General features: G+C 32.9%; 5 protein-coding genes across 15 annotated transcripts; 2 read left to right on the plus strand and 3 right to left on the minus strand.

The window, feature by feature from the left end:
- Positions 1-4,985: 4,985 nt before the first annotated feature.
- Positions 4,986-14,768, minus strand: LOC134707666 (microfibril-associated glycoprotein 4-like). Its single transcript, XM_063567636.1, has 5 exons — positions 14,191-14,768; positions 11,921-12,045; positions 10,543-10,639; positions 8,855-9,019; positions 4,986-6,397 (listed from the first exon to the last, which is right to left on the minus strand). Exons 1-5 carry the CDS (start codon positions 14,504-14,506, stop codon positions 6,138-6,140), a joined length of 963 nt encoding a protein of 320 aa, XP_063423706.1. The 5' UTR covers positions 14,507-14,768; the 3' UTR covers positions 4,986-6,137.
- Positions 14,769-20,620: 5,852 nt separating this feature from the next.
- On the plus strand, positions 20,621-22,345 carry LOC134705911 (uncharacterized). The gene has a single exon (XM_063564625.1). It carries the CDS (start codon positions 20,621-20,623, stop codon positions 22,343-22,345), a length of 1,725 nt encoding a protein of 574 aa, XP_063420695.1.
- A 3,243-nt stretch (positions 22,346-25,588) lies between these two features.
- Positions 25,589-31,434, minus strand: LOC134707665 (ankyrin repeat domain-containing protein 50-like). Its single transcript, XM_063567634.1, has 6 exons — positions 31,284-31,434; positions 30,027-30,219; positions 29,085-29,246; positions 27,840-27,956; positions 26,839-26,946; positions 25,589-26,055 (listed from the first exon to the last, which is right to left on the minus strand). Exons 1-6 carry the CDS (start codon positions 31,317-31,319, stop codon positions 25,607-25,609), a joined length of 1,065 nt encoding a protein of 354 aa, XP_063423704.1. The 5' UTR covers positions 31,320-31,434; the 3' UTR covers positions 25,589-25,606.
- On the plus strand, positions 31,380-86,851 carry LOC134707667 (uncharacterized). 11 transcript variants are annotated; one of them, XM_063567637.1, is made up of 9 exons: positions 31,380-31,500; positions 58,899-58,949; positions 72,737-72,771; positions 74,515-74,771; positions 77,107-77,243; positions 78,670-78,699; positions 81,818-81,876; positions 83,055-83,109; positions 84,278-86,851. In XM_063567637.1, the coding sequence occupies exons 4-9, from the start codon at positions 74,696-74,698 to the stop codon at positions 84,350-84,352; spliced, it is 432 nt and encodes a 143-aa protein (XP_063423707.1). In that variant the 5' UTR covers positions 31,380-31,500; positions 58,899-58,949; positions 72,737-72,771; positions 74,515-74,695; the 3' UTR covers positions 84,353-86,851. The 11 variants fall into 11 exon arrangements, with proteins under 11 accessions (XP_063423707.1, XP_063423717.1, XP_063423711.1 ...); XM_063567641.1 differs by lacking the exon at positions 31,380-31,500 and adding an exon at positions 38,044-38,066; XM_063567640.1 differs by lacking the exon at positions 31,380-31,500 and adding an exon at positions 55,281-55,325.
- Positions 86,852-107,371: 20,520 nt separating this feature from the next.
- On the minus strand, positions 107,372-115,521 carry LOC134705285 (uncharacterized). Its single transcript, XM_063564037.1, has 3 exons — positions 115,294-115,521; positions 108,955-109,023; positions 107,372-107,838 (listed from the first exon to the last, which is right to left on the minus strand). Exons 1-3 carry the CDS (start codon positions 115,517-115,519, stop codon positions 107,372-107,374), a joined length of 762 nt encoding a protein of 253 aa, XP_063420107.1. The 5' UTR covers positions 115,520-115,521.
- Positions 115,522-132,067: the final 16,546 nt, after the last annotated feature.

Raw genomic sequence — 132,067 nt, forward strand, 5'->3', positions numbered from 1 at the left:
TGTTATTTTATTTTCTAGTATTGGCAGTTAAACTCATACATCCTAAAGCAACCTATATTTGTGATAAATTTATTAAAAGTTTTGACCTGAAATATCTATAGCCGTATTGTAAAACTCTATCGTTTTTGTGACAAAACATTTATAATTACACTCTAATCTCTGATTTTCATGTCATTTATGTACAAACATGCATGTAACAACACCAATTTCAAGGCTAGTGGATGTTTTGAAACGTTTAACCTTATGAATATTCATGAGTGGAAAGTTTCCCGCAATAGTCGTGACATGTAATAATGTTAACTTGTAACGAAAAACTTGATAAATAATTGCCACATAATTGCAGATAAAAGCTTATCAATATTCTTTTATCATTAAACAAATCTAAACAAGGCAAGTTTTAAACCAAAAATAGATAACGATACCAATCTAAACGTGGCTGTGTATTTTTACATCTTTGGTTTCATCGTTAACATTGACTCTGTGATGGTCACATTAAAAGCCATTTATGAATAAATTCCTTATAGAAATATACATTGATTGAATTTTGGATGCTTTACGTCCAGTGGCAAATATGTCATGCATGTTCGGGACGAGAAAAGTTAACAATAAATACAATAGGTATGTCTAGTAATGGTAGAGGGCATCCGGGATGATGGTCGGGGAAACTTGGACTGCCACTGGAAAATGAGGGTATATTGGATAGAGACAGAAATTTTGCCTTGCAACATGCCATCTACATACCCCTCAAAGAGTTGTTGCAAGGGTTCTTAACGTGCAAAGAACGGAGAAATATATATGTAGTCTATAAGAATCGCACAATTTTGGAAAAGTATGACAGAAGCATTTCTTTCAAATAAATGTATGGTGTCCGCTTATGGACTCTTTTTCAGAGAAAATAAATGTAAACAGTTGCTTTTGCGATCTGCGAGTTGAAATAATTAATCATATACAAATTGAAATGTGTATGTTAATATAGAGTATACTACTTCAAACCGACGATTTTTAAAATCACAATACGGGAGAAACCCATACTAGTTATAGTCAACCATGATAATCAAAGTTACTTTTCCTCGTATTATCCTATGATAGATTTTAACCCTAAGATTAATTTTTTTATTGTCGCTTTAGTTTCCTTCTTGTGTCTGCTTATTCTCAGAAAGGGTAAGTCGTAAATCGAAAAAAAACCAACGGTCTAATTTATATAAAATTGTCATCTCGACCCCCCCCCCCATCCGATAAAAAGCTGTGCTTTAAAGGCGGGGGGGGGGGCATCCGTTTGGCTGATTTGGATGTTTAAATACCCTCCCACGTCCAGTTTGAATGAAGTCGTTAGATCCGATGATTCTTGTTAGGAAAATGACACACGCTTTTGAACAAATCTTTCGGTAGTCTAAAGATGGCCTGTTTCAAATAAAATTTCCAACTTGCGGGGCCTGTTTTGTGGTTACCTTTATTTTTAACTTCTAAGTCGATTTATGTGATTTGAACATCGATAAACTACTATCGTCTTTTTTTTTTTAAATTTTACATCGGATGACCGTGAGGGCATTCCGGTGTATTGCTGTCGCCTAGATTTCCATTACGCAACTTTCGTGTTGGGATTGTATCAGATCTATAATAAACATGATAATTACGCGGACATTATCGAGTGCAAAATAACCGTTCCTTATCGCTTGTTATAAATTAATTTTTTAAATGGATACTCCATAAAAACATTTTTAAAAGAACATATATTAATAATATGAAAATGTTTTGTCGTTAGAAATATATATTTAGGTAAAACTAGGGGTTTACGCAGTATATATTGGACGAGTAATGTAGTCTTTCGGAACAATGGATGTTATTCGGAACAATTCTGTTCTTTCTATGACCACCTTTCAAATACATGCGCAATAGCTATGACTACCTTTCAAATGCATGCGCAATAGCTTACTAATCTGTTGAATATGCATTAGCATCTTAAGTTGCTATAGAGATATTTAACGTATGATCTGAAATTTATTATGATAATAAAATTTTCTTGCACACAGTTACAAGCTGCTAATATTAACCTACATGTGTAGTATTTTAATTAGTCAAACGATGTAACCAGCTATGTTTAGATATGAGATAAGATTGCATGTAAACAATGCGCTTTATATTTTGAACAAGAATGATTAAAAATAAAATCTTTAGAAAGAGATTTAGTAGCATTTCATTTTAGATTTTACGTTTAGTGAAGATGTACATGTTGTAAAAAGCAAGCTATTAATTGTTTTATACTGAAATTAAAGGGAAGTCCTTCTTGCATATGATTAAATTACAGTTATTTTTTGGGGTTAAATATTGCAACTTTAATTTAAAAAAAATGGTTATTGAAAATAAAATTGAAAAGATATTTAATATGAAAAAATGAAATATTTTGAACGAGAACCTGAATTGAAAATAAAATCTTTAAAAAAAGTATTAGCACTTTTTGCAATTTTACATCTAGAATAGACCAAGGACATGGATATATGTTACAGTGAATTTGTATAATCAGTGATTATGTAGAATCCCTGAAATTTTCAGGGATTATGTAGAATCACTGGCTAGTTTAGGGATTATGTAGAATCCCTGAAATTTTCAGAGATTATGTATAATCAAGAACTACATGTTACTACAACTGTAAATGGATATGGAAATATTGTTTGATGTTTTCATTTGTAACGATCTTGCGAGTTACCGTTTTCATCTGATTTTTGTCGAGCCTGCAACTTTTGTTGCAGAAAGCTCGACATAGGGATAGTGATCCGGCGTCGGCGGCGGCGGTGTTAGCTCACCTCTTAAAAGCTTTATATTTTAGAAGGTAGAATACCTGGATGCTTCATACTTTGTATATAGATGCCTCATGTTACGAACTTTCCTTCAGTCACATGTCCAATGTCTCTGACCTCATTTTCATGGTTCAGTGACTTCTTGAAAAAAAGTTAAGATTTTTTGTAATGTTAAATTCTCTCTTATTATAAGTAATTGCGTAACGATATTTGGTATGTGCGTACCTTGCAAGGTCCTCATGCCCGTCAGACAGTTTTCACTTGACCTCGACCTCATTTCATGGCTCAGTGAACAAGGTTAAGTTTTGGTGGTCAAGTCCATATCTCAGATACTATAAGCAATAGGTCTAGTATATTCTGTGTATGGAAGGACTGTAAGGTGTGCATGTCCAACTGGCAGGTGTCATCTGACCTTGACCTCATTTTCATGGTTCAGTGGTTATAGTTAAGTTTTTGTGTTTTGATCTGTTTTTCTTATACTATATGCAATAGGTCTACTATATTTGGTGTATGGAATGATTGTAAGGTGTACATGTCTAGGGGGCAGATGTCATCTGACCTTGACCTCATTTTCATGGTTCAATGGTCAAAGTTAAATTTTTACGTTTTGGTCTTTTTATCTCATATTATATGCCAAAGGTCAACTATATTTGGTGTATGGAAATATATTATGATCTATATGTCAGTCCCGCAGGTTTTATTTGACCATGATCTCAATTTCACAGTTCATTGCACATTGTTAAGTTTTTGTGTTTTGTTCTATTTTTCTTAAACTATAAGTAATAGGTCAACTTTATTTGTTGTATTGAAGCATTTTTAGCTGTACATGTCTGCCTGGCGTGGTTCATCTGAATTTGACCTCATTTCCATGGTAATATTGGTCTTTGTTTAGCTATCTTGGTTACTGTTAAATTTATGTGACAGTTGTAATAAAGCTTTATACTTAGGATTTTTGATGAAGTCCAATCAACTTGAAACTTAGTACACATGTTCCCTTTGATATGACTATCAACATAATATCGATGATTAGTAAAGAAGGCGAGACATTTCAGTGTGTGCACTCTTGTTATAGTTTGCTCTTATGTTGTGCTGTGACACCACTGTCCAAGGTGAGAGGGAGGGTTGAGTGCCCACAAACATGTTTAACCCCCACCACATTCTTTATGTGCCACTCCCCAAACCAGGAGCCTGTAGTTCATAGGTTGTTGTTGATCACATCTGTCATATTTTTTAATGCCCCATTTATGGTAGTTTTTGATGAAGTTGAAGTCCAATCAACTTGAAACTTAGTACACATGTTCCCTTTGATATGATCTTTCTAATTTTAATGCCAAATTAGAGATTTCCCCCCATTTTCACTGAACATAGAAAATGATAGTGCGAATGGGGCATCCGTGTACTGGGAACACTTTCTTGTTTGTTTATAAATTAGGCCGTTAGTTTTCTAAATTGATTTTTTTCTTCTTGTCGGGGCCTTTTATAGCCAACTATACGGTATGGGGTTTTCTCATTGTTGAATGCCGTACGGTTGTCTTTAATTGCTTTTATTGAACTGTGGTGGAAAGTTGTCTCATAGGCAATCATACCACATCTCTCTTTTTTATATGGATCGCATTTTAGCAAATCTAAAGATTGTTGTACCAAGTCACCAACTGCTGTCAGAAGTTTAGATTGAGAATTCAAAAGATGATTTAGCCTGAACAGTAGTTAAGAATGTGTAAAACCAAGTTTTATGTTATCAAATGAGTTTATTTACAACCACTGGGTCTATGCCTCTGCTGGTGGAGTTTTAATTCCCCGAGGGTATCACCAGCCCAGTAGTCCGCACTTCTGTGGTGACACGAATTATCATTTATATGGTCATATTTATAAGTTAACTGTAGTCAGTTTATAAAACTTTTGAATTTTTGAAATACTAAGGCTTTTCTACCTCAGGAATAGATTCCCTTAGATGTATTTGGCAAAACTTTTAAGAATTATGGTCCACAATGCTCTCCAACTTCGTATTTTATTTGGCCTTTTGAACTTTTTTGGATTCGAGCGTCACTGATGAGTCTTTTGTAGAAGAAACGCGCGTCTGGCGTTAATACAAAATTTAATCCTGGTATCTATGATGAGTTTATTTGGTTTAATTTCTGTATCTTTCCATTTCAAAGTCTAGGTCATGGTTACTTAATCTTATTAATCATATAAAACCAAATGTCTTTATTATCATGTACACAATTTGTGACAAATAAACGCAATAAAAAACTGTCAAAGAAAAATAAGTATCTTATTTATGCAGAAGAGTATAATATAAAGACATGAATTTTTAAGCTACTTCAGTTCTCAACCCTAATGACTGTTTTGTCCTCTGCTAGAACAGGATATTCTTTTAATCAATTTTGGAATCAGGATATTTTAAAGGAACAAGAGTGCACACGCTGAAATGTCTCGCCTTCTTTACTAATCATTGATATTATGTTGATAGTCCAAAGTATAAAGTTTTATTTCAACGGTCACATAAACTTCACATTAACCAAGTACACTAAACATTGACCAATGGACCATGAAAGTGAGGTCAAGGTCAGATGAACCACGCCAGGCAGGCATGTACAGCTAACAAATATAGTTGATATTTTGCTTATAGTTTAAGAAAAACAGACCAAAACACAAAAACTTGACTATAACCACTGAACCATGAAAATGAGGTCAAGGTCAGATGACACCTGCCAGTTGAACATGTACACCTTACAGTCCTTCCATACACCGAATATACTAGACCTAATGCTTATAGTATCTGAGATATGGACTTGACCACCAAAACTTAACCTTGTTCACTGATCCATGGAATTAGGTCGAGGTCAAATGAAAACTGCCTGACTGGCATGAGGACCTTGCAAGGTACGCACATACCAAATATATTTATCCTATTACTTATAATAAGAGAGAATTTAACATTACAAAATATCTAAACTTTTTTTCAAGTTGTCACTGAACCATGAAAATGCGGTCAAGGACATTGGCCATGTGACTGACGGAAACTTCGTAACATGAGGCATCCATATACAAAGAATTAAGCATCCAGTTCTTCCACCTTCTAAAATGTAAAGCTTTTAATAAGTTAGCTTACGCCGCCGCCGCCGGATCACTATCCCTATGTCGAGCTTTCTGCGACAAAAGTCGCAGGCTCGACAAAAAACCATAACCCCCTTGAAGTTAAATGGTAATTCCCTTATCTATATTACAACATAAGTAGAATTGTTCGACTTTGCCGAGTATACGACACAGTTTTCAAAGACAGTCTTCTATGGGAATATAAAAAAAATTATCTATGTTTCGCATTCATTTCTTTTTCTATTATCAGTTCGGCTTAATCATCATTATTGTTATTTTCAATGGAGTTTCATCTAGCCAGCTCTTCCAGTGGACACTTAAGCTTGAGGGTCTTATTGCATTTTCGCCATAATAGCCGTTAATATTAGCCCTGGAACAGTCTTTAAACCACCAAGCTCCTCCCTTTACGTTAACACAATCTATAGCAGAGGCATCATTGTCTCGGTCACGTGTACTGAACATCATACCATTATTGTCGGCTGCAGCTGTACTAGTAATCGAATCTCCTGTTAAGATAGATACATCCCTTTATATCTTACTATTTGTTGTGAGCCAAGGCTCTATGTTGAACACCGTACTTTGACCTATAATATTGGTTTTTCTTTTTACACATTGTGACTTGGATGGAGAGTTGTCTTGTTGGCACTCATACCACGTCTACTTATATAATATATCAAATAAATGAACGCGTGTTAGAAAACGATGTTTTGACCACATGAGTTAAAATTTTCTAGATCTGATGGAAACACTTGTGGAAATATTATGGTATCTAAAAGCAATATTTTTTTTAGCTAATTGGAGTTATTGAGGTTATCTCGTTCGAAACATCACCATCATATAGGCTGACAGGCAACATACATACTGACGTCACAATGAAGCCGTTCAATTGTTGAATCTTGATAGTTTAATTAATAGGTTTTGTTTCAACTACAATTTGATCACCTAATAATTAAACAATACAAATACAATTTAAAATAAATGAATCATGTGTTTTGAATTGATTATAGAAAGCGTTTAATTACTTCTAATATTATTTAACGATTTTGATTTTAATAACTTTAAGATTTCTTATTATTTAAAGGGGCACTAGCTACGCGATTTGAAAAAAAAATATGAAGTATGATTTTTTTTTGTTCAATCATTGATGAAAGTGAAATTGTGAAATAATAATTTGCTTCTAACAGCCAGTATTGGTCAATTTTGTCAAATTAAATTAAGAAACATTAATGACGAATTACTCACTTGTAACTGTATAATTCGACCTCATTGAGTCCGTATTCATGATCATTCATGTGAACTTCAATTTAACCTGTATAACACATACATCGTGCGTGTTCGGTTATTTAACGGGAAAGAATGTCAACATTGGAAGTGAAACAAAGGTAAAGCATTTAGTTGACTGATTCGATCCACAAAAAGTCATTCGTATACAGGTAAAAACGATGATTAACATATATTTTTTATTCTATAATATGAAATTAAACAGACCTACAAAAATACAACTGCACGAGTCCGCTATCTATTCGTATCTATATTTATGTTTATATCGATTTAATGTAGACATCAAGACTTAAATACACACATAAAGAAGTTACATATTATCGAGCCCATGCCCTGTAAATTGCTTATTTCAGACTTTTTATGATTTGGATAAACGTTTTACATGGTTATAAATCAAATATGAAAATTTGGATCAAATCGGTGTACATGAATTCGACAACTAGTGCCCCTTTAAATCTTCAATGCGAACTTCTTAAATCTTAAGAAAATTGGCAGCAAGGAACAAAAGATTCGTTAAGTCAAAGTCATTATAACCAAGAAAAACAGACAAAAACAAGTTTTACTCCGCCACAATAACATGTGCCTTTCCCGACAAAAGTTGTCATATTTAATATTTTTTGGTATTTATGGCAATATCATAGATTAATTCACATTTTTATATACTCTGGGCGTTTCAGATCTTAACATACATATTGTGTGAGTAGGAGTCTGCTGTGGTTAACTGTATGTTCCCCTTTGGGCCTCTTTTGACTATTGACTCCTTAACAAAAAATACGCCAAATCTACCTTTATAATTTGTTAACATAAGACAAACAACCACATTCAACTCGGCACTGAATATAAAATTCAAAAGTTGAGCAACATGAATCACACAAAAAACAGGTGTGAATTCATGTGTTCTTGTAGGATTACCAGTTCCTGTTTCACTCTTAACACCCAATGTATTTCTAATTGCAGGTAAAACCTCATGATAAATCGCAACAAGTGACGTTAATAACAGCAAAAAAGAGGATAACACATTCTCATGGGTCCATGGAAAAGAGTAATATAGAAAACGTAACATTTTCCGCCCTTAAATATATATTTTGATTATAGGGCATTAGATGTCCAATTCATTTAAATTTCTCATATAATGATATGTTAATCATAGCGGGCGGGTTGAGGTCTCACAAAACATTTCTAACCCCGCCGCATTTCGTGCCCGTCTCAAGTCCGAACCCTCTGGCCTTTGTTATAGTCTTGTATGTTTTTAATTTTAGCTCATTTATATGTTTAGGAGTTTAGTATGACGTCCACTTTTACTGAACATTTTAGCTGTGATTTTTTGTGGAGCGAATAAAATTGTTTACCCTTGTTTCACTTGCAGTGCTGACATTCTTTTCCTTTTAATAGCTAAACACGTACAAAATCTTTAGCTAAGGGGTTAAAGGTCACGGATTCAATGCGGTCAAGTGAATAATTCTTCAGATAACTTAGATAACTTTGACAATATTTAAACAACCTGGCTCCTAAATGCGAAATATTAATTCACTTAGTCTATTTCACTTTCAGTAATGATTGAAAAAAACAATTTTTTTTTTTTATATCTCGTAGCTAATTCGCCTTTCACACCTTCTGAAAATAACAAATTTTATTGTATAAACTTGCTCACGAATGAAAAGTTTTAACAAAAATGTTGCTACCTGCATTTCCACTGAAGCCATTTATACTCAGTGTGTAATTTGTTTCTTCGTTATTAATACTGAATGAAGTGTAGATTGCATATGCCGTTTGTCCCCTAAAATCTTCCAGGTCGAATCGAACTTTGTAGGATCTTTGTTGCGTTATGGCGTAAATGTGGTCATTTCCTGCAGACAAAAAGAAAAATATATTAATGGTGCGGACCGAGTTAACTTAATTTACTCGCTCCAATAAGGCAAATACAAAAATGTTTTAACTTTTAAAAAGGTAGGTTATAAAACCATAACATCTTGGATTCATCTTGTTTCGTTGACATATAAATTAAAACAAATATCTTGTTAAATAGAAGAAAATCGAAATCGATCCGACATAAACTCACGATCTTTAATAATATGAACTACCAATTGAGAAAATCTATATAAGTCATAATTATTCATGTCAGATTGCCCTCGATTGAAAATGAGCCCATGAAACCTACTTTTACCACCAATTAAACTTTATGTTTTACTGGTGGAATGAAAGTAAAAAACTTGGCAACACGAACACAACTTTGGGTAAATGCATAGAACATTACAAGTTAGGTCAGAGACATATAATTGTATTATATGTCTCTGGTTAGGTGTATATCATTGCAAGACAGAAAATACTCAAGCAGTTAAACGAAACATAGCAACAATGTTAGCTCTAGATCATAATGAACAAATCCAAAGTTATGAAGATGACCTTGTAATAAGACCCTCTGACAGTGATAATGACAATGATGATATAAATAATAATACTGATGAATACAGTAGTTATAGTAGTAGAAGTGGAAGTAAGAGTGTAAGTGAAGTTGAAAAGGAATTAATTTGCCGTCTTCAAGTAGGAGATCAGTTAAAATTCCAGACAAATCCAAAGACTACTATATGTGATCTATGTTAATCTGATAAAAATGAAATCTGTTTGATTTATCCACAGATTAGACAGGACATATAATTATTAAGTAGATATTTCATATAGGACATAAACTTGTTCATATATACAGAGGGTAGAACATAGATTTATTTAAGGGTGAAATATGAATTGCACCGGTCCCAACCCCCAATAAATATTGACCAGTCCCTCAAACTAAATGTTTTTTTTTTTTTTTATCTTGAACAAAGTAAATGAATAAAAGTTTACATTATTTTTCAATATACAGAAAATTCACCTATCCGGTCACTCATCTTTGAAATTTTGAATATTAGGTATATGCTCATGACTAAACGCAAAAAAATATTAAATAAGTATTGAATGCATGAAAAAAGAATAATTTAGAAATTAATAAGAAACTAAGGTTCCAACTCCTACAGGCAAGCTTGACCTCAGACAGTTTTGACTTTTCTTTTCAGGTTCATTTTGGTCATATAGCTGAAAGTTGTTATACTAGTACTAAAAGTTTTTGTGCACACATTTTCTTTTTGCTTTTTTAATTTTCACGGTGCTCAAATGTCAGGCGGAAATCTTCAATGAAAAGTTTACAACACTTTTAAAAAGCAAATCAATTCGCCGTTTCAGAATTTAATGCATTCTGGGTAATATTTCAAAAGTGTACACCAAAACGTCGTGATTCAACCAATGACGTGACGTTATTTTCATTTTTAGGTACGAACAATGAAATTACCCATGATTTTTAAGATTCTGAAACGGCCAATTTGATACATGTACTTACCAAGCCAATGCTCCCCATCAACCTTACCAAATCCAGTTTTATACCCATGCCAGACTCTATCAAAACCAGTGGATCCGTCAAATCGTCTTTGAATTAACTATGAAAATCGAATAAGTAAGATGAAAGCATTCACGTGAAATCACAAAACAGAAAAAATAAATTTATGAATTTTGATTGGTATTTTGATTTCGTGACCATTTAACAGATGTATACAATGACCAATTGAGTGATGAGCTTTTATAACTATTGCCTTTCGTTCACCGTTAATGTCAACCTTTTAATTCCTTTGTGAGTTATTTCTATCACATGTAGTCCGTCGTTTGTTGTTTGTTACAATTCTCCTCCTTTGAAAATACTAGACCACATTCAACCGAATTTGGTCACAATCATCAAGGGTATCAATGTTCGGTGTGAGCCAATGCTCCGTGTTGAAGAACGTACTTTGACCTATAATGGTTTTTCTTTTACAAATTGTGACTTGTGATTTCTTACTATATCTATCTAGTTTTAATTATTAATCAGGTACCCAACCTGATAACCATTATGGTAACCAAAGCTAAATTAAAAGAGAAAGAGGGGGGGGGGGGGTAAAATGTTATACGTATTGTCTAATCATATCTTGTAAACCGTTTGAAAATGTGACAGACCAAGAATTGTTTGAAGAATTATAACATCCACCTATCGTCCATTAAAAACAAAACAACAGTCTGCTTTTAAATGGCGATTTCCACCATTTTATTTTGTGTTTTATCTTAAAAACTTATAAAGATGGAAAGACATATTTTAATTTTAAAAGTTATCAGCAAGACATGGTCTATTAGTTAATTAACAAATTTTATATTGTCAGTGAACTAGGTGAGGGAGTTATTATCCATAAATGACCTTTTTTTCAATTTTGCCTATTATCTTGAAAGCTATTCAAGAGGTGCTAAAAAACTAATAACAATTAAGTAATTCTTATCTTAAAGGTCGGAATATTTGATAAAAAAATACAAACACGAAAACGATACAATTTGGGTATAATAGTGACAGAGATAAATGAGTGTTAAGAAGTCGAACTAATCAACGCTTAAGTACTTCTTTAAAGGAGACATATTAATATAAGCACTTTGTGCTTGTTTCTGAATCCTAATTGTGAATGTGTTTATAAAATATACTTGAGTTATTCATAATAAAATATTGTTTACATCAACGCTACTTCTGGACCAAAATTAAATCTACCGGTAGTGACGCGTGACATTGGGCCACTCCTTCGTCTAATCCAAACGTTAATTAAAAATGAACTATCTCCTGATCGTTGATATAAAATACTGCCCATGAATTTAGCGACCCCGTCAAAGTGCATTCTATATTATGAATTTTATTATAATTTGCTTACTGTCCAGCCGCCGTTGTCAATTCCCATTTCACAAAATACGTCAATGTTCATTCCGGTCTTGGTTTTGATGGTATAAACTCCGCTACTCGAGTCGGGAGGAAGGAAACTGCAGTCAGCCAAAGACGCTAACAAATAAATTCAAAATTCAAATCTTAAATTGCTTTGTTAAATAAAATCTTAATGAAAAAGTGGCGAAAGATACCAGAGGGACAGTCAAACCTACAGATCGAAAATAAACTGACCACGCCATGGCCAAAAATATAAAGACAAACAGACATGATGACTTGTGTAATGAGTAAAATGCAAATTTGTGCCAATATTTTAGTCCTACTCATTTGTTTGTCTTGTACGTTTTTATAAGTTCACTCAGCACCACCATGGTAGAATTGCCAGTTTGTATAGTTGTCATGCTCCTTAGGCTTTAATTATTTATTTACTATCTTTTGACCTAAGTACACTGCACTTGTAACAACCAGTCAAAGCGATTATAATTTAGTACGTCAGACGCGCGTTTCGGCTACATAAGACTCATCAGTGACGCTCATATCAAAATATTTTTAAAGCCAAACAAGTAAAAAGTTGAAGAACATTGAGGATCCAAAATTTCCAAAAAGTTGTGCCAAATACGGCTAAGGTAATCTATGCCTGGGATAAGAAAATCTTTAGTGTTTCGAAAAATTCAAAGTTTTGTAAACAGGAAATTTAGAAAAATGACCACATTATTGATATTCAGGTCAACACACAGCTATGACAAAATAACAACAGCACTTGAGTGAACCTAGATTCCAATCAAATTTTGTTATATATTAACCCTTAAATACATAAAGAGAATGATACCAACATTAATTTGTTTCACCAAATCTGCATTTAAAATATTTCATCAGTGGTGTTCGATGCAAATATGTTGAATTCAGTATATAACACTATTAAAAACTTCAAAAGAGCTTTACTCATCAATAAAATAAATGAAGGTAGCGTTTACTTCATTGAGACAATAAATTTTATTTATTCATTGTTTTGTTTTAACTTGGGATTTATGTTCTATAAATGACCACTTCAGTTTTATCATGTATATCTTTTATATAGTCATTTTATAAAATTTACTGTTTGCAAAAGTATGAATTATTATAGACAATAAGGATGTTCTTAACCCAGGCAGAAAACCTTTTGTTAGCTGCTATTCGTGTGATTCTCTGTCCTATATGTTCTCCCATTTATTTGTATTGTAGTCCTCTAATGTAATGTTGTCATTTTAATGTTATAGTTAACATTGCCATAAAAGCGGGAGGTTTGGCATGCCACAAAACTAGGTTCAACTCACCATTTTTTTCTTAAATGGCCATAGTTATATTATAATTCTTTCTGTGTGTGTTACATTTTAATGTTGTGTCGTAGTTCTCTTATATTTGATGCGTTTCCTTCAGTTTTAGTTTGTAACCCGGATTTGTTTTTTTCTCTATCGATTTATGAATTTCGAACAACGGTATACTACTGTTGCCTTTATCTATCATACTGTGAATTTGGCGGACTGAAATAAAATATATTACGACTATGTCACAAATTCTAAGGATAGAATCGTACTAAGTCGATTGGAGCAATTTCTGTGTATTTACAAACAAAAGTATTAATCTTTTTCTTTTGCATTCTTCACAAAAAGTACAATCGTTATCAAAGGTACCAGAATTATAATTTAATACGCCAGGCGCGCGTTTCGTCTACACAAGACTCATAAATGACGCTCAGATCAAAATAGTTTTAAAGCCAAAGATGTACAAAGTTGAAGAACATTGATGACCCAAAATTCCAAAAAGTTGTGCCAACTACTGCTAAGGTAAATAGTTATCAAAGGTATCAGGGTTATAATTTAATACGCCAGACGCGCAGTTCGTCTACATAAGACTCATTAGTGACGTTCAGATCAACGTAGTTATAAAGCCAAAGAAGTACAAACCTGACATATGCGTCTTTTTAATATATTCCTGGGATAAGAAAATCCTTATTTTTTTCGAAAAATTCAAAGTGTTGTAACAGGAAAATTTATAAAAATTACCATATAACTGATATTCATGTCACCACCGAAGGGCTGACTACTGGGTTGGTGATACCCTCGGGGATGAAACGTCCACCAGCAGTGGTATCGACTCAGAGGTGTAAATAGTTATCAAAGGTACCAGGATTATTATTTAATACACCAGACGCGCGTTTCTTCTACATAAGACTCATCAGTGACGCTCAGATCAACATAGTTATAAAGCCAAAAAAGTACAAACCTGACAAAGGCGTTTTTTGGATTGTGTGTACTCCTGCTATTTCAAGAAGTTGGTCCTCCGTAGTATCACATGAAGAAAACAAATCACACTGACGCGATTCAGTTTTAAAACTGGCAGAGCAACAGTCTTCCTCGTTTGCACATACAGTTGCACATGAATACAATGTCAATTCTGTTTTTTTCATAAAGTGAGTCCCATTTTCTTTTAATTGTGTGTTCAAATGTATTTTAAAATTTTGCGATTTAACCGTTCTTGTTCCAGCACAGAGTGATAGAAACATACATGCTGCTATCGGAAAATGCGTTTTACAAATCATTCGTGCAGGAATATGAGATGTGTTACCCAATCTATTCTATTCCTCTGCTTCATAAAAAAGTAACTATTTTCGGTATCATTTATATATAATAATGATTTCTGACGTAATAGTTATGGTTGAAAAGATAAGGCATGCGTATCGTTTACTTTAAAATCAGAAGAATTAATTCTTTAAAGCCGGCCAGGATGAACCAACGGATGTCAAAATTAAAATTTTAATGTATTTTTCTTACAAAGTAGTTGCTGTATATTATAATATCTGCTTACGTTATAGTTATGGCTGAAACGACAGCTTATATGCGTACCGTTAAACTTTGCTTTAAGATCAGAAGAATTCATTCTCTGAAGGGATAAACCAACGGATGTCAAAATTAAATTTTAATATATGTTGTTTTACAAAATAGTTGTTTTTTTTATAATTATTTCTTTCTAAGTTATGGTTGAAACGACAGTATATGTGCGTATTGTTTAATTTTAAATCAAAATGAAAAGAATTAATTCTCTGAAAGGATGAACCAACGGATGTCAAAATTAAATTTTAATATATTTTGTCTTACAAAATAGTTGTTTTATTTATAATAATTTCTTTCTTAGTTATGTTTGAAACGACAGTATATGTGCGCATTGTTTAATTTTAAATCAACGAATAAATCATCTGATGGGGATTATCAAACGGAAATTTTAATGTATTTTCCTTACAACTTTTGTAAAATTTCCGTTGGATAATCCCCATCAGAGAATTTATTCTTTGATTTAAAATTAAAATACAAAAAAGGTGTGATATCGCCTAAAAGAAGATATATTTTTAAACCAATAGAAATACAAGTCCAGAACTACAAATATTTTCCTTAGCGTACATTTCTTTAAATTAAATCTGAAAAACAGCTTTAAAATATTCAATGGTCATCGGCTACACTTGAACTAAATTAATGATAACACGCTTGTTTTTCACATACAGTTGTAATCTTCTGTAACATGCATATTTAAAATTCCTTTCGTAACTGGAACATTTGCAATTTCTTGCAACAGTTCAGGCAAAATCTGGGCATTAGTCTTGTCCGTTTGTGTACCCTCCCAATTTATATACATGAATGTTCTGGTTCAGTGAATCTAATACATTCAACTGGTGTTGCTTTTCCTGGTAATCGTTTGAGTTTGAAACATCATAATTACTGAGCGTTTTTCGATCTCCAACTATCTGCAGTTCCTCATCGCAAATGACTTCCACTTTGTCTAAGCACAGTTCTACTGGAATATAGCTTGTTTCCACTCAAACGGGTGGTCATCAAGGTTGGCCACTCTGACTAAATATCTGAGCATTGGCTTTGTCCGTTTTTGTACCCTCATTACTAATATTTACATGTATTTTCTGTTTCAGTGATTCTAATACAATCAACTGGTGTTTCTTTTCCTGGTAATCTTTAGAGTTTGCAACACCATAATAACTGAGCTTTTTTCTATCTCCAACTATCTGCAGTACCTCATTGCAAATGACTTCCACTTTGTCTGAGCACAGTTCTACTGGAATATAGTTTGGTGTCCTCTCAAACGGGTGGTCATTAAGGTTGACCACTCTGAATGTTATTCTATGACCAAATGAGTTTTCTGTGATCTTCCTTTACCGGCTCTAAAATCAAATCACTCGTTGACAGTAACAAACTTCTTTTCGCTTCTTCATCAATAATAAGCACATACTTGGTGTCCCTTTCTCCGACAATGGCTTCTCCATCAGTTTGCCTCTTAGTCTCACATGCAATCCACTGACCATTTATCAGTAGGCCCAACTTAGAATTGACTGTGATGTTCATTTCATCTATTAGGTCACAGCCTAGTTATACGTTATCTCCAATGGGTGTAACATAAACTAGCCGTTTGAAGGCTTCACTTCCCGGGCCAACTGCCATCTCTGTAATTCCTCTTGTTTTCAAATTTTCTCCGGTCTCAGCAACTACTAAATTTCTTACTGTTCTCCTTAGCTTTGGCCGTTTACTCTCAGGAATCTGGTTATACAATTGGCGTAAGCAAATGGCAAAATCAAACTCTCAAACACATCAAACGAGTGGATAACAGCTGTCATATTCTTGACTTGGTACAGGCATTTTCTGATGTAGAACCGTCACCTCTGATCCATTGTTAATAACTGCATTGGTCACAATATTGTTAATGGTCATCGGAACTGTAGAGATAGCTGCTATCACTCGATCAATGTTCAATCCCTTTGGTCAGTTCTGCACTACCAATCACCTACTTTTGTGTGTTCTGTTGTATCTACTTAGACTCCTCGCCCAACATTTTCAGGTTTAAGTCTACGAACTGTGTATCTAGGTTATCTTCTTCAAATGTAGTTATACTAGTACAAAAATGTAGTACCCGTTGTTTCTATTTAACAATAATGTTTCTCATCGTGGTCTTCAACTTTTTCTTTAAATGCTGACACTTAGTCGACAATCTTAACCCTTAACAGTTTAAACAGTCTTCAGTTTTGTGTTGACTCCTTTCGGTATTTCTTATAAAACAAACTTCTGTGTTCTTTATAAGAGTGGCTCCTATTTTCCAGTGTACAATCTTTTATTGTCGTCCTCATAAAAGTTCATGCATCTAGTATTCTTCAACTTGGTCTTTTGGTCTCTATTATAGAAAAAAACCCAAAGGATATGGGATATCCATCCAGGTCACAAAATCAATACATGCACAGCAACAACACTTGATTATTTTGCCATGGAGTACTACTATAATCCGGCTGTGTAAATAAATTTTCGATTTCTTTTCAAATGATTGTCTCCACTGCAATTGACTTTCTCAACACATAATACAAACAAATCAATATTCTGTACAAGAGGACTTCAACGTAGCCTTCAATAACTAAATATATCAAAGTACAGAAGTATAGAAGTTATGTTGAAGACATTTAAATCAACAATTGAGACCATCATAGAAAACAGTACCATCAAAATAAACACGATAAAAACACAGAGTTCTTGGTTATAAAGGAAAATACAAAAGATAAAAGACAAAGACAGATACAAGAAACGACAGGTAGAATTTCTAAATGAATCAGGAGATAAAAATCAAACTGACAGACTTTATGATGTGATAAACAACAGATCAAGTTCAAAAGAAAAGGAGTGTCACCATTGAAAAAACAAGGATTTATACAATTAAGACAATTAAAACACATATGAGTAAAGCTATCATACTCAATTAGCAATTACGATTAGATTTTACCAAAGAGAACCACGTAAAAAATTCCCAGACAAAGAACAAAGTCCATTTCCAATCATGAAGGGCATTAACATCACTGATCAAGGACTCCATATTAAAGCTATTGAGGAACCCAAAAAAACAAAACAAATAATGCAACAAATCCAAGCGACATTTCATGATTTATACTTTAATCAACCCATGATCATTAGCCTAGTAAATAGCACCAATCTCATCTATGTTATGCAAACAATACCTAGAAACAGAAGTTCCCCAAGACTAGCGAGAACTTATGGTTTTATTAATCTTCAAAAAGCTGAAGTAAACTGATCATAGAAACCAGGATTCAAATATTTTAGGCCAGACGAGCGTTTGTTTCGTTAAAAAAAGACTCATCAAAAAAGTAAACCAGCCAAATTAAATAGAGTTAAGGAGCATTGAGGACCAAAATCCCGACACGTTTTCCAAGATAAGTACAAAGCTGCAAATAAGACCAGTATCCTTTACATTGATAGCTTGCAAAATACTGGAACATATCATTACAAGTATAATGAAACACTTTGATACCAACAGAATACTAACAGAAACACAACATTGCTTTAGATATAAGAGATACCGTAAATCTCAAAATTTTAACAACATTCAAAGAAAAAGTTGGATGCCTTATTAAAGGAGCAGAAACTGATATTATTATACATGAACAAGACTTCCCTTAGGCTTTCGACAAGATTCCACATACCAGGCTCAAACACACTATGGAGTGAACCACTATATAAAGATGAATCAAATAATTATTGGCCTTCACAAATCAGCAAGTAGTGTTAGAAAGAGCAAAATCAACACACGCTCAAGTATTGTCAGAAGAACCACAGGGAGCAGGTCCTGTCTTGTTTCTAGCTAGGCTAGGCTATTATACATACACAATATGCAAGAGATTACAAAAACGTTCGGCGAATGATACACTCTTGGTCCGTGTTATCAATGGAGCATCAGACAGGCAATTACAGCAGAATGGTCTTACCAGCCCAGTAGTCAGCACATGGAATTGAAATTTTGAAATACTAAGGCTTTTCTACCTCAGGCATAGATTGCCTTAGCTGTGTTTGGCAGAACTTTTAGGAATTTTGGTCCTCGGTGCTCTTCAGCTTCGTACTTTATTTGGCCTTTTTGACTTTTTTGGATTCGAACGTCACTGATGAGTCTTTTTGTAGACGAAACGCGCGTCTGGCGTATATACAAAATTTAGTCCTGGTATCTATGATGAGTTTACTTAGTGCGATCGAAGAGTGCAAAAAGTAAATGGCAAATGATTTTGAACCAAGGTAAATGCAACAATATAAGCAGCACCTATTAAGACCGAATAACTCACATCCACACACTAACAGATCCATGGTCCCTTATTGCAAATAGTTGACTCCAGTAAATAACTTGGAGTCATATTAGTCAGTAAATTGTTATCAAAGGTATCAGGATTATAATTTAATACGTCAGACGCGCGTTTCGTCTACACAAGACTCAGCAGTGACGCTCAAATCAAAATAGTTATAAAGCATTAAGAACCCAAAATTCCAAAAAATTGTGCCAAATAAGGCTAAAATAATCTATTCCTGGGATAAGAAAATCCTATCATTTGGTTTTGTTCCAATTTATAATCTTTACAAAATCTAACATTTTACCTCTGTACCTTGAAAATCCCATCCTTTTTATTGTTTTTGTTTTTAATTAATGCTTTAGAAAAATGGTATAGCCTTCAACATGGCAAATTATTATATATTATTTGGTATATTCGTCCCTCTTTTATTAAAAATTCTATCGTGTCTTTTTTTATATTCAGACTCCCATCTACCATGTCTACGTGTTGTACCATAACCATTATTATGTTTATGGTTTGATCGGGAGAAATATATTGTAGAATATGACAAAACAACTTTCAATACGTGTGAATAAAAGTATAAGTATACAGAAATACGAAAATAGTTAATTGAATCATCTGTGTTTTACACTTATAGTAAGTTTTCGCAGGGTGAACGAGTCCGGACATTTAAACTAATTTCTAAAAATAAATGTGTGTGACTGGTATTGTAAACACGTTCGTTTGGAATTACAAGGACTTTAATATTGTATGCTTATCATTTTTTGGCCTAAATATATTATTTATCGAAGGGACATAAAAATGTACCAGTGTTTTCATTAGTAAGAATAGAATATTGATGGCAGAGGTGGAGGGCATCGATGGTAAACAGTCAATGACTGGTGAATTGTATTTAATAAGAATAGACAAAATTGGCGAAAATGTAAATGAACAACATGAAAATGGAAATACCGCGCTTCATTTGGCAATTTCAAGTAATGCCGATGTAGAAATATCAAGATCCCTGATGAATAAGGGTGCTCAATTTGATATCACAATCAATGATGTACATACACCTCTTGAAAGTCTTCAACACAGATCATGGAAAACAGCACTGAATTTGTTAAAGTTAGAAAAACAATCTGATTTTCGAGACAACAATGGGGGACGATTCTACATTCTTTGATGGATAGATTAGGAGATAACATTTGGGGTATTGTAAGACCAGATGATATTGAGGTTGGACATATCGGTCATGTTGAACAGGATCGGTCTATTCTGGGAAGGTATTCTGAGCGAAATTCAAGTATATCAAATTGATTTAAATCTTCAGGATAACTTTGGAAATACGCCGTTGCATATCGCTGCTAATTTATTTCTGGCCCTCTTCAAAAAAACTTGGATTTAATGCTTACTCATTTCGACAACATCGATCCATTTATTCGTGACTGCAGTGGCAACTCATTTCTTCACGTTTATTTGACAAGACACAGTGTCCATGATGAGACCGAGTTCGACAAACGTCTTTACCAGAGTGAATATCGCAACCTCTCAAAGCACAATATGGAAAAATTACTCAACACTCAAAATAATGAAATGGAATCGCCATTGCATGTTTTTGTTAAAACTCAAGACAACAACGTGAATGTATCCAATTTGAGGCGAATTATCGAAGCAGGTTCAAGTGTTAACCTTAGAAACATACTGGGAGAAACAGTACTTCATTGTCTATTCCGAAGGGAATTGGAGACAGACTGTGATAATGCTGACAGCACTAGTAACTTCGACTTATACGTAGATTCAAACATTGAAAACAAGATCCAGAATATCCAAGACAACTGCAGGTTTCTTGTCACCAGAGGTGCTGATATAAATCAGCAAAACAATAAGGGAGAATCTCCCATCTTTCTCGCTAATTTAGAAAGTGTTATCAGTAGCATGATAGATATTGGTGCTGATGTTAATATTACAAATAGTTTAGGACAATCGTTGTTAATTTCAGTTGTGAATAAGCACGATGTAAATTTGGATATCATCCGACTTTTGTTAATTAAAGGTGTTAACGTAAACCTAGTTGATATTCATGGTAATAATGTCTTGCATTTTGTTGCATGGCATGGTACAAATCCGGATATACTTCCAGAACTTAACAAACACGGCGTTTCCATCGCACCTGACAATCTGGGGCAACAACCATGCACTGTTGCCTGTAATCGAAGAAATAACATTCAATTTAAACATGTGTGCAGGTGCCCAGGGGAGTTGCACATACAGAGAGAACATTTCGTTTTGCAGAAAGAAATAATATCAGTTCAAGAACTTAAAGAAAATCCAAAAAAATTTGATGAGATCTTAAAGCGGTTTCACCCTTTCCGAGGAAATATACATGAACTTCTGCATTTAACTAGCTTTGGGCCAATTTCATTTGAGGGTGAGTCAGATTTGATCAAATCAGTTGTAAAAGACCTTGTTGTAGACGTATGCAAGAAAACAACTGAAAAGCACGACTACTTCTCGATAACTCTGGTTGATTCTGGTAGTGTTTCAGAGAAGACAAAGATAAATCTTCCAAACGAGTTCGACTTTTTGTGTATTTTTGAAGAGCTAGGTAAAATATGTTTTATTGATGAGGAAAAATCGGATCGTGATCCAGGTTATGCATACTTGAAGTTAAAAGATCTATACAAGGACCATGCATGCAAAGTACTGTTTGACGAGAATGGATATCTTGACACATTTGAGATCCGTCATAGAATATATACTATCATTGACGACTTATTTTTGTCGCAGAAAATTTTTTCTCATCCTAATATTTCATATGTTCGACACCATTTTAAGGGTGCAAACTGTCCAACATTTCATATTACTATTCTCTGGCAAGGATGTATGTATAAACATTTGAAAATAGACATTGACTTGGTTCCTGCCTGTCAGATAGTGGGCTGGTGGCCGAAGAATACCATCATTAACTCACTTTACTGTGATACTACGAAAGTTGTAGATGAGGGTGCCGTCTTGATGATTCAGACTGAAATAAATGAAGACGGTAGTCCATACTCAAAGCAAAGAATATCAGAAATTAGAGCTGAGCAATCTTATATGCAAGTATTACCAAAGATTGCAATTGATGCATATCTTCTGTCAAAAATTGTGTGCAACTCTCGTATTTGTCCTTGTTTGCGCATTCCCCATGCCGAATTCCAACCCAGAGACATTTTGACTAGCTACATGCTGAAAACCTGTGTTTTTCATATGTTCGATCCAACCTCAGAATATACAAAAAAATAAAACTGAATCGAAATCAAATGTACATAATGAAAACGATCTTTACAAACAAGTAATAGAAATGTTTAACAAGATGCTTAAGTTTTTACGTGCAGAAAATTTACCGTCATTCTTTTTTCCATGGCAGAATGTGCTTACGTTCAACGTAAGCCTAGACTATGCAAGAAATAGCAACTTTTATTGCACACTTCGGATAGCCTTTATAAAAATGGTATTAGAGATTCTTGGCGAAAGGCAGAACTTCAGTGATATAAATATCGAAATGCTCATGGAACTCAACGACAATTCCACAATCAATTCAGACATTTCAGACTAAAACAAAAATATTAAAGAATATTTTAGTGAAAAGACTGCTTATATTTAATTTTTTAAGTGTTTTTTTTTTAAATTGAATTAAAATATTATCTGAAATGTTTTGCAGCTATGTATGAATAGTGACTCCGACGGATGTCGTTTTTTTTTCAACTTTCAATTTGAAACAAGACATAACCCAAAACATTCCGTCAGTTTGTCCAAACCTTTGTCTTTGGCCAATATTCAATCAGATGGAATCTTTGTAGAATGATGGTCCATATATGATATATAAAGCTTTAACTGTACTCAGTTTTCCTCTTGAATTAAAATAACCAGAACTAGTATGTCAACCTGTCATGCATTACCGTCTTCCATCTTATCGTATCTACATAAAACTTTCCCTAAAAAATGAGTGAATGTACAAATGAGTAGGATAACACAGCTAATCACATGGTGCTTTTTTCACATAGTTAGATTCTTACATACAAGTATATGTATCTGCTAGTCTTCATATAATGAAAAGTAATAAAACAGTACTGAAACGTTTGAATTAACTACCATTAAAACAAATATTTCTTCCTCAAAACTTAAAATAAAAATGAGACTGGAAATGGGGGAAAAATGAGAATGGAAATGCAAAAAAAGAGTAACAGCACTTCATAAATTGTATGCATTTGAAGCACTTTTTTTTGTTTTACTGCTGAAAGCCGAATATCTGTATATATTTGTAAAGCTTCTCATTTCAAAAGTTAGAAGACCTGAATGCTTCCTGCCTTGTCTGTGGATTCCTTAATTTATGTTAATTCTATCGATCATGTCCATTGACCTTGACCTCATTTTCATGGTTAAGTGACTTCTTCAAAAAGTTTTATAGTTTTTTTGTTTATATGTGGAATATTCGCTTACTTTGAGTTAAAGGATAACTTTATGTGGTATAGGGATTATTTCAATCCTTGGAAGGTCTTCATGCCTGTCAGAGAAGATTCGCCTGAACTCATTTTATAGGATCAGAGATCAAGGTTATGTTTTTCGTTGTCAAGACTTATCCTTTATAATATAACCCATAGATTGACTATATTGGGGTATACATAAATGTCTGGAAGGTTTCATCTGGCAGTAATTACATAAGATGTATGTTTCATTATAATACGTTATTCTGATTGGCTAAACTGTAATCTTGCGTTATTCCTTAAGCAACTTCATTACACAATAAAATGTATCATCCACAATAAAGTGCACAGGTGAATTAAATAAATCTTGATAAAAAATCGTGTTTTCTTGATCCTAGTTGACCGTGCTCACATTTTTAGAATGAAGCGCTTCTGTGCTTCATACAAACTATACTTTGGTCAATGCTTTGATGTTATATTTGTTATTCTCGTGGAATTTTGTCGTATGCTTGGTCCATTTCTGTGTTGTGTCGTTGTTTTCCTCTTATATTTAATGCGTTTCCCTCGGTTTTAGTTTGTTACCCCTATTTTGTTTTTTGTCCATGGATTTATGAGTTTGAACAGCGGTATACTACCGTTGCCTTTATTTACACCCCGATGATGTCTATGAGACAATTCTTCACACGTAACCAAATGACACAGAAATTAACAATTATAGGTCACCATGCAGTCTTAAACAATGAGCAGAGCCCATACTGCGTAGTTAGCTATAAGAGGTCCCGAAATGACAAATGTAAAAAAATTCAAACGAGAAAACTAACGGCCTTATTAATGACCTAAAAAATGAATGAAAAACTTGTATGCAACTCAGATCTCATATTTTTATGGTTATGGCTGTTTTAAGATACTATAAGTAACCGGTCGTCTAACTTTATTTGGTATATGGAATGATTGCATGGTGTTTATGTTGTCTGGCAGTGTTTATCTGACCTTTACCTCTACCTTGCCCATGAACCATAATCATTTTTATGGTCTATTGGTCAATGTTCAGTTTGCTTACTTAGGCCTCTTTCTCAGATACTGTAATAGGCTTACTCTATCAGATGTATTGAAAGATTATATTTTGAACATGTTAGTCTGGCAAGGTTCAGATAATCATTTCTAATGCTAATTTTATGTGATAATTGTGGTATAAACCTTTATATTATAGTCTTTCAACATATGTTAAATCAGACTATGTAAAGCAGTTTTAAGACAATTCAGTGTGTACACTGTTGTTTCTGTATGTATATTTTTTTAATATATTTTCAACATAGTCAATATATAGAACTTTAACTGGCATTGTTCTGATAGGGAATTTATTATCTGTTAGCTGTGCTATTGTTTTTATTTCATTTTTAAAAAGTTTAAAAGGGACCTTTTTGTTTTGTTCTGGTTACTTTTTAAATGCCATTAACTGTGCAGTTCACATGGGTATAATGTATCCCTGATAATCAAAATAATTGATGCTCTTGTATGCTCTATTTTTTTGGTGTGCCTTTTTATTTCCAAGTGGCACACCCTTTTTGACAAATGTGAGACAAAGAACTTTGTAGTTACCACAGGGTAGCAGTATGGTAAAGGGTGCAGTAAGATAAAACATGCTTGCTTTTTATACTTTGTTCTTATGCTGTACTGTTACACCACTGTCCCTGATTAGGGGATGGTTAAGTTCTTACAAGCATGGTTAACCCTGCCAAATTCTGTATGTTTCAGTCCAAAAGTCAGGAGTCTGAGGTTCAGTGGTAGTCTTTGTATAATGTCTGTCATATTTGTTTTACATGATTTTTTTGGTTATAAATAAGGCTGTTAGTTTTCTAAACTAAAATGTTTAATATTTTTCAAGTTATTGCCTAATATTGCCAACTTACAGTATGGGTGGTTTCATATTGTTGAGGGTTGTACAGTTACCTATAATTGCTTACATCCACTTCATTTGAACTTTGGTGGATCTAATTGGGGATCATACCATCTCCTTATTTTTATAATAATATATTGTGGTGTAATACAACAATACAACAAATTCTTTACTATCATTTAATTATTCTATAAGTGATAAATACTCTTTTAATGTTCTAGGTAGAGGTAATAAGTCTATTTTTGGCAGACATTTACCTTTCAAAGTGTCTCTTATATTTATTCTACACATGAACTTCAGTGACTGAACTTGATGTGTGAAATCAGTCAGATGTCTCAACAGTTCACCTTGACCATCACTAGCTAAAACGTTTTCTCTAATGGACTTCAATGATGACACACTCAAAACAGGTCGAAATTCCATAAGAAGAGAAGTTAAACTTGGTGAATTATAAAGCGCAACTGCATCTTTTATTGATTTTTGATGTCGTTGATTTTTCCTGTTGTAATTTGCTCCTCCTTGGATCAATGCTTGTGTGACCTTCAACCTATCATCAACAAGTTTTATAGGTGAAATTGAGTTTGATCTTCTACAAAGGTACTGCTCAAAATCATAACAAATGGCCATTTTACCTGTAAAAGGGAGACAATTTATAAAATATTCTTATACAAAGGTTCTGCTCGAAATCATAGCAAATGGACATTTTACATGTAAAGGGAGACAATTTATAAAATATTCTTCTGCAAAGGTACTTAGGGCAATTTTACCTGTAAAGGGAGACAATTTATAAAATATTCTTCTACAAAAGCACTTCTTGAAATCATAACAAATGGACATTTTACATGTAAAGGGAGACAATTTATAAAATATTCTTCTACAAAGATACTTCTTGAAATCATAACAAATGGCCATTTTACCTGTAAAGGGGGAAAATTTATAAAATTTTCTTCTACAAAAGCACTTCTTGAAATCATAACAAATAGACATTTTACATGTAAAGGGAGACAATTTATAAATTATTCTTCTACAAAGATACTACTTGAATTTATAAAATATTCAGCTTAAATTTTTCATCTGAATTTATATCAGACATGTGATAGCAGTTTTTGTTGGTGTTTAGCTCATTGTTAATAGGTCGACCTCATTGGATAACCACAGCAATTCCTGAAGTGCTGTTATTATAACTGCTTCCACATTTTGTGTTTCTTATAACAACCCTGCTTACCCAGGGTATCAACTTTAGGGATTCTATTGTAAAAAGATTAACCAGGTGTTGGTTCACTGTTGTTTGTTATTTTTTAATATCAGTAGAAAACAAGAAGAAGTCCATATGAGACCATGCCCTTCTCTGGATTAGCCACTGTAAATGACAACTATTTGAATAATTAATTAATATGAAAATAGAGAGTAAATACCTGTTTTATCTGTAGCTGTAGCTGACAATCCAGCATATAATAGTTTATACACAATTTCTGTTTTGATGGAAACTAGCTGTGATTTATTCATACAGATGAAATGTAATGCTAAAAAAAATACCATACAAAAATTTACAACAATAATATTTGTATTATTCCTATAGACAATGAATTTATTTAGTGAAATTCTTTTTAAATTCCTTAAGAAAGAGTTTATTTTTTTTTGTTTAATTTCAACTGGTTATCAGCCTGATGGGACATTAAAATCTATCCATTTACGATACCTATTTTTCAAATTCACATTTCAGTATTTTTAACATGTTCAACGACTTTTTTATTTTTACTTTGAGAGGGTAATAAACACAAGGAAAAGTTCACCCATCTCTTCATATGCATTATGCTTAATATCTGAACAAACATCTTGTATATCACATCCATCTAAGTCAGTCTCATCCCACCATCTTGAAAAGGAGCTCAATATCCTATCAATATTTTTTGGGGGTTATTTTGTTCCTTAACTTATGCTTTTAATTTCACCTAAAATGCTAAAAACATCCTTTAAATAACACATTCAACAACTTTTTATTTTAACTCTGAGAGAGAAACAAACATGAGGAAAAGTTAACCCCTCTTTTGATATAAGATAAAGAAGTTTTTCTAAAGTAATCTTTAGTATTCAGAATAAAGATGTATTTTGAGTTGAATACTAAGTGACAGTGACTGGTTACTTAACATGCTTACTGTTGATTCCTATATCCTCGTGGATTGAGGACAACTTACACTTTCATGAATATTTAATTTCGTGGTTATGATAAAGTCTGCATGCATGGAATATGGAATATTTGTGATTCGTTGACCATTTAAATTTGTGATTTACATGTAACCACGAAATCTACAAAAATTGGTACATTTTGTATCTAACAAAAAGTAATGAATTCACAGTACATGTACCAGTAATGATGTTTTCCTTGGAATGTGTATTATGCTTTATATTTTAATACCTGAACAGCCATCTTGGTCAGTGCTAAATATAATACAGCCTCTATCCATCAAGTACTGGACAATGGTCAAAGCATCTTGTGGACAACTGTTACAAGCTTCCATCAATGCTGTTCTTCCTAGAAGTAAAAAATCATACACACATAAGTCTTTCAACAATTGTTTTGAGTGCCCATTGCTTGATAAAAACTGAACAGTTAAGGGTGTAACCTAAATAAGTAGTGAAGAAAAATAACATACAGGTGTTATTACAGATTGTATTCATGAGTTATACTCTCTCTGTTCAATTTCTTTTCTGTCCTATCCAAATATCCATTTTTCAAATAACTAACCATACTAACTCCTCTAACTTCTAAGTCCCAGTTTAAAAAAATGAACAGATCTTATTTATTGTTAAATATTTCTTGTCCTGGAAATGTAGGAAATATTTCCAATTGAATGTTAAGCGAATAACAAACAATCAATCAATCATAATTCTTTTTACTGTAAATTCAGCAAGTATTGCAAGATTTTTATTAATGCAAATAGTGTGACAGGGTTAGTATTGAAATATGTATAACTCGCATTCTGATATAATATATCTGTATGCAGAATTTCCTGAAATCCAGATAATAAATCTTGCATCTGAAAATGATTGAATAAAAATATTTAATATCGTAAAAAGAAATTAGTGCATTATTTATTGTCCCTTCTTCATAAATTGCAATAATACAACATGTAGATGCACACATTTTTTGTTTAAATTTACAGGCCTCAGACCACAATTAACACCCTTTGTTCGCATAGTTTCCAATTATTATATAGGGTATTTCTTCCTAAGTAGTATGTCAACTGTTTTCTTTGAAAGCAGAAATGTCTACTATTTAAGTGTTCTTATCAGTTGCATATATATTAAAATGCATGAAATAAGTAAACCATGTGGAAAAAAAATATTGTTGAAAGTGAAAGTAGTGATTTGGCCAAAATGAAAGTAGGGTAGAAATTAGCCTTCGTCATTTATTCTAGTTCAAATCCAACCATCATGACCATTGGCATGATAATAGGGCTCTCAAAAGAAAAAGCATTGATGGATTGTCCTGGGACAAGCATATTTTATAAGAATAACATAGGTCAGTTGTCAATAAGCAGTTAAATTTATTTCTATTTGATGTGGTGTCAATTTTTTTTTTATTCAATTTGACTTTTATTAAAAAAAAAAAGCATTGTAGCCAAAGAGAAGAATAATTGTGTTCTGAGGCCTACAGTACCTGAATTATCCATCAAATCACTATTTGCTCCTCCTTCCAGAAGAATTTTAACATTCTGAGCCGATATCCTGGCTGCATGGTGCAAAGGTGTTTGTCCAAATCTGTCCATGGTATTCAAAGATGTTCCAAAATATACTAACAGACTCAAAATTTCCAGTGATGCTAAAAATATAAACATAAGCCATCAATTTTACATTTTATAAATACATTTTTGTCTTATTCAAAAATATCAGTCAGAAGATGATGACTAGTCCTTCACCTTTCATTTTATAGCTAAATTACCAAAATATATTCTTCATGTAAAAAGTTTGATACTTACACCTACATGTACATATATTTATATCTGCCCTATCCAGTTTTAGATACATATTTTCCTGCAAAGTTATCTAACATATTTTGAAGTTTTATGGTTTTCTATTTGTTTGTATTGCTTTTATAATGCTTCAGTGTAATGGTCATGACAGCCAGACTAAAACATGACGGTAAAATGAAAAAATGATGTAATAAAAATTGTTAAAAAAAAGTGTTTGGAATTTCCCTCTTGGGGTACCATTTTGGGCATTTCCCTATGAGCGTAGTCCAGGCGATAAGACATTGACATATTGAGGAATTAGAAATGAAAAATGAACTTAATTAATAACATTTGATAATCATGGTATATAAAAAACCAATTTGAAGACATAAAAGTATAAATTCATAAAAGTTTGACCATTGTTACTTTACGATGTCGTGACGTGACGTTGTTGATGAAATACAATAAGGAGGCGGGGCTTATAGGTTAGTTGGGGTCATTGACGTATAAAGCTAACGTTTATACGTATAGCTTTATCTGTATAGTAAAATAGCTGATTGCAGTATAATTATATATACCTTCATTTTCAAAAACCATAATATTGATGATAGTTTAAATAACATATTAAATGTACCAATAATTAAGCGTACCTTCATCAGGTTTCATTCCTGATACTATATGCAAAGGTGTTTCTCCTTTATAAGTGGTAAACCCTGGATCAATGCCCATATTAAGCAACTGTTTGAATTTTTCAGCATTTCTGGTTCGCACACATTCCAAAATCTGATACTGATGATCTGTGATTTTACATCGCAGTACGTAATCTCTCTCTCTATGTACATCCTTGAAATACACAAATTTAAAAATTACCATAAAATTCAAGCCTTTGCTTGTACTTGAAGCCTAGGACTAGTAGTAGTAAAGATAAATACAAAAAGTGATACTGTAAATTCAGAAATTACTTTTATCAATGTGAAAATTGCAATAGTTAATGCACGCAAAATTTTTGAATTTACAGTACTTCCAACGCTGTTGTCATGATCAATAGCCTCAAAATCATTTGACAAAATGTGAGAATGTGTGATTGTTCTGTGACAGTGTCATCAAACATTGGTCAATAATGCATACATATGGAGTAAGGCACTCGTCAGTCATCAAACAGTAATTTTGTGAATACTGTTAGCTTCAAATTGGCTAACATCGTGGTAAAATGTCTTTAGTGTAAATTGTCAGAGGTCTACAAATTTTATCATAATCATTATTTTTGGAAAAAAATTAACGTGATTGGTCAAAATCTGCCCATATGTTTTATAACTGATAACTTTGGTGTATCTTTCACATTTTCTTCCCAATTCATATGACAGTATATTATAAAATCGGTGCCCTCTACATGTAGCCTACAATGGCCAATACACCTTATTGCTATTTGTCCGCCGTTACTGGATATCACACAGGTTCCCGTAAAATTTTGACGTCATAAAACAAAACATCTGACGCCACAATTGAAAAGTGATTGCTGTATGCGTCAAAAGGTCAAGCGGCCGGGTCGGCCAGCTGAGTAGGGTAATAGCAATAAGGTGTATTTGGCTATGCAGGGATTAGTCCAAATAATTATGACGTCTTGAAAGGCTACAATTTTTTTCTTTGACGCCTTTCTTCGAAGTCTAAAGGGTAACCTTTGTGATTTTCATGCAGTTAAGGAGGACACACAGCGATAACGTGTATTCAGAACTGAAACATTTGTATTAAACACTGATGATCTGTCAGTTTACAAATCATGAAAAAATTATGCTGCATATAAAGCCGATATGTTGTTTTTTTTAAGTAATAATCGAAAGTAGGGCATCTATATTGACATTGCTGGGTGCGATTGTCGTACAAAAAATTACGAATAATGAGAAAGAGACCTTAATTTCCTCTCGTAAAGCTCGTTTTCCAGCCATACTACACAGATTCAATGTAAAATATTTCTTAGCAGACAACTACTTTGATCGTACATTTAAAACATTCTTCTGATTATTGTTGTTCGAAGAAGTTGTGAATGAGTTGTCTCCCCATTAGCTGCTGATGTTGTGAGCCTTGTGGTATCCAAGATTTTATCGGAAAATATAAAATGTACACGTGGTGAGTAAATATTATTCAATTCAAAACTTATGTTTTGTCATCATTAAACATAAGAATTGTAAATTTTCAACCTGTCAAAAATTATAAATTGATACATGAGGCTGAGTGATTCAGTGATTGATTGATGCTGTCAACATACAGTTGTACGTTACATAGTCACAGATCTCTTAGTAATATAAGTATGGTTAGGTAACGAGTTTGTGTGGATGCATCCAGAGACATATAATATTATATGTCTCTGATGCATCTTTGATAACATAACATCATAGTCCAAATAATTATGATGTCTTGAAAGGCTATGATATTTTTTTTCTTTAAGGGCATTCGATACAGTTACAGGGAAGGTTATGACGTTGCTAACGTAATTTGTTATTTTCGCGACGTCAAACTGTGACATATCGGGAAAAGATGCATTTTTCGACTGATTTTAATCATTCAAACTGATTTAATATGAAAACGAGTTCATGGACCCCTATTTTTCAAAACGGCATTTGGTTTAATTTTGCAGGGAGATTATGTGACCCAAATTTTATAAAGCTGTAAATAGAGGATTTTTTTTAATTGTGATAAACATGCAGTAAAAAATTACGTTTTTTCCTCAATTCATGAACATTTGATAAATATGAGTCATTTCTGAATAAAAAAATGCATATTTTTAAAAGATATTTATAAAATACAGAAATTACCGATTATTTAACAAAAAACAATTTGTTTTTATCTTTTATAACAAAAAAGTTATGTCTTAAAATTTCTTTCGAAACAGAAATTACGGCCACAAATATGAATTTCGAACCAATATACAAAATTTCGACCTCATTTTACGCAAAAAGTAGCACATGAAGGTATATTTTTTATTACATATTTGATTTAATCAGGTAAAAAATAGCCTATATGCAAATTTTCATGAACTTGTAAATACAGGATCAAAACTTTATCGTATGCCCTTAAGCCTTACTTTGACGTAAGGCGCCAAAGAAATAATATAATAGCCTTTCAAGACGTCATAATTATTTGGACTAATAACATCATAGTTCAGAAGAATAGCACACAACACCACTAAATGGCACTTAATTCAGGATCTGAGTAAAGTTGGATGTCCCAGCCCCCCTTGTTTTTGTGGAGAAATTTTTATGGCTTTGATAGTTGATCACTGAATCGTCATGACTGTAGGGCTCTCTTTTTCAGAACTTCTAGATCTGCCACTTATTCCATACAACACTGCAGAAGTCCGCACTTGTACAATATTTGATTCATGATGATTATATGAAATGTACATTTGTACATGTATGAAGAGAAAAAATGAACATGTACACATAATACCTCTCATTATGTAAAAACTGCAGGAATACTTCTCTCACAGCAGGAATATTTATTGTTTGAACTTTCAATGCATAAATTGAAAGTGGGGATTTTGTGTCCAAATCAGATTTCAACATGTAGAAACATGTAAGAGGCATTTCCAGACATTGCGAGAACTTTATTGCAGATATTTTTCAGATAATCATATAGTTAAAACATATACATTGTATTACTATTTGTTTGTTCTTGTTATATGCTACTGTTTATTGAATATTGTTCATAAAATATTATATCCTTAAAACCTTTCCAGTCTCCACGCTGAATTGCTAAATCTACAGGCCCGCATCTGCATTGTTGAAAGTTTTTAGATAAATTCTGTTGGCCTGTAGGTCTGATTATTACAGGCCCGTGAGCATTTTTACCAGCATGGGCTGCCACTTGGCGTGAAGACGGCTTTACAATCAAAATAACTACATGTACAATGCATATTTAAATGATGTATGTGATTAATTAGTCACTTGAAAGATGTGTGCATCCTTGAAGGTGAACTTGTTTTATAGAATCTTTGCATTGGTAGCTCTGACATGCATTCAGCAGCAGTAATCCTCTTTCCATTATGTCCATTTAATACATGTATTTTAAATTGAGTACCAATTGTCAAATAAAAGAATACAAGGGAAAGGCTGGGAATTTTCTACTAAATTACCATATATTTATCATAGGAACAACCAAAATGTGTCATGAAATTGAAGTTATTTGATAATATTAGTTCCTTCTGGAAGAAATATTCTGGAACATTATATCCATCGAAAAAATCATGATTTCAATCAGAGTAAAATAAAATTTAGTCCAACCTCAAAATATGAAAATATATAATCGTAAAAAAAGTATTAACAAAAACACCAAACTCCAAGGTAAATTAAAAAACTTGACAAAAGCAATAGTCATAATGATAGTGAGACTAACAAAACGATTGGAAAACTAAATTATCAGGGACAATGTTAGGCCACGGTTTTTTAATTTGTTGGTTTACGGATTTTTCCTATAAGAAAGTCGGGTTGGTCGGTCGGAAAAAAAATTTAAAAAAAATCTTTCAAAACAGAAAAATATGCAAAATAAATATACATTTCACCTTACTAACAAAATGTTTGTCTTATTTGCTGTGTTGTCATCATTTCTTAACATTTAGTTCGATGAAATATTATTGATCAGTGATCATGAACATCACATGACATTGTTTAATAACTTCCTGTAAAAGGGGGGGGGTGCACGGACAAAGACGAAATTAAATCGTCATTTAAAACAAACAACAAAAACAGATTTGTGTAGCTCTCAATCAATTCCAGAAAACTTGGTAAATAATGATCTTGAATCAAAAAAACTGATAAAGAAAAAAAATGTAAAAACGTTGTACAAAAATAAGTTTAAACACACGTGTCGAAAAACATAATAGACTCGTCCACTGGAAAAACAACAATATCGGGTTAATCAGGTGTCATGCAATCCGGTTTTTATCCCAATAATTGATATTTATGAAACAAGAAAATTTCATATGATTTGTTAATATTCAGTACTTTCTTCTTCTTCTTCTTCTTTCAGTACAGAGTCGGACTCTTCTTGAGTGTAAAAATGACTCTTGCTCGTTAAATCATGAGGCCTTCCCTCCTCACTTAATAAAAACTATTTACAAGAAAATTTACAAATAAAACTATGTACATCTTTAATTGATGTATTCCACCTGTCAACATTTGGACAAGTCTATTTCTCTGAGATGATGCATCTTACGGACTGATGACAAATAAGGGAAACGAACTTATTTTGTAATAGGTTTTCAACACAGGTTTCGTTCCCCAAAATTATTTGCGCAAAAGACATTTCAAGGTCAGTTATAAAAGGGCTCTTCACGGTTAGTTCGGCCATATTGGCTAGGGGCAGATTTTCATAATGGAAGTACAAATGGTGCTAAAAATACGGAAGAACATCATTAAAACAGAGCTGTTGCTTGGAAACACACATATGATTTCCCATACTTTCATTCTATTTTCACCTCTTTCTAAAAAATCTGCCCCCTATCCAATATGGCCGAACTAACCGTGAAGAGCCTTATTGATTTGTCTATTTTTAGAAACGTAAATTGGAAGTTTTATTTTTCACAACAGAAAGTGTTATCAATCAACTTTGTTAATGATTAATGCATTTCATTTTATAAAAGATGAAATTTTTATTATTTTTCAGCTGAGACTACTATAACAGTAGTCTCAGTTTTCAGTGATAATGCATTGATAAGGGTCGGCGGGAATAAAAAAGCATGAAAAGACAATTTTATTTTAATCTGAAAATCGGCAAAATTGGGTCGGCGGATCTGTAAACCAACAAATTAAAAAACCGTGACCTTAGAGGTCAGAATGGAAAATGACATCTTTCACTTCTTCTCGGTAATGACGGTTGACCTCCTTTTGATATATTTTAGGAGCACATTATTGAAAGCTAGGCACTTGTCTCTGAAAAAATAAAACCTTCTGGTACATGTTTATCCTTTGATATGTGTGATCATAATAAAATAAATATAGATTTATTGTCTTTTAGAGACAAGTGCCTATGTCACATCAATGATGAAATATTGGCTTCTTTGCATGAATATGAGTGCAGCTAATATTTCATTATTGCATGTATATTCATGATATTTGTGATATTTAATTTGTGGTAGAAAAAAGTAAGAGCACCTAAAATATCTGATCAAGTTAATTTAAATGCATGTTTCGATTTCAAATTTAAAATGCTGTTTAACAAATGTTTAAAATAAACTATATCAATTCAGTTATTTTTGGTTCTTAGGATGAAAGTGCCAAAAAAAACGCACCAACACAAAATATTGACCAAGAAGATGATCTGCTATCCATTAACTTTTACAACAATCTGAACCTCTGAAACTACTGGGCCAAATTGATCAAAACTGGTATCAATCTTTATGTACCTTAAACATGTTAAAAAAATAATGTACATGTACATTTTACATGTACAAATGTACAATTATACTTCACCTCCCAACCAAAATAGCCAACATAACTTAGGAAAGAACATAGAGGTGAAAAATGCACCAATGCTAATAAGAATCATCTTGAATTTGTAATGAGGTGAAAATTGGGTTTTTTAAGCTCTATGTTGAAGGCCTTATTATAACTTAGAGATGAAAAGCAACAAGAAAAGCACTTTTCCTTTACTTTTTGTGTGTTTTTTGCTGTGCATGTACTGAATTTGTGTCATGGATGAATATATATACCACCATAGGACACCATATCCTTTGTTTTTCTTATTAGTTTTGTCTATTATATGAAAACAATTGAAATAGAGATGATCTGAAAAGGTGTAATGTTCATAATGTTGAGATCAACTGCTGTCTAGGAAGTATTGCCCTTATAAAATATCAAATTTTACCATTTTTTTTTTTCATTTTTAACCAGATTTCAGAATGAAAAATCAAACATATATATTTAAAAAAAAAATGGCGGTGTACAGGGGTTGTTCAAATGGGTGATGGTTTAGGTGGTTGTCAAACAGTGTCTGTGCATTGACCTGAAAATGCTGTGAAGAAATCTGTTCAAACATTAGATATTTGTTTCTTGTGACTAAAAGAAGGTCAAGTTCTATTTTACAATTTTAGTTCTATTATTGTTGACTTGTAGAATTTTAAGGTACATATAGATTATTATTGTTTTCTATGGTTTAAATTTCCTCAGATTGATTTTCTTTATACTTTCCTAAAATAAAGAATTTTCTATGCTTTTTCCAAAAGTATGATAAAAAGTATGGGTTTCCATGCTATTCTTCAAGATCTACTTGTCGTTCAAAATTGTCCAAATTTGCTCTGATTGCTCATGGAAAAAATGCATTTCTGGATGCATAAAAAGAAATCTATAAGATCCAGAATTTTGAAATAAAATATGAGAAGATAGGTTTTATAATATGCTGACTGTTAGCTGTTTAAAGGAAATATTGCCCTTTATAAATTGACAATTTTTACCCATTTAAGTAATGACTGTAATATTTTTTCTGTCTATGAAGAAATAACATCAAAAATGTGGTGCACACCGAATAACACGCTACACTGGTTATTTTAAAGTGTGCACCACATTTTTTATGTTATTTAGAATAGACAGAAAACATATTACAGTCATTTCTTATAATTCAAATCTTAATTCCAGTGATCTTAAACCGGAGTAAACCATGAAATTTTTTTGATAACATCACTGTCACATAGCAAAATTGTGTCTTTGAGCTGTTAAACAAAAAAAAATTATTGGTAATTGGATGTAATTTACATTATTTTTTTGTACATGCATGATTCATGTATATGATCAATATTATAAAGCTGCTATAATAAATATGTTTATTATTAAGATGTATATATAAATACTGTTGTAAACACAATGAAATATATCTCATTAATGAAAGTATGAATGAAAGCTGGAATTTTTCACACATAAAAAACAGCAATTCAACTAACCAAAGTCTTCTAGAAGTTGTCTTACAGTTTTAAGCATAATATTTCTATACAAAATATCAAGCTCTTAAGGGCCTTTGTTTCGGAAAGAAAAAAGGATTTTTGTTCCATTAATAGCTTCACATTCCTATATAGACTAATTAATGACCACATTTACACCAAAGTCTAGATGGCATGCTAAGATAACAATGGACTGTAAATTACATATAGAACAGACAAATCTATTGGGTTTGACAGAAGCACTCTCAAGTATTCATTATTTTGACATAACAGTTCTGTAGTACACAAAGCAGTTATTATGAAGTCCTCTAAATAGATTTCCTTATTCTCATTGTTATATTTCTCCAGCAAGTTGTCATTGCATGCATTGATTTGACAGTCTGAGTCAGAAGATTTTGAGGATAGTGTTCCTGTATCTCTTTCAATGGCAACAGCCTCCTAGGTTCATAACATAACATTGTTTTAATATTTAATAACATCTATTTATTGAACAATTTTAATGCTTTGAAAAGTGCTACTTGTTCATTTTCTGAAAATTCCAATAGTAGAAATGATAGCTTGATAGAGCCATTAAATGACCAATTATAGTGTGATTAATGATTCTGGCTGGAACAACATCAAGTGGTCAATAACAATATTTCTGATAGGAATATTCAACACTCAAGAGATTATATTTCATTCTTTCGGATATCATAAAGTGGAATATGTTACATTCATATATTGATTATTTATAGAAAAAAATATGAAAAAGCAAGTTTGATGTAAGGTATGTCATGTATGTGTTTTTACTAATTTTGAATTGTTATAAATTTTGAAAATATTATAAATATAATTACTCGTTATTAAAGTTTACATACATGTATTTGCACAGGTGTTTAAGTTAAAATTACTATGGCTGTTGTTGAGTAAATCCATTACTGGGATTAGTGTAAAGCATGAAAATATGTTATTAATAAAAAATGGGATTGATAGTGATAGTAATGACACTGAATTATGTATATTATTTGCATATCAATATTATACTTATTCAGTAATTAAATGAACAGATGTAAATTGAATTTCCTACAATCTCTGATATTGAAGATGAAAATTCACCAGCATGAGTGATTTTTTTGTTGCTAAGGTTAAAGCTAAATGGACACATAAGAATCACTTTTATATTGTCATTGTTTTGGTTGTCCGTAATTTATTTTTATGCCCCACCTATGATAGTAGAGGGGCATTATGCTTTCTGGTCTGTGCGTCCGTTCGTTTGTCCGTCTGTCTGTTCGTTCATCTGTCTGTCCCGCTTCAGGTTAAAGTTTTTGGTCAAGGTAGTTTTTGATGAAGTTAAAGTCCAATCGACTTCAAACTTGGAACACATGTTCCCTATGATATGATCTTGCTAATTTTAATGCCAAATTAGAGATTTTACTCCAATTTCACGGTCCAATGAACATAGAAAATGATAGTGCGAGTGGGGCATTCGTGTACTGAGGACACATTCTTGTTAACTATATATTATCTAGAAAATTCAACCAAACTTCCAAAGATTTTTCATCAGGAAATTGGAGTTCTGCACACTCAATTTTAATCTTTTGTGTGATTTATTTTAGGCTTTTGCTTTACAGAAACATGCCATTTCATGATATATCAGTTTTATACTATTCAATCAAACTTGCTCAGATATTTCTGCTATATACACACTCTGAATATCTTTTAAGTAATTCAACATTGTTTTCTGTTTTCTTCCACAAATGCATTGAGTTTTATGATACAGTAGATATTCCATATCCACTTCTCTTGCTCTCTTGAAACTGGCACATTCAAGAATTGCATAACTAACTATCATAAAAACAAATTTAAAATCAAAATATAGATGCAATGAGTAAATACTAGTTTATATTTGAAATAGTTATTTTATATTATACAAATTTATATCGAAATGATACACTTTGTAACATGACAAACTGAGGACTTTACCACCATGACCACAGATCAGACACCAACCATCAACTCCTGACCAAGAAAATAGACAAAGACTTATAACAACAACCATCAACTCCTGACCAAGAAAATAGACAAAGACTAATAACAACAAACAACAACCATCAACTCCTGACCAAGAAAATAGAACAAGACTTATAACAACAACCACCAACCATCAACTCCTGACCAAGAAAATAGACAAAGACTTATAACAACAAACAACAACCATCAACTCCTGACCAAGAAAAAGACAAAGACTTATAACAACAACCATCAACACCTGACCAAGAAAATAGAACAAGACTTATAACAACAACCACCAACCATCAACTCCTGACCAAGAAAATAGACAAAGACTTATAACAACAACCATCAACTCCTGACCAAGAAAATAGACAAAGACTTATAACAACAACCATCAACTCCTGACCAAGAAAATAGACAAAGACTTATAACAACAAACATCAACTCCTGACCAAGAAAATAGACAAAGACTAATAACAACAAACAACAACCATCAACTCCTGACCAAGAAAATAGACAAAGACTAATAACAACAAACAACAACCATCAACTCCTGACCAAGAAAATAGATAAAGACTAATAACAACAAACAACAACCATCAACTCCTGACTAAGAAAATAGACAAAGACTTATAACAACAAACAACAACCATCAACTCCTGACCAAGAAAATAGATAAAGACTAATACCAACAAACAACAACCATCAACTCCTGACCAAGAAAATAGAAAAAGACTTATAACAACAAACAACAACCATCAACTCCTGACCAAGAAAATAGACAAAGACTAATAACAACAAACAACAACCATCAACTCCTGACCAAGAAAATAGCCAAAGACTTAAAACAACAAACAACAACCATCAACTCCTGACCAAGAAAATAGAACAAGACTTATAACAACAACCACCAACCATCAACTCCTGACCAAGAAAATAGACAAAGACTTATAACAACAAACAACAACCATCAACTCCTGACCAAGAAAATAAACAAAGACTAATAACAACAAACAACAACCATCAACTCCTGACCAAGAAAATAGACAAAGACTTATAACAACAAACAACAACCATCAACTCCTGACCAAGAAAATAAACAAAGACTAATAACAACAAACAACAACCATCAACTCCTGACCAAGAAAATAGACAAAGACTTATAACAACAAACAACAACCATCAACTCCTGACCAAGAAAAAAGACAAAGACTTATAACAACAAACAACAACCATCAACTCCTGACCAAGAAAATAGACAAAGACTTATAACAACAAACAACAACCATCAACTCCTGACCAAGAAAAAAGACAAAGACTTATAACAACAAACAACAACCATCAACTCCTGACCAAGAAAATAGACAAAGACTTATAACAACAAACAACAACCATCAACTCCTGACCAAGAAAAAAGACAAAGACTAATACCAACAAACAACAACCATCAACTCCTGACCAAGAAAAAAGACAAAGACTTATAACAACAAACAACAACCATCAACTCCTGACCAAGAAAAAAGACAAAGACTTATAACAACAAACAACAACCATCAACTCCTGACCAAGAAAATAGACAAAGACTTATAACAACAAACAACAACCATCAACTCCTGACCAAGAAAAAAGACAAAGACTAATACCAACAAACAACAACCATCAACTCCTGACCAAGAAAATAGACAAAGACTTATAACAACAACAACCAACCATCAACTCCTGACCAAGAAAATAGACAAAGACTAATAACAACAAACATCAACTCCTGACCAAGAAAATAGACAAAGACTTATAACAACAACAACCAACCATCAACTCCTGACCAAGAAAATAGACAAAGACTAATAACAACAAACAACAACCATCAACTCCTGACCAAGAAAATAGACAAAGACTAATAACAACAACCATCAACTCCTGACCAAGAAAATAGACAAAGACTAATAACAACAACCATCAACTCCTGACCAAGAAAATAGACAAAGACTAATAAAAACAACCATCAACTCCTGACCAAGAAAATAGACAAAGACTAATAACAACAACCATCAACTCCTGACCAAGAAAATAGACAAAGACTAATAACAACAACCATCAACTCCTGACCAAGAAAATAGACAAAGACTAATAACAACAAACATCAAGTCCTGACCAAGAAAATAGACAAAGACTAATAACAACAACCATCAACTCCTGACCAAGAAAATAGACAAAGACTAATAAAAACAACCATCAACTCCTGACCAAGAAAATAGACAAAGACTAATAACAACAACCATCAACTCCTGACCAAGAAAATAGACAAAGACTAATAACAACAAACAACAACCATCAACTCCTGACCAAGAAAATAAACAAAGACTAATAACAACAAACAACAACCATCAACTCCTGACCAAGAAAATAGACAAAGACTAATAACAACAAACAACAACCATCAACTCCTGACCAAGAAAATAGACAAAGACTTATAACAACAAACAACAACCATCAACTCCTGACCAAGAAAAAAGACAAAGACTAATACCAACAAACAACAACCATCAACTCCTGACCAAGAAAATAGACAAAGACTTATAACAACAAACAACAACCATCAACTCCTGACCAAGAAAATAGACAAAGACTTATAACAACAAACAACAACCATCAACTCCTGACCAAGAAAATAGACAAAGACTTATAAAAACAAACAACAACCATCAACTCCTGACCAAGAAAAAAGACAAAGACTAATAACAACAACCATCAACTCCTGACCAAGAAAATAGACAAAGACTTATAACAACAAACACCAACCATCAACTCCTGACTAAGAAAATAGACAAAGACTTATAACAACAAACAACAACCATCAACTCCTGACCACGAAAATAGACAAAGACTTATAACAACAAACAACAACCATCAACTCCTGACCAAGAAAATAGACAAAGACTTATAACAACAACCACCAACCATCAACTCCTGACCGAGAAAATAGACAAAGACTAATAACAACAACAATCAACTCCTGACCAAGAAAATAGACAAAGACTTATAACAACAAACAACAACCATAAACTCCTGACCAAGAAAAAAGACAAAGACTTATAACAACAAACAACAACCATCAACTCCTGACCAAGAAAATAGACAAAGACTTATAACAACAAACAACAACCATCAACTCCTGACCAAGAAAATAGACAAAGACTTATAACAACAAACATCAACTCCTGACCAAGAAAATAGACAAAGACTAATAACAGCAAACAACAACCATCAACTCCTGACCAAGAAAATAGACAAAGACTTATAACAACAAACAACAACCATCAACTCCTGACCAAGAAAATAGATAAAGACTAATAACAACAAACAACAACCATCAACTCCTGACCGAGAAAATAGACAAAGACTTATAACAACAAACAACAACCATCAACTCCTGACCAAGAAAATAGATAAAGACTAATAACAACAAACAACAACCATCAACTCCTGACCAAGAAAATAGACAAAGACTTATAACAACAAACAACAACCATCAACTCCTGACCAAGAAAATAGATAAAGACTAATAACAACAAACAACAACCATCAACTCCTGACCGAGAAAATAGACAAAGACTTATAACAACAAACAACAACCATCAACTCCTGACCAAGAAAATAGATAAAGACTAATAACAACAAACAACAACCATCAACTCCTGACCAAGAAAATAGACAAAGACTTATAACAACAAACAACAACCATCAACTCCTGACCAAGAAAATAGACAAAGACTTATAACAACAAACAACAACCATCAACTCCTGACCAAGAAAAAAGACAAAGACTAATACCAACAAACAACAACCATCAACTCCTGACCAAGAAAATAGACAAAGACTAATAACAACAACAATCAACTCCTGACCAAGAAAATAGACAAAGACTTATAACAACAAACAACAACCATCAACTCCTGACCAAGAAAATAGACAAAGACTTATAACAACAAACAACAACCATCAACTCCTGACCAAGAAAAAAGACAAAGACTAATACCAACAAACAACAACCATCAACTCCTGACCAAGAAAATAGACAAAGACTAATAACAACAACAATCAACTCCTGACCAAGAAAATAGACAAAGACTAATAACAACAACAATCAACTCCTGACCAAGAAAATAGACAAAGACTAATAACAGCAAACAACAACCATCAACTCCTGACCAAGAAAATAAACAAAGACTTCTAACAACAAACAACAACCATCAACTCCTGACCAAGAAAATAGACAAAGACTTATAACAACAAACACCAACCATCAACTCCTGACTAAGAAAATAGACAAAGACTAATAACAACAAACAACAACCATCAACTCCTGACCAAGAAAATAGACAAAGACTTATAACAACAAACAACAACCATCAACTCCTGACCAAGAAAATAGACAAAGACTTATAACAACAAACAACAACCATCAACTCCTGACCAAGAAAAAAGACAAAGACTTATAACAACAAACAACAACCATCAACTCCTGACCAAGAAAATAGACAAAGACTTATAACAACAAACAACAACCATCAACTCCTGACCAAGAAAAAAGACAAAGACTAATACCAACAAACAACAACCATCAACTCCTGACCAAGAAAAAAGACAAAGACTTATAACAACAAACAACAACCATCAACTCCTGACCAAGAAAAAAGACAAAGACTTATAACAACAAACAACAACCATCAACTCCTGACCAAGAAAATAGACAAAGACTTATAACAACAAACAACAACCATCAACTCCTGACCAAGAAAAAAGACAAAGACTAATACCAACAAACAACAACCATCAACTCCTGACCAAGAAAATAGACAAAGACTTATAACAACAACAACCAACCATCAACTCCTGACCAAGAAAATAGACAAAGACTAATAACAACAAACATCAACTCCTGACCAAGAAAATAGACAAAGACTTATAACAACAACAACCAACCATCAACTCCTGACCAAGAAAATAGACAAAGACTAATAACAACAAACAACAACCATCAACTCCTGACCAAGAAAATAGACAAAGACTAATAACAACAACCATCAACTCCTGACCAAGAAAATAGACAAAGACTAATAACAACAACCATCAACTCCTGACCAAGAAAATAGACAAAGACTAATAAAAACAACCATCAACTCCTGACCAAGAAAATAGACAAAGACTAATAACAACAACCATCAACTCCTGACCAAGAAAATAGACAAAGACTAATAACAACAACCATCAACTCCTGACCAAGAAAATAGACAAAGACTAATAACAACAAACATCAAGTCCTGACCAAGAAAATAGACAAAGACTAATAACAACAACCATCAACTCCTGACCAAGAAAATATACAAAGACTAATAAAAACAACCATCAACTCCTGACCAAGAAAATAGACAAAGACTAATAACAACAACCATCAACTCCTGACCAAGAAAATAGACAAAGACTAATAACAACAAACAACAACCATCAACTCCTGACCAAGAAAATAAACAAAGACTAATAACAACAAACAACAACCATCAACTCCTGACCAAGAAAATAGACAAAGACTAATAACAACAAACAACAACCATCAACTCCTGACCAAGAAAATAGACAAAGACTTATAACAACAAACAACAACCATCAACTCCTGACCAAGAAAAAAGACAAAGACTAATACCAACAAACAACAACCATCAACTCCTGACCAAGAAAATAGACAAAGACTTATAACAACAAACAACAACCATCAACTCCTGACCAAGAAAATAGACAAAGACTTATAACAACAAACAACAACCATCAACTCCTGACCAAGAAAATAGACAAAGACTTATAAAAACAAACAACAACCATCAACTCCTGACCAAGAAAAAAGACAAAGACTAATAACAACAACCATCAACTCCTGACCAAGAAAATAGACAAAGACTTATAACAACAAACACCAACCATCAACTCCTGACTAAGAAAATAGACAAAGACTTATAACAACAAACAACAACCATCAACTCCTGACCACGAAAATAGACAAAGACTTATAACAACAAACAACAACCATCAACTCCTGACCAAGAAAATAGACAAAGACTTATAACAACAACCACCAACCATCAACTCCTGACCGAGAAAATAGACAAAGACTAATAACAACAACAATCAACTCCTGACCAAGAAAATAGACAAAGACTTATAACAACAAACAACAACCATAAACTCCTGACCAAGAAAAAAGACAAAGACTTATAACAACAAACAACAACCATCAACTCCTGACCAAGAAAATAGACAAAGACTTATAACAACAAACAACAACCATCAACTCCTGACCAAGAAAATAGACAAAGACTTATAACAACAAACATCAACTCCTGACCAAGAAAATAGACAAAGACTAATAACAGCAAACAACAACCATCAACTCCTGACCAAGAAAATAGACAAAGACTTATAACAACAAACAACAACCATCAACTCCTGACCAAGAAAATAGATAAAGACTAATAACAACAAACAACAACCATCAACTCCTGACCGAGAAAATAGACAAAGACTTATAACAACAAACAACAACCATCAACTCCTGACCAAGAAAATAGATAAAGACTAATAACAACAAACAACAACCATCAACTCCTGACCAAGAAAATAGACAAAGACTTATAACAACAAACAACAACCATCAACTCCTGACCAAGAAAATAGATAAAGACTAATAACAACAAACAACAACCATCAACTCCTGACCGAGAAAATAGACAAAGACTTATAACAACAAACAACAACCATCAACTCCTGACCAAGAAAATAGATAAAGACTAATAACAACAAACAACAACCATCAACTCCTGACCAAGAAAATAGACAAAGACTTATAACAACAAACAACAACCATCAACTCCTGACCAAGAAAATAGACAAAGACTTATAACAACAAACAACAACCATCAACTCCTGACCAAGAAAAAAGACAAAGACTAATACCAACAAACAACAACCATCAACTCCTGACCAAGAAAATAGACAAAGACTAATAACAACAACAATCAACTCCTGACCAAGAAAATAGACAAAGACTTATAACAACAAACAACAACCATCAACTCCTGACCAAGAAAATAGACAAAGACTTATAACAACAAACAACAACCATCAACTCCTGACCAAGAAAAAAGACAAAGACTAATACCAACAAACAACAACCATCAACTCCTGACCAAGAAAATAGACAAAGACTAATAACAACAACAATCAACTCCTGACCAAGAAAATAGACAAAGACTAATAACAACAACAATCAACTCCTGACCAAGAAAATAGACAAAGACTAATAACAGCAAACAACAACCATCAACTCCTGACCAAGAAAATAAACAAAGACTTCTAACAACAAACAACAACCATCAACTCCTGACCAAGAAAATAGACAAAGACTTATAACAACAAACACCAACCATCAACTCCTGACTAAGAAAATAGACAAAGACTAATAACAACAAACACCAACCATCAACTCCTGACCAAGAAAATAGACAAAGACTTATAACAACAAACAACAACCATCAACTCCTGACCAAGAAAATAGACAGAGACTTATAACAACAAACAACAACCATCAACTCCTGACCAAGAAAATAGACAGAGACTTATAACAACAAACAACAACCATCAACTCCTGACCAAGAAAATAGACAAAGACTAATAACAACAAACAACAACTATCTACTCCTGACCAAGAAAATAGACAAAGACTTATAACAACAAACAACAACCATCAACTCCTGACCAAGAAAATAGACAAAGACTTATAACAACAAACAACAACCATCAACTCCTGACCAAGAAAATAGACAGAGACTAATAACAACAAACAACAACCATCAACTCCTGACCAAGAAAATAGACAAAGACTTATAACAACAAACAACAACCATCAACTCCTGACCAAGAAAATAGACAAAGACTTATAACAACAAACAACAACCATCAACTCCTGACCAAGAAAATAGACAAAGACTAATAACAACAAACAACAACCATCAACTCCTGACCAAGAAAATAGACAAAGACTAATAACAACAAACAACAACCATCAACTCCTGACCAAGAAAATAGACAAAGACTTATAACAACAAACAACAACCATCAACTCCTGACCAAGAAAATAGACAAAGACTAATAACAACAAACAACAACCATCAACTCCTGACCAAGAAAATAGACAAAGACTAATAACAACAAACAACAACTATCTACTCCTGACCAAGAAAATAGACAAAGACTAATAACAACAAACAACAACCATCAACTCCTGACCAAGAAAATAGACAAAGACTAATAACAACAAACAACAACCATCAACTCCTGACCAAGAAAATAGACAAAGACTAATAACAACAAACAACAACCATCAACTCCTGACCAAGAAAATAGACAAAGACTTATAACAACAAACAACAACCATCAACTCCTGACCAAGAAAATAGACAAAGACTAATAACAACAAACAACAACCATCAACTCCTGACCAAGAAAATAGACAAAGACTAATAACAACAAACAACAACCATCAACTCCTGACCAAGAAAATAGACAAAGACTAATAACAACAAACAACAACCATCAACTCCTGACCAAGAAAATAGACAAAGACTTATAACAACAAACAACAACCATCAACTCCTGACCAAGAAAATAGACAAAGACTAATAACAACAAACAACAACCATCAACTCCTGACCAAGAAAATAGACAAAGACTAATAACAACAAACAACAACCATCAACTCCTGACCAAGAAAATAGACAAAGACTTATAACAACAAACAACAACCATCAACTCCTGACCAAGAAAATAGACAAAGACTAATAACAACAAACAACAACCATCAACTCCTGACCAAGAAAATAGACAAAGACTTATAACAACAAACAACAACCATCAACTCCTGACCAAGAAAATAGACAAAGACTAATAACAACAAACAACAACCATCAACTCCTGACCAAGAAAATAGATAAAGACTAATAACAACAAACAACAACCATCAACTCCTGACCAAGAAAATAGCCAAAGACTAATAACAACAAACAACACATATATATATAGTCAAGATAGACTAACTGGGCAAGGTACAGGAAGAAAGCAGTGTTTTTTTGGCCAAAGTGATTCATACTAGTCCGGGTTCATTATCACAAAACTAGTGTATATTTGTTTAGGGGCCAGCTGAAGGACGCCTCTGGGTGCGGGAATTCTCGCTACATTGAAGACCTGTTGGTGACCTTCTGCTGTTGTTTTTTCTATGTTCGGGTTGTTGTCTCTTTGACACATTCCCAATTTCCATTCTCAATTTTATTATTATAAAGATGGCATAACACTGATAGTTTAACCCTATCACACAAATCATACAACCCTAGGGTATCACTCATGAGGATATTTGACAACCCTGTTTTAAAGATGTCACACTCTGAGCATAAATAGAACACAACCGTATACAGATATGACTAACATATAAAGATGGCAACCATTATGCTAATAACACAACCCTATCATACAGATGACATAACCATATCATATACATGACACAAACCTATCATACAGATTTCACAGCCCTATCATGCAGATGACACAAACCTACAATGTAGCTATCATACAGATTGCACAACCCTATCATACAGATGGCACAACTCTGTCATACAGATGACACAATCCTATCATGCTGATGACACATCCCTATCATACAGATGACACAATCCTATCATGCTGATGACACAATTCTATCATGCTGATGACACATCCTTATCATATAGATGACACAATCCTATCATGCTGATGACACAATTCTATCATGCTGATGACACATCCCTATCATACAGATGACACAATCCTATCATGCTGATGACACAATTCTATCATGCTGATGACACATCCTTATCATATAGATGACACAGTCGTATCATGCTGATGACACAACCCTATCATACAAATGACATAACCCTATCATACAGATAACACAACCTTATTAGAGAGATGACACAATCCTATCACAGATGACACAGCCCTATCATGCAGATGACACAAACCTACAATATAGCTATCATACAGATTGCACAAACCTATCGTACAGATGACACCACTCTGTAAAACATATGACACAAGCCTATCATACAGACTGAGATGACACAGTCATATCAAACAGATGACACAGCTCTACCAAACAGATGATACATAACAACCCTATCATACAGATGTCACAACCCCATCATTTGTATTGTACAATCCGTTTGTACAGATTCCATGGCCCTATCATGCAGATTTCACATTCCTCTCATACATATGACATAATCCTGTTATACAGATGACAAGCCCTATCATACATATGGCACTATCCTATTATACATGTTATACAGATGTCACAGTCCTATCATACAGGTGACACAACCCTATATTACAGTTGACACAATCCTAGCATGCAAATGACTTAGCCCTATCATACAGATGGCACAGTCCTATCATACATATGCCACATTCCTATCATACAAATGACACCGTCCTACCATACAGATTGCACAACCCTATCATGCTGATGACATAATTCTATCATGCTGATGACACAGTCCTATCATACAGATGACACAACCATATCATACAGCGTACACAACCCTATCATACAGATAACACAATTTTTTCAGAGAGATGACATAGCCCTATCATACAGATGACACAACCCTATCATACAATTCTAGTATGCAGTTGGCACAACCCTATCATATAAATGACACAATCTTAGTATGCAGATGACACAACCCTATCATACAGATGACATTACCCTATCATACAGATGGCACAACTTTATCATACAGTTGACACAAGCCTACCATACAGATGGCACAATCCTAAAATACAGATGACACAATCTTATACAGATGACATAATCATATTATGCAAATGACACAGCCCTATCATACAGATGACACTGTTCTATCATGCAGATGACACAACCTTAACAACCCTTTTATACAGATGACACAATTCGAGTATGCAGATGACACAGCCCTATTATACAGATGACACAATCATATTATGCAAATGATACATCCCTATCATACAGATGACACAATCCTATCATACAGATGACAACCATAGCATACAGATGGGGAATCATATGCATATTCCATAACCCATACATGTACAGATGACACAACCCTATCAGTATCATATAGTTGACACGATCCTATCATATAAATGATACAATCCTGTCATACAGATGACACGTCACACATCTGTACCATACAGATGACACAACCCTATCATACAGATGACACAACTATATCATACAGTTGACACAAGCCTACCATACAGATGGCACAATCCTAAAATACAGATGACACAACCCTATCATACAAAAGACACAATTTTAGTATGCAGATGACACATCCCTATTATACAGATGGCACAACCTTATACAGATGACACAATCATATTATGCAAATGACACAGCCCTATCATACAGATGACATTGTTCTATCATGCAGATGACACAACCTTCACAACCCTATTATACAGATGACACAATTTTATCATTCAGATGACACAGCCCTATTATACAGATGACACAGCCCTATTATACAGATGACACAATTCTATCATGCAGATGACACAACCCTATCATACAGCTAACACAACCCTATCAGACAGTTGACACAAACTTTTATGCAGATAACACAACCCTATCATTCAGATGACACAATCCTATCATACAGATGACAATCCTATCATACAGATGACAACCATATCATACATATGGGGAATCATATCATGCATATTCCATAACCCATACATGTACAGATGACACAACTCTATCAGTATCATATAGTTGACACAATCCTATCATATATATGATACAATCCTTTCATACAGATAACACATCTGTAACATACAGATGACACAACCCTAACATACAGATGACACAACTCTAACATACAGATGACACAGCTCTTTACAATTTAGATAGAGATTTCTGTTTGTTTTTTTAGGTACACATGTACAGAATGATAGACTGAATAAATGTATCAGTAAAAACAAAACTATGAACATTTTTTCAAATATAATAATAATGCCCACAATTTGTATTTGCAGCCATCTAACTCAGCATCATGAAATAAACAGTGACTTGAAATAAATTTGATAAATCTTAATATACATGAATGATATAGTTATATAATTATGAAACATATCCTTATTATATTATTCTAGACAAAAAGCTCAAGACATAGAACATATACATTATATAATGTTTTTAATTGCTCAAAGATCTTCTCTAAATTACACACACACATTTGCAACAAAAATGAAGCTAACAGATTTTGACACTAACTGTTGACATGGCTGATTATTAGTAACATTTTCCTTTGTAATAGAGCAAGGAAACAATTTATGAAAAACTGTATTGATTTGATGCTTTGTTATTTTACAGCTAACTAGATAAATTAATTATGACTTTTGCATCAGGGATCAGAATGTAGGCTACAAGCATTGATCTCAAAGATCTTGGAAGTCTAGATCTGATATTTGTGTTTTGAGCTATTTTTATGTTAGGAAAGACACATTTGGTAGATTGTCAAAACAGGTTTATTAGAATTAATGTTGCTTAATTATGGCATGGAATAATTATAAGTCTCTCTGCTAAAACGGTTTATTAAAATTAATGTTGCTTTTAAAATCAGGGAATAAGTCTCTTTGCTGTAATTTAATCTAAATGTCTGTCATTTGGCTCTATCATTGCCTATTTTAATATTTATCATTAAGAAAATTTTGATGAAATATAGTTGCCTGGTCTGACCACACTGGTAAATAATTATAAAAAAGTAGGCATAATATATATATATATGATGGAAATTTTACTTACTTTTCTGGATTTTTTTTAGTATGCCATTTTAGCACAGCACCAAAGTTAACGTTTTTTGTTTTTATTACGGTAACCTTATATTTCTAGGTTCCCAATCAAGTGTTTTATAAGCCAATTGTTGAACATGGGAAGATTTATGTTTGACTGTCCCTTTGGTATCGTTTGTCCCTCTTTTATGCTCCCTTTTTGGGCCCTTTTTGTTTATTCATGTATATCTCTTGATGAAATTCTCACACTTAAAGTCATAAGAAACCTCATATTAAAAAAAATAATGCATATGATTTTTTATAACTCAATGGATAGTTTTCATTATAAAACGTATGTACATATACTTTTTTTCTGAAGAAAATTCTTTAATTTATTCATATTTAAAAGAAGTTTACTTAATTTTAATTGCTTCCTTCCAGGTTGATTTGTTGTCGATTGTTGACAAACAGGTGACAATCGTTAAACTTCGGCTTCAAAACACGAACTTTAATTACCTTCCATATTTTCACAACAACACTGATCGATCGAAAAATAAATTGATGATTGTACGAAATTTACACGAAAAAAAATGATAAATTCGTGCATAGAAGACTTTCATGATGTTTGTATGCATTGGTTCAGGAATTGGAAGAACATTATTTTTCACCGCTCACTCGTTTCTTTTGACTTTAAGACCAACCTTTGTGGTCAGAGTATTTCTTATGGTGGTTGTTAACTATAATACAAAATATATGCACACAGTTTAATTTTACAATAAATCATTAAAATTTCACTGATTTATGAATTAATTCACCATTTCCATATATATTATTCTGACTCTCAGCCTACCAGTCTTTGCTCTTAATGGAGAATTAACAAATACCTATTTTAAAGTCTTTGGTTTGACTGGGGTTCAAACCCACAACCTCTCACACTTGAAGCAAACACACTTCAAAGAGACTACTGAGTTTAATAAGGCATATGCAACTAATACTTATGTGATACAATAACCAAGAATTTACATTCATTTGTTTTTTCATTTAATGAAGCAATAACCTTTTTTAAATGTGGAACACATGTCTGATACACCAAAGCTGGTACCTACCACCACCTAAAGCAAAAACTAAAAATGTATTTGCACTGGACTATTTTTGCTTTATCTCAATCATTGTAAAACTATATATTACAGCTGGCTACAGGTGCTTGTGGGATTGACACACACCCCTTTTTCTATGTAATTTATTTTGTATTTTAATTTGTTCAGTAAATGTTCCTTCATGTGTATATTTTGTAAAAGTTATTGATGCAAAGGGTGCACTTTATATATAATTTTCATTTATTAATGCCAAATTAAAAACCAATGCAAAAAGTTTATGCATTGCAGTTAGAAAATTAACAACCCATAAACATATTCATATTTATGTGCAGTTTACCTTTTACTGTCATGACTGTGATTTAAAAATGGCTTCAAAATTATCTTTTGAATCAAATAAACAAAGAAAAAAAATCCCAGGTTTATTTAACTTTTTGAAACCAACATTCCTGATTCCGTCAATTAACTTTCATGACATGTAAAAATCACCAAGTTTTTTCTGATTTTGCTTAGAAGTTGGACCATTAACTTTTACGCAGTTGTATTTTTATGTGTTTTAGCATGATGATAGTCATTACAAATGATTACACATTAAACTATGTTTCAGTTGAATGAAGCAGTGGTGCTTGTTTGTAAATATTTTATGACAAAAATAAAAGTAATGGATGAGATTATAAATTGGTCATGTACTTATAATTTAAAAATAGAATAAATAAAACAAATTGATATATGTTTTAAATCAAACCAAGACCAATTCATTTTACATATCTCATTATCTTCATTACTGTTAAACATGACATGATATTGTGTAGAAAAAATGTGACAGTTACCTTTTTTTAGTATTTTGCATTTATAAAGGTGGTATCCAAGACCTTGACCAGAACTGATTTGTCTGGTTTAATTTTCATGAAATTTTGACAAAATATATAAAATTTACTTAAACCCTTTGACAATTTTTTTTTTCTTCATTGGATATAAAATGGAAGCTTGACAAATATTGAGATAATTAACATTTCCTTATCACTAGAATGTGATTAAAACATTTAGCTGATTTTACAGAGTTATTTCATGGTGAAATCGCCTGGATTGCATACTATATGATAATATGAGTATTAGCACTGAAATACAGTTTTCTACTCTTTTTTGCGTTTTGGCGAAAATATTAGTAGTCAAAAAAACTTCAAAATGAACAAAAAAAATTAGCAAGACAGAACTACAAATGAGTAACATATTAGACTGAAGCTGAAATTGTCACTCTACTCCTAAAAGAGTTATTTCCCTTCCAAATTGAATTGTTACCATTTTTTTAATTTAATTTTGGCAAAAACAATAGTACTGTAGAGAAAAATTGTAAACAACAAAATGGTCAGCAATTAAAAAAGAAATCAACAGTTAAAGAATTGCTGAATTCTTAGAGCCTATATTGGCTATTAAGTTGGAAAGAAGCCATCTCTGAAAATACACTCATGTCCAGGTGAGCAAAATTTCTTTTCGAGTGTATCTGTACTACTCCAGCTGTCTTACATGAGTAAAGTCATGATTTTCCTTTTTTAATTAAATATTTGTATTAGAAAAAGTGAAGGGGTGAGGTAGTTTTTAATTTATTATTGGATCAAAAGATGTTTGTTTAAGCTATTCCTGATGGCAGTTGGTGTTATTCTGTCAGTAATAGACATGGCTCTTTCAGAGGAATCAATAATTCCACAATATATTTAAACAGGTGTAAATCAATGCTAATTTTCACACTTTGAAAATGACCATCCTCTTTTGAGTGGTGAAAGGTTATTTAACCCAATATATATCCATACATTTTTTTCCCTTATTTCTGCCAAAACAGCAACCATACTTCTAACATTTTACCAAAACTATGGCAATATTATTATCGTAAATAACAGGATTTCCATAGTTGCAATAAAAAGTGATAATTTATTGATTTTTAATATTACAAAACATAGAAATATAATATATATGATCTGGCTTCTAGCTGTATTTTCATTTATAAAAGACCAAAATATGATACAGGGATAATTATATTTCAGAAGCAGGTAAGTTAACATTCATTTGAAAAAAAGGGGTGGGAGTTTTAAAAAATTGATAAAAAATTTATAATTCATGAACAAATGTAGGGAGAAAACGTCTTCACAAAATATTTTTGAGTATCAATTTACCGAACTTTCAAGTTTATAGATCAAATTGTATTACTAGATGATCAAGTGTGCAGACAATATATATTCCGATACATTTGTATCAAGTTACTGTTGTATTATGTAGATTGAAATTGACCAGAATAAATCAGTCCGCTGCTCTACAATGGCCATATTAACTTCCCCGTTAACCTCACAAGAAGGAAGGTTGATTACTAGGAGGGACTGAATTATTTTGATAAGATTGAGCAGTTGACTAAGCATTGTCATCTTAGATCTGTAGATTGCTTATAAATTCAATCCACATCGGACATGATAGTTACAATTTTATATAAGAGCTGACTGAAACATATTTATTTTAATTTTCTTAATCACAATAATTATAAGTTATGAAAAAAAGCATTTTAAAGATCACAAGAATCTCATTTGTTATTCAAATGTCCATACAAAATGTCAAACCCTAATAAATTCTGAGTCCAGACAAATTGTGTATAAGTTCAACAAAAATAAAGTTAGATCCAATTTTTACCAACTATTTTAGTCCATATTGATTTCACATTGAAAGTAAAAAAATATTTGCCTATACTGCTATTCCTTTCAACAAGAATTATTTTTTCTATCATATTTTCAAACTGGAGAATTAGACCATTGGTTTTCCTGTTTGAATGGTTTAACACTAGTAATTTTGGGGCCCTTTATAGCTTGTTGTTCGGTGTGAGCCAAGGCACTGTGTTGAAGGAGGTAAATTGACCTGTAATGGTTTACATTTTTAAATTGTTATTTGGATGGAGAGTTGTCTCATTGGCACTCACACCACATCTTTCTATTAATCCTGATTTTGTTACACTACATATTATTATATTTAAATTCTATATTAGGACAATATGAACCAAATAAAGTTCAGATATTTTATCTATAACTGTGAAAAAAAATAAAAATAAGATCTATAACATGTATAAAGCAGCTCGAATTTTTTTCATTATTTATTAGGTCAATGATATAAGGGAGATAATTTCAGTTTTCAATTATGGATGTTAAGGATTTTGAGTAAATAGAGGCAGGAGATGGAACAATAGACAATCTTCAGTTGAAAAAGAATTGATACTCTGTTACAACAATTGTCCCTCTGCCAAATCACTTTGCTCAGCTCTTAATGAAATTGCATATCATGGCTCAGGGGCAGATCCAGCCATTTTAAAAAGGGGGGAGTTCCCAACCCAGAGTACAAGGGGGACAAACTATATGCTCCCATTCAAATGCATTGATTGTCCAAAAAAGGGGGGGGTCCGGGGTTCCCCTGGCATCTTCCTGTCCATTTCGCCACTTCAAGCTATATGGGATATAGGAATTTCAAAGGATAATACCAAATATTGAAAGTGATGTATATTGTTTTCTCAGATGCTTTGACTATCAACTCTCAATTTACAATTGATCTCTTTCCCTGTATAACAAGAAAGTTAACTAACATAATACAAGATTGCATTTTCAATATATCTTAAGATATTTAACAGTTTTTAATTTGTGAACTTAATTTAAATGTTTTGCCTACATAAAAAGAAATGAATGACGTAAAGCGATTTATGTAAACAATGCCTTTGTAAAGCTTCACCCAGAGAGTAGAAAGAATTAAGTAAAAAGTAATATATTTGCATTCTGGCTTTAACTTTAATGGTTTGTAACAAACACTTGCTGTATTAAATAGATAGTCTAAAAGAAAACTATATTTGTCATTCTACAGTTGACTGCACATTCATATTGAAACTGTTACAAAGATGTTTAATTGTGTTGTCATTCTGACTGGGTTTAATAACAGAAACTTATATTATTATTTACTTAAGCTTGCTAAATAATTATAAAGTGATTTTGTCAAACCTTTTAATGTTATTATATAAATATATATTTTCTCTGATGAATTCTTCAATTTAAACGCTTAAGAACTCAATCAATGGTTAGGTAAGCTGTCCCACCATTAAATAGGAAATAACCCAATTACTCAACATTTAAATGTCTAGATGATCTTAATAAAAATGTTGAATATATAAAGTGGAGTTACCATGGTCCAGTTGGATATGTTTTTGCTGGGGGTAATGGTATGTCAATTATTTTATCATTGTTATTCAAGAGTTCATATATATATGTGTGGGATTTTTTAGGCCATGGAAATATATATATGATTCTATGATTATAGATCGATATCGAGAGCTTATTTCTTTACTTTATATCTAATTGTTATATTTTAGTATGTATAGAGTCTATAGACTAGTAGTCATGATAGTCAAACTGTTGATTATTTGCATTAAGTAGTAAAAGAAAAAATAATCCTGCTAATTGAAATATTTTTATTATTAAAGAGTCAGTCCATTTGTATAGGGACATGTTTCTTAATTGGTTGTTTTAAACTGTGTAAGCACATATCATTATTGTCTACCCATGAGCAATATTGAAATTGAAGTTGTAATTATTGATGGCATGTAGATGACTCTAATATTTGTTTGGGTTTTAATTTATTTGTCAAGGTCATGAAACTTTCCCAGCATGCATAATTCAAATTTCTGTACATTATTGACAAGCTTGTCTTTTGGTACTAGTACATGTATATGATAAGAAACTTAAATTTGAGCTTCATTATTACGGATATTCATCTGATGAAAAGATCAAACAAAGGATTCACAACTGACAAGTTGAGCAGGATCTGCTTGTCCTACCAGAGCAACTGAGAATACCCCCCCCCCCCCCCCCCCCCCCCCCCCCCATTTTTTGTTGGGGTCTCAGTCTTTAATTTTCCTTGTTGTGTTTTGTATACTGGCCATGGCTTTGTCAGTTTATTTTTCGATTTGTAAATTTAAATGTCTCTTTAGTATTTTTTTTATCTTTTTTCTTCATACGGAGAATGGCTCTTCCTCTCAGCTAAGGATCCAATTCTTGTGTATCTTTTAAAAGTGATTGTAGCTGCAGAATGTGTTTGGAATTTGATATTAGCCATTGTAAATAGCAATTCATTATGATGAATAGAAGCTGATAAAGTACTATAGATGACATTGTTACTTATAAAATAGGAATATGTGGTAATACATCATCTTAGACAGCAACACAACAACACAATAAAAGTCAAAAAAGCTTTTAACAATATGTATGATGTATGTGTGCTTTGTCCTATTCCTTATATCTCCTTTTCAAAGCTGTATAATAATATATTACTGCTGTCTAGGTCTCGGCTAGCATACCATAAATATAACAATAACCAACATTATACCATATTACATCATGGAAAATGTATTGAATAAATGGATTAATAGTACTTAGGGAATAAAAAAACATGTTACTAATATCCTTGAAAATTACTGTTTATCATGTTGGGTTGGCCTTAATATGAATTACATCATAAGAATGAAAGACATTGTTTCTGAAGAAGATTTAATTATAGATGCACATTGTTATATAGTTGTCATATAAATTGTATTTTTCTATTTACAGATAAATGTTAGTATAATGAAAGGATAGAATAAGATTAATAGAGCATAGAAGGTAAATTTATGTTATTGAAATAGTACTTTTGGCATAAGAATATTTTTGTTTTCCTGACTGACTTTTTGAAGTTTCATGTAAATAAGGGAGCTTCATTTGATTTTTAAAGGGCAGGGTCTAGCATGAAATTTGAAAAAAAGTCAGGACAGAGGTTAAAAGTAAGGCACTTTGCAACAACAAACATGACAAAGAAGAAGTCAGGATGTAAAAAAGTCATGAAAAAAGACTCATGATAAACTAATAAAAAGGCAGGACAGAGATTACAACTATGAAAATTTCTTTAAAAAAAAGGAGGACAAAATTTTCATCCTAGCCCTGTCCCTCCTAAAGGAGGTTTGGGAAATATGTCAATAAGAAAGCAACGGACAACACAAAATACCAGGAGAATCTAGAGGTAAACATAAAGTCTTCAACAATAGACAGGTGAGCAAACATATGTCCAGTTTTAAAACCACACAGTCTTGAAACAAGTGTGAGTAAATTAACAGAGTTTATCAAAACATTTGAAATTTGCACAAAATGTCCCATTAAAAACTAAGAAAGGTATTAAACTTTATATGAGATTCTTTTTTTCTCTTTTGGAAGGACTTATTTTAATTTGAAAAACATACTTCTTTGTATGTTCGTAATATATGGGGCATCCATTTTGCTGAAGTAGTATACATTATTGCTTAAGCCTGCTTCTTGTGCAGGATTTTCCTGCTGCTTTAGATATCAAGTGATTTTCTGCTCTTTGTAACCGGAATAATCTAGTCATTATATTACGCTCCCTATTGATCACTTCATTACCTCTGGAGGACAATGACCGTAAGGGGGTGCTGTAATAATTCAAGTTATGCTCTTTGTCCAAGTTGTCTTTTTGACACATTCCTCGTTTCCATTATCGATTCTATTCCTCCTTAATTTTAAATTTTAAACATGGTAAATGTCAAAATAAAAAAGAGTGGCTGTTAATGTTACTGTTTTTGACCTCAGTCTAAATTCATTTATGTTAATTACCCTCAAGTCTGCAAGCAATTTGTTCTATTATGCGAATACATTTTGTCATGTTTGTTTTAGACAAACAAAGATGCTATCAAAACAGTATACAGGGTTATAAACCAAATAATTACTGTTATACAGGACCCCCCCCCCCCCCCCCCTTTTTTTTTTTACAAAGAAGGATATATTCGGAAAAAGCCTATGAAGATAGAATCAATAAAAACGTGTTGTTTCTTAAGACAAGTTCCACTAAAATGTAGTACTACCTCAAACAAACACAAAACATAATCACGTAGTAGACTTGAACATGAAATATATCTATGAAATAGCAGGTTTTTGTCTAGCAATAAGAATTGATATACTCTAATCAATGATGAATTAGAACTTACACTCATATGAACAAATCATTATGAATGCAAAGCAATCAGTAAAATCACAGTTGTAATGTCACCACAGACATCAATCATATCATGGACTGTTTACAAGTGTATGTCTCTTAAATGTTAAACTTTTCCCTATTGCCAAATCAATTCCTTCTGTACAACTAGAAATTGCATACACACAATATCAGTTTTGTTGTAAATGCATTTGGTTTTGTAATTATTTGTTTTCAAAATACATTTCTCATGGGACTGCTTACAATATTTTTTTGTTTTTTGTACTTTTCTGCAGCTTTTCTAAAGGTTCTTGAAACTGCATGCACATTATCAAGAATTCAATTAATTGGTGATTCAAAATTCACTTACTATACTGTGGATTCATTATTATTCGCTGGATACCAATTTTCGTGGATTTCGTGGGCACAGTCAAACCACGAAATTAAATATTCAACGAATGATAATTTTTCTATAGGTTTGTATGCAGACTTCAGCAAAACCACGAAATTAAATATCCACGAATATGCAAGTTTTTCTTAATCCACGAAAATTGGTACCCACGAAAATAAATGAATCCACAGTATATAGCAGGAGAACTTAAAAGGGGTTACCCAAAATAATTTCATTATCAGAGTTCATGCATGCAGAGGTCAAATGTTAAGGTCAAAACCTTGTTTGTAGGTTGTCATGGTTTGAAAACCAATGTCTCAAGATTTGGAGCCACGGGTTGAAGTTCAAGATAATTATAAATTAATCAATAGAAAAACTTTCATTTAAATTAATTTTGATAGGGATAGGATGTTCAATTATTTTGTGGGTCCTTGTTTACCTTATTCCTTTTCAAGCAGATAAAGTTATCTAACAATGTATATTTTGATTGTCACACTTTTTGTAAAATTTGAAGTTTTTTTGATATTATAAAATGAGATGGTACTGTTTACTAGTAGTTTGTAGATTGTAGTCTCTTCAGTAATATTACAGGATGGCAATGAACCAGTATAGATTACTTCAACCTATAGCAACTACAGTAGAGAATCAAAACTTACTTCTGTCATTTTAAAACAAAATGGGGAGTTGTCATATTTAATCCACTATTATACAATAAATTTTGTTAATTTCCTGCCCAAAGTTAGTGATTAAATGGTTCACTTGTCCAATTTTCTCTTATCTAAGGTTGGTATTTAACCCATTGAATTCTGATTTCTCTTGTCCAAGGTTGGCGTTTAACCAACTGCATTCCGATTATTCTTGTCCAAGGTTGTTGTTTAACAAACTGCATTCTGATTTCTCTTGTCAAAGGTTGGTGTTTTAACCAACTACATTCTGATTTCTCTTGTCCAAGGTTGGTGTTTAACCAACTGTATTCTGATTTCTCTTGTCCAAGGTTGGTGTTTAACCAACTGCATTCTGATTTCTCTTGTCCAAGGTTGGTGTTTAACCCATTGCATTCTAATTCCTCTTGTCCAAGGTTGCTGTTTAACCAACTGCATTTTCATTTCTCTTGTCCAAGGTTGGCATTTAACCAACTGTATTCTGATTTCTCTGGTCCAAGGTAGGTGTTTAACCAACTGCATTCTGATTTCTCTTGTCCAAGGTTGGTGTTTAACCAACTGCATTCTGATTTCTTTTGTCCAAGGTTGGTGTTTAACCCATTGCATTCTGATTTCTCTTGTCCAAGGTTGGTGTTTAACCAACTGCATTCTGATTTCTCTTGTCCAAGGTTGGTGTTTAACCAACTGCATTCTGATTTCTCTTGTCCAAGGTTGGTGTTAAACCAACTGCATTCTGATTTCTCTTGTCCAAGGTTGGTGTTTAACCAACTGCATTCTGATTTCTCTTGTCCAAGGTTGGTGTTTTAACCAACTACATTCTGATTTCTCTTGTCCAAGGTTGGTGTTTAACCAACTGCATTCTGATTTCTCTTGTTCAAGGTTGGTGTTTAACCAACTGCATTCTGATTTCTCTTGTCCAAGGTTGGTGTTTAACCCATTGCATTCTGATTTCTCTTGTCCAAGGTTGGTGTTTAACCAACTGCATTCAGATTTTTCTTGTCCAAGGTTGGTGTTTAACCAACTGCATTCTGATTTCTCTTGTCCAAGGTTGGTGTTTAACCAACTGCATTCTGATTTCTCTTGTCCAAGGTTGGTGTTTAACCCATTGCATTCTGATTTCTCTTGTCCAAGGTTGGTGTTTAACCAACTACATTCTGATTTCTCTTGTCGAAGGTTGGTGTTTAACCAACTGCATTCTGATTTCTCTTGTCGAAGGTTGGTGTTTAACCAACTGCATTCTGATTTCTCTTGTTCAATGTTGGTGTTTAACCCATTGCATTCTGATTTCTCTTGTCCAAGTTAAGTGTTTAACCAACTACATTCTGATTTCTCTTGTCCAAGGTTGGTGTTTAACCAACTGCATTCTGATTTCTCTTGTCCAAGGTTGGTGTTTAACCCATTGCATTCTGATTTCTCTTGCCCAAGATTGGTGTTAACCCATTCAATTCTGCAGCTCTGCTTATTGCACTTACCAAGTGTTTATTCTATTGCATTCTGATTTCACTAGCCCAAGGTTGTTGTTAACCTATTGCATGCAGATTTCTCTTGCCCAAAGTAAATATCCAACTAATTGAATTCTGATTTTACTTGCCTAAGGTTGGTGTTTAAACAACTGCATTCTGATTTATTTTGCCCAATGTTTAATTGTGTTTTAACCAGTGACATTCTGATTTCACTTGCCCAAGGTTGGTATTTAACCAATGACATTCTGATTTCACTTGCCCAAGGTTGGTATTTAACCAATTTCATTCTTATTTCACATTCCCAAGGTTGATGTTTACCCAATGGAATTTGGATTTCATTTGCCCAAGGTTGATGTTTAATGAATAGCATTCTGATATGACTTGCCCAAGGTTGATGTTTAACTAATGTAATTTGGATTTCACTTGCCCAAGGTTGGTATTTATTTAACCAATCACATTTATTTCATTTGCCCAAGGTTGGTGTTCAACCCACTGAGTTCTTATTGCTCTTACCAAAGGTTGGTGTTTAACCAATGCACTCTGAATTCACTTGCCAAAGGATTGTAATAACCCATTGCATTCAAATTTTATTTGTCCAAGGTAGGTGTTTAAACCCACTAACGTTGTGCTTTCTCTTGCCAGAGTTTGATGCTTTATAAACCAATTGCATTCTGATTTCACTTGCCTCAGGTTGTGATTTAACCCATTGAATTCTGATGGAATTGACTGACTGTGCAAGGGCGGTATGGCCAGTCAAGGTTGTTAAAAACTTCCATGTGTGGAGTTGAATCCAGAAAAGCACCTGGGTGCATAAAACTTATAAAGTGTAAATTGTTTTCATTTTGTACAAACAAAAATAATTTTAAGTTCTTTATTCATTGTAAACAAATTCACTATTGTCACCAGTTAGTGTCCCTATGTCAAGGACAATGGCTGATTATATGTAACAGGAAATAGGGAACGTAGGAAGGAGGAAGTCTAGGATACAATACAAAACAATACATATTGTAATAGTCACTGAGCTAAGGACGGAAATCTCATCACTGTAAATCAACTTCATATTTTTTAGGTATTATTGAGGTTAGTTTTGAAGATTTGTTTTTTGTTTTTATAATTATTATGTTGGATTTTAAATTCAGAATCTCTGATTGGATTTATTTTGTAATTCTTTAGAATTGATGATCAAAGATTTTTATTTGGATAAAGATTAATAATACAGTGGATTAAATTGTTTTTATTGATTGGCGGAAAATTTCTGTTTTTTGCAGATACATGTACTTCAATTTTGTGGTTTTTAAAAATTCTAAACACAAGCTTATAGGATATTTGTATTTTGCTGAAAAGTAGGTATATGTTGTGGTTCACTGATTCTCATGAAACCTTCGAAATGAGTGTTCATAATAGATGATGAATCTACAGTATACTTGGTATATATATAAGTATAAAACAGTGTAATTTGTATATTTTTGGGTTGGAAAAAGTTTGACCTTTAATATATCTGTCTTTCTTATTTAGTTATTAGTCTGTATATACAATTGTAATAGGCTTGTTGTAGTCTTCAGTTTTCCCACAAATATTTTAAATGTGCATAGGTGATCTCAAATGCAGATGAATAATAAAATTGAGAATGCATCTACAGAACAGGATCTGACCCACTTTAATGATATATAAAACTAAATCAGATTATATTAAATTCAATATGTTTTTACAAGGACAAGGATTTTTTTGTAATTAAAAGCTTTAACTATTAGATTTAACACATTTAGTGTAAGGAATAGTGTAAAATACTTATGTAAGAATTATTTAGTTGACTTTATAGCATGATCAACACAAAGTGTCCAATGTATAAAAATCTCCTTTGTGCTCAATAATTACCATGCATTGAAATGCCTAAGTGTACCTCATTGTCCTCAATATGCATGCCACTTTTGCCTTTGTAATTTAGCATTAGAGCAATTTCATCGATGATGCCTTAATCAAGTTTGACCAGAAGAAAAAAAATCTAAATATGGAAATAATATTGATGTTTATTAACTTGCCAAAAGATATTGGTTAAATGCAATCATTCTTTTGTTTTGCTGCCCAAGGATAGTGGGTAAAGGAATACATTCCCAAAGAATGGTGATTAAAAGCATGTATTCTTGTTTTAATCCGAAGTCATGGCAGTTAAAGGCGTTATTCTATTTTTTATTTCCCAAAGATTAGGCCGTGTCTGTTTTTTTCTTTGTTTTGCGTCAACTGATTCTGAGAAAACCTACCAGACAGCAAGGAAAAAAAACACACACAAAGAAAATAACACAAGAGTCTGCTTAAGTTCTGGACTGATTAACAGTGACTTTAGATTAATACTGTCATATCTAAGTGAAAGAGCAAACATGACAAACAGGAAATTTAGCAATGTACAAACTTGATATGACGGTATATTCTGAGAAATCATAAATGGTCTTGGTATTTCAAACATTTCCCATTTATACTGAAGCCTTTGAGAAGAGACATGTTTTGATCTGAGATGTGTCATGTTGTGTTAAAACCTATGTATAATCAATAATTCCCTGTATCAAATAAATAATGCTTTAAGCATGAATTATCTCCCATTTGCAGAGTTATCTTCCTATAATTTAAATACTTTATGTAAACTTTTTGGCAATATATTAATATTTTGTTCTGCATACTTTTTTTTCAGAAAATAAACTAATGAAATTATGTTTTATATCTTAATATCTTGTGGAATTAAAAATGTACTTACTAATTTATCCTATCCTATCAGACAGTAGATATCATTTAAAGAAATTTATTAGAAATATTTGCAAAAACTACTATTTTTCATTTAAAAAAGTATAAAAATTTATTTCAATTATAAAATAAGATAACTTTGCAAATGGGAGGTAACTCTTTCTTCAAGCAAGTAAGGAACGCCTACTGTAAGACCTGTACCAAGGAAGAACCATTACAGTGAAATTGGTTGATCTTTTCAATATCAAATTTAGTGAATCTTAATATTAAATAAAAGCTCTGATACATTCAAATGTTTTATTAATTGAAAACAATTCTTAAAACAAAATTTAAAACAAATAAATCAAAACTTAACATGAGAACCATGAGAACTAAAGTATAAAGGTGTTTTTGAAGACATAAGCACATCAAAGGCACTCTTTTGTTGATTTGAATTAGTTTTTTCACAAAATTTGTCAGTCAGCTCAAAGCTTACATATGCACCAAACATTTTAACAGCATCTCTAGCCTTGAGAGATGTATTCATTTCAATTTTTTCCCCGTTAGAGCTAGATGAAACATAACATTTTATCAGAGTTTTATCCCCTATGGTGATAGGTTCATTGAATCTTGTATTTAACGTGTCTCTTATGCTGGCTACGTAAAGGCTCTCTAGGATCTGAGAAAAAGTTTCTGTGCCGGCGAGCGGAAAGGCATATGAAGCCAGAACGATCCTTTTATCTTTGAAAAGTGAAACACAAACGATCTCGCTCGCCGGCACATTTATACTGGCCATTTCTGCTGTCACATGTATCGAAGTCAAGATCGCTTAAACGCTTTAAATAAGGAGCGTACTTGTTATTTAAAGCGAAAAATAGATTTGAGTATAAGAATACACAAAAACACGGCTGGAAAAACCAGGAAAATACGGATTTTCTACTGACGAACAAAAAAAAGTTTGTGTTTGTTTTTGACACAAATTGGCCGAAAACCTACCCGCACGCGGACGCAAAACAAATAAAAAAACAACTATGGCCTTATGAATGGTGTTCTTGTAAAAGGTCGCATGATGGTTTTAATTGACCCAATGCTGACTGGCTTAGTTGCAAAAGTTTACATGGTGGTTGACCCTTTGCTGACTGGCTTTCTTGCCAAAGTTTACATGTTGGTTGACCCTTTGCTGACTGTCTTTCTTGCCAACGTTTACATGGTGGTTGACCCTTTGCTGACTGGCTTTCTTGCCAAAGTTTACATGGTGGTTGACCCAATGCTGACTGGCTTAGTTGCAAAAGTTTACATGGTGGTTGACCCTTTGCTGACTGGCTTTCTTGCCAAAAGGTTCCATGGTGGTTGACCCTATGCTGACTGGCTTAGTTGCAAAAGGTTCCATGGTGGTTTACCCTTTGCTGACTGGCTTTCTTGCCAAAGTTTACATGGTGGTTGACCCTATGCTGACTGGCCTTCTTGCCAAAGTTTAAATGGTGGTTGACCCAATGCTGACTGGCTTAGTTGCAAAAGGTTCCATGGTGGTTTACCCTTTGCTGACTGGCTTTCTTGCCAAAGTTTACATGGTGGTTGACCCTATGCTGACTGGCCTTCTTGCCAAAGTTTAAATGGTGGTTGACCCAATGCTGACTGGCTTAGTTCCAAAAGGTTCCATGGTGGTTGACCCAATGCTGACTGGCTTTCTTGCCAAAAGTTCCATGGTGGTTGACCCCGTGCTGACTGGCTTTCTTGCCAAAGATTTTATGTTGGTTGACCCCATGTGGATTGGTTTCTTGCCAAAGGTTTTATTGATGTTGACCCAATGCTGAATGGCTTTCTTGCCAAAGTTTACATGGTGGTTGACCCAATGCTGAAAGGCTTTCTTGCCAAAGTTTACATGGTGGTTGACCCTTTGCTGACTGGCTTTCTTGCCAAAAGGTTCCATGGTGGTTGACCCTATGCTGACTGGCTTAGTTGCCAAAGTTAACATGGTGGTTGACCCTATACTGACTGGCTTTCTTGCCAAAGTTTACATGGTGGTTGACCCTTTGCTGACTGGCTTAGTTGCCAAAGTTAACATGGTGGTTGACCCTATGATGACTGGCTTTCTTGCCAAAGTTTACATGGTGGTTGACCCTTTTTTGACTGGATTAAATGCCAATGTTAACATGGTGGTTGACCATATGCTGACTGGCTTTCTTGCCAAATGTTTCATGGTGGTTGACCCGTTGCTGACTGGCTTTCTTGCCAAATGTTTCATGGTGGTTGACCCTATGCTGACTGGCTTTCTTGCCAAAAGTTCCATGGTGGTTGACCCCGTGCTGACTGGCTTTCTTGCCAAAGATTTTATGTTGGTTGACCCCATGTCGATTGGTTTCTTGCCAAAGGTTTTATTGATGTTGACCCAATGCTGAATGGCTTTCTTGCCAAAGTTTACATGGGGGTTGACCCTATGCTGAAAGACTTTCTTGCCAAAGTCTACATTGGGGTTGACCCTATGCTGAAAGGCTTTCTTGCCAAAGTTTACATGGTGGTTGACCCTTTGCTGACTGGCTTAGTTGCCAAAGTTAACATGGTGGTTGACCCCATGCTGACTGGCTTTCTTGCTAAATTTAACATGGTGGTTGACCCTTTGCTTACTAGCTTTCTTGCCAAATGTTTCATGGTGGTTGACCCTTTGCTGACTGGCTTTCTTGCCAAATGTTTCATGGTGGTTGACCCTATGCTGACTGGCTTTCTTGCCAAAAGTTCCATGGTGGTTGACCCCGTTCTGACTGGCTTTCTTGCCAAAGATTTTATGTTGGTTGACCCCATGTCGATTGGTTTCTTGCCAATGGTTTAATTGATGTTGACCCAATGCTGAATGGCTTTCTTGCCAAAGTTAACATGGGGGTTGACCCTATGCAGAATGGCTTTCTTGCCAAAGTTTACATGGGGATTGACCCTATGCTGAATGGCGTTCTTGCCAAAGTTTACATGGGGTTGACCCTATGCTGACTGGCTTTCTTGCCAAAGTTTACATGGTGGTTGACCCTATGCTGACTGGCTTTCTTGCCAAAGTTTACATGTTGGTTGACCCTATGCTGACTTGCTTTCTTGTCAAAGGTTACATTGGGGTTGACCAGATGCTGACTGACTTTCTTGCCAAAGTTTACATGGTGGTTGACCCCATGCTGACTGCTTTCTTGCCAAAGTTTACATGGTGGTTGACCCCATGCTGACTGCTTTCTTGCCAAAGTTTACATGGTGGTTGACCCTATGCTGAATGGCTTTCTTGCCAAAGTTAACATGGGGTTGACCCTATGCTGACTGGCTTTCTTGCCAAAGTTTACATGGTGGTTGACCCTATGCTGACTGGTTTTCTTGCCAAAGTTTACATGGTGGTTGACCCCATGATGAATGGCTTTCTTGTCAAAGGTTACATTTGGGTTGACCAGATGCTGACTGACTTTCTTGCCAAAGTTTACATGGTGGTTGACCCCATGCTGACTGCTTTCTTGCCAAAGTTTACATGGTGGTTGACCCCATGATGAATGGCTTTCTTGTCGAAGATTACATTGGGGTTGACCCCATGTTGACTGCTTTCTTGCCAAAGTTTACATGGCAGTTGACCCCATGATGAATGGCTTTCTTGCCAAAGTTTACATGGTGGTTGACCCCATGCTGACTGGCTTAGTTGCCAAAGTTTACATGGTGGTTGACCCCATGCTGACTGGCTTTCTTGCCAAAGTTTACATGGTGGTTGACCCCATGCTGACTGCTTTTTTGCCAAAGTTTACATGGTGGTTGACCCCATGCTGACTGGCTTTCTTGCCAAAGTTTACATGGTGGTTGACCCTATGCTGACTGGCTTTCTTGCCAAAGGTTACATGGTGTTGACTCTTAGCCAAATGGCTTACTTATCAAATGTTGAATGGTTGTTGACCCCAGGCTAACTGGCTTTCTTGCCAAAGTTGTCATGGTGTTTAACTCCTTGCAGAATGGATTTCTGGCCAAATGTTTCATGGTGGTTGACCCCATGCTGATTGGCTTTTTTGCCCGAGGTTTCATGGTGTTTGACCCAATGCGGACTGGCTTTCTTGTCAAAGGTTCCATGGTGTTTGACCCAATGCTGACTGGCTTTCTTGTCAAAGGTTTCATGGTATGTGCACCACACTGACTGGCATTCTTGTCAAAGATTCCATGGTATGTGCACCACACTGACTGGCATTCTTGTCAAAGGTTCCATGTTTTGTGCACCACACTGACTGGCATTCTTATCAAAGGTTCCATGGTGTTTGACTCAATGCTGACTGGCTTTCTTGTCAAATGTTTCATTGTGGTTAACCTCATGCTGACTGGCTTTCTTGTCAAATGTTCCATTGTGGTTAACCCCGTGCTGACTGGCTTTCTTGTCAAAGTTTACATGGTGTTTGACCCAATGCTGACTGGCTTTCTTGTCAAAGTTTTCATGGTGTTTGACCCCATACTGACTGGCTTTCTTGCCAAAGGTTACATTGTGTTTGACTCAATGCTGACTGGCTTTCTTGTCGGAGGTTCCATGGTGTTTGACTCAATGCTGACTGGCTTTCTTGCCAAAGGTTACATGGTGTTTGACTCAATGCTGACTGGCTTTCCTGTCAATGGTTCAATGGTGTTTGACCCAATGCTGACTGGCTTTCTTGTCAAAGGTTCCATGGTGTTTGACCCAATGCTGACTGGCTTTCTTGTCAAAGGTTCCATGGTGTTTGACCCAATGCTGACTGGCTTTCTTGTCTAAGGTTCCATGGTGTTTGACCCAATGCTGACTGGCTTTCTTGCCAAAGGTAACATGGTGTTTGACCCTATGCTGACTGGTTTTCTTGTCAAAGGTTCCGTGGTGTTTGACCCAATGATGACTGGCTTTCTTGTCATAGGTTCCATGGTTTTTGACCCCATGCTGACTGGCTTTTTTGCCAAAGGTTTTAAGGTGCTTGACCCCATGCTGACTGGCTTTTTTGCCAAAGGTTTCATGGTGTTTGACCCCATGCTGATTGGCTTTTTTGCCAAAGGTTTCATGGTGTTTGACCCAATGCGGACTGGCTTTCTTGACAAAGATTTTATGTTTGTTGACCCCATATCATGTTGATTGGTTACTTGCCAAAGTTTTTATGGATGTTGACCCAATGCTGACTGGCTTTATTGCCTAAAGTTTCACGTTGGTTGACCCCATGCTGACTGGCTTTCTTGTCAAAGGTTTTAAGGTTGTTGACCCAATGCTGACTGGCTTTTTTGCCAAAGGTTTCATTGTGATTAACCCACTACTGACTGGCTTTCTTGACAAAGGTTGGATGGTGATTAAACCATAGCTGACTGGCTTTCATGCCAAAGGATGAGTGGTGGTTTACCCCTTGCAGACTGGCTTTTTGGCCAAAGGTTGTACAAAAATGCTGGTAAAACCCTTAATACTTTCCTTACCAAAGTGTGGTTGTGGTTACCAAAGTCTAGTATTGATGGTAGATTGAGAATTTGTGGTATTGGGGGGGTCTTTGTCATTGCAAATCATTTTGTTAATCTTTTATTTACATCTCTGTTTTATTTTAAAGTAGTGGCTGTATTTAATTACATTTCAAATAATACTGGTGAAAAAATGATGGTTTGCAACCATACCACATCTTCTTAATTTTATAATATATGTATGTTAATATAGATGTTGTGACCCACAATATTTAGACCTATGTCATAGTGACATGAATAGCTAAAGAAGAATTTAGTCCATGGATGTTTATATATAACTTTAATAATGGGGAGTACAAGACAATAAACGACTAAAAAGTTGTTAATATGTCAGCCCTTCAGTATTTAAAATTAAAAATTCATGAATTACTTTTATTACCCAGCTAAACTATTTTGATCTAAAATTCTTTTATTACTCCTTTGAATGCCAGATTTTCACATGTAGACTTAAAATTACTACATGAACATCATTTGGTTATTTATCTCCCCTTGTTGAAAAAGATCTAGATATTTTATGACCTTGATTAAACCAAATATATAAAAGTATGTTTCTGTATTCATTTTCCTTAAAAAAATATTTTGACATTGCTTTAAGTAAGTAAGTTAGAAGGAAAGTTATTATGTAAATATTTCATTTATAAAGAGTACTTAGTTCAGATAGTAACAATAAAGCTAATCTTCCCTGAAGTCCCATACCCGTAGCCAGGGTTTTGGGGGGGGGGTCGTTTGTACATAATCACTGTAAAAGTCAATATTCTGTTCGAATTGTGACTGTTAAAATTGAGTTTGTGAGTCCAACGAAACCCCCCCCCCCCTTGGAAATTCAAGGCTAAGGGCCTGAGTCTTCTTGATTACCAATAGTTTTTAAAACTACAAGTAGCACTAATCGATTTTTCAAAACATACAAATTAAAAGAGATGTGGGTAATATGTGAATTAGACAGCAATCCAACACACAACCAACAATAGAGAATTAATATCAGTTTGACAGGATATTCACTTTAAATGAAGTGAATAGGAAAGCGTAACTATTAATTGTATGTAAACAGTTTTAATTCAAACAATTTTATAGTTTCACACTGTAGTATTTTAAATTATTATGCTATTTAAAGTACAAACAAGTAAAGACTCTATTCACCAACGTTCTTGAATTCAACCTTTTTAAATGTATTTTGTTTTATGATTATACCACTTATATCTATGAATGAAAAGTAAATAGGAAAAGTGAGTTGTAAAAAGACTGCTGTTGTATTATAGACAATTTATTAAAGTCATACTATTTTATTGTTAGAGCAATGCCCTGAGAACAATAGGTACCAGTCCCTTATTTCAAAGTTTACTTAAGATTTTATTTCTTGTGGGAAAAAGATTTTTTTTAACCAATGAAAAAATAAAAGAAGCTAGAAAGCATTTTGATGTTTTTTGTGCATCTGAAATTTCATAGAAATTCAGAAAATAGATAAAAGGAACTTGTGTTCAAATTGTAGATTAAAGAGTAGAGAAAATTATGTTTTTGTTGTTTTTTCTACATTTAAAGTTTAATTTAAATCAAATCTACTCTAACATTGTTAGGTTTATTTTCTAGACACAGGTTTATTTTCTAGGCACTATATATATATATATATATTTAAAAGTGAACATATCCTTGTAAATGGTAAATATTTAGTTGTTACCCCTACTACACTCTGCTGTCCACAAAACATTCCAGTTTACATTTAATTACTTAACATTTTATTTTGACAGGTTTATATAGTCGGGCCTAGGTGAACGGAAATAAGGTAAGAATTTAAATTACTCTGGGGAAGAGCTATTGAAGTCTATGCAGGTAAGTACATATAAAAGTTAAATCATTGGTAATAATTATTATTCAATTTCCAAATATTCAGCATTTTTTATCACTTTATATGTTGGAAATTAGTATGGCATTCAATTTCACTTGACTAGTATATATTTGTTTAGGGGCCAGCTGAAGGACGCCTCCGGGTGCGGGAATTTCTCGCTACATTGAAGACCTGTTGGTGACCTTCTGCTGTTGTTTTTTATTTGGTCGGGTTGTTGTCTCTTTGACATTCCCCATTTCCATTCTCAATTTTATTTGATTTAAACTGTGCATTGCATCATTAAAAGAACCCCCTTTTTTTTGTGGATGATCAAATTGCATTTAAATGGGGACATATGGTTGGAAGTCCCCTTCCCCCCAGTTTATTTTTTATGGGACAACATTTAGTGTCTACTGACCCTACAAAAAAAGTCCCTCAAGCAGTGCAAGACTTAAATTGGTGTGCTATTTCCGTTGTAAGTGTCATTAACAATTGTTAAAACTTATAAGATAGGTTACAAAAGGATTAGATACGTATCAGTGTTAAAAGTTTATTATATCTAATGATATAGATATAGGAAGATGTGGTGTGAGTGCCAATGAGACAACTCTCCTTCTAAATAACAATTTATAAAAGTAAATCATTACAGGTTAAGGTACGGCCTTCAACACGGAGCCTTGGCTCACACCGAACAACAAGCTATAAAGGGCCCCAAAATTACTAGTGTAAAACCATTCAAACGGGAAAACCAACAGTCTAATCTATATAAACAAAACGAGAAACACGTATATATTACATAAACAAACGACAACTACTGTACATCAGATTCCTAAATTAGGACAGGTGAAAACATTTGAATTAAAATCAAATTGACTTAGGTAGAACTATTTGTGGCTGAAGTAGAAGTCTATAAAGTTAATTTAAATCAATCTCTCTGAGCAAGCCTTTTTGCTGGAGGGATGTCAATATCATTACCATACAAGCAGCTTGTGGTCAAATTAAAATTGAGCCGACCAGTTGCAAGGAAATGAGTTACTACCAGAATAATTCCAAGTTGAAATAATAGACTGTTCTATTATCATGATCAGAAGACAAAATCAAAAGCTCAAACACATCAAACGGATGTATAACAACTGTCATATTCTTGACTTGGTACAGACATTTTCTTATTATTTAGAAAATGGGTGATTTAAACCTGCATGTGTAATAATGTCCTAGTGAGTTATCCAAATATGGAAAAAATTATCGCTCAAAATGCATTAGAGAATGTGATTATTTATTTTTGACCTTTAACAAATGTCACAGATGACCGCCATTTTTATTCATACATGTCTTATTATCAATTAGCCTTAAGGCTATTTCCATTGTTATGGTATTCTTAGAAATCTTTTAAATTACACAATAATTTTTCACTGTCTTTTCTTTCTACAATTGTACAATGTACAAAGATTATTTAAAGATTAATAACATGAGGAAAGTGGAAAATTATTTTTTTAGGTAAATATGTAAGAGAATGTTAATCCCTTTCTTCATGAATAAGTACTAGCGTTAGCACTTTGCTATATTGTAAGTTCAAGGTAGCACTTTACTCGTTGTTTGTCACTTTAATCCCAGGTGGATAGACCAAACAATAGATACATATTCTTACAAATTAACACTTTGTTATATACAATAACATGTTGTCAATTTCTTTTTGAACAGGTGAAGACTCCATTAAAGTTTATTTTACCAGAGAAAACTTTCACCATTTTCTATGTTTTGGATATTATGAAGTTATAATGGAACTACTTGATTATACTGTTTTACAATTTGTGTGTGTGAAAATATAGACCTCTATTATATAAGAAGAAAGTGATCACCAAACTTCGGCTATGTCTAAAGAATGGGATGTGGTCGGAGCAAGTTTCACTCTCATGATGAACAGGAAAAACACAGTAAAACTAACGGGATAGACAAAGGTAGTCTTTTTAACGCATAATTCACATTATTCTGATGTACTGGTAGAGTCAACCATTTTAACCCTCACTCTGAAATGGTCTATATAGTATCGTAGAGTTATTATTCTTATGAATTTTCTAGAGAAACCAAAGATTGAAGTTTAAATTTGGTATGGTAGCCCACAGCTTAATTTTGGTATCCAATATATATTGTTCTATTCAAGAAAAACAAAAAAAATAGGGGCCATTGGCAAGTGAATCTCTGCTTATAAATTTTATACCCTGGAAATACTTTCTTCTTGACACCTATGGCAGAAACTTTTGACAGAAAACTTACAAAAAAAGGGGGGTAGCATTGGTTGCTATGCTTAAATGTCAATTCCTTTCGAAATAGATTAGAATAAAATTGATTTTTCTTGAATCTTTTTATTTAAACATGATCAACATGAAATATTAGAAAATGCAGTTAGTAAAAATAACTTAAGCTAAATCACTAGATACATCAATTACTCTGTGTCATGGTGAATCATTTTAACACCAGTAAGAACTATTTCAACAGAAACTTTTTATGTATACTGTTCCACATTAAATAAATACTGTATTGAAAATAGTTTTACATAGTTACTTACCTCAGCCATTTAAAAATTTTCAGATGTAATAATTACTATGTTTAAATGACCTATCAACTGAAGATTTATCAAGTACATTTCCTCATTGAAATAATGATTTGAACTTAATAAACTTAACATGTATTCCAGTTTTCAAAGAAGTGGCACACTAAGCATGCAGATTTTTATGCATTAGATATAAGGGTTGATAAATGGACTCCTAAAAATCGTTGAAATACATGTATTTTGGTTTTTGTGTTGTCCGGTTGCTGTCTTGACTTTTATGTACATGTGTATCATATACTAAGGGTAAATACATGTCCTTTGGTCAAATAAAAAATTGATTATTTGGTTTGTTTCTAAATTTTTGAATGAATTGTTGGTATGCCTTTCACACACATTTAAATAGTGGTCATTATGGACCCACAATATTTATTTGAACAAAGAATATTTTTTCAGTCAATAGAAGTTCAACTATCATGTCATACATATGAAAATCTATGTATTTACATTACAATTTGGTAAAAATATGGAAAACTCTTAAGAAAACATAGGCTCGCCACTTCAACAGAAAACCATGTCAGAAATAGCACCAGCGTTACACAAGAGGTTTGTAGGGGAAACATTTTCCATTAAATCTGAGGTCCTTCTTATATGAAAAGCATTTATTGAACCAGTGATCCTTATTTAAACGTAACATAATTTCTTGATCTTAGCTTTGCTTAGGATGATTAAAATATAATGGAGAAGACATTATTATGAAATAAAAACACGCAATTACCTATTGACTGGGATTTTTTTTACCGTCATCTGAAATCCTACAGTTTGTAGAAGATTTCTGTGGATCTTAATGAATTCAGTTGATTAAATTGTTGTTATGAAATCTACATGTCTTGTGATGATTAATTCTTGTAAATACGTCCCAACAGAACAATAATTCTCAGAAATTTATTGATCATAGTAGTACTGATACTTGATATTTTTAAAAACGGCACAAAACATGTTGGTTTCTGTAACCCTATGTAAGAATGTACTAATCTATGATCTATGCCTACGTCAATAAAAAAAAAAATTTAATTATCAAAGTCCAAGTCTGTTCATATCACACTAGATCAAGATAGACAGGTGCAACAGCAAACAATGTTTAAAGCAAAATTCAAACATCAAAAGTCCATTGGACATTTTGGGCAATACTGTTACAATACATTATTTTGTACAAAAAGATTGCTCTAAATGGTTACTTAACTTATTCTTAATTTTAACTGATGATTTTTATTAACATTTAGAAGATTCTTCAATCAGTATTGCTCAGGTGAAACGACTATATGAAAATACAGAGATTTGGTATGATTGCCAATGAGACATAATCTAGTGACATAAACCTGAAGATTCCCCAATTTCTATCAGAGGAAATTTTGTGTTGTTCATATTTTCTACGTTTTTTCACACTACGGATGTCGGAATAAAATAACCCAAATGCAAGTTATTAGACTTATACATTTATCATTTTTGCATGATGTTTGGTGTCTCAGGGTCGAGGCTCTGTGTTGAAGACTGTACTTCTACCTATATAAATGATTTACTTTTACACATTTTGACTTGGATGGAGAGTTGCCTCATTGACACTAATACCACATCTTCTTATATCTTTTTAGTGTGATCATGGTTTGAACAGTTTAAAAACCTTCTGATCTTATCAGTAAAATAATAATTTTTTGTGCATCAACATATGATAATTTCTTTTTCAGATAAAAATTCCAATAATCCCACCGACGCAGAATTGGAAAATGCCAAATCCCGTACCAGAAGATGTACACCAGCTGTAAACACAAATGGTGCTCTACAGCAACCCAACTTTAATGTTCCTACACAGGATAAAGCATATGTATGTTCTTATTCTATATATTATAAAAAAAACTGTATTACATGATAACTTTCATTTGGCTTGGGAGATCTCGGCACATTGAGAAAGAGTGTTTAATTTATTACGGACATGTTAAAAGCTTTGCCATTTCACCAGCAATGAATGAACTGAACACATTTTTAGTTTCATCTATTTGAATATTAAAAAAAAAATTGTGGCTATTAGAGAGGACTGCTATCAAGAAAAGTTCTATTTAATTGATTTGTTTTGATTTATATTACAAAGGTTATAAAACATATCATGACCATTTAGATACTAGTTGTCTGTTTGAAAAGTGAACACCATTTTAAAATGAATTTGACATGTGAACCAGCTAGACATGTTTGATTTATGTTTTATAGAAACTGTTGAAACAATTCAATTATCAACATTTGCTCTTAAAACTTTTAAATCACTGCTCGTATACTTTTATTTAGAGTGGCTTGGAAGGTTTCATCAACACATTCCAAAAATATGTTCAAATTTTTACACATAAATCATTTTGTTGTTCTATTTATGTCGAATTTTCCTTAGCAAATGTACAATGAACTGTACATGTTGATTTTAATAAAATGTTGTTTTTCAATAGACATTTTTAGCTCATCTGACCCAAACAGTCAAAGTAAGCTTTTCTCATCAATTGCCGTCCATAGCCGTCCTTCTTAGTCAGTTGGTGTATTTATTTTGAAAAATGTGTTGATATCGTCCACCATGTAATATGGCCGACATGGCCAAAAATAGAACAATTGTGGTAAAATGCAATAGCTATGCCCCCACCAAGGTAGATAAGTATTAAGTGTTGTCCATCTGTCAGTACATTCTTTTGAACATCCTTATTTTCATCCCAAATTAAGTTTCCATTGTCTTACTTTAAATTAGTTTGCCTCAACCAGATGGTATGAAACTTATACACAATGTATGTTCATAAAATATTAATGAAGTTCAAATCTGGGTGGTGTCACTTTTACAGTTCTCTAGTTCAGTAGTTATGTCCGTTTATAACTTTATATGCAAGTGGAAGTGGAGGCATCATTCCATGGACACAATTGTCATTTTATTTTTACATCTTAAACTTTTACCGATAGGGGAATCTGATTTTGCAAAAATTATCAGATGAATTCATCAGGATTATAACCCCTTATAGGATTTGCCTATTATCTTGAAAACTACTTAAGATAAATAAAACGTCTAAAAACAAATATGATCAAAAAAGACAAAACCTGCATATAACACAGCATACTTGAAATTATAAGTTGTCGATTATCGAAGTCATCCCTTCAATGACAACTTTTTTTATTAGTCTGATTTACAAGAACATAAGTTTGTTGTTAGACTAAATATTTAATTCCTTTTCACTATATATCAGAATTATTTGAAGATGTCACATGTGAGTTTGTATCCTTTATAGGTACCGGTAAAGACCATTGAATATTTCAGGGTATGTTAGTATGCGTGGAATCCGAATGATTTATAAAAATGTAAATTTTTTGATATACCTGATATCTGAAGTTAGAATCCCCCCAATGCATCATGAATTTCAGCCTGGTCTTTTTTTTTAAGAAAAATTGTGATATTTGTTTGACTGACATGTGAAAATGGTTTGAGAGGCTTTCTATATATGTGGCTGTACTGTTGCATGATGGTCCTCCTGGTTTTAAACTGTACAAAATTATATTTTATGTTGAGTGTATTGCACTTTGGCAGAAATTGCAACTTGATTTATAACAATGGAATAGTGAAATAATACTGCATTCAGCAATCCCAGTGATAAAATAGATGGCATGCTTGGCAATAGTTTATGAACCTAGAGTGAATTTATTTTGATTTTATTTTTTACCTTGACAGGCATGACCTACTCTTAAAATAAGTCTGTTTATTAGAATATCACTAAAGTGTTATGATACAATGACATCACATCTTTATTAAAACAAACAAAAATTCTGGAGCTCTCTTTGTTGAACTGTTCAGTCCTAAATAGAATCAAACAGAAACATTTCTTGAAGTCATAAAATAAACAAGTCAGTGGATTAGAATGTTTCTTTCTGTGCATTTCGAACCAAAAAATGATCATGTACTTTGTAGTCACAAGATTCATTTTTACTGGACAGTTTTGTTGATTCAAGCAAATAAGTGAAAAGACCTGTTTCAACCATTCAAGTTTGTTACCCAGGGTGCTGTTGAATTTTTTCTCTATACTATTTTCATATGTATTTAGTTAGCAAAGACTCTGTTTACTAGGTCTATTCAAGAGCACAATGTTACATTAAATGAGCAGGATTGAGAACCCATTGGTGGCCTTCAGCTATTTTTTTCTCTTTGGTTGGGTTGTTGTCTCTTTGACAATTCACCATTTCTATTCTCAATTCTATTTAGATATAGGCAGGGTATGATTTATTACTATCTCATTATATAAAGTCATGATTTTCATTGTCACAATAGCTTTAAAGGAAGGTGAATTTAAAAAAAAATTATTTACAACCATTATATGACAAATGAAGTTTGTTTATGACACATAAACATGTGTTGGTGCCATATCCTTCTATTCAAAATACAAAGAATAACAAATATCTTTAACAAAATCACATGTTATGAAGCAGATGTAACAAATTTGTCTCCATTCAAAGCTGTTCAATGCTAACAGTAGGGGATATTGCGTTATAAGATTTGATGTGACGGTTTAGCTTGTACTTTTGCTAAGCTCACATTTGAAATAAAAAGGCAGGATAATCCTTTTACATAGAAGCTGATTTAGCGCCCAAAGCCTTTCTCTTAAAGTTAATAGGTACAAACTTTACATGATGTGCAGTTATTCTGTAAACTGTAAACTGTAAAACATGATTATTTTTTAGTTGGCACTGTCTATTTTTTTTCTGTGAGAATTCTCATTATTTGAATAAAAAATTAATATGGAAAGACCATCTCTAAAAATGGACAAAGGGAAATCCATAAAATTGAAATGGTGAAAAGCAATTTGAACAAGTTTTGTGACATTTCTATATAAAATGTATGGCATTTATTGTGGACATATTCAAATGCTAGACAGATCTAGAAATGCATGGATAAAAATAATGGGCCCCTCATAAATGTAGAGGAGATATAGAATTTAAAAAGTATACTTACAGTAGTAAAATAGCATGTTATTGTTCATTTCAAAATGATTTAGTTAATATAAAGGTAACACTTTATTTTAGTCAAAAGTTGTTCACGTTATTATTCTCAAATTAACAATGCTGTCTAGTAATACTAAGTACTTGTTGACCTACAAACTTACCATTTAAAACAACAAATGAAAGAAAGCATTTAAAGTAATAAAATTACCAGCCGTCAATACAAAAAAAAGAGAAGATGTGGTTAGTGAGACAGTTATCAACCAGAGTTCAATTGGTATGGATATTAGCAATTATAGGTCATTATACAGCCTTCAACAGTGAGAGAGACACATTATATCTATTATGAAACTAATCACTGTTTTAAGTTATACATGTATAGAATTTTTACTGGTTTGTTCCTTAAAGTGGATTATTTTTGCATGTGACAATGTTATTTTAGTAGTGAAAAGAACACTCCTTTAAATATATAGACAACTTTATATATTCTATGCAATACCATATCTAGCAGTCTCCTGTTTTTGTTAAAATAAACAAATAAAAAACTCATTTAAATCTATTTTTAATTCTTGGATTATATTGATTAAAAGTTAGTGAAATATTATATAAATGAAGTTTATGATCATATTTGTTGACAAGTGTGACTTTGGTTATCCTAAACATAGACTTCACACTGGGAAGGTTTGACACTATGGAATAATTAAAAAGTATTTTGATTCGATAACCACCCTGAGGTGCTAATTGACTAATCACCTTTCACCAAAATAATATATTAAAAAAGCGTCTAAGCTAATTAGAAATGTCAATCAGGTGGCAGCAAAAATCAATAGGTTAACTTTATTTGTTCAATAAATGATTTTTTTTGTAATATCTGTCTGGCCATATGTTTATATGACCTTGATCTAATTTTCATGGATCATTGGTCAACATAGAGTTTTGTGATATAAAGACTGTTCTTAGATACAATTAGTATTAGGTCAACTATATTTAGTGGGTGAAAGGATTGTTGAATGCACATATCCTACTGGTAGGGCTTTATATATGACCTTGATACCATTTTCATTTTTTGAAACAACTATGTATGGTAAATGGAATAATGTCTGTTTGGCAGGGTTCATGTGACATTGACCACATATTTATGGACATTTTGAACACTAGGTGAACGACACTGACAGACACTGGTCTGCCTATCATTTTTCATCAACCATTTTGTTTATTCTGGACTAATTTTTGGTTTCTCTAAAGCTTAAGGTTGTAAGATTCTAAACAAGTAATAATTTGTAATTTTAGTAAAGTATTCAACTGGTCATTATAAGTTGTACATCCTTTTATGAACTGCAGTCCAGGTCATTGATTAAGCATGCTTAAGCACATTACTGTGTTTTTTTATATATTTTATTAATGATTTCCTTGAGTGTTTATCATGTTTATTATTATTTTTAATTTCAGGAGAAGTTCTCAGCAAATAAACCATTTAGCAATAAGGGCATAGCCCCACAGGTTCTCAGGTAATAAATCAAAATAAGATAATAATTATTACTAAATATGATTCAAAAAAGATAAAGAATAATAATTTAAAAAATTTTGAGTCATATTTAACTGGTGCATAAACTTGTGAAATCCTTCATTTTTCTTCTTATGTCTTCTCATATAAATAAAATAAGATGTGACATGATTGCTAATGTGGGTTCTTAAAATAAAGACTATAAAGTCAAAGAAAAACATTCTGTCAGAAATGTCTTAGTGCTACATTTCCTAAATGTCTATAGAGGAATTTGTGTTAACTAAATCCTGAACATTGAATGTACATTGATGAAATTTATTCAATTTTAACCTGTCTTTCTAAACACAACACAATTTCAACTATGTATTAAAAACCAGAGTGTTTCTGTTAAATAAGGTTTCTAAGTGCTTCATTATATTTATTCATGTTTTTCTTATATTGCATTTGTATTATACTATCAGAATGTTAAAAATACAGGCTTGACATATATCTGTATCAACAGTTTTATTACTAAGAGAGGTCTTCAAACTCTAGAGTGACTCTCGTCTTTGTAGTGTTTTGTTTACTCTGGTTTTTTTACTCTGCTTTATCTGTCCTTTCTTTTTTTTCCCTGTTCTATTTATAAGGTTGTCCTTTGACTAATGAGTCTGTCAGGACTTCAACTTAAGGATGTCTGCTTGTCATGTTTTGAAATTTTTGTCAGATTTGGAATCCTCTGGTTTTATCCATTTGAGTGCCTTAACAAAAATTTCCAATGAACCCCCATTTTTCTTTTTATAAATCTTGTACATGTATAATTATAAGTCATTTGTAAAAGTCTTATAAAATTTGATTTGTTTTTTAATATATATTTGAGAACTTTAACTGGTCAATGATAAAGCTATGAAAGATCAAGAGAGAACATTTTCCCCACAAAATTCCAATGGCAAATATCTCAAAAACTAGCCCATTGACCCCTATATTTTTTGGCTTTTTTGATGCCTCAATTTATTCCTTATCAATACATATTAGTTTTCAAATAAAAAGTTATTTATTTTGAAACTGAGCAGCTAACATCCTTAAGATATTTGATAGGTCCCTTTTCTTCTGACTTTTTTTTATACTTAATGTTACATGTATTATGTTTTGTGTAATTTAGAAAAGTAAAATTTATTAACAAAAAAGATTTTGTTTATTTGATAGGGTTACAAATAGTCAACTAGAATTCTTCAAAATGTTGGATGAAAAAATTGAGATGGTAAGTGGTTATGTTATGTTAATTTAAAATTAAATTTTAGAAGGTACATTTTTGTTTCAGATAAAAAAAACCTTTCATGCTTACATGATACCAATAGAAATACTGAAGAGTTTTTTATAACTCCAAATTTGTGCAATATGTACTTTAAATTGTGCCGTATTTTGATCTAGTTCCTGTATTTATATACATTGACAAGACAGATGTAGGTTTAAGAAACTATACAGAACTAGTGCATTAAAATTTATCCAGATTTGATTGCAAAAAAAAAATTAGAGAAAATTGGTACATTATCTAAAATATGAATGAAAGGAGATGGCACCCCAATAACACAAAAAATACAACATACCACTAGAGCCAAACATGCTAGTTTTGTGAATCTGTTATGAGGGTTGCTAACCATATTTGGTTTCATCAAAATAAAGATAAGTAAGGGAAATAACTCAAGTTGAGAAAATTAAAATGTTTTTATGATTTGTTGTTGTATTGTTATACTACCTATACTAAATATATGTTTCAAATGAAGACATGAATGTGTCAAAAAGTTTCTCTAAATATAGATTTCTGCCCATCTATTTGAAGAAATAGTGGGGGAGGGGGTTGAACATTTGAACTCTTAATATCTCAAGTAGAAGTTGAAGATATATAAAAAATAAAATAACAAAAAATACCGAACTCAGCAGAGAAAATATAAAAAGGAAAGTCTGTAATCAAATGCATACCTGCCAACTGTCACTATTTGCGGGGGATTTCCCCCATGGAGGCTCCTAAATTGAAATGTTGAAAGAGCAATTTTGTCCATAATTGTAAACAAAACATTCCATTTTACAATGACTTAAGACTTATAAATGTATGAAGAAGCCAAAAAAACAACATCAAAATGTATTTGAAGGTCCCCTTGAAGGTTTCTTAGGAGTATGACAACCATCTTGCAGTTGCACCCAAAACCCCCATGGACATTTTGAAAAGTTGGCAGGTATGCAAATGGCAAAATAAATAGCTCAAACACATCAAACTAATGGATAACAATATATGATAAATTCTTTTGATACAAAATGTGCAAATTTGTGTTACTTGTTACAAAGATAGTTCTATGAGCTTAGCAGTGGTAAAAAATTGGCTATCACTTGATAATTGGTTTATTTTAATGAGACAACACTTTTATTTTTAGGGTGGCCAATTTTCATCCGACGAAGAAGAGTCTATTATTTACTACAAACAATCAACAGAGCTTGTGACTTCATGATGACATAGTATGACATAGTTGTAACTATGTCATATCAATTTGATGCATAATATGTTGTTTTGTGAGTCAAAACATGTTGTTTATAACAAACTGTAAAATGTTATAGATTATAGATAGTACTTGTAATATTTTAGAGATAGAATGTGTTACAACATAGTAATGATATCTCATTGAACTGTTCTCCATTATTATGTTTTGCATAGTTGGCATATGACATAGGTAGATGACAAAAGCTATGTCAGAGTGTTCCGCTGGTGACTTTTTCATGATATTCTAGTATAGGTATAGAATATACCTAATTTGGTTGTAGAAAGCTGTTTTTATAATGGAAGATCATAATGTAATGGCACTGAAAAGTCAGAAGAACTATAGGAGGTTTTTTTTTACTGTTAGAATGTAACATATTATCATGATTATGTCAAAGAAGAAAATTGTTGTTGTCTATTATGTCACAATATTTCTTTAGTAACATAGTTGGAAGCAAAAGTATTATTTATTTATGTCTATGCTACTCATATTGACAATAAGTAAACTGTGATAATGTAAAATTATAATACTATTAGCAAATGTGATTGTAATCAGTTTTCTTGGGTTAGTTTCGATATATTTTTCAATATAATAAAAGTGGTACTATCCCTCACATATCGTGCCAAATGTGTAATGATTTGACTAGAAAATCCATCAATTGTACTCTTACATTTATGAACAGGTCTTAGGTCTTATTTGCAAATTTTAGAGTTGGGTTGAACCCTTTTGAAATTAAGATGGTAAAAAATCCAAGAGCTCAGATCCTGATAAAAAAAGAAGACAAAAGACAAGAAGACAGTTTTATTAGTTAAGAAAAAAATCTTTTGGGAAAAGAATTGTTAAAAGCACATGAAATGTTGGTTTGCTTTTGTGGGAAATCCTGAATAAAATAATACTCTCATTTGATTTAGAGTTAAGAAAGAGTGAAATTTTAATTCAGAAATTATTGTGAGGTTTTATTATTGCAAAAAATGTAAACGCACTGATTTAAACTCACATTTTAAAATATTTTATATGAATTGAACTGGATTTTTTTCTGAAAATCGTAAAAATTAAAATCGCATTTTAATTTAAAATGACAAAATCACAATATTAAATGCTAGCAATAATTTCTAGATTTACAGTACTTGGAAATCATGCCTCTTTGGAACTTGATGGAATGAAAAGGTTTGAATGAAATACATGAATTAAGAAATAATTATCTTTCTAATTTTGTGATTGGTTTTTCATTTACAGAAAAATTTTATGCCACAAACTTGCACATAGTACAAGTTGCAATGTAATTTTTTCCAATTTACACATTTGTTGGAAAATTTTCAAAATTAAACATGAGAACATATTTAAACAATGCTGCCTTTATAATTAGATATTGAAAGAAAATCAAGTTGTAAAAACTTAAAAATGATGATACTGAAAAGATTATTTATATAAAAATGATATCATTTTTATGAATATGATATTATGTATCTATGTAAGTTTATTACAATGAAAAGGTATGTAGAATGTAAATATATGTTTAAACATTGTCTATACATGTTTTGTTGTTATTTATATGCATAATACTATAACACAGACGATATATACTATTACTTTTCAAAACAATTGAATATACAGATATGTATATCATATAATGTTTGCTCTTATTTCATATACTTGAATATGTGCAAGTTATGACGCACATAGATTGTTTTGTTATAATACGGTGCGAGTAGCAAGATTATTTATGCTCAGCAATAGATTGTTTTTTAGATTTTTTATATTGTGCAAATTTTGTCGTTATTTTTTATATCATAACATATCATAACAGTTTCTTTTCATTCCTTTCATTTCATAAAAATATGTTATAGTTTTGCATTTTAAATATTGTAATAAAATAGTACAATGAACATATATTATTTCTGTTTGTTGATACCTATTGGTTTAAACTTATTCATGCTTTACAATTCTTTCTTTTAAAAGGATGTTTCAATTAAAACTGCAAATTTAATATGGATGTTTATGTTTTGTTTATAAAAATCTGCTTTGTAGTAATTTTGACAATGTGAAAGGTGGCAGACTTTTTCAAACTCATTTTTTATATCTTTAATATTCATAAGATATAAGCTATTTAAAAGATACACCTATAAGATGTTTATTTAACTTTATTTTAGAGAATTTAACATTAAATTTCTTTAAACGCCCCACCTACAATAGTAGAGGGGCATCATATTTTCTGGTCTGTAGGTATGTTCATTCTTTTGTTCATTTGTTTTTCACGCTTCAGGATAATGTTTTCGGTCAAGTTAGTTTTTGATAAAGTTGAAGTATAATCAACTTGAAACTTTATACATATTCCCTTTGATATGATGATCTTTTTAATTTTAATGCAAAATTATAGTTTGACCCCAATTTCATGGTCCACTGAACATAGAAAATGATAGTGTGAGTGGGGCATCCCTGTATTTTGGAAACATTCTTGTTATCTTGTTCTTTGTTTTAACAAAAAAGAGAGAGAAGTATTGTAATAAATTAGATTTCCATTGTGTTTTAAAGATAATTTTTTGTGAAAAAATTAAGACAAACAACATTTGTTTACAATAGTTAATTGTACCTTTCTTTGTGTTACTACAAGGCTGATTTTATCTGGTTTTATACATTACAATTCTATCAACATAACATTAGGAAAGTCAGAATTTATAAATTAAAGGAAATTTGACATATATGCCATTTCAAAATCTAAAGAAACATTAATAAGGATATTGTTCATTCCAAAAGATATAAAGTAACATCCCATTAATGTATCATAGTTCATAGTATTCATGTATTCCCATAAGAAGGAAATCTGTGATATACTCAACACCTTTTTGCACTACTAATGCATTAAAATGCTCAGTTTTATTCTCATTTCAAGCAGATTTCATTTTCTGTATATTTTATAATGTTTTTGTGAATGAATCTGATGTTGAAGGTCAAATTTATTAAGAACTATGTTCCAATTCTTCTTTGTTACTTTTAAATCGAAATGAATTTTTCACCTTGTTTATTTGCAGCTTTTGCCATCATTTTTTGTCCATTGTCTGTAAATTTTCTTCTAAAAACTGCTCAATTAAATGAAACAAAAGAATATATAGAAAAAAATACAGGGTAAAAAATGTCAGCACAACATGTTACAAGTGAAAATTTTGTCTGTTCTATTATTGGAGTTTTTTGCCTCTAAAAATACCCACTATTTTGACATTTCCTTGCCATTGTTTTTCAAAAACTATAGATGGTATGCTATCAAATTGTTGTCCCTAAAATATTTATTTTTATTGCTGTATTCATGAAAACAATAGGGACAAGGTTAAAAGTGTAAACTTCTTAAATAATCAGCATAATAAGACCTATCATTGCTGTAAGTTTCATAACCATTTAAGAAGTTATCGCCTCTGAAATGTTCTTTTTTTGTAGTTTTGCTGTTACCTGAAAAAACTATATAGGAGCTTGGTTAAACATGGGTATTGCTAAACTGATCACCAACAGAATAAGTATAGCAATTGCATATAAAATTCTTAATTAGCAAACTGGTGATTTTTCTAACAAATGAGCAATAAAGGCACAAGTGTTCCTCTTGTTTTGCTGATTAAAATTTTTAGTAATGTATTAAAAGTATGTTTTTTTGTATTTTCCCTCAACCTTTAAATGTACAAACAAAAATTATTCTTTCCTCAAACACATTGACAGTTTTTTCCTCATGCCCACAATAGTGTCATCAGCCTTATATTCTAGTTTATGAGTTGTTTTTTTAACCATAAACTACAATAGAAATGTTATTATTGACTGACTGCCTTATAGTTGTTTTTTACTTCAAATTTATTTACATTTTGTTTTAAAGTCCGCTAGACTTATCATGTCTTCAATTAATTGAACAGCAGATATTATTATTAGAAAAATAGTTTTTCATAAAACAGCATAAATCAAAGTCGTGCAGATATTACTATATGATGTCATATTGCAAATAAAACTAAGTATGATATTTAAAAAATATTTGACACATGTAGTTTAACAATTGCATTATGTAGTAGGAATTGAGTAAACACAGTGGAATATGCATTTTAAACAGGAAATAGTGCAATTTATGTATGTTGTGTGTTTGTGCTTAAAAGTTAAGATCATCTAACCTTTCAATAAATCTACTTTATTGTAGATACAGAAAGAAAACTAAAGTCAAAATACTGGGGCAGGTGAAAAAAAAATCTAATGCTTTGTAGGTTAATTTTCATATTATGTAAAGTTAGTTGTTTTTATACAACCAAAATTTTTTTTGATTTTTTTATGAATATCACAAAGCAATGAATTAATGTTTTTAGAATAATTCACCATCCTGCGTTTTAACATTTTGTGTGGTGCAAAAATCTTTGCCTTTGCATTTTTTTTAGAAGTGTGAGGACTTAATTTTACAAACTTTGAAATCCAGATTTTCTTTTTTTTTTTTCTATTTTTTTGTCTTCATTATCTACAGGCCGTGTGTTAAAATAATAGTTACTGAATACTTTGTATTTTAAAGGGATTATACCAAAACTTAATATCCTTTTTACACCACTTTTTTAGGCATAGTAACTTTATTTTACAGATGATGGCTCTTCTGTTTGTGTCCATTTGGGTTAAATGCTTCAAATTGTTTTTAGATTCGGCTCCTAAACATTTGCAAATTCCTTAGGAGAAAAGTTCTAGTGGCATGTGTGTGTTGTGCATACAAGTGTTCAGTATCATGATTATAAGCAAAAATGGCTGAATGGTTTTGACTCTTTATGACATAATAATGGATATTATTTTTGTTGATTTCTTGTCTACAGATGCTTAGTAATAAATATTTGTAAATGGAGTACTTACTTTTGAAGTATTCATTTTAAAATATGGAAAGCTGTGTTGTATGTACAGTTATGCAGCAAGTGTGTGCTCCTTTTCAATGTATGCTCATTTTTAATTTATTGGCCTTTACTGTTAGAAAAGATCTGACCATTCCAATTAAAATAATGATGCAAGGTGCTGCAACAATCTCTTTATTTTATACACAGAGCTAAAGCAACAGCATTTTTGACATAGTTCATTCATGTTTTTCCATATTTTAAATTTCCGGATGATTTTATAATACTATTTAATTTTTGCATAGTTTTATCAAAGCTGTAGTGAATGGCTTTGATCATTCCAAATATTTATTTACAGGACATAATTTTTTTATTCCATTTTCAGTCAGCTTTTTTGCAATATTTTAGGAAATGATTTTATTTAGAAAAAAAAACATATTATCTGTGATTTTCTTTGCTAGTCATGTTCTTTCATTATCTCTTTATTTATGATACATTTTGATGTTATATTGGAGCTTCTCATGAGTTATGATAATTAAAGATGTTTTCTTATCTTTTTTGTTTTTCTTGCAACATTCTATTTTATTATTAAAAGACCAGATACATGAGATAACATTTAAACAAGAAAACCCTAGTAAGTCAGTAGTTTTTTTCTGGATTTACTTCCACGCCGAACACTAAAACATAAGTATTTGAAAGCTAGAGATTTATAAATAAGTAGTCAAATTGGTTTAGAGGGGGATTAGAACATTTGTCTCTAAATATGGATCAAGTGCTTTTCCTGATTAACATACATCCTCGGTGCTCATCTTAATTATTAAAATAAAAAGATGAGATATGATATCCAATTAGACAACTCTCTACACGGGACCAAATGAAACAGAATTTAATAACCATAAGTCACCGTCAGAGTTGTTACTTAATGTGCTCAATGGGAACAAGAAAGCAAAGCCAATTACAAGTTCTGAATGAAATCAACAGGGATTACCAAAAATCAGATAACAAATAAAATTGAGAAAGGAAATGGGGAATGTGTCAAAGCGACAACAACCCGACCATAGAGTAGACGAGTAGACAACAGCCGAAGGCCTCCAATGGGTCTTCAATGTAGCGAGAAACTCCACACACCATATATTTTTTTTAAATTGAAAGGTCAGAGACGTTAACATAATGAGATTAAAAGATAAATAACTTATAACCCTTTTCCTTTTGTCTCCAATGGTAATGTATTTATTTATCAATTTATAATGATCTTTACAAGATGGCACTTTATCAGGAATATAACGTCATAAGGAATACAATTAGGACTTCTAAGAGCGATAACCTTTAAAAATCTGCCATATGGATGTTAAAAGAGGGACGAAAGATACCAAAGGGACAGTCAAACTCGTAAATCTAAAACAAACTGACAACGCCATGGCTAAAAATGAAAAAGACAAACAGAAAAACAATAGTACACATGACACAACATAGAAAACTAAAGAATAAACCACACGAACCCCACCAAAAACTAGGGGTGATCTCAGGTGCTCCGGAAGGGTAAGCAGATCCTGCTCCACATGCGGCACCCGTCGTGTTGCTTATGTGATTACAAATCCGGTAAATAGTCTAATTCGGTAGGTCAAATTCATGAAATGGAAGGGGATTGTAGTTACGACGTAAGGAACATATCCGATATCATTTGTGAAACGGTTATTCCATAACGGTCAACCAACTCGTGATGGCGTCCGTAAAATTTACGAAGGGATGATTTCAACTTCACCATTTGGAACTCTTGGTTTAATAGCTTCCTTGTGAGCAGTAACCCTCTATCAAGAAAATCGTGATAGGAAATGCAAGCACGGGAATATCGTATCAATTGGGAGATATATACCCCGTATGCAGGTGCTACTGGAATGTTGCTACTTAGAAATGGAAAGTTCACAATTGGAAAGCTGAAATCATCTCTTGTCGTAAAGTTTTGTCTTCAACCGACCCTCATTGTCAATTTCTAGATGTAAGTCAAGATATGAAGCCGACTTAACTGTATCTGTAGTATCCTTTATCTCCAATTCGATGGGATAGATGCGATCCACATAGTCACCAAATTTTGAATTGTTTAGTGAAAAAACGTCATCTATATAGCGGAAAGTAGAGTTAAAGGATATTGCTAACTTCTTATCTTTCTTCCTAAGAAGTTCCTGCATGAAGTCAGCCTCATAATAATAAAGAAACAAGTCAGCAAGTAGAGGTAGTAGTAATTATCATCTCTCTTGCAATCAACTATTTTTATTCAAAAAGTATAATTGTTTCCCAATATAAAACATTTTTTTAATCGGGATGAACAGATTAATGACAAAATCATTATATTATTAAGACACACTAAGGACCAATTTTGTTTGAAATTTTAATCGTCATTTCATAGACTTCTTAGATAAATTTTCTGATAAAGTGAATTGTTTTCATTTTGTTTGACAGCCGTTGATCAATCAGATACCAGATGTGCGACTTTTTAACAAATTCAACGATCAACTCTCATACCGCACGTCAAGATATAAAAGGCCCCGACATAACAAAATGTAAAACAATTCAACTACTGGATACAATACGTAAACGGATAGTTGTGTTACGGCACAACATAAGAACAAACTATCAAATTCATTAGAAAAAGGATTGACCGATCTCTACATATCTAAACAAACAACTGACAAAAACACTGAAGATCTGAGAGTAAATAACCATAATAGCAATACGTATATAGTTGTGTTTTAATATATTGATGAGAAACTAAATCAATGTCAGTGCTTTTAATAACTACATCTTCATTTTTTTTATTCTGGTGGTAGAATTGGTGTCTTTTTTCTCGACTAATTGTATAATTGTTTACGTTTCGTCCCCGAGGGTATCACCAGCCAATTAGTCAACATTTCGGTGTTGACATGAATATCAATAATGTGGTCATACTTTAGAAATTTCCTGTTTACAAAACTTTGAATTTTCGAAAAACTAAGGATTTTCTTATCCCATGCACAGATTACCTTAGCTGTATTTGGCACAATTTTGGGAATTTTGGATCATTGCTCTTCAACTTTGTACTTGTTTGTCTTTATAAATATTTTGATATGAGCTTCACTGATGAGTCTTATGTAGACGAAACGCGCGTCTGGCGTGCTAAATTATAATCCTGGTACCTTTGATAATAATTTACCCTACATTCTGACTTTTTATTTGATTGTCTATATGTTTTATCTTTCACAGAAAAGATATCTGAGTTTTTTTAAGATTGTTTTTGGTGACATCAATGATTTCAAAACTGTTTCTTGTTCTTATGTTTTCAAGGGAGTTGTTTAGTAGGCCTGCTGTTTCGCTATCTGATTTCTTATTTGTATTCTTAGTTGCGAATAATGGTCGGACTTATTACATTATCGGTTTGTTAACATTCTATATTTGTATTTCCTTGATCATTATATACTTTTGTGACATGTATACCGTTGTTACTACCTAGCTCAATATCTCCATATTCCTTTTTATTTTTTCGTTTAACCCATCACAGATGAAATTAATAAATATGTCCACCTTTAATCAATTTACATTCATTGAACAGTTTCTGTGGTATAAATATACACAATATAGATAACGGGATTAAAAAAGAATAATTGACTATTAATTTCAACATATTACCAGCAATGTCATTTGTTTCTTATTGAGCACTTGGTAGTAGGAATCAACAGTTACTCCTGCATTTTCCATCCTATATTCTTTTGTGCAACTGCGTACGAGTTGGTTTAAATCAGGATTATATATGTAGGACTCTAAAGTGCGATGGTACTCTAAAGTGCGATGGTCACGCTAAAGTGCGATGGTCTACGCTAAAGTACGACGGTGTCTCACGCTAAAGTGCGATGTTTGTTTGTTCGCTAAAGTACGATGGTATGGCACGCTAAAGCGCGATGGAACAAAAGAGAAAGGTTCAAGGGCACTTATGTCAAAAACAAGTCTTTTTGCAAAATCTAGTTTGCAATGATTTAACATATAATGCGATAGGCTTTTACTTTACCGGTAGTCTTATGAGACTGTTTCTAAATTTAGAAGACTGACCTAGTAATCATTGCTAAAAAGGTTATTTAGGTGTCACAAAATAATATATTTCATTTAAATGATTTTTTAACAATTCGGGCGTATTGGATTGGTTGTTGGTTGCTTAACGTCCAGTGACAAATATTTAATGCATGTTCAGGACGAGGGGCGTATTAAATAATTGGTGTAGCTTGCCGTTTACGCAGCCTATTAATGTGAACATCCCCTTGTCAGTTGCAAATACAAAATTCGGTCATTGTCGGAATAAATTAAATTTATTTGTACAAGCTTTGATTTAAATACGACAGAAGGGGGTTGTTGTTCGAGCTTTCCACTTTTTCGTAGCGAGTGTTATGTTTTAATACAATATACACACTGAAGTTTTAATGGACAAGTTATGATTTACGCTTGAAAACGTGTACCTTTATTTTACCGAAGTTTATACTCTGCAATAAAATCGACAATATTTTAACGTAAACCAAGGATTTGTATAAACGAAAACATTAATATGCATCTGTTTGCTTCCGATTATTTATTTCATCTTCCAGCATGTTCATTTTTAGTTTGAATAAACGACTGTTAACGTCATAATCCAACTACGTTTTGTACGTCTATATTTTCCCGGACCATCGCACTTTAGCGTATGGAAGCATCGTACTTTAGCATAGACCATCGCACTTTAGCGTGACCATCGTACTTTAGCGTCCCCATCGCACTTTAGAGTCCTACATATATATAGTATGTGGCTCTCTCTTTATAAATTCATATAGCGCGAATCCAGTACTCATTAATACTACAAAGTTCGTGTTCGTCTTAAGATCGAATCTCAGACGTTGATTTTGGCAGGCATCATATCCCTATTTTTTGCAGAGCCTTCCCCTTATCAAATATTTATCTTGTGTTGATTCAGGATCGCGTTGGCCATTTCCTGTTGAGACGGTTTTCTTTGCTATTTTAGTTTTCATATCTTTTTTCTACTATGATCAAAATCTGTTATATAGGAGGAGAGCAGGACCCCACACAGATCTGTCCTTAGTGCCTGGATGCCTAGGTAATAAATGGGGGAAACCAAACATCATAAAGTTTTTGACACTGATCTAAACTTTATAACATTAATTATAAATGATTTGAATGTGTTCTTCCCGTTTCATAATAAGCAGTTGTTTATATCTTTGTCCCTTGCAGTCTTTGGTGGTAACTAGGATTTATTTCATTAACCAGGCTCTGATCGAATAGTATATTGAATTATCTCATCATACATCAAGCTGATGTTGTATAGTCTATGATTTATTTTTTCTATTGTCTCTTACCGTCTGCCTTCATTTTGCATTTTCTTGCAAGTCTCGATCATTTGTGCTCACTATAGATTTGAATTGAATTTAGCAAGATTAAGATTATTCTTTCGATCAAAAATAATTTGTTTTGCTTACTTCATCTTTGATCTCCTTTTTTCAGTTGTGTTATTGTTTTTTCTGTTTCCATTTCTCCTGACTTTCATTCTGTTCTGCAATAAGAAAGAACTAACTTTCCAAAACATGATAGTTTCTGTCTAGTGATTTTTTTTTTAATTTCTTTTAATATTTAGGTATCTCCCTGTGTTTGCTTGTCTACAATATCCTGTGTACTTTGGTATTTGATTTTAATCAGTGTGGTACTTTTTTCGTACCGAAAAAAATCACATATATCAATAAAAAAAAACACAGTCATATTTCTTGTCCAATAAGCTGAAGTTCTGTTTCAAAATCTGGGACCATTTTGTCCCCCTTCACACCGTCATAAGATGTCGTCTTTATTAACACACAATCTCATGTCCTTGTGTTTCTGTTTTTCGTTACAAATATTGTTTGCTTTTATTTTGTTTCCAATACTGTCAATTAACAGAGGTGATTTGTATCTGTGTAAAATATCTGGTGTTAGTATTGACATATTATCACTTTTCTTTTATTTAATCATCAACGACATGTTGTTTAAATATCCCTGGCGACGATATATATTGCGTCAAAACACCCAATATATGAGATAGATCGAACGTTTACAACAACAAATCAAAACGAAAACATGGCGGTCATGTAACCTCGAGAAAATAGCCGATCAAAATCAAACATTCTTCAACTTTGTGTTTTGTCAAGAACAAGAATAAATATAAAAAACGATGTATAGCTATATTTGTGCTGTACAACTATTATACATACCTATAAGAAAAATGCGATTCCAAATCAAAATATTGTGGCATAAACTTCCTTCTAAATTACATCCACTTCATTCAACCTCCGTGTTCTTACTACTTTAACATTTTGGTGTATTTTAGTCCTGGTATCTATGATGGGTTTATTTTCATTTGGATTTATTTCATTTTCTGCTAGTATTTTTTAATTGCAGACCATCATTTGTGAGCTTTGTCTTTTGTCCCAAAATATAGCAACATTTAGTGAAATATAAGTTTTATGACAATATTCTAGTTATGAAGTTTTAATTGTTATACATATATGTTTAAATATCAAATGAATTCGCCTTTCTATTCCTGTTAAGGTCGGAGTTATCCCGCTTTTTACGACCAAATGGAAAACCGCACTATTTATTGTATGTGAATATGGAGAAAGAGGTTTTTCTTTGCAAGCTTAAATATAACCATCTCTGCTGATGGACTATCAGTCACCGAGGTATCACCAGCTCAGTAGTCAGTACGAATATCAATCCTTATAAAAGTTGTTTGCTTATACATTTTGAAACTATTACTATTGTATTAAGAAACTATAAGGTTTCAACTCCCTCAGGTAAAGTTGACCTTTTATGGATTGGCAATTTTATTAGGTTATTTTAGTCATAAAGCTCTACAACTGTTTCGGTTCTTATAAATCATTGACTTTCAAATATTTGTCTTCGTTAGTTCCTGATCAAGGTAAATCCAGAAAATCGCGTAGGACGCATACAATTAATATAACGTGTTGTTTTCTTATTTTATGTCTTATTAGAACTCCGCCTTTAGAAATTATAAAAAAAAACTAAGGTTTGAATGTATTCAGGCAAAGGGCCGATTTTGGTTTCAAATTTCAGGTTCATCTAGCGAAAGATGTTGGACTCTTTTAAATCCTTAAGTGTCTATTTCAGTTGATTCAATTAGTTAAGGTGACAGATTTTAACTGATTAAGTCATTAAAAACGCTCCGATTCAAGCTTAAATATGAAAAATCTATCAAATATGCCGGAAAATGTCACTTTTCAGATGGTTTTGGTCAAAAATGAAAGTGGCCACATCCGTGCTCATCCTCAACCTTTATATATGTTATGTATTATCATCAAATACAACTTACGTTTCAATATTAAGAATGAACACAAATGCGGCCACTTTAATTTAAGATGGAAACCGTCTAAAATTTAACTAAAATGTTAAAATTGAGACGGTTTCAGTAATTTAGCATGACTTAATGATGCTAGCACCCGGTATATGTGCATTGTATTGTTAAAAACAGCCCATATGTATGTAGCAGAAGCATTCTACTTTCGAAGAAATAACTAAAAATTTACATTTTAACAATTATGTAAAACTGCTATATTTTGGGGCCAAAAAGGGGTCTTACCGGACCTACTCCTTTGTCCTTGGATACTTTTGGCGTTTATTTTTAATGTACCATTAATTCAAATAGCTGAGTTCTTCCAGTGTGTGTTATGGCTTAATACCACAATTTATGTCAATTATGATAAAAGAGATGATTTTTCATTTCCTATTGTTAATTACTAATATCAATTTTTTAATGGTCCCTTGTTACCATCTTATGGTGTTTATATATTTCACGTTGTTCAATTCACCAGGATTTTCGATATCACAAACTATTAAAAACATTTATCATATTTTATCATCGGTCCGCACAAATTTCGGCATTCCCGTCAAAAGCTAAAAAAAAACCATTTAAACAGACGTATTGTCTGGCCTATGTTAGTATTGTATGATTTTTAATTTTAGTTCATTTATATATTTCGGAGATTAGTATGACGTCCATTATCACTGAACTACTACATATTTTTTTGTTTAGAGGCAAGCTGGCGAACACCTCTGAGTGCATGATTTTCTTTCTGTATAGAAAACCCGTGTGTGGCCTTCTGCTGCTTAGTCGGTTTGTAGTGTCTTTGATACATTCCCGATTTCCATTCTCACTTCTAACAGAACTTCAAAAAGTATTTCAAAAACAAGTTTATGAAACATATACTTATATACCATAACACAATGTGTTTTCACACAGCTTATCCTGTTCATTTTGCACATACAACACAGGTTAGCGGATACCCTTCATGATAGGGCGGACACGGTAATGCACCACACTTCGCAATTACCTCAAAGAGAAGTTTCCCATTTGTGCTTCTTTTCCCTGATCTGAGATAATCTGGAGATTCATCAACACAGATGAATGAAGTTGCTGAAGTATGTGCGTAGTATCCAGAGGCAAGATTACCCTTATATTTCACCTGCCATTCATTAATACATGTGTTTTTTCCGGGAATCATAATCGTCTGCGTTCCGTCTTGGATTTCACAAACCGAACAAGGAACGTCTTCATCATGCGATTTTGGCCCAAAGTAGTTGGTTTCAAACTCTGTTCCATACATATGACCTACGGCTGCTTGGGATGCTGCTGTTTTTGTAAAGTCTGGGTTAGGGCATCTTCGCTAGCCAAGGGTTACGATCCACTTTCGCTCTCTTCACCCTTGGCGGATTGAGCCAACATTTGTGATTACAATGTTGCGCCATCTATCGGAAGATAAAAATCACGCCCATTCCGAATATATTATTCTTGACCAATGGTAGCACTTGAACTCTTCAGGTTGGAGGTAAAAACACGGTAGCGTCTAGATTCTACACGCTTAGTAAAGCCGGAAATGAAAATATAAATCAACATTCATGCATTTGTGCATGAAACATACACAGGAACTCCTATTGGACGAATAAAACATTCAAGTTGTCACTAAATATAGTCGTATGTATAGGGATGTAGAGACTTGTTGCACAATAAACACGTGGAAATTGTTTACAAACACTTTATACATTTACACGTGATCATGTTATAGGCGCTTTTTGATTGGATGCAGCGAGTTTTGACTGCAACCAATAAAAATCCTTACCTTGTGTCTCCGAAATTTTATCTCAATCCGCCAAGGGTGAAGAGAGCGAAAGTGGATCGTAAACCTTGGCTAGCGAAGATGGTTTTGGAGCCATTGGCTTTACATTTGGAAAACTCTCAACATCATAACATAGGATTAGTTAATAGCCCGCGGAACTGTATACCCTAATAATAGATCATTTACAACATACTCTAGTTATATAAATAGACCGTAATCCCACGCTGACTGTAAATTTTAGTTCAGAATTCTACAATTAGCTATATCTTGATCTTTAATAACTTTTTTTTGTTCTCCCCGTTTCATTATAAATTGTTGTTTCCATCTTTGCCTCATACTTATACTTGAATCCCAGTATCAAACAGTTCTAGTTTTATGTAGGCTCTAGTCTAGCCAGCAAGCTGATATTATCTTGTCTACGACTTTCGTTATTTCTGCATCTTCTACTTCTGCCCTACCTTTGTATTGTTTTGCGTGTCTATTTGGTGTTCATATAGATTTATGTTGAAATTGACAGGATTAAGTTTATACTCTCGATAAAAAAAGATGATTTGTTTACTTTTACTTTGATCGTCTGTGGGATTTTTTCATTTTTGTATTGCTTTATCTTTTTGCTCTTGATCATGACTTTTATTCTATTCTGCAATAGGCACGAACTTTCTTTCCAAAACATAACAGTTTCTGTCTAGCGAGAGTTTGTTTTTAAATGTTTAGGTATCTCCCTGTGTTTGCTTGTTTACAATATCATGTGTATACTTTGGTATTTGATTTTAATCAGTGTGGTACTTTTATTTATGTCCAGAAAAAATCACTTGTACTAATAAGTATACACAGGCATATATCTTGTCAAATAAGCTGTAGCTCTGTTTCGGAATCTAGGACAATTTCGTCCTCCTTCACATCATTCTAAGACGTCGTCCTTCTTAACACACAATCTCCTGTCCTTTTGTTTCTATGATTCGTTTCTAATAATTGTTGCGTCTGTATTTCGTTTCCAATATTTGTTGCTTCTGTTATATTTGTTGCTTCTGTATTTCGTTTCTAATATTTTTTTCATCTGTATTTCGTTTCCAATATTTTTTTCATCTGTATTTCGTTTCCAATATGAATTGCTTCTGTATTTCGTTTCCAATATTTGTTGCTTCTGTATTTCGTTTCCAATATTTTTTTCATCTGTATTTCGTTTCCAATATCTATTGCTTCTGTGTTTCGTTTCCAATACCGTCACTTTGAATTGGTATGTATCTGTGTAACCTATCTGGTGTTATTCTTGACCAATGGTAGCACTTGAACTCTTCAGGTTGGAGGTAAAAACACGGTAGCGTCTAGATTCTACACGCTTAGTAAAGCCGGAAATGAAAATATAAATCAACATTCATGCATTTGTGCATGAAACATACACAGGAACTCCTATTGGACGAATAAAACATTCAAGTTGTCACTAAATATAGTCGTATGTATAGGGATGTAGAGACTTGTTGCACAATAAACACGTGGAAATTGTTTACAAACACTTTATACATTTACACGTGATCATGTTATAGGCGCTTTTTGATTGGATGCAGCGAGTTTTGACTGCAACCAATAAAAATCCTTACCTTGTGTCTCCGAAATTTTATCTCAATCCGCCAAGGGTGAAGAGAGCGAAAGTGGATCGTAAACCTTGATTTTTTCATTTTTGTATTGCTTTATCTTTTTGCTCTTGATCATGACTTTTATTCTATTCTGCAATAGGCACGAACTTTCTTTCCAAAACATAATAGTTTCTGTCTAGCGAGAGTTTGTTTTTAAATGTTTAGGTATCTCCCTGTGTTTGCTTGTTTACAATATCATGTGTATACTTTGGTATTTGATTTTAATCAGTGTGGTACTTTTATTTATGTCCAGAAAAAATCACTTGTACTAATAAGTATACACAGGCATATATCTTGTCAAATAAGCTGTAGCTCTGTTTCGGAATCTAGGACAATTTCGTCCTCCTTCACATCATTCTAAGACGTCGTCCTTCTTAACACACAATCTCCTGTCCTTTTGTTTCTATGATTCGTTTCTAATAATTGTTGCGTCTGTATTTCGTTTCCAATATTTGTTGCTTCTGTTATATTTGTTGCTTCTGTATTTCGTTTCTAATATTTTTTTCATCTGTATTTCGTTTCCAATATTTTTTTCATCTGTATTTCGTTTCCAATATGAATTGCTTCTGTATTTCGTTTCCAATATTTGTTGCTTCTGTATTTCGTTTCCAATATTTTTTTCATCTGTATTTCGTTTCCAATATCTATTGCTTCTGTGTTTCGTTTCCAATACCGTCACTTTGAATTGGTATGTATCTGTGTAACCTATCTGGTGTTAGTATTGACCTATTATCACTTTTCCTTTATTTAATCAACGACATGTATGTTTGTTAAATATCAAATCTGTCGTTAGGGATATCCCTGGCGACGATATATATTGCGTCAAATCACCCTATACATGATCTAAATCGAACGTCTACAACAACAAATCAAAACGAAAACATGACGGTCAAGTTACCTCGAGAAAAAAGCCGATCAATATGAAATATTTTCCAATTTTTTGTTTGCATTTTTCATTTGGATTTATTAAATTTTCTCGTAGTTTATGAAAACACAATATAAATTCTTCTTTTTCATAGCAGAACATCATAATATGTCTTTTAAATCTATGTGAGCTTTGTCTTTTGTCTTAAACTATAGCAAAATTTATTGAAATACAAGTTTTTTAACAATATTAGTTATGAAGCCAGTTATATCTGTTTTACAGATATGTTTGAATATAAAGAATTTATCTTTCTATTCATGTTCAGGTTGGAGTTATTCCGCTTTGTTCGACCAACATCATTATCAATACCTTATTTATCATTATCTGACGTCAAAATGAAGAAAGAGGGTTTTCTTTGCGAGCATAAATATTACCATCTCTGCTGATAAACTATCAGTCCTCGAATTATTATCAGCTCAGTAGTGAGTACTTCGTTTCTGAAATAATTTAAAACAATCCCCTCTAAAGATGTCTGCTTATAAATTTTGAAACTATAATGTAACTATAGTTTAAACTCCTTCAGTTAAAGTTGGTCTTAGATGCATTTAGACATTTTATTAGGTTAAGTTTGTCATATAGCTCTTCAATTGTTTCGGTTCTTATAAATCATTGGCTTTCAAATATTTTGCTTTGAGCGTTCCTAATTAAGGTAAATCCAGAAAATCGCTTCGAACGCATGATATTCATACAACGTGTTGTTTTAATAATTTAGCCTTTATAACTGATCATAACTCCTCTTTTAGAAATCATTATGAAAAACAAAGGTATCAATGTTTTCAGGCAAAGTTGTCCTCTGATACTTTTGGCTATTATTTTTAATGAATCTTTATTTCATATAGTATGGAACGCCGTAACTGCCTTATGGTACTTCATTCTTTATCATGATGAGCTTTTTCTTTATTATGATGAGCTTTTTCTCTATTATGATGAGCTTTTTCTTTATTATGATGAGCTTTTTCTCTATTATGATGAGCTTTTTCCTTATTATGATGAGCTTTTTCTTTATTATGATGAGCTTTTTCTTTATTATGGTGAGCTTTTTCTCTATTATGATGAGCTTTTTCTTTATTATTATGAGCTTTGTCTTTATTATGATGAGCTTTTTCTCTATTATGATGAGGTTTTTCTGTATGATAGTTTTTCTCTATTATGATGAGCTGTTATAAGGGAATCATGGGAAATTAAGAGAATCATGGGAAATTAGGAGATTTGAGATCAAACTCAAAGAAAAATGGCAGAATCAGAAACGTTGAAAGTTCTTCGGAATGTTGGCTTGCTCTGTGTGCGGGAAATGTTTGAAAAAGAAAAAATAACACCAAATTTTGTCAGCATGCTTTCAAAACATGAACTGGAATATCTAGGAGTTACCATTCTAGCGCATATGATGACACTGCGAAGAAAAAATAACACCAAATTTTGTCAGCATGCTTTCAAAACATGAACTGAAATATCCAGGATTTACCATTCTAGCGCATATGATGACATATGCATATGAAAACATGAAACCTGCCAAAACTGATAGTTTGGATGGCAATTAAAATACCATGTCGACAAAAATGTACTAGAATTGTTGTTGGATTGTGACTTGAAGATATCGGACATTGAAAATCTCTTACAACTCTCAGAGAGAACAATATATTGACGGATGGCTCATTTTGAACTATAGAAAAGAGATTTTCTCATAGGCGGATCCAGGGGGGCCTGGGGGGGGGCCCATTTTCGTAGGAAAAAATTGGTTGATCATATAGGGAATAACTGAAGCATGACTGGAGAGCCTCCCCCTTAGGAAAAGTTCTGAATCCGCCACTGTTTCTGAAATTGAAGATGACAACCTTGACAGTATACTTTTCGGCATTGTCGTGGACTTTCCTCGCTGTGGCGAACGCATGTTGCGTGAAATACTGGAGGGAAAAGGAATTAAAGTACAAAGATTGAGCTTGAGATATGCCATTCTTAGAATATACTGGTACCCAAGCGATAAAGACTGTTCGACTGCACAGTCGTGTATACAACGTTACGACACCGAATCACTTATGGCACATAGACACTAACCATAGATTAGTAAGATGGAGATTCATTATACTGGGTGGAGTTGAGAGGTTCAGTAGGCTTATTATATTTCTAAATTGTTGTGACAACACTTCCGCCACCGTACTGAGTAGCTTCCTTTCTGGAGTAGATTCAGATTCAGATTCAATAGTTTATTATGGTCTCACTACTTGCACTACATAAATATACAGTACATACAGAGTATATACACAATAAAAAAAACAGGCAATACACAAATTTAAAATACAAGTACCATTCTATAAAGAATTATGAGAGACTGTAAAACAATAGAGTTTTTGTATAGGTTCTGTCAGCAGTGGTGAATCCAGAAATTTTCATATTAAAGTGGGTCCCACTGACTGCCTAAGAGGGGGCCAGCTCCGGTCATGCTTCAGTGATTACCTATATAATCAACCAAATGTTTCTAAGAAAAAGGGGGGCGGGTCCCCCTCTAAATCCGCCTCTTGTCAGATAAGGGACTACAAATGTATCTGTACCGGATTTTATATTGACAACACATGGTGACGGCAGTATGATTACAGACCCAAGCACGCACAATAACAAAATAACACCAAATTTTGTCAGCATGCTTTCAAAACATGAACTGGAATATCTAGGAGTTACCATTCTAGCGCATATGATGACACTGCGAAGAAAAAATAACACCAAATTTTGTCAGCATGCTTTCAAAACATGAACTGAAATATCCAGGATTTACCATTCTAGCGCATATGATGACATATGCATATGAAAACATGAAACCTGCCAAAACTGATAGTTTGGATGGCAATTAAAATACCATGTCGACAAAAATGTACTAGAATTGTTGTTGGATTGTGACTTGAAGATATCGGACATTGAAAATCTCTTACAACTCTCAGAGAGAACAATATATTGACGGATGGCTCATTTTGAACTATAGAAAAGAGATTTTCTCATAGGCGGATCCAGGGGGGCCTGGGGGGGGGGGCCCATTTTCGTAGGAAAAAATTGGTTGATCATATAGGGAATAACTGAAGCATGACTGGAGAGCCTCCCCCTTAGGAAAAGTTCTGAATCCGCCACTGTTTCTGAAATTGAAGATGACAACCTTGACAGTATACTTTTCGGCATTGTCGTGGACTTTCCTCGCTGTGGCGAACGCATGTTGCGTGAAATACTGGAGGGAAAAGGAATTAAAGTACAAAGATTGAGCTTGAGATATGCCATTCTTAGAATATACTGGTACCCAAGCGATAAAGACTGTTCGACTGCACAGTCGTGTATACAACGTTACGACACCGAATCACTTATGGCACATAGACACTAACCATAGATTAGTAAGATGGAGATTCATTATACTGGGTGGAGTTGAGAGGTTCAGTAGGCTTATTATATTTCTAAATTGTTGTGACAACACTTCCGCCACCGTACTGAGTAGCTTCCTTTCTGGAGTAGATTCAGATTCAGATTCAATAGTTTATTATGGTCTCACTACTTGCACTACATAAATATACAGTACATACAGAGTATATACACAATAAAAAAAACAGGCAATACACAAATTTAAAATACAAGTACCATTCTATAAAGAATTATGAGAGACTGTAAAACAATAGAGTTTTTGTATAGGTTCTGTCAGCAGTGGTGAATCCAGAAATTTTCATATTAAAGTGGGTCCCACTGACTGCCTAAGAGGGGGCCAGCTCCGGTCATGCTTCAGTGATTACCTATATAATCAACCAAATGTTTCTAAGAAAAAGGGGGGCGGGTCCCCCTCTAAATCCGCCTCTTGTCAGATAAGGGACTACAAATGTATCTGTACCGGATTTTATATTGACAACACATGGTGACGGCAGTATGATTACAGACCCAAGCACGCACAGTCAGAGAATAGAGAGATTGTAGAGGTACGTTAACGAGGGTGTTTTGTGTTATTTCTACAACTTATTCTATCTTTAAGGAGACCAGGGAATTCCCGAACCACTAAATGAACTGCATCTGATAGCCCTGCACTACATTTACATGGACGAAATTAACAGAAGAGTTGATATTTGAACTCAAACCTGGGCAAGCCATAGACTGAGAACAACAAAAGCATATCCTGTCAATATTTGGATCGCCGGTCAAATACAAAATACTGTTGGTACACAACGCAGTGAACGAGATTAAGTATATCATGGATTAGAGGGAAACATTAATGCGGCTAATCTTAAGGCCGATGAAAGGCCAATTGTTGAGCCCATGAACATTGCAATTAATGACCAACGAATAATGAAAGCAGATTTCCATTGGACAGGTACCAACTTTGGCATTGATGACTCTGTGAATTGTGTCGAAATCCGTTCTGCTCAAGCCCTATTTCAGGTTTCTTTTGCGTACAATAACATTGTTATAAATGATCATTGTCTATTTCTTTGCCTATCCCCCCCCCCCCCGCCAGTTTTAGTCTTGTCTTTGTTATATTCATCATAGAACTCATCTGGTACACCTATATAAAAAGAAAATGTTGTATGATTGCCAATTGGACAACTCTCCACAGGAGACCAAATGATACATAAAATTAACAAGTATAGGTCACCTTGGCTTACGTTCTTCAACAATAAGCAAATCCAATACCGCACAGTCCGCTATAAAAGGCCCCGAAATGACAATGTAAACAATTCAGACGAGAAAACTAACGGCCTAATTTATGTACAAAAAAAATAATAAAAAAAAATAATATGTTATACATATACAAACGACAACATCTGAATTACTGGCTCCTGATTTGGGGCAGACACATACATACAGAATGTGGCGCTGTTAAACATGTTAGCGGGATCCCAACCCTCCCCAACACTCACGGGTACAACATAAGAACGAACTATAACTTGAAAAAGGCAGTTAAAAAGGCTGAACTCATCATATGGATAAAATACAAATAGTACAAATATACAAGCGGACATGGTCGGATACTTGTACATCATAACAAAAAAAAAGAATAAATAAAGTCATGCGTTTAAGACTAAATTATCAATCAGTACTTAATAAACATTCAATGGATTTAGTGAAAAGACGTCAATAAAAATTCGGAGAAAAACCTGACCTTGTGCTTTTCTAAGATACAGGATTCGCAATATTGCAGATCGATGAATGTGTATATGTTTATAAAAGAAAATAACCCTTTACCACCCTCATAAAACTAGTATTTAGTTTGCTTTAAATTTGACTGATAACAAAATCAATATCAATATCAGTAAAACAATATTCAAAGATCTAATTACAGTGCTGAATTGGTAACCTTTTATAATGAGTTTATCCCTAACTTATGCATAGTCGTAAGAAGCATAGCTGGTGGCAGAAGTGAGAAGCAGTGTCATCATATGCGCTGGAATGGTAACTCCTAGTATTCCAGTTCGTGTTTGAAAGCGTGCTGACAATATTTTGTGTTATTTTTTTCTTTATCAAACATTTACCGCACACATAGCAAGCCAACATTCCGAAGAACTTTCAACGTTTCTGATTCTGTCATTTTTCATTAAGTTTGATCTTAAATCTTTTAATTTCCCATGATTCTCTTAATTTCCCATGATTCCCTTATAGCAGCTCATCATAATAGAGAAAAACTATCATAAAGAAAAACCTCATCATAATAGAGAAAAACCTCATCATAATAAAGAAAAACCTCATCATAATAGAGAAAAAGCTCATCATAATAAAGAAAAAGCTCATCATAATAGAGAAAAAGCTCATCATAATAGAGAAAAAGCTCGAAAAAGCTCATCATAATAGAGAAAAAGCTCATCATAATAAAATAAAAGCTCATCATAATAAAGAAAAAGCTCATCATAATAGAGAAAAAGCTCATCATAATAGAGAAAAAGCTCATCATAATAAAGAATAAGCTCATCATAATAGAGAAAAAGCTCATCATAATAAAGAAAAACCTCATCTTGATAAAGAATAAAGTACCATAAGGCAGTTACGGCGTTCCATAATATAGATTGAGTTCTTCCTGTTTGTATAATTGAGGTATATGAGTTCAGTTAAGCTACAACTTATCAATAACAAATTCAACAAAGATTGCACGTCCATGACACAAAAAGAACATGAGAAGAAGTTCTACACAGAAGACGAACCTGACGTCTGTAGAAGTATTTTATTTGCAGACGGTCACTTTTGTATAGCTGACCTTTTGTAAATGAAAATAAACATCAACTGATACACCTCTAAGTTTCTAAATAAGGAGACACATTAAAACATCAAAACTGCAACAGCAATAAAAAGTGTAAAACAAATGAATAAGAGTTATTAAATAAAAGACAACGTTAGCAGTATACTGCTAAAATGTATCGTGAAAACAAGTCTATGAAACATATACTAGCACTCGGTATACCATAATACAATATAATATTTTCAGCTAAACCCGTTTATTTTGCACAAAGAACACAAGTAAGCGGATAACCTTCATGATAGGGCGGACATGGTAAAGCACCACATTTGGCAATAACCTCATAAAGAAGTTTCCCGTTTGAGTTACTTTCTCCTGACATGATATAATCTGGAGATTCATCAACACAGATGAATGTAGTTGCTGATGTATGTGCGTAGTATCCAGAACCAAGGTAACCCTTATATTTTGCCTGCCATCCATTGAAACACGTGTTTTTTCCTGGAATCATAATTGTCTGTGTTCCGTCTTGAATTTCACAAACGGAACAAGGAACGTCTTCATCAAACGATTTGGGTCCAAAAAAGTTGGTTTCAAACTCTGTTCCATACATATGACCTACATTTCCTTGGGAGGCTGTTGTCTTTACAAAGTCTGGGTTACGAGGAAGACATACGGCATCCGCTGCTGCTCCTGCTTCACTATAAAGTCCACCACCAATAAAACCTTAAAATAAAGCATATACTAGATTAGTTCCAAGGTCTTTTAGTTATGTTTCTTTAAAATATTGAAGATTACTTTGCATTTCAATTTCTAAATAACGATACTTTGTTAGCTTAGTGTGATAAAAGTAGAAATCTGTAATATTATTTTATATTTTCCAGATGATTAAAAGAAAATCTATAACAGGTTATAAAAGGGAAGGGCCAATATTTTCGAGATCATTTTCTTGAAAAGACGACGACTAAACGCTTTTCAGGTCACCTATAGGTCCGTTCTTGTTAAACAAATGTCTTTTTCACTCATTCTTGACACAATGTGTATTCCTTTAGCAGAGAAAATTATGATAATACCTAGTATAAGATTTAAAGTTTGCTGTATATGTGTCGTAATATTCTTTTCGGTACATTTGGTATTGTAAATATCCAATACTCTTTGACCACTTCTCAGTTTTTAAGTATATCTAGTAAAAGATTTCGTAAATTATAATGGTTTTATTGATAGGACCTGTACTAAATTAAGTCTAGATTTAATTTGTTTTAAACGAACGCAGTCATGAAATAGTTTATCTTTGCGGGATATGCATAATTCTAATGTAATGAACCGTCATCGATTCAATGCATCAGACGAGTTGACGAATTTGGCAGACCTTTGTCAATTTTCATTTTGTGTCCCTAAAAATGTGCAAAGGCTGATTCTATGACAATTTTTTATATATTGGAGAGAAAATGAAAAGATCACTCGAAACACGAACATCACACTTCCACTACCAACAATAACATCTCCAATGGCTGCTGATACCATATTGAATATTTTACGTCCTCATCTATGGTTCTTATAAAGTTGTCTTACTTTCAACTGGTTCTTTCATATATTTTTTAAAAGTCTGCGGCGTCTAGAATTACTTATGTTGTAAGTAGCATTGTATGGATGTGTTCAATAGGCGTAAACAGAAGGTTAAGACTATTTACTTGGAATTAACATGATCATGATTAACTTGTTTTTTAATCTTTTGTGTTCATCTACAAATCTTTGTAAGAAGTATGTTTTCAACCGCAGCAAAACAGAAATAAGAATTTCGAAATTATGAATCTAAATTAATCATCAAATATGATATTATACCTGTGTATAAAAGGGTGTCATTTCCTGGACATGTCTGTTTTCCCCATCGGATATAAGTCGAACTTATTTCTGAAATTAAACAGTATAGTTATCAAAATTGCAATGTTCATCATTGTCTTATTTGATCGGTTATTGTTTTTTTTAAATGATGAACAGTGATGCCCAATTAAGATATCTGAACTATGATTTAAGAGTCATTCTGGAAACATCACTTCAAGAATGAGTTGAGAGGAGTAAAGAAACACTGACAACGATAGTATATGACATCGGGAAAGGAATATTGGGTGATGAGGAGAGAAAAGAAAGGTGTAACATCAAGCAGACGCCAAACAGGAGAGAACAGAATATCAAACAGCTAAGGAAGAACTCATTTTTTTAAAAGGTAGTACAAAAGAAGTTATGAGATAGAGAAGTTAGGAAATGCCTACCTTACAGAAAGTAAAAGAGATGAGTTGAGAGGAACTAAAAGTACAGAACAACTCAAGAATAATAATGAGAGGAAAGCGATCCGCATAAGTTCACAAAACACTGTTGGGTTGAGAAAGAACAGGACACCTGTATTGTAGTACAAGTATGCAAGAGATAGAACAGTATCTGTTAGAAACCCTCTCAGAGCTAGAGGTACATTGTGGATATTGCCACAGAGTTAAAGAAGAAGAACAATCAACAATAGACTTTAAAATAAAGGATGCAGTTAGGAAAGAAGATAGTGAGGCGGTAAAAAAGGCAAGAACAGTCTACAACTTACTACAAGAAATGTCCACAGTTACTGAGATCACCATGACAGGTATTCTAAACACTATAGAAAAAGGACCATTTCAGAAAGTTGCAAAAAATGTAAAAGTGCTTTGTACCAAAAGAACAAGATACAACAGACATTTCAATGTTTATAACAATTTCATTGTAGAGGGATAATATCTACTTTTTTGTATTGGAAAACATCGTGACAAAATGTATGTTAGATAACGGATACATCTTTACAACAATGAGGATTTGCATGTTATCTAGGGTGTGTAGAACTTACTTGTGCTCTTATTCAACTAATACCTGAGTCGAAGATCGTTAAAAAAATTGGCAGTTGTATGATTAGACCTGGCAAATGCACACGGACCAGTATCTTATTTGATCGGTTATTGTTTTTTTTAAATGATGAACAGTGATGCCCAATTAAGATATCTGAACTATGATTTAAGAGTCATTCTGGAAACATCACTTCAAGAATGAGTTGAGAGGAGTAAAGAAACACTGACAACGATAGTATATGACATCGGGAAAGGAATATTGGGTGATGAGGAGAGAAAAGAAAGGTGTAACATCAAGCAGACGCCAAACAGGAGAGAACAGAATATCAAACAGCTAAGGAAGAACTCATTTTTTTAAAAGGTAGTACAAAAGAAGTTATGAGATAGAGAAGTTAGGAAATGCCTACCTTACAGAAAGTAAAAGAGATGAGTTGAGAGGAACTAAAAGTACAGAACAACTCAAGAATAATAATGAGAGGAAAGCGATCCGCATAAGTTCACAAAACACTGTTGGGTTGAGAAAGAACAGGACACCTGTATTGTAGTACAAGTATGCAAGAGATAGAACAGTATCTGTTAGAAACCCTCTCAGAGCTAGAGGTACATTGTGGATATTGCCACAGAGTTAAAGAAGAAGAACAATCAACAATAGACTTTAAAATAAAGGATGCAGTTAGGAAAGAAGATAGTGAGGCGGTAAAAAAGGCAAGAACAGTCTACAACTTACTACAAGAAATGTCCACAGTTACTGAGATCACCATGACAGGTATTCTAAACACTATAGAAAAAGGACCATTTCAGAAAGTTGCAAAAAATGTAAAAGTGCTTTGTACCAAAAGAACAAGATACAACAGACATTTCAATGTTTATAACAATTTCATTGTAGAGGGATAATATCTACTTTTTTGTATTGGAAAACATCGTGACAAAATGTATGTTAGATAACGGATACATCTTTACAACAATGAGGATTTGCATGTTATCTAGGGTGTGTAGAACTTACTTGTGCTCTTATTCAACTAATACCTGAGTCGAAGATCGTTAAAAAAATTGGCAGTTGTATGATTAGACCTGGCAAATGCACACGGACCAGTATCACAAGAAAGAAGGCAATTGATTACTCCACATTCCAGATCACATCAGTAAAATGTTATTTTGGTAATATACAGCTGCGATTTGCTGTAGATAATAAGAAAACAACATGGCAGAAGTGTAGAGAAATGAAAAGTAACTGATACTTTTACCACTGGAAGAGATTTTCACATGGACCGGATGTGGATGAAATCTTTGCCTAAGAAAGCCATATCAATGATTCTGATAAAGTTTCAAATAGCGACGAAGCTCCAGCTTAAGATCAAAGGGAAAGAAATACTTACAGTTGTAGATAACGCTATTAAATGACTTGGAAAATGGTTTGACGACACCCTTTAAGACAGTTCTTCTCCAAAGAGAAGCCAGATAGTACAAGCACAGGTTGTAGAACGGCTTAAGAAGGTAGACAAGAGTAGAATACCTGGATATTTAAAGGCTACGATATACCTACATGATTCTCATGAGTAACCCGGATTTATTTTCTCTCAATCTATTTATGAATTTTGAACAGTTTATACTACTGTTGTCTTTATTTCTTAAAGTCTATGAGAGGACAACAGTTGAAGTCATAGACGATGTCTTGGAGTACCGCCACGTTTTACAGCAATATGTATTTACAGGCGATAATCATTAATCCAGCCACCTTCAACATCAACTTTTGAGAACTGCAGTAGATAAAGTAGAATGTTTTCTTCATCACAAAGACATAGTCGGCAATCTACCGGTAAACATGGCTTAGAAATGACACATTCCAACAGTGGTCAAAGAAAACACAAAAAGTGAAGAGCAGCGTGCTGCAGTCAGAAATAAGACAAGTAGAATAAGGAAAAAGAAGAGCAAAAACAGTAGAGTTAAGCCGCCAAGGAGCATGGATGATGTAGAACTTGCAAGAAATAAAGATCACATGGACATATTGATGGCGGATGGAACCATTCAGAATTTATACATGTTATGGTCCGTCTACAATACCCTTCCTTCCCCTTTAAACTTCATCTACGGGGACTGATAGAAGACCCAACCTACAAGTTGTCTATTATGCCCTTTTTTGTGATTGTTTGTTACATATTTGATTGTTTTTGTAGTGATTAAAATAATAAAACAATGTTGACTGATATACCCCTATTTTATATTTTTTTTCCATATTGTGTCTGTTTGTTTTATTCACACATCATTGTCAATATAATGGAATTGTCATACAAGTGAGTGGTTTATCTAGCTTTAAAACCATGTTTAATCCACCATTTTTAAATTAGGAAAAATAAGAAAATTCCTGTACCAAGTCAAGAATACCGGTATGACAGTTTTTGGTGGGGTTCATATTGCTTTAGTTTTCAATGTTGTGTCTTCTGTACTATTATTTGTCTGTTTGTCTTTTTATTTTTAGCCATGGCGTTTGCAGTTTATTTTCAATTCATAAGTTTGACTGTCCCTCTGGTATCTTACGTCCCTCTTTGAGGAGTTTGAGCTTTTGATTTTGCCTTTTGATTAGGGACTTTCCGTTTGAAATTTTCCTAATAGTTTTTTTTAGGTTTTTAAAAATGGTTTCTGAAATGGGGAATGTGTCAAAGAGACAACAACCCGACCATATAAAAAACAACAGCAGAAGGTCACCAACAGGTCTTCAATGAAGCAAGAAATTCCCGCACCCGGAGGCGTCCTTCGGGTGGCCCCTAAACAAATATATACCAGTTCAGTGATAATTAACGCCATGCTAATTTCCGAATTGTACACAAGAAAGTTAAATTCATAAAATACATGCCAGCTCAAGACTTCAGTTAAACTGATTGAAAGATTATGATTTCATCATATGAATATCAGGCACAATCCTTCCCGTTATGTGTTTAGTATCATACCATCATAACATATAAGAGAAGAACATAACCCGTGTCATGCCAACAACTGGTTTTTGAATAAATGTGTTTAGTTCCGATGCAAAATCCCTATAAGTGAATCAATTAGAACTCCAAAATAAGCAATCCTTAATGACCTGACAACAGTATCGTAACTATATCCCTTCTTGATAAGTCTATTTAAAGGTTTTGTTAGTTTATAGGGTGAGTACTGACATTTTTGTGCTTTATAAAGAATATTTCCATAAAAAATTGGATGTGAAATACCTGAACGTATAAGAAGTCTGCATGTTGAGCTATATTTACGAATGATGTCCTTATACCGATGATAAAATTTAGTAAATGTTTTGACTAGTTTGTGATATCGAAAACCCTGGTGTAATAATTTTTCAGTAATATATAAATTTCTCTCGTTAAAATCTAAAACATTGTTACATACACGAGCGAATCGTACAAGTTGAGATACATAAACACCGTAAGATGGCGACAAGGGAACGTCACCATCTAAAAATGGATAATTAACAATCGAAAATGAAAAATCATCTCTTTTATCATAAATATTAGTATTAAGCTGTCCGTTAGTGATATAGATATCAAGATCGAGGAAAGGGCAGTGGTCATTGTTAGTATTAGCTTTATTTAAAGTAAGTTCAACAGGATACATTTCTTTAGTATACATACTGAAGTCGTCATTATTGAGAGCCAAAATATCATCCAAATATCTAAAAGTATTATTAAATTTATTTACGAGATGTTGTTTCGATGGGTCTTTGCTGATTTTTATCATAAATTATATATAACTCATAGCAATACAAAAACAGGTCCGCAATAAGTGGTGCACAGTTAGTCCCCATTGGAATGCCGATAACCTGATGATATACGGAATCTCCAAAGCGAACAAAAATGTTATCTATAAAAAATTCAAGGGCATATATAGTATCAAAGCATGTCCAATTGACATTGGTTTTTTGTTATCGCTACTAAAAAATGACCTAAAAGAGTTTGAACATATATATTCACATTCTGACTTTTTAAATGTCCATTTAATTAGGTGGATGATTTTTTTCTTAATTAGAATGTGAGGCAATATGGTATACAGGGTAGAAAAATCAAAACTTTGAACAGGTTCAAAATGACCAATATAAGCATGCAATTTATCAAGTACGTTCTTGGCACTCCAAAAGTAATTGATTCCACTATTTTCGAAGGCCTTATTTGAACAATTAATTATCAGGTTTTTTATTGCACCAAGTGTACTGGTAAGAAGAATAGACAATTTAGTAGTGGAACAATGGTTTGAAGACGAAATAAATCTATATTTGTAAGGTGTTTTGTGTAGCTTCGGAAGCCAATACATACTTGCACGCTATATAATTGCGCTGACACAGGGATGATATCGATGACGACATGACAAGGTCCTAAAACATCTAGAGATCCTTTATATGAAGAGAAGAAAGAAGACAAAGAACATCAGATTCGGTAAAAAGGGATATACTGGTCATATAGAAAAGTTACAACAGCACGTCATCTAGGGAAGAACAGTGAATGGAATATAAGGACTGATATTAGCAAGAGGGTACAGACAACCTGAAGTCCAGAAATTGTAGTTCGGTCACAGCAGTCAAATATGATAGTTTCAATAGAACTAACAATATCCTCGGAAAAGCGATGTGAAGAGACATACCAGTATAAAGAGCAGAGTGACTGTACCCAGTAGAAGAATGATGCAGTGGATTTCCTGCACAGCCAATATGGATGATGCTACAGCCAATATGGATGATGATACATGCAATGAGAATACTAGTAGCTGGTTAGGCACGAAAGACAGCAGTTGCACAGCTAGAGGAAGCACAGACGTTCATCTTATTGGTTTTGGAATCGCAGACATAATCTGAGCTGGAAACCGAGCTGATGAGGAAAGATTTGACCACCTGTACTGACCGCCAACCAAAGGAATTGTTAATACAGTGTCGAAATATCTTATAAAGGTTAAAACCATCTTTAGATATCAAAGCACTGACAGAGAGCGACAGAGATTCAGAGATGATGGAAGATGAGCAGTCAATGAAGTGAACTCATAAGTCAAAGGAAAACGAACTAAAATGAATAGAAGATAAACAAACACACAAAACTTTCCATTCAAAACTAAAACCGAGCAATACAAAACCGACAAAACGATTAACGGGGTTAATTATCTACTAGTGACACCCGCCAGTGATGTCATTATCGAGGAAATTATGTCGGTAATTGTGGCAAACTCCAGAACAGTTGTGATATCATGCTTCGATTCTTTTGTAGAGAAAGGGAAGTATGAGCCGATCGATGGCGAGGTATGAAGTTGGGGCATTGTGGTAGCGACAATTTACTCTACTTACTATGACTTTTTGTCAGCTGACTAAATGCTACTTCGAGTACATTACGTTTTGTCTCTTCCTGTTGTAGTTTGTCGGATAATGAATGTACAAGACTTTCTAATCGACCTAGGCGGTCTGCAAGGACATCCGGGTCATTCAACAATATTCTCTTCTTCTGTTGGTCCTTCGTTGTTCCTATTTTACACAGAAAGAAGAACAAAATAACGTAAGTCAGAAATGTTGACATGTTATGCGATATGATGTGACATGTAGAAAATATTCTTATCTTAAGTTACGATTTTATCTCAAGATTGAGACATGTTGAAGAATTGTACAATGATAGATCAAACAATCTTAATATTCGTGCAAGGATTTTACATGTATGGTTTAACATTTATGTTTCTTTTCGTCGAATAAGCATAAATTATGATTAAATATAGTTGTGGTACATGTGTAAGTAGCACTACCTTCTTTAATCCTTGTCTATTGAAAGTGATTTTGTATGTAAATGCTTTTTGGTTGGAAAAGTCCCTCAATGAATGTAAATTGTTTACAAAAACATGTCAATTCATAATGGCATCCATAAAACTAGATTTATCATTTTATTTTACAGAACCATGTAGTACAGTTTTTATTTATTGGTAGACATTAAAACATTTAGCTTAACATATTTAAAATCAAAATGAAATACAATTGTCTTATAAAACCCAACCGTTGGCATGATTTGAAGTTTTATCGAATTGACGAATTGAAATTTTCATATAAAACTTACACTTAATATGGAGATCTATTCAAAATACCCTTTAAATTGAGATCTTTTCAAACATTTTCTTTTCAAAAATCGAATCCTTTGAGAAAAGATAATGCAACGGTTGCTTCGTATAAAAGTAATCTCCTCCGTTAATAACATTATTACAATTTTCTATATATAGTGAAACGAAGCATATTTTTATAGAGTTTGATATCAATACAAGTAACAGATTAACCAAAATAAATTTTCGGCCTATTAATTTTTAAGAATGATTGGATATGTATTTCATTGTGTTTGTATATGACGCGGACATAATAAATAAAATGCATGCATAATTCTATAAACTTCGGATGGTACATGAAAATTTCTTCCTTTATAACTGTTTTAGCCGTTTCTATCAGTTACTAGTCTTAAGTTTTAGTATTGTGAAGTATACTTTTTATCTACTAGTATATGTGTAGAATAAGACCCGAGTAAAATAACCACGCTGTCAGTTTTTAATCCATTTTTCAATCATTAATCTATTTTGTGTTTGACTTAATTAAGTGTTAAGGTATATTCAATACACACTATGCTTGTCTTTATGTTATCTGTTTTAAAATCCAATATAAAACACGATAGTTAAGTTACATAACATGGTAGACCATTGTACGGATATACAACCTTCTCAGTGCAAACTATAGCAACGACACGTGAGTATGTACTTGACTTTCAAAGTACACTTGACAAATGTTTTAAAGTATGCGAAACTATTTATAAAATGCACATTGCATAAAAATTGTGAATGTTCTTCAAAAAATCAAAACATTTTTTTCAAGGACAAGGCTATCTGTCTAATCTGCAACTGGCATTTATAAAATTTCGTATTGAGTCATATATTAGTCTGAATGACATAGGTCTTTTTGAATTTTACAGTGGATAAAATGTCGTCTATTAATATTATGACTGCCCAATCGTCAAACATGAGGCAAAGTTCGCGTAACTCGGTATAAAAATACAACTTAGAAGAACATTAACTAAAAATGGTATTGCTTAACTTCCAGTGGCAAATGTTACATTGATATCTGGACATGATTTTTTTTTAGTGTCTATGAAAATGAACCCTGCTTTTAACTAGAATGACACTTTTTTAACATACTAGTTCACAAGGTATCATAGTATATAGGAAGAAAATTCGTCCTACCTAGAACCATTTCCCTACCTCTAGCCGACCAGGCGTGACTCATTCTACAAAATTATGGTGTTCTTTGTGAAAAAGCAGTAAATACCAATTTCTAGATTCTTGCTTTGACCCGGCATGTGATCAAACCAACGTATCTTTTTGATCTAGGCGAGCACACTACCACGAGAACACCGAATGCCCTTTTTTCAATGCAGTTTTTGTGCTAAACTTCAAAAGTATCACCAACATTTTTTTTCAATAATTTTCGTTGATACGTCAGAGTTATGACAATATAAGTAATTTCGTATGCTTGTTTTTGTACTACAAGTTTTTGAAAAAAATAAGAATTTATTCTGCTGGAAGAAGACTTCTAGATTGTTCATATGAAATGTAAATAAAGAAATTAATGTAACATTGTAAAATAATTAAGCAGGAATAAATTTGTATTTAGAATTCCAAACAAAATATAGAAAAATAAAGGCAACAATAGTATACCGCTGTTCAAAACTCATAAATCCATGGACAAAAAACAAAATCGGGGTAACAAACTAAAACCGAGGGAAACGCATTAAATATAAGAGAACAACGACATAACACCGAAACGTAACACACACAGAAACGGACCAAGCATCAGACAAAACACCACGAGATTAACAAATATAACATGAAAACCAAATACATGAATTTAGGATAGACAAGTACCGTGCCACGTCTTATCTCAATATCTCAAAAATAAGGGAAAACACAAACGACTCAACGTTAAAATGCAACACACACATAATCGAACAATAATATAACAATGGCCATCTTCCTGACTTGGTACAGGACACTTTCAAAGGGGAATAAAAGTGGTGGGTTGAACCTGGTTTTGTGGCATGCCAAACCTCGCACTTTAATGGCATAGTTAAATATAACATTGAGATGACAACATAATATTACAGGACTACACTACAAATGAATAGGAGAACATATTAGACAAAGAAAAACATGATTAATAGATAACAAAAAGCATCAGGTTTAAAATTCAATACGCCAAAAACGCGCCTTGTCCACACAAAAATCAACAGTGTCGCCCAAATATAAAAGAAATGTGTTTTTCTTAGATTTTTTTTTTTTCAATATTGAGAAATTAAGGTTTCGGATTGTAAAAACTGTACTAAATGTCATTTATAAACGAAGCTCGATTATAGAATGTCAATGTTTTGTGGGTGTTTTTCGTTGGTGTTTATTGTCACTTTTAGCTTGCTTAACTTTATTATGGCGATTGATTTTTATTTGTATACATGTATTATATTTAACGAACTTAGGTACAAATACACATATAACAGAAAAGACAGACAGCAAACCGACTGCTTGGTGCTCTATATGTGCTTTTATAAATTGTATGTCTCGTCAATTGACCTTGAAACCTATAATTAGATAGCAAGACGTTCCAAAATTCTCTATGTAGCAACAACACCATCAACGCTTAACCCCTTCCCGTTCCCATCGGTGGTACCGATGGGCTATATTTTTGGGCAACTAGCTTGCGCAAAGTATTGAATATTTGACATTTGTTGACGTACAGAAGTGGTTGATGGCTCAAATCAACCCCCTATACCACAGCTGTGTGATTCGTGGTGCCTTAAACTTCTTCCGAGTACGGTTTGGTATCAAGTAGCCCCTAACGGACAACGTTTTCACCTGTAAAAACCGTGTTTTTTTTTTAATTTGAATACAATATTTCCGTAGAGTATGGGAAAATAAACAGTTGATTTTAGGGGCAATATAACTTTTTTTTATTAACTACGCCGTGTATTTTTGAGGGAAACTATTCAAAGTATGATTAAAACTTGTACTCAAGTGAAATAAGTGATTGAAAGTGTACCAACGCAATCATTTACTTGAGATGCACTCTCAATTTGTGGTCAGTTCTTTCCAAATTAATTGCAAAAAAGACAAAAAAGACTAAAAGTCATGAATTTTTTTTTTCGAAGTTGAAATATATGTAAAAGAACATTGTTTCTGAAGTGCCTGGTTATGGAAATGTCGAAAACACTTTTGTTGAAATAAAGAAACCTGTAAAAGTTTAGAAAAAAATGGCAGACTAAAGTATGATATCATCCTATATTTGCTCAAAATAATGGGTTTTTCAACAATTATATGTTATATCGAGACTTAATTTCTGAACGAAAACAGAAAACAGGCTGATTTTTTGATTACTCTCACTTCGATATCAATGAAAGAGTTAACTACTAAAATTTCAATATTTTCAACTGGAACTCCCGTGGTTCAGTGGGAAGCTGCACTAGCCCACAGCAGGGAGATAGCATGTTTGAACCTGAAAGCCGGAGGTGAAAAAACAATTTCCTATATTAAATGAAACTTCACTTAACTTTACTTTCAATTTCAAAAAGAGGGTCATGAATACATACAAACTCAACTTAAAAACAATGTTTGTATGTTTTTAAAGAATGTGTGTCCTAATTGCACCCCCCCCCCCCTTAAACTAAAACATCATAGGCCCAAAACACCAAAGTAATAATTGTTAATTCATTGAATCTTTACTTTTAAAGTCAAAATTATATGTGCTGCTTGAATAAACATAATTTAACCTAAAATTTGTGTCAAGGATTATATTTTTGACGAAAAAACGGCTGAAAACCGTTATTTTGCATGTTGCGGGCACCAACGTTTGGAAGGCATATAGCACGTATTTTCCCCAACTATACCATAATGGTAACTTTCCTGTGTCTATCAGACTTATGACATTGCTTTGACACCAAAACTATATCCTATTAGCCATTATAAAAGTCTCCACACGAACTTTTTCGGAAGACTTTTGTATTTTTTTACTTTTTTTTCGCAAGTCACGTGACTGTTGGACAGATAACACGTGACTTCAAAAGACAAAATTTCTGATATATTATATTTTTTGAAATATTTAATCAATTATCTCTCAAATGGACCCAAAACGACCTTTGTGTAAGCTATAATGCGAATGCTATATGCGATTGAACTTTGATAGTGTCTTTTCATAAGTTTATGTCCAATTTGGCGGAACATGAAAGGCTAAGCTAAAGATTCAAACAAAGCTAAAACAAAAAAGCCTAATAATCACCCTAAGATAATCTTCGAATTTAACCATTTTTATCAGCCTGTTAAGATTCTTTCATGTCATTTTTATAATAAAATTTACAAAATACAAACAATTGGACAATTGGAGATGCAAAAGGTGACATGAGTAAAGTCACTATTTTTAGCTTGACACTATTTTCATTCTTTTGATGTTTCAGAATACATTTATTGCGCCTTCTTATCGCAGATTTTATGAACCAATGTTCATGACTAAACTTTATAAATACACCATTTTGAAAGATATTGTGAATACAATCTAAAGATATTTAGACACTTTAGTTATAATAAGATATATAAGGTATTGCTATTTCTAATAAAATATATCAAACTAATTTTACTCTAGACTAATTCCAACAACGTGAAATCTCGTTTTGACGTGACCTCAATAATAGAATTTCAAACGTAATTTATCTTTATATCAACTTTCATTTCCTTTTATGAATTTTACTTTCCTTGATGGTGCATGCTGTTCATTAATAAAGTGTTCGATTCATGGTTCGATATGCATGTGTTTTCAGTTAAATCAAGAATAGATTTGGCAAATTAGTTAAACTTTAAATTAAAAATAAGCTTTTTCCCCATGACTGTTTAAAATAAGTTTAAACTTGACATTGACCTTAAACTTACATGTTTTATTATTTTTTCCTCATGATCGAGAGAAGAGTTATTTTAGGTTTGATAAATAAACTCGTCATAGATAGGATACAATTATAGACAAAATCGATGTGCTTATAAACATGTTTCTATTTTCTCTGCTCCATCGAAACTTTCATTACTGAAATTAATATAGATGTACCAATGTAATATATTAACTGAACTAGGTCATGCATTTTGCGGACTGTTTATGACGTCTTTAAAATAAATCTGTTGGATGTGTATTGATTGATACCTTAGTCTGGGGGAAAATGTTTAGATTTTTTGGTGATTTGTTATGAACCATATGAAGCGTCCAATTTCTGTGAAGACCCTTAGACCGGACTGATTAAAACAGTGTGTTCTTATTTTAACGCTGTCACACCATCGTTGTATGTGAAAGGAAGGTTGATAGCTCACAATCATCTTTAACCCCGCCCCAATCTATATGTGACTGTCCTAAGTCGAAAGACTTTAATTCAGTTTTTGGTGTTGGTTACTATCTGTTGTATTTATTTCTTTTTTTTGTACCAGGATAGTATTCGTTTGAATTATTTAACATTTCGTTTGGGCCTTTGAAAATACATGTAGCTTCATGGTAGAGTTTTTTTGTTAAAGGACGTACGTTGATCTATTATAATTGCTTATTCAAAATCCTCGTTAGTTGGACTATGTTGGAAAACCGACCGTGCAAGGGCTGTATAGCCAGTCAAGGTCGTTAAAAACTTCCATTTGTTATATGTTGGAAAGTTGTCGAATTAGCAATTCCAACGGTGATCGTTTGCTTTTTGTTGGGTTTTTTTTCTGAACATCTGCTAATTTTGTGTCATGGAAGGATACGCCATATTGTTTTTTATATTCTATGATGCAATGTATTGAAGGTTAATTGATTGATTTATTATTTGCTTAAAGTCCAGTGGCAAATATTTCACGGAAGAGAACAAATTAGCAAATAATTCCGACCATACGTGGCGGTGTATTTATACATCCCGCACAGTCTAATGGACGCCTCACTTAAGCAAGGATTTTTACCGCCGAAACATTCCCATATTGTATTTTAAACTAATTAATTACCCAAACGGAAGAAATTAATATAATCCTTATCAAATAAAATTAAAGGATTAAATCAAGCATAAGTCATTAAATTTAATAAATTTAGTATAGGCACGGTTGTCAATATTTGTTATCATGTTTTAAATCAAAGATATAAAATTAAATATCAAATCTTTCAATATTTATTAACATATGCAATGTAAAATACCATTGTTTGAATAAGTGTCATGAAGCAAATTCTGTAACGTTGTTTAAATGATTTGGATACCGGGTAGAATATGATTTAAAGTTAATACTAGTATGTTTATTTACAAATCCAATGTCGAGCCTCGGATAGAAAAACTAAGTATCAAAAATCAAATAAAAGAAATGGGGGGGGGGGGGGGGGGGGGGGGGGGGCATTTGTACACATTTTGAGAACTAATGTGATGTTAGTTTCGAATTTAATACACGAAATTTTACTTCATTTTGAATGAATTGTGTCCTATTTTTCGAGGGTTGTAAAGTGTCTTCTTTCGAAGGTTTATCTATTGCCCAACACGAGAAGATGGATGCTATATTTTTGCCAACAGCAAAGTAGTTGTGATATTGCTTCCGAAATTTTCAATTGATCCAAATCAAGGCTTAATTTTTAGTCCCAATGTGTACTAACAATATTTTTTAACTTTTATCTTCTAAATCTAAATTATTTAACATAAGTCTTTTATACTTATTTCATCAGTTCTCTAAACATGGACACCAATCTATTCGTAAAACGGTTTCACATTATCTTGAAAGTATATAAGTGCGCAAAAGATTTAAAAGTTTACTGGCATTGAAATTCAACACCGATTATTTAATTCTTCAATTCAAAATCAAAATATTTATGTATACGCATACATAGATCAACATTTGTACAAATATGTTATCTTATCTTGCTGTTAAAGATTGAGCTGACATTTGTTTTAAAAATACACCAAACCTCTTGTCATTTAAGACGATCATTTCAGTGTGTTTTAATGTTGTTTTGATAATAAATTCAATACGATGTTGTTACACAATTATTAGATCATTATGTCTTATGCAGCAAGGCATGAAAACTATTTAGTGTTTATGAAATCAGTACTTATACGTTGAGAATAAAAATTCAAGACTTGCCAAGTTTCTACGTTATGGTATTCTTTCGGTCAAGGTCTTAAGATAAAAAAAATAATTCTGATTTATACTTTTGGCAATAGAAAAATTGACAGATGTTATTTGGTCTTTGATTAAATCGTAAATCTAGACAACGAGACATGTTGAAATAGTTTTTGAGAACGCACCCTGAGAGCATATTTACATAAATCCTGTGATTTCTATAACTTCTTGTAAGCTAATTTGTACTGTTCAAATATATTAAAGTTAACTTTAATCTGTAAAGGCGAATGCACATAACAAATCAAAAGTCTGATAAACAAATTCAAGTCTCTAAGAACATGATTTATTAATCAGGTTTAATTGGCACAATAATTATCAGTACTCTTTGATCAATAGTTTTTGTCTCGTGTCTTTATGCTGATCTTGTTTTATGCTTCTTGCAATACTTTTGAGTCGAGCCATGATTTTAATATACTTTTGAGTCTAGCCATTTCCTATTGATTTTAATTTTTTTTTGGGCTACTATTACACCATTGTTCCATATTTGGAGAGGGTTGAGAACTTAGTCACTAACATGTGTACACCGCCACATCCTTTATGTCCCTATAGTCACAGTAGTTGTCGTAGTTTGTTGGCTGTCTTATCTATCTTGCGGGTATCGTGTTGTCTTTAACCATACCGTTGGTTTTCTCGTTTGCAAAGTTTTACATTGTGTTATGTCGGGGTCTTTTCAAGATAACTACACGACATGAGTTTTGATCATTTTTGACCGCTTATAGTTGCTTACATTCACGCACGTCATTTTGGGCACTTATGAACATCAATGTGTAGTCAAATTTCATTTTTTTCTTCTAAATTTGATCACGTTGGTTGTAGTCATCGCCCTTTTCTCATTACTGGAAATCGTAAATACATTCTTATTCAAGATCTTGAAAAATCTTTCTTTTGTGAAGAACTACTTAGTACACTGATGCCAACAACAAACACATCGAAGATGATGTCATCCCATGCACATCTACTAATTGGTTTGGTATTGTAGTAATATGAAGCAGTATTCAAGCAAAGCCTTCTCATAGACAAAAGAATTTTGAAAAGTTCACTAATTTCATTTTCAGATATATAGATGATAATCATTCAATTTGACCCGTTAACTTGAATTTAAAATTTTCCTTTAAGTGCGTGCATTTCGTATGAACATGTTATTAATAATGCTACCTTAACTAGAAGGTCTGCTTTATATTTGGACCTGTCTCTTGATATTGACATAGATGGAAAACATCAAACTAGAATATATGACAAACATCACGACGATTTCAGCATTCTCCCATTTCTCAGCAGGAACACGCCATATACCACATCGTATGACATTTAAATATCTCAATTGATTATGTGTGCACGTGCATGTTTACATTATACAGGAGTATGCACCTGACACAAAAACTGGTAAAGCAACGATTTGTCCAATGAAGAAAAGAGAAACTTTATATCATTTGCATTTAAACCAATTGACAATTGCAAAAGTACAAAACTTGAAAGGACAAAATCATGAACCAAACATACAAGATAGTTTCTGTTGATGGCCAGAAAGACCTACGAAAATTTCTAAATTTGTAGCATGAAGTTAACTTATGCTTTGAACAAACTAGTAAGATTGATAAGACAGTGTCGAAAATCGTTGAAGGGTAAGGCCGAAGCTTGTCTTAAAATAAATATTAGATTTGACGCAATTTTAAAAAAAAATGTTGTGTCGATACAAAGCTACAAGAGTTGCAAATGATGAAATTTAGATTTGAGAATTCAAAAAAAAAATCGTTGCGTCGAGAGTTTTTTTTTTTTATACAAAGCGACTAGAATGGCAAATTCCTGGACCATTCAATTACCGATAAAGACAGACGCACTAGTCTGATCAACACGGCTTAATTAAAAACAATATGAAGTACTAAATCAGATAAATAAAGCTAAAGCCAACCCTTCAAAGAGAAAGATAATTGCAATTAATTGATACAACTAAACTTAATGACGCAAATAGTTTTCTAATGTTTTCATCTTTTTTACATCATCAATTAATTTGAACTTATAGATTACGTTTTTGGTATCAATTAAATGTGACGTAAGGATGTTGAATCAAATGACAGAATTTGACTAAATCAACAAGTTCCTGTCTAATGATGCATTATGGTATTAAAAGATTGAAATGGATTAAGAGTTTGACGTATCGTATTTTTGAAAGCAACTTTATCAAATCACATGTGACGGTACCTAATATTTGCATGTCAGTGATTGAACATCAGGCTTTTCAGAAAAGAACACATTAACGACTGTTTTTAGAAAGGTAACCGAGCGCGTACGTGTTTTTTTACACGTATTGCTGGGTTTGTATGTTGAAATTTCTCAACCATTGAATAAATTACTTGTAAAAAGAAAAAAAAGATATTGATTTGAAACTTATTAGTACGATTAGATAAAACATGGCTTAACTTTTATAGTACGAATACCTTTTTTAATCTTTTTAAATATCATGCTAAATTTATAACTGAGTTCATATGTATTTAGGATTAAACAGCTTCACATTAATGTTTTGACGTCGCACTAGAATTGTTTAATTTGAAAATGTAAATACTGTCGTAGGTAAATAAGACATGTTCTGCTTTAAAATGTATTAGACATGTTTGAAGGATCATTTTGAGTCTTGATTTAGTCGCATATTATTGGGACTATTATACTTTTTCTGAGATAAATACAGTCAGGCCGTTTTTATATAACTTACTATTTACATATAGCAACTCTATTTACACACGAAAGAGACACATGCTTGGAACGTATCTATTGAAACAATGATTCTTATATATTGTACTGTTACACCTCTGTCCCAGGTTAGTTGGAGGGTTTGAATGCCGCTTACATGTTTAACCCCGCCATATTCTATATGTGCCCAGGCGCGGATCCAGACGGGGGGGGGGGGGGAGTGTCCGGGGGTTGGAACCCCCCTTTTTTTGGACGAACAATGCATTTGAATGGGGACATGTAATTGGAACCCCCTCTAATTATGTCCTGGGTTAGGACACCCCCCCTTTTAAAATGGCTGGATCCGCCCCTGTTGCCTGTCCCAAGTCAGGAGTCTGTGATTAAGTAGTTGTCGTTTGTTTACGTGTTATTTGATTTTCGTTATTTTTTTGTACAAAATTTAGGCCGTTAAGTTTCTCGTTTAAATTGTTTTACATTGTCATTTCGGGGCCTTTTATGGCTGACTTTGTGGTATGGGCTTTGCACATTGTTGAAGGCCGTACGGTGACCTACAGTTGTTAATTTCCATGTCATTTGGTCTCTTGTGGAGAGTTGTCTCTTTGGCAATCATACCACATCTTTTCTTTCTTTTTTTTATTGTTATGGTAAGAAGATGTAATCTCTTCGAAATATTTACTAGTTGGAAATTGATTCAGTTGACTGTTGTGGCATATTTGTCAAGGCACAGATTACAGTATCATATGTCATAATACAATACGCATCTGGTCCGAGACCACAGCTATTTCGTAGTACATTTCTTTTAGACAATAAATGAACCTTTTAACAAATCCCACCTGCGCTTCTACAGTGTGTTGTACTACTTTTGGTACAAATTATATCAAATTTATAGAAAACTTTATCGGCTCTAACTCAAAATATGGACAATTTTATGTTATGAGGGTCTTGAAATCTTTTGACAGCTTCCAAAATGCTGTCAAATATTTCACTTTTTTTTAGCTGGACCAAAACACTACTTGACTTTCAAATTCAAGACCCATTTCTTTTAAGTGTAAATTCACCCCCCTAAAAAAATGGCAAGTAACATACTGTCCACACTAGGGACTATATTTTTGGACATAATTCAAAGGACTATAACTGTATACTCGGACCATCTGATTTCATAGTATCTGAGATTAACGAACGCGAGTTATCCTGGGATTTAATGTAGGTCTGAACATTACAATGTCTAGTGGAGAAGGAATTATATACCCCGCCAGAAAAGGAGCCAAGAAATTGTCTCATACAATGCAAACTATTCCAATATCAATAAATCTTAGTTTTTGGTTGTAGGAATTTTTAGTCATGAACTTAATTCACTATCTCCGTTCTTATCGTGAATATGATATAACACAAAAAAAGGTAAAAGAAAATATTTTTGCAGATGTTAAAAATTCAGCAGAATGAAGAATTAAATTTACATTACATTTAATTCTAATTGACATAATAATTGTTAAATTTTAACTATAGTTCTGCCTTTCTCTTCATCTTCCGGTTTTGTAACAATAAAATGAGGATGATTAACTCCTGCCATGAGAAAACATTTCCAAGATCAATTAATATACATATTTATGACATAATTGCAAAAAAGAGAAAATAGAATTTTACGATTCCAGACTATCATTAAGGAAACATTACACTACCAATTGATCAAAACAAAAGAAGAAAAATGTACCATTGCAAAGTTAACTATTATGGGTTTTTTTCATATTTGTATTACAAAACCAAATTTTCCTCACATTCTATAATTTAAAAAAAAACATATCAAAAACATCCTTGACCTGAGTTTGTTCGGTTGAACATTGCATCGACATGATGTAAATTAATTTGTTTAAACTCTTTAAAAGAGTATTGTAATAAGCATATGAATAACTTCATTTTGGAACGGCGAAAATTAACGAACAATTGATATCATATCATTTCATGGAAAAATTAAGTAATGCCTGTAGCTCATAATTCAGAAACTTGTACAGCAATTCAACACAGTAGTTTTAGAAGTCACATTTTGGTACACAAAATGGCAAATGTTACCAAGTTTCGAACAATCATTGCAAGTCAATGCAACATAAAGAGATGCATGGAATGCTATTCTTCGTAGATAACGTTCGCAGTTGTTCATTCAAACAATCTTGTTTAAAGTATATAGTATGTTAAATGAAATCACAAAAACCCAGTCTGTAATGTCTTATTCGTCAGCTCTAGTCGGTTTACTCCTAAGTATAAAAAGCTGCTTTTAGAAAATTAAAACGAAATGAAAGCAGGCTCATTGATCATCACAAATGTGCTCGGCACCTGGAAGAGGTTCTTATTCTAATATGACAGTCACTTACTTTCATTTTGAATAAATTTTAAAAAGCACAGCATTCAATTCTTATATTTACAAATTTTCGAAAATAAACCAATATATATATTTCAATTATTGAATTTGAATTAAAAAAAAAGTTTACCACAAAACTTCGGCAAAAATTGTCTATAGAAAGATGAAAGTGGTAATATTATATTCCTCGTGAAACAAATTATAATACGTCAAACAAACAACTTGGAATATGAAGATGTCGAAATCAAAATAAACTACAGTGCGTAAAATATCATGTTTCAATTTTTGAGGACTAAATCTTGGTTGCACTAGTACGACTTTGGTTTAGTTCATACTGCATGGGTTGCAATCCTATGACATTTGTTGTTTCATACAATATGAAAGCATATGACGATATCAGACGATTCGTCTTTCAGCCAATGAAAAATCAATATTGGTATGAAAAATCAACCAATCAAAATGCTAGATTTTATGTTTTGATCATGATTTTTGTGCTCCAAGCACTGAGCAATGTTAAATGACTTTAACTTTGTTAGTCTTGCATGTTTTTAATTTTAATTTTAGTTCATCGATATGTTTTGGAGTTTATGACGTCCATTTTCACTTTTAAACTAGTACACACTTTTGTTTAGGGTCCAGCTGAATCTCGCCTCCGGGTGCGGGATTTAATCGCTGTATTGAAGACAATTGATAGCCTTCGGCTGTTTCCTGCTCTTTGGTCTCTTTGACACATTCCTCATTTCCATTTTCCATTTTATTTGTCTGTTGTTTGTGAATGTAGGTTTACCTCTTGATATCGCAGTCTGGTTTTATTTGTCTGTTGTTTGAGAATGTAGGTTTACCTCTTGATATCGCAGTCTGGTTTTATTTGTCTGTTGTTTGTGAATGTAGGTTTACCTCTTGATATCGCAGTCTGGTTTTATTTGTCTGTTGTTTGTGAATGTAGGTTTACCTCTTGATATCGCAGTCTGGTTTTATTTGTCTGTTGTTTGTAAATGTAGGTTTACCTCTTGATATCGCAGTCTGGTTTTATTTGTCTGTTGTTTGTGAATGTAGGTTTACCTCTTGATATCGCAGTCTGGTTTTATTTGTCTGTTGTTTGTGAATGTAGGTTTACCTCTTGATATCGCAGTCTGGTTTTATTTGTCTGTTGTTTGTGAATGTAGGTTTACCTTTTGATATCGCAGTCTGGTTTTATTTGTCTGTTGTTTGTGAATGTAGGTTTACCTCTTGATATCGCAGTCTGGTTTTATTTGTCTGTTGTTTGTGAATGTAGGTTTACCTCTTGATATCGCAGTCTGGTTTTATTTGTCTGTTGTTTGTAAATGTAGGTTTACCTCTTGATATCGCAGTCTGGTTTTATTTGTCTGTTGTTTGTGAATGTAGGTTTACCTCTTGATATCGCAGTCTGGTTTTATTTGTCTCTTGTTTGTGAATGTAGGTTTACCTCTTGATATCGCAGTCTGGTTTTATTTGTCTGTTGTTTGTGCATGTAGGTTTACCTCTTGATATCGCAGTCTGGTTTTATTTGTCTGTTGTTTGTGAATGTAGGTTTACCTCTTGATATCGCAGTCTGGTTTTATTTGTCTGTTGTTTGTGAATGTAGGTTTACCTCTTGATATCGCAGTCTGGTTTTATTTGTCTGTTGTTTGTGAATGTAGGTTTACCTCTTGATATCGCAGTCTGGTTTTATTTGTCTGTTGTTTGTGAATGTAGGTTTACCTCTTGATATCGCAGTCTGGTTTTATTTGTCTGTTGTTTGTAAATGTAGGTTTACCTCTTGATATCGCAGTCTGGTTTTATTTGTCTGTTGTTTGTGAATGTAGGTTTACCTCTTGATATCGCAGTCTGGTTTTATTTGTCTGTTGTTTGTGAATGTAGGTTTACCTTTTGATATCGCAGTCTGGTTTTATTTGTCTGTTGTTTGTGAATGTAGGTTTACCTCTTGATATCGCAGTCTGGTTTTATTTGTCTGTTGTTTGTGAATGTAGGTTTACCTCTTGATATCGCAGTCTGGTTTTATTTGTCTGTTGTTTGTAAATGTAGGTTTACCTCTTGATATCGCAGTCTGGTTTTATTTGTCTGTTGTTTGTGAATGTAGGTTTACCTCTTGATATCGCAGTCTGGTTTTATTTGTCTCTTGTTTGTGAATGTAGGTTTACCTCTTGATATCGCAGTCTGGTTTTATTTGTCTGTTGTTTGTGCATGTAGGTTTACCTCTTGATATCGCAGTCTGGTTTTATTTGTCTGTTGTTTGTGAATGTAGGTTTACCTCTTGATATCGCAGTCTGGTTTTATTTGCGTTGTTGAATTTCTGTCCTATTGAAGTTTCCTTTTATTAATAGCTGAATAAATATTAAATCGTAGAACCAAATATTTATATTTCCAAAGGTTTGTGTATAAATACTTTCAATAAATTGAGAGGAAATCAATGCAAGATATCGGCTTTGAAATCAATAAAGATATTTACATTTCGTATTTAGTAACATGCTGTTTAGTTGAAATAAAGTTAGTTATTGACATTTGGTTTGAGAAAAGATATATATGTGTAAAATGGTCGATTTTTTTGGCATACAAATAACAGTTACTGTACACAACTGCGCACGTAAAACTGGTTTATTATAACTATTTGTTGTGCATGTTACTAGTCACATTTTCGTTTCACAAAAAGTCTAACGACAAAACTTACACATGAGTCGTGCACAAACTAATATGCAGTATACTTACGATCATTTTAATCATATTTTTATGGGGTCAACACAGGCCAGGCTATGTGGACAATGAAGGCGTTAGTCGTTGTTGTTTGTCTTTAATTTGTATTATTTTAGAAGAGTAGAATGTTGATGGTTAGTTTGGTATGTTGTACCATCAAATATTTCTGTTAATACTTATATCATGTGAATGATATAATTACATAAACTATTTATTTCCAATGAAAGCTATCTGTGATATAAATTTTCAATTGTCATTTTTTGAATTGAGGTTTCGGAAAGACCTAGTAAACTGAAGCACCAACATCACATTTCAACCGTTTCAGTGTCCATTCGACTTGGGAATCTCATAAGAACATTTATAACGTTCTAATTTTACGTATTGTTTTTTTACGATTAACTAAAGACAAACTTAGCATACCACCTCTTCCTTGTTATACATTAAGACACGCAACAACTATCGAATTGAATGTCATAGGTGATTACAAAAAGTGAGTCTTAAGGAACGTTCGAAGAGAATTGAACTGCAAATATGCCGTTTCATCTTTTGCATTGCATGTTTTGTCTCGTTCCACCACTAATAATATGTTTACCACATTGGAACTCAACAAAGCCAATCATGCTGATGAAACAGTGTTCAACACTTTTAATTTAATTGCCCTATTTATTTTATTAGGTTTTAGAATTCATATATCGGATGAGTGTAAAGTTAGTAAGCAAGACACACATGCGTGTGTGTGTGTGTGTTTTATAATCATCGCAGAGTATGCTGTGTACATAGCAGAGTGTGTTGTGTTAATCCCAATGTTTGTTGTATGCATGCCTCCCAGAGTGTTATATTTGTGTTCATCCCAGAGTATGCTGTGTACATAGCAGAGTGTGTTGTGTTCATCCCAATGTTTGTTGTATTCCTCCCAGAGTGTTATATGTGTCGAGTCATCCCAGAGTATGCTGTGTACATAGCAAAGTGTGTTGTGTTCGTCCCAGTGTTTGTTTTATTCCTCCCAGAGTGTTATATGTGTTCATCCTAGAGTATGCTGTGTACATAACAGAGTGTGTTGTGTTTATCCCAATGTTGTTGTATTCCTCCCAGAGTGTTGTGTGTTCGACACAGAGTGTGTTGTGTTCATCGCAGATAGAAAATTTAAAAGGTA

Source organism: Mytilus trossulus, chromosome 2 (genome assembly GCF_036588685.1).
Source record: "Mytilus trossulus isolate FHL-02 chromosome 2, PNRI_Mtr1.1.1.hap1, whole genome shotgun sequence".
Taxonomy (NCBI): Eukaryota; Metazoa; Mollusca; class Bivalvia; order Mytilida; family Mytilidae; genus Mytilus; species Mytilus trossulus.

What these genes read in the sequence shown, in the direction of transcription:
- LOC134707666 (XM_063567636.1), bottom strand. Translation starts at nt 14,506, where the DNA reads ATGATTTGTAAAACGCATTTTCCGATAGCAGCATGTATGTTTCTATCA. An exon ending in CCAAAAAACGCCTTTGTCAG is followed by an intron (nt 12,046 to 14,190) that starts GTTTGTACTTTT and finishes TTTATTTGTTAG; the next exon opens with CGTCTTTGGCTGACTGCAGT. An exon ending in TGATGGGGAGCATTGGCTTG is followed by an intron (nt 9,020 to 10,542) that starts GTAAGTACATGT and finishes TTTTGTCTGCAG; the next exon opens with GAAATGACCACATTTACGCC.
- LOC134705911 (XM_063564625.1), top strand. Translation starts at nt 20,621, where the DNA reads ATGGAAAAATTACTCAACACTCAAAATAATGAAATGGAATCGCCATTG.
- LOC134707665 (XM_063567634.1), bottom strand. Translation starts at nt 31,319, where the DNA reads ATGGCTGGAAAACGAGCTTTACGAGAGGAAATTAAG. An exon ending in TGACCAAGATGGCTGTTCAG is followed by an intron (nt 26,947 to 27,839) that starts GTATTAAAATAT and finishes TATTTTTTTTAG; the next exon opens with CATTACATTTCATCTGTATG. An exon ending in TACAGCTACAGATAAAACAG is followed by an intron (nt 26,056 to 26,838) that starts GTATTTACTCTC and finishes TCCCTTTTACAG; the next exon opens with GTAAAATGGCCATTTGTTAT.
- LOC134707667 (XM_063567637.1), top strand. Translation starts at nt 74,696, where the DNA reads ATGGGATGTGGTCGGAGCAAGTTTCACTCTCATGATGAACAGGAAAAA. An exon ending in AACTAACGGGATAGACAAAG is followed by an intron (nt 74,772 to 77,106) that starts GTAGTCTTTTTA and finishes TTTCTTTTTCAG; the next exon opens with ATAAAAATTCCAATAATCCC. An exon ending in ATAGCCCCACAGGTTCTCAG is followed by an intron (nt 81,877 to 83,054) that starts GTAATAAATCAA and finishes TTTATTTGATAG; the next exon opens with GGTTACAAATAGTCAACTAG.
- LOC134705285 (XM_063564037.1), bottom strand. Translation starts at nt 115,519, where the DNA reads ATGTCAACATTTCTGACTTACGTTATTTTGTTCTTCTTTCTGTGTAAA. An exon ending in TCAGCTGACAAAAAGTCATA is followed by an intron (nt 109,024 to 115,293) that starts GTAAGTAGAGTA and finishes GTTTAATTTCAG; the next exon opens with AAATAAGTTCGACTTATATC. An exon ending in TGACACCCTTTTATACACAG is followed by an intron (nt 107,839 to 108,954) that starts GTATAATATCAT and finishes CTTTATTTTAAG; the next exon opens with GTTTTATTGGTGGTGGACTT.